Consider the following 121790-nt stretch of genomic DNA (forward strand, 5'->3'; position numbering starts at 1 on the left):
CCTTTTTCAACTGTTCTTTCTTTCCAGCAATTTTTCTCCAAAAACTAGCCAGGTAAAACAAGTTAATTGTGATAATATTGTATGAGGAAAGATGCTAGATACAGAAGATCTTGTTCTTGTTCTTTACCTTTCCAAAATATTGGACATGGAATAATTTATAGGAAGTCAGATTCTGATTTAATGCTACAGAAAAAAAAAAAACCTTGGTGTTGCAAATTTGATGAGTTCCCCTTCTACCCCCTCATCCAAGTCATTGATGAAGATATTGAAGAGTACTGGGCCTAAGACAGAGCCTTGGTGTAACCCACTGCATACTTACCTCCATGTAGTTGCAGTTCCATTAAGGTAACGGTTCCCCTCGCACATATGTGCTAGTCATTCCTGACTCTAGGGGGCGGTGCTCATCTCGGTTTAAAAGCCAAAGAGCCAGTGCTGACTGAAGATGTCTCCGTGGTCATGTGGCCAGCATGACTAAATGCCAAAGGCGCACGGAATGCTGTTACCTTCCCATCAAAGGTGGTACCTATTTTTCTATTTACATTTTTTATGTGCTTTCGAACTGCTAGGTTGGCAGAAGCTGGGACAAGTAACGAGAGCTCACCCTGTTTCACGTCCTAGGGATTTGAACCGCTGAACTACCGACCTTTTGATCAACAAGCTCAGTGTCTTAGCCACTGAGCCACTACGTCCCTTTTTCATTAAGGACTGCATGTTAAATGCGGTTGGTCAGTCAGTTACAAATCCATCTGGTGGTCATGCTGTCTAACCCACATTTTTCTATCTTATCAAATAGTAGGTTGTGGTCTACTTTATCAAATGCCTTACTGAAGTCCAAGTAAATTATACCCAGAGCATTTTTCTGGTCCACTAATTTTGTCACTTGGTCAAAGATCACAATGTGCTTTACATTGAAGACCACCTGGAAACTACAGCTAGTTCAAAATGCAACAGTGTGAGCAGTAACAGGTGCCTCTCAGGGTACCCAGGAGTCATCACTGGTATGTCAATTGTACTGGGTGCCAGTCAGCTTCTGAATGTAATTCCAGGTGCTGGTTATTACCTATAAAGCCCTGTATGATAGCCTCCCTGGATATCTGATGGATTGTCTCCACATGTTTCTGCCCACACTGTATGCTCCAGGTCTCCTCTATTAAACACTGCAATATTGTGGGAAATTTTGTTTGAAAAGATTAAAAATTAGAATACCAAAAAGCAATGATTATGTTACTTTTCAGTTGTGTATAAATATAAATTCCGGTTATGTATAAAGATGAGCATGTGTAGAGAGAATTTTCAAAAAAAACGTTAGCCAGACATACGGTAGTTCTGTGTACTGTAGTTCTGTGAACTATTTTTAGACCATTCATAGGATAAAAAACAATAGGATCAATGAATGGTTTGGATTGCTCTCAAAACACAGATGTACTGGATATGATAGCAAGAAATAGAAGCTTAAAATTATTTGTGATAAACTGAAATGTTAATTTTCTAAGTGAAACTGCAGAATATATGATAAAATAATGATTAGCAAAGGCTTATTTAATCAGAAATTAGGCTTTACTAGAGCAGAAGTTTGGCACATTTAACACCTAATCCTGATTCAACAGCATCTGCAGACAAATTGATCTGGGCTGTGTAATGCTGGCACCAGCAATAGTTTGCACGTATGACCAAACCTCTATACTGATGCAGATGTCATGTCTCTTTTTGCTTATTACATTGGAAAACAGCTACCAATTCTCAGTAAAAATATATAAAGTGATAAAATGCAAAATAAAAAATAGGCAGTTTAACTTGCAAGTATTTTTGCTATTGGACAACACAATAAACAATAGAATTGTACTATCTATAATAGCTTTTATTTGTGACCTCTCTCTGGAGAAAATAGATGAATATCTAAAGAAACAAATTTTTATTGAGGATTACAGAGCAGAAACAGATTATGAATGGATCTATAACAATAAGGGAAGTTTGTGAAGCTATAAAAAAGGTTTAACCAGGAAAAGGTGCCTGGAACTAGATGGAACTATTCCTATTATAGATTCTTATACATAGATTCTTATTATAAATGTTTTGAGGATGAACTTTTACAATCTTTGCAAAATACAATGAAGTCTATTTTACAGGAAGGAAAGATGCCAGAGAGTTGGAAAGAGGCTAAAATAACACCAATACTAATGAGGGACAAGATTTGACTTTAACAAAAAACTATGGGCCTGTATCATTGCTTATTGATTAATCAAATTTATATGGCTGCCCATCTCATGGGAAGTGGCTCTGGGTGGCATACAACAATCCAATACAACAATAAATATAAAAAGCAAAAATTTGTCTAAAACCATTATACAATAATTATTTTTTAAAAAGTATAAAAACTGTAACAACAGAACTAAAACAAGAAAAGAAAATAACATAGTACACAAAGAGACATTAATAATAATAAAGCCACTTCACGAGTTTTCCTGTCTCCAGGAGTTCCCAGACCTGCTGGCATTACCAGGTTTTGAGGAATCTTTGAAAGTTCAGGAATGATGAAGCTGACCTCATCTCTGAGGGGGAAGGAGAAGATTCTATAGGGCAGGCACTGCAGCAGAAAATGCCTGCCACCTACGGTCTACCACATGTAGTTTTCTAGAGCAGGGGTCTCCAACCTTGGCAACTTTAAGACTTAAGGAGTTGAAGCAGGGGTGAAATCCAGCAGGTTCTGACAGGTTCTGGAGAACCAGTAGCGGAAAGTTTGAGTAGTTTGGAGAACCGGCAAATATCACCTCTGGCTGGCCCCAGAGTGGTGTGGGAATGGAGATTTTGCAGCATCCTTCCCCTGAAGTGGTGTGGGAATGGAGATTTTGCAGTATCCTTCCCCTGCCATGCCCACCAAGCCACACCACGCCTACCAAGCCACGCCCACAGAACCGGTAGTAAAAAAAAAATGGATTTCACCACTGAGTTGAAGTCCACAAGTCTTAAAGTTGCCAAGGTTGGAGACCCCTGCTCTAGACAACGGAATCTGTATCATACCTATTCTCTTGGATTTGGTGGGATAGGGCAGATGAAATTGGGAAGAGGCAGCCCCTCAAATAACTGAATGCCTTGCAAGACTTTATAGGTCAACAGCAGCACCTTGAATTATACCTGGGAATAAACTGGCTAACTAATGTAGCTTATGCAGCAGAGATGTGATGTGTGCTCTACCAGTTATGTAAAAGACACACAACTGCTTGCACCATGGCTTTCTGCAGTAGGAAGTTTCTGGATATTCTTGGGCATGGGTGATTGTGGTTAGAGCCCCTTGATCCAGAAACAGGTGTAACTGACATATAATATGAAGTTGTGCAAAGCCCTCCAGCTACAACTGCCACCTGCTCTTCAAGCAGGAATTGTGAATCCAGAAAAAACCTCCCCCACCCCCTCAATTGCTCACAGGATCTTCTTTGGGGCAGTGCAACTTCACCCATTACCAAAAACGATGTAGATCTAGAACTAGAACAAGACCCAAAGTTACTCAGTTTTGCCATGGTTCAGTTGAAGCCTGTTTCCCATCCAGACCTTCATTGTCTCCGGATGCTGGGATAGGATGTCCATAGCACTGTTTAATTCACCAGGAGCAGATGTACAATATGGGTATCATTAGCATAGTGATGATTATTGAATAATGGCTACAAGTTGTTTACCATGATTCTAGCTGATAGACTAGAAATAATGTCGTAAGAATTTATGCATGAGGATCCATGTGGGTAGGATAGTTAAAGGACAATATTAGAAATGTGTTGGGCATTTCTGAATATTAGCAACATAAACAAAAACAAGCTGTATTGATTTTTGTAGAAGAGAATGCCATTGACAATTTGAACTTGCTAGTTCAAAGTTTTGGAGATATGAACTTTATAAAATGGGTAAGATCAATTTATATTTCATAGAAACCACCAATAATTGTTAATGAAGATCTAACAAACCCTTGTGAGATACAAAAAGGACAAGGCAGGAATGTCCACTGTTTCTTTCTTGTTTCTTTTGGTTCTTGAAATACTGACTAGATACTTAAGATGAGAGGATTGTGTGAGTAAAGATTAAAACAGAAACTTATAATTTAAGGGCTTCTGCAAATGACTTGATGTTGGTTGTGGAAGATCCTTTTAGAGGGAATTGAAACATAAATTGGAAAACTAAAATAATTTAGTGCATTAGCAGGTTTTGAGATTAACAAACATGAGGATGAGGATGTTAAAAAAACATGAAAACAGAAGACAAACTGAACTGAGGAATAAAATGGGTTTTATGACTGAGAAGAAAATAAAATATCCGACTCTCACTATATCAAATATGACTCATTTACTTTTTTCTTGCACTTTTAGTTTTCTCTTTGATTTTTCTTTTTCATTTTCTTCCTTACTTTATATTAGTTTTTTTAAAACCATGTGTATGGTTCTTTTTTAAAACCATCCATGTGTATAGTAAAAGAAATAGATTGTATTTATTTGCTTGGTTTTTTTATTTAATGTATTTATATAATGTATGTACCTGCCATTTTGCAATCACAACTCTGGCTGGTGAACACAGGATTAAAATAATCAAACACCTAATAAACAATGACACAATGATAGTGAATGGCAACTGAGGACAATCAAACTGAAACCTCATGATCTCAGTAATGTCAGAGAAAACCACAATGATGCAGTCATTCAACCTACAGATCCAATGCCCAAGGGAACAACCAGGTTTGTAAGGATTTATGAAATGCCAACAAGGTCAAAGCCAAATAAATTGTCTGTGTGGGTTGGTGGTGTTGATGATGATATGATGATGATGATGATCTGAAGGGCAGGCACTAGAACACAGAAGACCTCTTCTGAGGTTCTGCCAGATGGCTCTACTTAATGGATTGGACCCAGATCATACCAATCCTCCTGGATCTAGTGTGCCAGGCACACTGATAATTAATTCTGATATGCAAGTCAAAAGGATGAATTCCTTTTTGAGTTGAAATAATATATAAGATGCTGATGGCAGACCCAAATGGCAGAGGAACAATTTCAGGCAGGGCAGCCATAGGCTTCCTTCACAAGAATGCAGTTTATGAGTTGCTACTGGATAACCTGCATGTCTATCAGGGCTGAAAAGGTTCTTTACCTATGCAGCAGGACTAAAAGCTTATGAAGTAGCATTCAGTGATTAGACACAGATTCATATTATCCAACTGATAACCTCCACTAATTATTATTGTGCTAATACTAAGTATGGGCTGGTTGGTACAACCATAAAGGCATTTATATAAACTGCAAGAATAAAGATTATAAATCCTTGGCTAGAAACATCCACTCTCCCCCCACCCCACCCCAATCTGGAATGTTTAAAATAGAAACATGCATAATGCTGTAAGTAATTCCACATTCCTTTTAATTTATCTGGGTTACAGCAACATTTTCTATCATATGTACATCTTTTCACTTTGCCATATGGACAGTTAGATCCCGGGATTTAAAAGTATTTACTGAATTAATGGTAGCAGGGAGTGTAAGGGAGGACATTTAAAAATGTGACAATTTAAATTATCTAGATCTGAATTGGGGGGAGGATGTTACACCATTATCTGGATAATATATTGGCTTTCATAAAGAGACACCCTCCCATGTTTTAATAATAAATGGCTCTAGCATCTGAGAACACATTTTCTAAACAGGAAGGCTGTGCGTGTTCATTTCAGAAACATCTGTATTTTGTCATTACTAAACAGTTTAACAGTATTAATTTGTGACTGGCATTTTATCTAGATTCATCCTACCTTGCTGTCTGGTGTTGTTTTGGATTGGAAGATTAAGCAAAGGTGATGCTTTACAAAATTGCCTCAGAAAGGATAATAGAAGGGCTAATTTTTAAAATTTATATAAAATGTTATAAAAGCTTGCTAGATTCTTTCCTATTCCATTTTAAGATCACGTGTGAATTGCAAGCTCTGATTGGGGGCCCCTTTTATGCAATCTTGGTTTGTGTTGCTGATTAACATACTTATCCTAAATTATCTTCTGTGGAAAAAAGCAACAGAAAAAGACTTCTCAATACTCTGTATTTACTGATAAGAAAAGTGAAAAACTGAAGAGGTGCAATGAAATGTATATGTATGAAGTGGTTACCTGATTATTTGCTGCTGAAGGTTACATGTATTATATATTACATATTTTTAAATACCACTGCATTTTACTGATATTTAACATTTTGGAGTAACAATAAATATAAATTTAAAATATGACAGAAAACTGAGCTGGATAAAGGGAAGCTACAAGAATGTAAGGATCAGACTTGGTTCTATCTCTTGACAAAAAGGTTATTTCTCTTAATACGTTTACTTTTGTTTTATTTATAGCCTGTATATCTGCCCATGGGGTATTTACAGTGTATAACTATCTAAAATAAGATAAATAATTTAAAATATGAGAAAATATAAACACAGTTAAAAATTAATTTAAATATTAAAGGACTTGTCTGAAAACGAAGACCTCAACAAGTGGAAATATGGGGGGTAAATGCAATTCTCAGGGAAGACTTTTCCCTAGATTGGGAGTAATATTGGAAACATCCTCTTCCATCTGCTCTTCAGACAAGGCTGGCAAAACAGGTAAAAATGGGGCTATTTTTAAAGAGTGTCTCCTGCCAGTCTCAATACCCAGACAAGTTTTCTACTGAAATAAGGAATTCCTTAGATAGAACTAAAGCTGTTTGATTTCAAGTTAAAACCCACATCTTCAACCAGAGAAAATAATTGATCATAAGTGCAGGATTAGCATACAGAATATAATCCTAGTACTGCATATTAGTTGGCAGCCTAGATGTTGCATTTTGCATCAACTGAAGCTTTTGACCCTTCTCAAAGGAAGCAGGGCATGAATTACAGGTAATACAGGTAGAAAAACTGATGAAGGTAAGATATTTATAATTGTAGCCACTTCTGGTCTGCTTAGGAATGATCACAGCTGGAGCACAAAATTTAGTTAAGCAGCTGCCCTACTGGCATTTCAGCCATCCAGACAGCTGAGAGACAGCTGGAGTTAAGGAGTGCAGCCAGACTGTGCCTTGCTTTCCTAGGAGCAAAATACAGCCCCATTTCAAATAAGCTGAATTGCATATTCATAATTTGATTTCCTCATAAGTGTTCAGCAATTGTCTCTTGTCTGGACTTAATTTCAGTCTGTTCACCCTTATTCATCATGGCTGAATTGAACGCCTCTTAACCAAGATGTTCCACTTACCATTTGCCAAAGTTGTTCTTGTGATGTTGCTACTTATTTTCAACCCACTGCTAAGGCAGCTTGAAGAGGGCTAGAGGTGTTTTAGTATGGAAACAATATATTTCTCACAAAACAACCACACAAGGCATTGTATGCAAATAATCTAGGAGGGTGGCGAAGGAGGGAAGCTTGAGATGTTGGAGTTAATGATCCACTCAGTTCTTGGTGTGGTTGTTTTGTGACAATAATTCCTTCTGTCCAGTCATTTGCCTCTATGCTTTCTACAATAAGAATTCAGTTATAAGAGAGAGTGAACTGTTATATAACTGAATATATATATATTTTTGCAGACACTTTTTTGTGGTTCTCATTTTTTTTGCCTTTGTTATGATTGGGTCAACTAAAATGAGTTATACTTCTGCCAAGAAACTGTACAATCCAAAGCACCCAATAGGTGAATGCTGCACACAAGCACCCCAATGCAAGAATACCAGTTGGCATTTGGGCGATACAGCCTTCTTCTACCTTTACTTTGGCTGCAAATCTTGGCTTTTGCAGCAGTTTTATTTGCTGCATTTGAGGGTAACTCAACCTGCTAGCCTACACTCAGCAACACCCCTATCTTGAAGTACAACTTTTAAAAATGCTCTCTGGCTGCTTCTTGGCTGCAAAATCAGATAACCTCTGGATGACACCCAAAAGATACAAAATTCCAACTCTTTAGTGCCATCTAGTGTTCATATTTTGACCAAATGTCAGGTCAACAATCTTTGGGTTCCTTGGTGCTCTCTGAGCTTGGTGGTTTTCTTGCAGGCTTTTTCTTATCAAATTAAGTAACATCGTCATCACTAGCACTGCTGATCTTACCTAGTTTGGTAATGAAACATTTGCAAGAAAACCATCAAATTCAGAGAGCACCAAGAAACCCACAGTTCAACCCTGGGCTACAAATAGTTTTATCTTGATTCCTGTATTTTGCTTGATTTGTCCTGGATAGTTCACTTATTATTCTGTGTTGTTCTTGCTGTATGACTGGAAGATTTCAGCAGCAGACTTAGACTGGACACCCAAAGTTACCGTACTAAAAAACAAAAGGATAAGATAGTATTTCTATGTCTTACTACAGCCAAAGAATTCACTGCAGAACAATAGTACCCCAGCACCACCTTCTGGACATGACCCAACAGGACGGGCAGCATTACTCCTGAACAATATTCTCAAGATCTATACTTAGCCAGTTAGGAGTTCCCGAATTGATCCAACAGGTTTTGAACCTATGAATTAAACATCATTAAGTGGCCTAAAAAAACATATATGGTTACTCTCCTTCCATTCAATTCTTGCCATAGGTTATCCACCAAGGTAACTAAATAAGACTCATGTAGTGAGTCTTGGTGCTCTCTGAGGTTGTTTTCTTGCAGACATTTCATTACCAAACTAGGTAACACCATCACTGCTGCTGGTAGAAGGGAGCGGGGTTTGTTCTCATTTTATATACAAATGGCTTGTCTTGCCCTCTCAATATTGGTAGGACTGGTCTTGATGTTCCTGAATTAGTCTGTTATTTATTGTTAGCTTGCTTGTCTTAGTAGTTCCTTGATTGGGGCATTGTTTACTTCTTGATGTCTGATGTACTTGTTGTCTGATGTTAATCTTGATGTTAATTCCTGTTCACCTGTTCTTAGTAAGGAAGTGTTTTGGTCTTTTTGTTTTGCTTTGGCTTTTTGATTGTCTCTTTTGAATGGTATGTAGAAGTTGCTATTTTTATGTGCCTGAGAAGACTCGGAGAATACTTAAGTTTCATATTTTTAGTATACTATTGGCCCATGAATATTTTATTCATGTAAATAGCTGATAGGCATGATTACCATGATCTAAAGATGAAACAATTCCAATAATCAATCAATCAATCAGTGAAGAGGCACGGTGGCTCAGTGGCTTAATGATGCTGGAGATGGTCTCTGCTCCAGGGGTTTAAGTCATCCACTAATAATAATAATAATAATGAATCAATCAAATGACCGCCCTAAAGAGTTGATTAAAATGGATGCAGTTAATTGGTATCCTCTAGCAGCTGTTCCTGCAGTTACTATTTCTTTCTTGATCTCCTTAAAGTTAAATTGTATATTTGGGACCAGCTGACTTATTTAACAATGGTTTTAACAGATTAGAACATAACTGCTCCTTCAAGGAAATGTGAATTCCCTTTATCAGGGCGGGGATTTAACTAGAAAGGGCAAAAACTGAGTAAAGGGGAGGTGGCTTCATCTGAGGATTCCCAAGCTAAAAATAATTCAAAGCATCAAATGACAAATGGTCGTTTCAATTATCTCAATTTGTCTTTTCCCCAGTTTTAGAATATAAAATAAGACGGATCCAATTTATTCATAAGGAGTGACACAATGCTCAGAGTGAGCCTCTGACTGCTCTATCCCACGTTTCCTGTCACACAGCAGGTGCCATATGAAGAGGAGGTTCCTCACAGTGTGAAAAAAAACATACTCAATACCGACACAATGGAGACAGAAAGCCAAGCCTTCTTTGTTAACTCCTCCATTAGGGAATAATGCTTTAATGGGCTTTCATCCATGCTTGATCTGATTCACCCTGAGAGTTCCGCCAGTTGTACTCAAGGTTTATTTTATTTTATTAATAATACAGTCTTTCTTGTGAAACACAGATGCTTGTCTATTCAAATCAGTAGAGTATACAGCCGTGATGGCGAACCTATGGCACGCGTGCCACAGGTGGCACGTGGAGCCATCTCTGAGGGCACATGAGCCGATGCCCAGGTCAGCTCCACCGCGCATGCCTGCTGGCCCCCCACTGGCCAGCTGGTTTTCGGGTCTCTGCTGGAAGACACACACACATGCACAGGGGGGTGGGGTGGGTCACGCATGCATGTGCGGGGATGGGGGTGCGGTACCTCCCGTGCACCTAATTTTTGGTTCCAGGAGGCTTCAGGGAGGCCTGCTAGCACCAAAAGAGGGCATGGGGGGGTGCGGCACCCCCCCGCGCGCCCTGTTTTTGGTTCCAGGCGACTTCAGGGAGGCCTGCTAGCACCAAAATGGGTATTGCGTGCACATACACGGGGAGCGGGGGAGGGTCCCACACGCATGCACGGGGCCTGCAGGTGGGCATTGCATTATGGGTGCACGCATGCGTGCGTGCATGCTTTCGGCACCCAAGGGAAAAAAGGTTCACCAACACTGGTATACAGCATAGCAATACTCATATTCTTGCTGAATGCTGCTTCTGTGGGCAACAAACTCCAAACATATGAGCTGATGTCCATGGATTAAAAAATCTGTAATAACTACTTATTACTGAAAACATTTTAAATACTTATGAATAAACAACTGGTTTCCTAAAAATTCACAATAAATACATACAGGAACATAGCAAAAATGCCTTGAGATTTGTTTCATAAAATATATAAAGAACTGCATTTCAAAATATATTTTCAATGTACTCCATGTACAATGTAACACAAGTTTTTGATAGGTGCTAACAATAAATTTTACATTCCATTTTGTGAGCTGTATTCTTTTAGTTTCCAGAATTCATCTGGTAACCAAGTGAAACAGAGGATGATTTCAACGGTCAAACAGTACCTTGTGATTATTTTTAACAATTCTTTTTCTCTCTCTTCTAAACAGACTTAACAGTTGCTTGTTTCCATTTCACTTTACCATTCAATATTAGTCAGTTTTCAATTATTAATCACTATAAAATATTAAAACAGACATTAAAAATGAAACCAAACCTACAGAAACTTCTGTAATCTAATATAATATATTTATGTCAGTACAAGCTACTTCTATTTTAATTAGTTCAATTTTAAAGTTTGTAAGGGCCTATGAATGATCTGATCTGTGCATGACACTTTTTTAAAAAAGTAAGCAAAAAAGAATTGCACAAGGGCTTAATTGATAGTAAGGTTGTTCAGCTTTTCAAATTTGAAGACCAAAAGATGCATGTGGAGATGTTCATGTACAGTAGCTGAATTATGAGATTCCTTAAAACAAATGCATCTTTTACCAGACTGCACTGAAGCTACAGAGAACAGCCACTTTTCTATGGGAGAAACTCCCACCCCCCCAGCTATTTTACAGAAATCACCAAGGAATATCAGCCTTTTAAGGCTTCGAAACTAAAATAATCTGGAAGAATATTATGTACCATTACCAAGAAAACTGCATAATTGTGTCTACTTATCAATAAGAGTCAAAGTGGCTAACAGAATTAACCACATTGCTTGAATTCACACAAAACCAGACGGTAGCTGGGATTATTTAACATATTGAGCCATAAACTAGCTAACAACATTTTAGTCTAGTGTTTTGCATGAAACCCATAAAATAATAGTGCTTCTAAAATATGTCACACATGTAATGAACAGACGAGGGCACTATCCAGTTATTTTTGACTGCTACTAGTTTTCACCTTTATTGCTAAGGGAAGATGATGATAGTATTCATGGGATACTTTCAGAGAGATTTGAACATTTCAATTGTCTCTCAATGTAACCCACTTATTTTTCTTCGTAGACAAAATCATTTAATACCCATTTTGTGATAATGAATGCATTTCTGAGCCAAATTTAAGAAGCTAGGCCCTGTAATAATAATATGTTGGCAATTTCAATGATTTAAGAAAACAAAACTTGGCTATCAAAGAAAACAAATCTTGACAAACATTGTAAGAAATTTAGCACAAATATAGCAATGGAATTTGGCCTAGAGAAATGTGCTACAATAGCAACCCTGAGTGTCATACTAAAAAATCTTAAACGGCAATTAGAAAATCTTTGCATTGACAAAATTTCCATCTGAGCAACAGTGGAGTGGACTCAAAGAGAATGAATAGCCTTGGATAGGAAGATCAGAAAAACAGTGACGATGAATCATACTCTTTATACATGCAGCAATGTTGACAGACAATACTTACCAAGGAAAATAAGTGGGTGTGGAAGGTTGTAAATACACAAGAGAGTCTAAAAAGAAAAAAGGGCATTGGAAGACTATCTCAAGGACTGTGAAAAAAATGCACTGAAGTTAGTACACCATGAAGGCTTACTGATTACTGGAGAGACCCAACAGGCCTCCAAGAAAGACAAAATGAGACTTGGCAAGGCAAAAGATAACATGGCCAGTACATTAAAAAAAAAAAAAAAAGCAGGCCAAGCAGATAACAAGAAGATCTGGCAATGGAACAGGAAAGTTGAAGAAAGAAACAGGCAAATTCTGGCTGCACAAGACCACATCTTAAGAAAAATGCATACAAAGCCAGAGTTGAGAAGACAAGCGTCTGCCACACAATGCACGAGATTAACAATTAACAATTACTATCTATCCAATTGTTAATTAAATAGTAAACATTGCAATACATAGAGACAACAAAAAAAAAATAGAGAAAGATTTGGAGAAATCAACAAAATATAAAGATCTGCAAATAGAACTATGGCAAAACGAGACAAAAATAATACCAATTGTAATAGCCACCTTGAGTGCAATTCCAAAACTTTTGGAACACCATTTGAACATCATTGGCATTGACAACATCATCATCAGTCAATTGCAAAAGGCAGCTTCACTTGGAACAGTTCATATCCTGCAACAATATTTTAAATATTATTAAACAACACCTTCTGACAATCCCAGGTGCTTAGGAAAGACTTCGTAAGAGAACAAAAATGCCAGATCCAATCTAGCAGTGTGTGACCAATTGTAGTTGAATGACTTTGAACGGCCCACAACAAAAATATTACACTAAAATCAATTAAACACTGTACAAGTATAAGGATAAAAGATGGCAAATATGATGAACCAACAACCAGTACAGCTCTTGGAACAGAAGTGTCACATGGGCATAGCAAGTCATGTCCACTGCTGTTCACATTGTTGCATTCAGGACCACATGAAGCTTCCAGGTCTTCAAGGGCACACCCATGTAAACTGTGTACAGTAATCAAGCCACAAGGCAAAAAGGCGCAATGATTGTCTGAAACATCCTCTGAATTGGGAAAGAGTGCAATTGGTGCATCAGATGGAGTTATGTAAAGGCCTTCATGGCCACAGGTCAGCAGCCCGACAACTGCTCTTTTAGCAGTAATTGTAAGTCCAGGAAGACCTGAAGACTGTCTAGCTACCTTGAAGAGTATAAAGCTACCCCATCCAAGGTCAAAGAAGGAATATCCTCAGATCTGACTGGATTCAGTCTTGGTAGGATTGAGTGGGAAATGGTTCCTCCATATCCAAAATTTGAAGATTTGGTCACAGAGATTACTCTGTAATTAAGAAAATAAAAGACAAAGACTTAATAAATGGATTTAATGTTAAACCTTGCAAGAAACAAAGAGAATTAAAATATGAAGTTATTTAAAAGCAAAAACTAAAAAAAAATAATGTTTCTGTGCTAGAATTCAAAGAATCTAGCCAGGCATTTGAACTGGTGTTTTCACATTTGTGGTGAAAATATTTGTGGTCCCTTGACACAAAAAACAAAGGACAGGAAAAACTACTTTATAACATTCATAGACTGTCATTCGAAGTATATTTGCACTTATCTCTTAATCAGTAAGAGTGAAGTATTTGAGAAATTCAAATCGTTCTGTGTCATGTAGAAAATAAATTGAACAAAAAATAATAATTATAGTCTGATAACAGGGAAGAATATTGCAACCAGGAGTTTGAAAAATACTCGAACAATAAAGACATAAAACATAAAAAAATATGTTTCAGCCCTGAGCAAAATGGGGTTGCAAAAAAATAAATCAATCAAAGCTTGCTAATTATGATGAAATACCTCTTGCTTGATGCAAGACTGTGAGACAATCTTTGAGGAAAAAGAAGGAAAAACTAAACTGTTGATCTCAAGTAGGAAGAATGCCTAGTTAATAAATAGGAATAAAAGGCTATAAGATTAAAAACTGGAAAAGTAAACATATGCAGTGCTGCTCCTTTTTATGAGAAGAAAGGATAACGCAAAATAAGCTGCAATATTTACATACTAGTACAAACCGGCCTAGTTTTACAACAACAATAATGACATTGCAGATTACCGAAAATGGGTTTGAGAAATGATTAAACAACAATGTCTGACAATCCCAGATCTCTGTGAAGGGAGGAATAACATCAGATTCAGAAGTCTGCTAACACAGAGAATCAGAATTAAGAATATCTCAAAGATGTGTCTGATATATATATATAAGACTGGTTTACACTAGTGTACTATAGGAAGTGCCTGATTCTAATTCATGGAAATAAGTACAAGGACTAGTAACAACTGAGGCACAGAAGTGGATAGAAATTGCATAGGAAGAAATTGAATCCTTACATAAAAATAAAACATGGAATTTAGTGAAATTACCCAAGCAATGGGGGGGGGGAGCCTGGAAGTGTTTTTCAAAACAAAGCACAATGTTCAAAGACGCATTGTATGGAATTTCATAAAGCTAAGTTAGTAGCAAAGGTCTACATTAAAAATATGGTGAGGATTATGACATTTTTGGACCAGTATTAAATATGCAAGTATCAAGATTCAATGAAATAGGACTGCTAGCCAGAAGGGGCAGACTGGACAGCAGTAAAAAGTTTAAGCATACTTAAAAGCAGCTATGGACTTTAATTTAAAACAACCTATAACTACCAATAAGCAAAATGTATTGGATGTAGATATTCTGATTGGGCTGGAGATAAATCTGACAGGATATCTATCATTAGATATATATTCTTTAATGGGAACATACCCTTTGCCTATTACAACAAGAAACAAAGCACTTTAATCCTGTCATTTACAAAGGTGGAATACAGGTGATCTTTAATTACTGACCACAATTGGGACAAGCAACTGTTGCTAAGCAACATGGTTGTTAATGTTAGTGTACAGTATGTAAATATGACATGATTACATTGGATTCAGGACATTAATTCCGTTGCACTCGAAAAGTGAATCACTGTAGGTTGCTAAGTACAATAACACGTGACAGCTTCCTGCCAGCTTCCTCACTGACATCTAACCACTGGTGGTGCAGTGGTTAGAATGCAGTATTGCAGGCTAATTCTGCCCATAATCTGGAGTTTCATCCTGATGGGCTCAAGGTTGACTCAGTCTTCCATCCTTCTGAAGTCAGTAAAAAAAGGATCCAGATTGTTGGGGGCAATATGCTGACTTTGTAAATTGTACAGAGAGGGCTATAAAGCACTGTGGAGTGATGTATAAGTCTAAGTGCTACTGTTACTGCTATTGATTTTGCTTGTTGGAAGCTGTCTGTGAAGATTGCAAATAGCTATCTAATGACCATGGGATGCTAAAACCATCATTAAATGTTATCTAATTCTGGGTTTTATTTAATTGACCAAACTAAGTAATAATTTTAATTAGCAATTTTATGATGTTTGTGTGTCTATATTTTTCTTGACTGTACACCGCCTTGAGTCCTACGGGAGAAAGGTGGTATAGAAATATAATAAATAAATAAATAAATAAATAAATAAATAAATAAATAAATAAATAAATGTGCCCCATTTTGAAGTGCCTAAATCGTGATCACATTACCATAGGGATGCTATGATGGCTGCAAGCTGAGTACTGGTTATAAATCTACTACTTCAGTGCTGTTCTAACTTCAAACAGTTACTGAATGAAGCAGTCAGTCAGTAAAGACTATCTGTACTGTTCTGTGGAACAAGTACATGTGGAACAACCAACTTGAACCAGAGTATGTGAGATGAATCACCAGGTGATTAGAATTGTAAACATAAAGCAGTTCAGACCCAATTTGAAATACACAGATATTAACTTACACTAGGGGAAGGACATACAAGAAAAGGGGAAAACAGAAGTATTGTCTAACTCAGAAGTCCCCAACCCGCGATCCATGGACTGGTACCACAGCATGTCAGAAACAAGTGCAAACAAGTGAAGCCCCATCCATGGGATGCAGGCAGCACATGAAACCACGCCCCCTCTGGTCTGTGGAAAAACCTCTCTCCACGGAACCAGTCCCTGGTGCCCAGAAGACTGGGGGATGCTGGTCTGATAGTATGCTGGCATATGCCTTGTAAAGTCCCTTGTCCAGGGATTGCTTCCTCAGGCTGAAAAAAAACAGGGACTAGGGTTGTGAATAACAGTGGTATTACCCATTCTGATACACAGTTTGGGGTACTGCACCAGTGGTGGGTTTCTACCAGTTCGCCCCGGTTCAGAAACGTGCACACTCACAGTTCTGAACTGGTAGCGGAAGGTAAGTGAAAACCACAACTGTACTGCACTGATGAGAAGGTGAAATTGGATACTCTATCTGGATTCATCAGATTGTTTCCTTCATGAGGCAGAACAGAAGAATCACCTGGTATCCTACTTTCTATTTTATTCTGCCTTTATATACATAAGAGGGCAACTAAATATCACTCCCTTTGGGACTGTCTATGCTTATTACCCTCAGCATTGTGTCTAAATATTCTAGGAAGTTTTACCTTCTTTGGATATATAGATGGATTTAGATAATGTAAATTCTTGTATCTTCAGGGTTCTCTCTCCCACCCTCCCAACCTTTTGATCACGTTTTTGCCAGTTGTGTTTTTCTTTAATTAGTTTATATTTTAGCTAGTTAAACTGGAAAATTGTCCACGGTAATTTTCTAATATTCTGGGCAAGAGGAAGGGGTTTTTTTTTCCCCGAGGTAGCTGCTGCCCCAACCCACGATTCCCACACCGCGTGGCTCTTTAGGTCCTCTATAAACCTCAACCGCGCGCGCGCGCTTGGCACCACAATTTAATGCTCTTCGACTTCCTCAATGGATATGTCAGCCTCGAGTCACCTTAACTGGCATTTCCAAGTTATCTGGGAGGGATGGGGATCGTCCTCCTACGGGGTTAGGAAGCTTCACGCTGCCCTGAACCTCAGCGGCACCAACGTTCGGTCAGCTTCTTAGAAGTTTCTTCCTCGTTGTCAAAAGTTGGAGATTTCTGCGAGGAACTCCTCCAAACGCGGGCGGACACCGGGGGAGGAGAGAAGGGGAGGAAAAGGCGTAATGCGGAGCAGAGGCGGCGCGCAAGGGCCCCCTTGGCACAGCTGCCTGGCGCCTCCCTGGGGCTCGGGCCGTTCCCCCTGAGACTCTTCACCGGTCAGGCGGCTGCGGCGGCATTCGGCGGGCTAACCGCCCTCGGCTCCCTCCCTCTCCGGTCTTTGGTGGTGGAGCCAAGCGCCCATGGCAATCGCCGCCTTGAGTCACCTGCGGAGCGCCGTAGGAAGGCAGCAGCAGCTCTGGAGGCACAGCTGCCTAAGGACCCCCTGGGCACCCCTCTCTTTTGCCCACCGTAGCAGAAGCGATCGCGGGGGGCGAAGTGAACCGCGCGCTTCCTCCCTGAAGGGAAACTACTGGCAGCTGTGCGAGCGGGCAGCCCGGGAGCCCGGCCCTTTCTGGGGGGCTCTGGCACGGGAGACGCTGCAATGGGACACCCCGCACCACACCGACTGCGAGTGGGATTTCGCGCAGGGCCGGATCCGCTGGTTCTTAGGCGGTCGGTTAAACGTGGCGGGTAAGAGGCGCCTTTTCCTTGACGGGGGAAGGGACGGCGACGGCACCGAAACTGCCTCGGGGTCCCTCGGCTCTTTTCTTCTCCGGGCGGGTCGATGATTAATGTTTAGCCTCCAGGTTTCGAAAGAGAAAGCCACGGTGGAAGCTCTGCTCTCCGGCATTTGGAAGTCACGCCCAAATTGTCTGCAGGCAAGTCGCACCCGAGTTATCTGGAATCCCGCACCCTCTAACCGGAATATTGGCGTAGCGATAGTCCGGCGGAAAATTGGGGGTGGGGGGAACGCAGTGACAGCACCGAGGTTTCATCCGACTCTCCTTCCCAAAACCGATCGGGGGTACGAACGCATTCTAAGAAGGCCTGACTCGGAGTCGCAACGTTTTGCGGCCGAGGCTGTACTTTATGTGCAATAGTTTTCGCTCAAAATACTCCGCCCTTGCACACAGAGAGAGAGAGAGGGAGGGAGGGAGGAAGAGACAGAGAGAGGAAGACTGCGACTTTACAAACCGATCTCGGTTACAATAGGTTGGATTCGGCTAATTTAAATACTAGGTTCCCATTGCTTGATGGGTGCTAGAGCCAATAGGATTCGCTGGGTGAGAGAAGATCCAAGACAAAACTTTAAAATGCTTTGGTTACTGTAGATACTTAAATTCGCAAGTACAGTAGGAGATTCCTAGGGGAGGGATGGGATATAAATCAGTCGGTAAAAGGTTATGAATTAAGTGATGCCAACATTTAAAAACCTTGTATGAAAATGAAATTCTAGCATAGAGAGAGAGCATGCTTAACATGCTCTAAAGCAGTGTTTCTCAACCTTGGTAGCTTGAAGAGGGGTGGACTTCAACTCCCAGAATCCCCCAGCCAGCAGCGCTGGCTGGGGGATTCTGGGAGTTGAAATCCACCCATCTTCAAGCTTCCAAGGTTGAGAAACACTGCTCTAAAGATTGGGATCATCTGTTCTACATCCGATAACCCACCGTTATAGAATGAACGTATAGCATTTATTGTGTCACTTAACCGGTTTAATTATAGGGACTTACCGCTAAAATTATATATTCCCCAAAACAACTTCTATTAAGGAAATTAAAGTGCCATTCTTGAAATAGAAATTGAAACATAGAAGTACATGGAAACTAAAATACTTAGTATTAAGATCTGAAAAAGCAGCTTGTCTAGTATGATAAAGGACTTTACTTAAAAGTAAAAGTCTTTAGTACTTAAGCACTAACATACTATTTTAATATGCTACTAAGATTTTAAACGTGAAAATTTGAAACATCAAAATATTTTAAGAAATTTCATCAGTTTTAATTTATGAAGAATTTATATGCTGCTCATTTCACTGTGAAGGCGACTCTGGGTAGCTTACAAATATAAAAACAAAGGACAAAATATTAAAACATTAAATATTAAAATGAATGGATATTAAATAAGTAAAAAAACCTAAAATACTGCTGAGTTGAGGTGGAATTTTTCTCTTAATCCATTAACCACCTCCAGCATGGAACACCCCCATTGGGGCCCCAAGCCGATCAATAGAGCCAAGCTTTGAGGGTCTTATGGAAGGCTAAGAAGGTGAGAGTGAGATGTTCCAGAGGGTGGAAGTCACAGCAGAAAAGGCTAGAATTCCTTGACCAGTGAGGTCTTCAGCATGCTCCTTCTGCTGAAATGGGGGGTGGGGTGAGCCAATCCCATTGAGGTGAGAAAATTTCTCATCCTGGTCTCATGCGATAAAAGGGCTTTAAAGATCATAATCAACAACTTGAATTATATCTGGAAGCAGACTGGCAAGCAGTGTAGTTCACACAACAGTGGTGTTACATGGGCCATCCTAGGAGCCATTAGAGCTGTCGGCATGGTGGCATTCTGCTCCAGCTGTAGTTTCCAAATACTCTTCAAGGATAGCCCTATATAGAGCGCATTTGCCTATGTGTTCTTTATTTTATTTATTTACTTATCTATTGATTTATGTATCTGCACAACTCAACCAAGTCACTCTGGGTTGCTTACAATTCTAAAACTATAAAACATTTTAAAAAATAAAAACATCTGGAAAATGAGCCGTGGTGGCGCAATGGTTAGAGTGCAGTACTGCAGGCTACTTCTGCTGATCACCGTCTGCCAGCAATTTGGCAGATCGAATCTCACCAGGCTCAAGGTTGACTCAGCCTTCCATCCTTCCAAGGTTGGTAAAATGAGAACCCAGATTGTTGGGGGCGATATGCTGACTCTGTAAACTGCTTAGAGAGGGCTGTAAAGTACTATGAAGCTGTATATAAGTCTAAGTGCTATTACTATTGCTAAAATAAATTCAAACAGCAGCAAGATAATTAATCAACTAACAATATAGCCAAGAAATAGGGCCCTTAACACATTCTGAGCTCCAAGCCTGGGTACGTAGTCAAGTTTTAAAGCGTTGCAAAAAGCCAACAGGGTTGATGCCATTTTAATCTCCCAAGGATAATATTCCACAAGGCAGGGACTACAGCACAGAAGACCTGTCTTCTAGTTTGCATTAGTCAACACACTTTTGCTGACGGGAGCTGCAGCGTGCCCAATCAGCTGGATCAAACTGAATGGGCACAGACTCTTGGAAAACGATGGTCTTCAGATCCCAAGCCTTGTAGAACTTTAAAGGTGACAACCAATACTTTGAACTGGGCTTGGAAACACATAAGAGCCTGGTGGCTCAGCAGACTAAAAGCATTGTGATTAACACCAGCTGTCTGCAATTACTGTAAATTCGAATCTCACCAGGCTCAAGGTTGACTCAGCCTTCCATCCTTTCTAAGGTAGGTAAAATGAGGACCCAGTTTGCGGGGGCAATAAACTGACTTTGTATAAATATACAAAAGTATGAAGGCTATTGCTTAACGCATTGTAAGCCGCCCTGAGTCTCCGGAGAAGGGCGGCATATAAATCAAATAAAAAAAAAAAAAAGCAACCAGTGCAGCTCACATTATTAATCGTGGTGTTACATGTGCCATGTAGCCGGTACTATTTACTACCCATGCAGCCACATTTTGCACCAGTTGAATTTTCTGAATGCTCTTTAAGGGCAGCTCTATGTAAAGAGAGTTGCAGTAATCTAAGTTACAAGGGCATGGGTGATAATGAGCAGGGCCTCCCGGCCAGGAATGGTACAGCTGGTGCACTGCCCAAAAGTGTGCAAAGGGTCTCCTAACTGAGAGTTCCCCAACCTTTTCGACTTTGTGGACTGGTGGAGGGGGAGGAGAGGGGATGGTTCTGTGTGTGTGGTGGGTAAGCATGCGCGTGCAGCTCCATTTGTGAGAATGGTGGGCACGCGCACCCACCGCTCACACAAATGGAGTGCGCACACATGCACTCACTCACCACTTCTGCGACTCGGTTCCAAAAGGCTCAAGGCCCAGTAGTAGTCACAGCTCACATCTGCTCTTCAACAAGGAGCTGTAAGTCTAGGAGATCCCCCAGATTGCAGACCAAGTATGTCTGGGGTAGCGTCACCCCATCTAGAGCTAGAAATAGAAGAACCTTGTTTCTGGAGGGTCCAAATATCCCCCAAATTCTATATTTTTTGCCATCTATTCTAACAGATATTTGTTTAGATGGTGAAATGTGGTTACAGTTATAATGGTGTCCTGTGATAAAAAAAAAAAATAGAAAGTTTCCCTTGCCTGTATTTAAGTATAATGTATATACAAAGTAATCTACAATTCAATGTTTGTTAAATATATCTATGTGTACATTTAGAAAGTCATTTTGTATATCTCTGGTTTGAACAGTATTGAGAAATTAGGAAGTGAAAGAAAGCAGGTCCTTGTGAGGAGCAGAATGAGCTTACATGAAGAATTGCTATTTTGGCAGAAGGAAATTATGACATCACAATGATTATTGCTTAACTTAGTAGAACAAATAATAAATGAATTTTAGTACCGTATTTATGGATTTATTTTTTATTTAATGTAGGTGTATGATATCTCTTGTGGCGAAGTCTCCTCAACATACTTTATAAATTGAAATAGAGTGATATGGTACAAAATATTGTTGACTAAAACAGTAGTATTAATAATTAAATGCGATAGCAAAATGTCTGATTCATAATAAAAGTTGGCAACCTTTAATTTAAAAGTGCACTGAAATCAGGGCCGGATTTTCCTATAGGCTAACTAGGCTTCAGCCTAGGGCCTCAAGATCAAGAGGGGCCTACATTCAAATTGTTAGCAAAATTAAAATTACACTTTCACTATAGGTGAAAGGGCCTCATAAGTGGCATAACCTAGGGCCTCTTTTCATCTAAATCCGGCCCTGACTGAAATATTCAGTTTTTGAGGCCTGTTTAAAAAGTATGGAGGTATACACCATATTCATGCACACACACTCCCACACACATATTTGTTGAAGGGTATTCTACAAGGATACGGTAAAAAAAACATAATTTTGGTCTGCTATTCTAACAGATTGTATTGGTGAACCCTAAACAGATTCATATAATGCACGCAGTTTTTCAGATAACCAGATCTCAACAAGGATTTTGATTTGGCTCTGGAAGCCTTTGCCACGAATGTAGCTGTTATAAAATTGCCCAGCCCTGTAAGCAATACAGTAATTTCATACTATACCATCTGAAGCTTTTGAATTGATTTTCAGGATACCTCCAATATAGTTTAGTCTGGATATATCTGCCACATTAATTATTGTAGTGGGATCTATTTTTTTCCAGAGAATCTCAAGTAAGTAAAGCTATCTGAACTAAGTTTTCATAAATGCTCTCAAGATTGTAATATATGTAAATATCGTATATTTAAGTTGACCTTATAGATTGCTCCTAACATAGGAAATACAATTGTACTGTTAACTCATGGTGCTTCCAGAATAGTTTTCTTACCCACTTTGTCATTCAGAATCTAGCAATAATCAACATGGTCTTTTTATGAGTCATGGCGGCAAGGTGTGATTATACAGATTTTCTATCAGGGCAATACTGTTTCACAGTGAGCTTTTGGCCATTTAATATTTTAGACCAGGGTGTCAAACTCAAGGCCCAGGGGCCAGATCCGGCCTGCGGGGTGCTTAGATCTGGCCCATGGGGTCACCCTGGAAACAGCCCGCGGTGCCTCTGCCAGCAAAAACAGAGCTCGCGAGGGCCACAGGCAGCCCTCCCGAGCTCTGTTTTTGCTGGCAGAGGGTTGCAGGAGGCCGTCGCAGCTGAAAACGGAGCTCGGGAGCCCATTTTTGCTGGAAGGCACCCTGATATGAGTGATGTTGAGCTGGCCATGCCCACTCTGTCCTCACCCACCCCGGGCCCCCAAGGTCAAACACAACCCTGATGTGGCCCTCAATGAAATCGAGTTTGACACCCCTGTTTTAGACCATGCAAAATGTTTCCCTTATATGAAGCTATAATATTACTTTCCTTTTTTCCAGTACTATGTTGGACTCATACCAATGACACAGCTACACTCTGGTAATTGTCAAATAATAGCAATAATAGTACAACCCACACAAAAAATAATAATGGACAAAATCAGCATTAGTCAATTGCAAAAGTCAGCTTTATTTGGAACATCTTACATCCTGCAACGATACTCTTTAACACCATCAAACAAAAAAATTTGCCTATCCCAGGTCTTTGGGAAGAATATAGGTGGATTAAAAATGCCAAATCCAGCCTAAACATTTGCCTGACTGTGTGACCAACCATAATAATAATAATAAAAAATTATTCTATGCCTTTTTCTAGGCCTGGTACAAATTAAAAGAAAATCAAAATAGTTACAAAACTGTTGCCAAAAATTAATGCAGTGAATTATTTTTAGTTAAATAATAATTAATTGTTAATATAACAATTAACCAGTAAAACCCAACCATTATAATTAAAATAAATGAAATGCAACCATACATATTTAAAGGAACACCCAAGATACTACAGAAAATATACACACCTATAATGAATAAGAAAATAAATATTATGTTAAATACCTGGATATTATGAAGCTTTGCATATTTTAATTAAATTAAAGCAAGACTGAAACAGGCTAAAGAAATGAAAATTTGATAGCATGCAATCACAATATACCATAATATACTAAAAATTTGGTCATCAATAAAAATGAGTCTTGAAATAGCATTTTGTAAAGTAAATGAAATCAAAGAATTGAATGCAGAATATTATATTCTGTAATAATTATGTATATTATCGATTGGTTTGAATCAGCCTATTTAGACTTGATAAAAACAAAGCTTAGGAACAAAGTCCTTTTAAAATACTCTACCAGAATTGCTTTGAATGAGTGCCCTAGAAATGTGCTTAATAAAGAACATCCTTAGACACCCCATTGTTAGTTAAATGGTGGCTTTATGTTGTTCAGCAAATATATAAACATATAGAAGATTGACAACAAATAATGCTGTATTTCAGATCACCTTATTTAGAGTACAGTGACAAAGAATTGCCCAGATGATAAAATGAATGTATTCTATTGTTAACATAGTTTGTAAGGCAATATTTGAAGACTAATGATAACCAGACCAAATTCAAAACAAATACAAAATGTGAAAAAAGAATACTTGTTGAATCTCTCTCCAATATTCACATAGAGTTTTATTCAAAGGTATAGAGGTGGCAAATCTAGATAAACACAGTGGTTGTGATAACACAATTGGTTTCTATGGTGTTCAACTTGAAGTAGCCTATTTATGCCCCTGTTTTCACAATTTCTATAACCCAAAGGCATGCGATAGCATTGATGATTAACACTAATACAAACAGTAATAATATATTAAACTGCTTCTTAGCAGATACTTTGTGTGCGTATTTTGGTGCTATATAGTATACACTTCTTAAATTTGGGGAGTAAGATCCTCACTTAGCTTTCATCACATCTTAGCACCAGTTTATTTATAGATATAATTAATCAATTAATCAAGGTTTCATTATCAATAGTAAAGATAAAATTCATAATGGAATATTATATCAATAATAAGATTATTTAATTATTTAATCACATTTGTATAGACAGCCATCTCACATAGTGACTTTGAGTGGCATACATAGTAATATAACATATGAAAACCATTAAAGCAACCAACTTAAATTTAAATAAAAACAAATAAAAACAGTAGGAAAATGGACAGAGGGTGCCTTCCATTAACTGTCACATAACAATCTCCAGCATATATGACATCTGCAAGCTAGTTGATAAAATAATGTTTTGAAGGCCTTTCTGAAGAGCAACAGGGCAGGGGCCAACTTCAACTTGGAGGGGGGGGGGAGTGAGGTTTCACAGGGTAGGGGGCCCCTTCTTTCCCTTAGCCTTGCCCTACAGAAGCCTCCCTTATCCTATCCCCTGCTTGCTGCTGTGAAAGTAAAACTGAAACTGAAACTCCTCTCCTCTGCTTGTGTTTTGCATTTGGAACAGATTTCTTTTCAGGTGGGGTGGGGGAGTAGAACTTCTTAGCATCAGAACGTGTTAATAACAATATAGGAAATACTAATGCTCTGATGGTCATTTGAAAAATCCTTTCTTAGTGAGCACCTAGAAGCCAAGAGGAACATACGTGGCAAATTTCAAGTTTGTAGGCTTTACAGTTCTGGAGATTTTGTGATGATGCGTGAGTGGTATTTCGCTTTTATATATATATACATTTAATAATAAATATTTAGAAACTGTAGTTTTTTAAAAAATATTTGTACTCTGCTGTAAAAACAAAAGCTTTTTCTACATAGAAACTCTATTAGAAACATCAGATCCTGTCTCATGTCCTAAAAATTTAGGTACTGCACAGTAAACTGATTTATACCTATCATGCTTAGGTTTATTTTAAAAAAATCTACTAGGGCTATTTCTTGTACACTGCAAAACTTGTATTTACTCAGAACGTACATTTTACAGAGCTCAATAAAACCTACTCCCTAATAATTATTTGATTTGATTTTTCTAATGTAGATTAGTAACAGTGTTATAAAACAAATAACAGATCAAGAGCTGGCGTATGCAGTTCATCAAGAAAGCAGAATTAATGTTTCAATTATCTATGACATGGCTGGGTTCAGATTTTGTTATTGCAATTGGCATAAGCTAAAATAGTTGAGAAAAACCATACTTTATATTTCCAGAAATACTATATAATTATCTTCATCTGCTGCATTTTACAAGTTAATATTCAACAAGACATGTGCCTTTAATTGCTACAAATGGATAGCTTATTCATAATTAAGACACTGCATTAAAACCATTTCAGTTTGATCATTGACTAGAGTTTAGTCTTTTGTTCCAAGAATAAGTTAGCTGTACTCCAAAAGCTATATATCCATACAGTGGAATTTATTAATGGTAGTTATTACTAATTTTCCAGAAGTGGTCTTATGTTTTAGATTCTTGCTAACTGCAAAATTCCTGTAAATAAATTCATTAAATATTGAAGTATAGTTTATGGAGTACAGCTGTATAGATTTTGGAAATGATCCAAAAGACCTTACAATACTTCTCTGCTACTATACAATAAAGTAACTATCTCCATTTTCAAGCTAAGCTTCTGTTCTTGCACAAAAACACATGGCTGCTTTTATGAGTCCTTTTAAAGATGCAGCTTTAATGAGTAGGGACTGTTTGTGACATTTCTAAACATATTACAGATCATTTTTTTAAAAGTGTGCACAGTCCTAGTTTTTAAGTATGTATGTGAGGTGTGTATTGTAGCGTCTGAATGTAACTATCCATCTTGATTCTTTACTTCCCTTTTTATAGTACTCCTTGTACTTTCTAACTCCTTGCCAGATTTTGTTAAAATGGAATCACATATTAGATATAGGGATAGAGAAATGTTCTTTTACAATCAATAACTTCACACATTTTAAAAAAATAAAAATTATATTTTTTAGATAACTGCAGGTTGCATTTAATACATGAATTTAGTATCTGACTTCTATTTTATTTATGATTTTATTAAATATATAACTCACTTTTACATTAAGTAGTGTTTAAGATTGCTAACAACAAAATAAATAGAATAAAATTTAAAAAAATTAAAACTGAAATATAAATACCCTAAATAAAAAAGCAAATCAGTACCTTTGCCCATTGGTGTAACCCTAATTTATTTATGGGATATATTTATTTAATTCATCTATTATGGCCACCCATAATACAAGCAAATCTGGAGAACAGAGATAAGAACATCAATATAATGGCTAAATACAGAAAAGATTATGAAAGTAGCAGTCAAGAATAATCATCAAAAATAATTATTTGGAGGCTAGTTTAACCTTCTAACCAGGGGTCCCCAACCCCCGGGCCATGGACTGATAGCAGTCCCTGGCCCATTAGGAACTGGGCTGCACAAGCAAGTGAAGCTTCATCTGCGCATGATAGTTAGTTTGTGAAACCACACACTCCTGGGCCATGAAAATTATTGTTTTTTTTCCCACAGAACCGGTCCCTGGTGCCCAAAAGGTTTGGGGCTGTTGTTCTAACCTGAATGGGAGAACAGATGTGTTTACAATTGGTAAACACATCTGTGTGTTTACATAGTGACACACAGTAGTGACATCAGGTCACACATAGTGACCTGATTTAAAATAAATCATAATATGGTTCCCTTTTGCCACAGTATACTGAAGGACAGTAGCCATTTTAATTTGCAGATTATGATTTAGGGCAATATGTAAAGTAAACCCTACTCATGTATAATAACATGTATATGTGAGATATGTATGTGTATGCGTGTATGTGTGTGTGGTGTATATGGTAGCTAATTATAGCATAGTATGATTCAGAGGGTAGGACAAGAAACAGTGGATGGAAACTAATCAAATGAATGGAAAGATGCAACCTGACATTAAGGAGAAACTCCTTAATGATGAGGACAATTAACCAATGGTACATATTTTGGGAGCTTATCTCTGGAGGTTTTTAAGAAGAGACTGGACCGGGTGTTGGACTAGAAAACCACCCAAGGTCCCTTCCAGCTCTATTCTGATTGATCGATTGATCGATTGATTGTGTGAACCCAGCCTATGTGGGATCAAGTACCTACTCAGGGAAGTTGATCTATGATAGTTAACTGCAATTTTATCTTACCACCTTCCTGTTAATTGCCTTATGTTGGGTAGGAATTGAAGTGCAGCTTTTTCTACCAAATCTTTAATATGTAAGTCAGAATTGGCTGTTTATCCTGGTTGAAGTAATTGATTCATCATTGAATCATTCATTGAATCATGAACCTGTCATTGATTCATCAACAGGCCTTAATTCAAAAGGAGTGTTGAAAAGTATCTTGGGTTGTTTGATTTCGAAGCAACAAACATGCACTCCTCTATAATAATTCACTTGGTTCTACTACCCACTACAGGATGAAGTTGCTTTTCTCCACCTCTCTATCTCTTCTTCAAAACACTTAGCTTTCATTAGCAGATAAGCCTGGGGCTCTAAGAGCTGATAAAGATGCATAATATGACCACACAACCTTTTTAAAAGGGGGAGGGATACTGACTTCCTCTTTTGTTCTTTGTTTATGGCTTTTATCTCATTGTTTCCTGAAGAGATGATTTTTCCTATCATTCTGCCAAAATTCTTACCCAACGGTAAATCCTTAATAAATATGTTGCCAAAACAATGTTCCTTTTATGCTTTCAGCTCTAGAACTCTCTTGCTATAGGCTATTACAATCTGACATAAAGTTCCTCCTGAAAAATGCTGACTCAGATTTGAGTCTTTTTAGGTCCAAAGAGTTGTCAAAGTTGTAGTAAATCTATGTTTCTTTACTTTGAAACAGTTTTAGAATCAGTCTAAAATTCACCTTATTTTAACATTTGATCTTGATTGTAGTGAGTGCTAAAAATTTAGTTTTACAAAGATATATGTAAATAAAAGGTGGTAGGAAGTATTTTGATCTAAAACCTTCACTATGAGCTTTCATCCAAATTCTAGTGACGCATTCTTTTTTCAATTGTATCATTGTGATGTCTAAGAAGAATTATCCCTACTCTTCATTAATGAATAGTACATTTGTTTGGCTAATGTAATTAAATGGGTTCAATACATACATACAAATCTTGGAATATCTTCAAATTTTTCAGAATATATTGATATTCTATAAAACAATTTAAGAAATTGTGTACTAGAATAATCAGTGGTAGGCAAGTGTAACAGGCTGAAACAGTGCACTCCTGATCTATTTTGTCAAGATGTTTGATTCTTTTTTCTTATGAGGACTCTTGACCAAGCATCTTATATAGTAATAAACTTAACCCAGGGATATGTAAATTATTCCTCTGTTTGCTTCTGTTTTTCTCCCATGTATTCCATTTCTATTTCATAGATAGTGGTAGAGTCATATCTAATATTTAAATGGAATACCATAATGAAATTGTATAGCTGTGGGCTAGATTGAGGAAGTAGGAAACTATCCTTGAAGAAGGCAGTAACAATCCCTTCAGCATTATTGCCAAGAAAGACTACATGGAGAAGTCCAGGTACTTAATAGCTTAACTTAGTCAATGTTCTGTCAAACTTGTTATGTGTAAAGCAACGTGAGTATAATTAGTGTTATAGAAAGAAATATTTGATCAACAAAAACATATAGTAACTGTATCAGGTAAAACTATCCTATTTATTAGCTGAGTATAAATTGCATGGTGTGAATTAAACTGAAATACAATGCAAGACTGTTTATTTTATGCTGATTATGTCTGAAATATTGAAATGAGTAATGAGAGAGAGTGAATGGAAAAGCTATTTACATAAGCTTATGTGGACTCATGGGATATAGCAAATGTTGGCAACAAAGCATTCTAGAAAGATTAGGGTAAGATAGTGATAAACACTTTATCTAACATCATTGATCTTGCGATATTTTAAAGTATGTATAGGGTTACAATCTGCTATCCTGCACTATTCTTTCTAACTACATGTGCTCTGTACTTTATTGTTGTGCTTGCTTCAGTTCGATGTTAACATTTAAACTTACACTCCGCGAACTACTTCTGCCTTGACTTTCTTTATTATTGGGCTGCTAATTGATTCACCTGTGCTTGACCATCATGATACTGGGACTGTTCCACTGTTGCTTGGCATGATCATCAGTGTCACACCTTATAATATTGGTTCTTTCTCTGCCTGACTTTGGCTATTTTGACTTTAGGTCTGTGGTAATAATCCTTCAGTATTGTCTCCTCTCTTGTCTTTGCTTTTCTTGACCATTTGGTGCATCTGGTTCTTTTTGGCTCCACCTGTTCATTGGGTGCTTTGGTTTGATCGTTTCTCTGCACCTGTTATAATGTGGCTGACAGTACTGGCTGCTACTATGGCCATATTTCCTGACTTTCTATTGGTGCTACTATCCATGTTTGGCAGGCTGTAATTTGCTTTCCCTTTCCCATTACACTCTGTTCAATTCTATTACTTCTATTTTTAGCTAAGATAGCTTCTGGTATCACTACCTTTAGCCTTAGGCTATGGTTGTACAACCACTGGCATCACCTTTCAGCCTTTCCAGACAGGTGCTAAGCCTCCAGGGTCTTTTAGAGTCAGACACTGGTTACTTGTAACTCTACAGGCAGGAAGACTAACCATTTCCCCTTCTCTCCCTTCTTTCTTCTGGTTTGAATTTCTCTTATAGAGACATGGCCTGTCATACTAAACTTTCTACTTTCCAGAGAACTTTTCCAGTTGAGGCTAACTAGCCACCTGAGCTGTGACCAACTTTGTCTGGACCTTGTGTAATTAAGTTCCTCTGGAATTGCTTCTCCAACTCAAAAGCCTTTAACTCCTTAACTGAAGTAGTTCTTCAGTGGCCCTGCACAGAGTACAAAAACACATTTATACACTGCCAGCTGCAGGTTTGTCCCTCACACAGCATCTTTGGCTTCTTTTTTTCTTCTTCTAACCTTAGTCCTTTGGCATTCTTCTTTCCAATTTTTGTTCCTCTGTTTTTTGGCATTTTGAAATCCTGCATCACTACTTAATTGTGAAAGCAACTAAACCATCAAGGAAGTCCCCCTTTAGAGGGAATGGCTCTCTTTTTTTTTGATTTTTGAGGAAAATGCTTTGAAACCGGAGTGCTTTTTTTCTTTTACAATCATCCTCTCACAAACACCAGTACTTCAATGCAGCAACTGAAGTATAAGTGTAATGCTGCTAGACCTACTCATCTAGTTAGCTACATTTTGGACCAGTCAGGTTTTCCAAGCTATCTTTAAAAGCAACCTAACATAGGTGGGTAGTTGTGTAACTACATGATGATGAACGTGTAGTTTGTTGTCAAAAGGGCTTGTTAGTCCAAATGCATTCAGATGCAAAACATCTCCAATTCATGCAATATAGATTAAAATACACATCCTCCTCTATTTTGTAGTGGTGATCAAAACATACAATTATACCCTATGCCTCTTAATAGTTCTAGGGTAGTAGCCACTGTTGCCATTAACTGTCTTGAGTTGCTTGTACAGTAGTAGCTGTTCTTTGCTACTTTGCCTTCTGAGGATTTTTTTTTTTTTTTTTGTAAATAGCTCAAGGTGGTAAGCACTTTCAATCAGTAACAAGCTACATGCTTTGGTTTTTTTTCACAATTTGTTTTTTTGCAGTTAACTGTTTGGATCGGCATGTGCAACATACACCAGACAAGGTAGCTTTGATTTGGGAAAAAGACGAGCCCGGTACTGAAGAAAAAATAACTTACAGGTATGACATGTTCCTCCTACTTGGTTTCAAAATTATCTCTGCAGAATTTGGAAAAGTCATACAGTAGTGTTTGTTTTTGTATGAAATCTGTGATAACACTATTCTTAAAAAAGACATCACAGAAAATATTTATTTCATCAGAATAGTTTTGGATGATTAAAAATAAAAGAACCCACTGGATGTACCAAAGGCCTTTTTGGATTTATAGTAGCAAATTAAAAGTTCTGAAAAGTCCACAAGTAGGATGTCCTTGTGATAACATCCCTCAGCAACTAGAATTGAGAGCCAGACATAAATTGGTTTGAAAATGACCTCAATCCATTAATATGGGTAGGCCTCAGGTTATGATAGCAATTGGCACCAGAATTACCATCTATAAGCAATGGGGTTGTAAAGTGCAATATAATGTGACTTCACGGCATTAGTCCCAGTTTTTGTTGTAATATTATAGTGAATAGATTTGGTAGTCAGTTTCAGTTTGCTTATCTTGCAGTATTTTATTAACCCACAGTTGTTATGACAGATCACTGTGAGTATTGCAAAATCTTTTTTACAAGGTAGTGATTCTGATTGCAATTAAATTGTTTTTACTGTTTGGTGTTCAAGGTGAGAATTATATTTATATTGCACAATTATTTGAGCCTTAACAATAAGCAGTTTAGTCTGGTATGTATAAGAACATCATTCCACCACCTTCAATTTATATAGCCCCCCATCTCACCTAAGCAACTTTGGATGGCAAAATGTGAAGATAATAATTCAAAGTGAGAAAGAAAAATAAGAATATGCAGCAAAAATAAATCAACAAGATGGTTTGTATTTCTTTTTCATCTATTGCTAATTTTTTGTCTCTTTCACAAGCATCTGATGAAATGGTAAGTTTGTGTTTGACTTCCACTACTTCAGGTTGTTAACAGGCACTGTGTATGTTTGTACAGTATGTATACATACATACTGTACACATATATACATATATACTGGGTATGTTTGTACTGCATACTGATGCATCATTAATTTAACTATAGTTTACTAATATATCATAATTGTGTGACTTTATACATAAGTCTAAACCATAAGATTACTATTTTGGCTGTATTCACATAAGATATTGACCCACAGTTAATGTCAAGTTTTTCTTGAATTTAATCCTTAGGTATTCACATAATTTTCTTTACAATAGTGCATAAGTGGTTTGCCATTGCTTTCTTCTGAGATTTTTATTTTATTTTCCAAACCTGGGGTATACGTGGTGTTTTATTCAAGTAATAATCTGATGCACACTGCCGCCTAGTTAGCTGAACTATAATAAGTTAACCAAATTATAGTTTACTTAGTTTCAAGAAGCCAAATGTTATGAATTTACTGGAAGCTAAAGCATGGAACCTACAAAACTTCATTTATTGCTGTTTATTTGTATGTTCTGATCTGTGTTTCTTTTTAAATGACATTCTTAGTTGAGAATCACATTCTTCTGGTTAGCACATTCCACTAAGCTATTATTTGCTTAGTTAGGCTTATAAAATAAACTACAGTGAAATGGGTTCATTCAACATGCTAAGTCATGAGTTGCTACATATATAAACCAGAATGACTAAATTCACAAGATATAGTAAACCAGTACTAAACAAACCACATTATAGTTTAGCATGTTGAGTGAATTCATCTATTGTATACAGAGCTCTCTCCTCATTTTGATGTTTCATTTGATTGCTACCAGATTATTCTTTTTTTAAAAAAATATTTTATTAATTTTCAACAATTAAACAATTGTTATTTAGCTTTTGTGCACAAAAATGTATAGAAAAAGTATAGAGTATAGGTGAATTGTAGTGTTAAGATATGTAAATGGCTACCAGATTATTCTTAATTCATTGAGCAAAACTAAAAACTATATAGCCAGCTGAGCCTTTTCAATCTGGTTTACTTTGGATGTGTTGGAGTACAATTCAAATTCCCAACTCTTATGTTGGCTGGTAATTCTGAGAGTTATGAATCAAATTCTGCTGGAGACACATGGTTGGGAAAAAGTGATTTACGTTGTTTAGCTGGTATACACAGTTCACCAACAGCATGAAGATTGTCTTTTGTTTTATTATAGCACTGTACCTTACTTGGTTACACTTGCAGTAACAAATAGATGTGGATGTATAATTGTTTTGGCTTTGTGTATAGAAGTATCTTCCATATAAGGATAATATAATTTGTGAAGGCACCCTTCATGAATGATCTTGTCCATTCATCCATGCAGGAATTAAAATGGTTGCTGCTGGAAGGCACAATTTGGATGCTGAAGGTTAATTCAGTATAATTTTTATTAACCTAAAAGCAGTGACCACTACAATTGAAGTGTATTTTTTGAAGTAGCCTCCAGAAAAGGATAGAAACCGGTATGATCAATGTGAAAAGATTCACAAATAATCAAATACTATTGATCAAACTAGTATCTGTTCTTTTATTTCTGTAATTAAACAGCTGCTGAAAAGTTATTTGCTTAAAAATAAGAATCAGCTTTCTTTATCTTAAATAAAGTTCTCAGTTTACTGCCTGAGTTTGCATAACAGGATAGAATAAAATATTGTTGTCTGGTTTAGGGTTCAGTGTGAGAACCTGTGCAATTCATCTAGTTAACCATTGGTTAGCATTTAGTCCCATATACATTATCTGCAATTTTAATAAAAAAGGATTAGCATTCTAACAACATTCCTCTGTTATATTAAGCATAAGTATGTTGCATTTGAATATAATACATTATTTGAAAAAAATATTTGATTTGCGGAGTAAAATGTACTCTGACATTCATATGATAAAATTGGCAAGTGAATAAATACTGTGTGAAAGCATTTATGCTGTTAACACTCTTCTGTTTAGGAACTATTAGCACAAGAGGGCTGTTAACATTTTTAGAGTATCAGTATTCCTTTCTCCTCTTGGAAGGATAAATGGAAAAAGTTATGCAATGTAGACATGAGGAGAGAGAAAATAATATTTTTTTTATATTAGTAGGCCTCTGGCTGCCCATGAATTGGCTCCTCTATTCAGATGTCTAGATAATGGCAAATGAGTGAGTTGCATTCCATTTTTAGTCTACTTGCATGTGCCTTGAACTGAAAGCCACAGGTATTTTTACAATGAAGTAATGCAAAATGTTAGCTTTGGATGTAATTTTAACTTGTTTGCACATAATGGACACTACTACAACACACTTTTCTTAACTGTGCACAATTGGATTAGGAAGGGGCAGTTTGCCTTCTTCATAATTATAGTAGCCCAGGTGTCAAACTCGATTATGTCGTGTGACGTATCACGATGTGTTTTGCCTTTGTGGAGCGGGGGCCGGCGTAGCCTGTGCATGACACATCCGGCCCACAGGCCACCAGTTTGACAGGCCTGTTAGATGATTTGTCAGAAGATGATTCCTGTGTTCTACAATAGGAATATAGGAAACTGCTTTATATAGTTTGTCAGTCTGGTTATCTGTACTGACTGGTAATTCTTTTTAAGAGTTCCAGACCCAACTTTTCTTAGGATTAAATATTGGATTACATTTTTACCTTAGAGCAGATAAAATGTGACCTCAATATGGAGGATATTGCTATCTGTTCTTTACCATGTTTAAGATCACTTTATGGCTCAGGTGTAAATCATGAACAAAATAATGTAGACCAGTGGTTCCCAACCTCTTTTTGGCCATGCCCCACCTAAGCATCTCTAAAATCCTGATGCCCTCCTTCCCATATAATTCTTAAGATATATAATTTTTACTATTCAAAAAGTGAACTCCTACTCACGGGGAGGAAGTCTAAAAGGCCATTAACTTGGTTTAAAGAAGGTTCCAAATTGCCCCCATTAAAAATCAAATTGCCCCCCTGTGGGGCATAGGCCCCACGTTGGGAAACACTGATGTAGACCTATTGAGATGGTATAGCCAAGGCTTCTGGGGGAACCTGAGAGTTGATATCTAAGATGAGATTTCCCTTGTGAGGCCTTTTCCCAGTATCTGATCCAGAGTAGCTCCCTAGTTTTCAGAGGAAGTAGAAAAAAATGGAGTGAAAAGACAGTTAACCAATCATGGTATAAAAGTGAACATGGGCTTTTGCCTGTCCAGAGGCAATATGAGCGAGTAGTGAAGCATATGTATTTCTCCAGTTTCCTTTTGTTTTCACAAGTGCTTATCATTATTTCTGAAGCCTACATTAAATATTGTCTTATCTAGAAAGCTGCTGATCATCCAGTAGTGAGAGAGAGAGAAAAAGAGAGGGAGAGGGAGAAAGAGAAGGAGAAGGAGAGAGAGACTCTTGCTCAATAATGATGAGAAATTTACCCAAGGCCAAGTAGACAAATAGCAGACAGGAAAAGAAGCATAAATAAGAGTCATTGAAGATAAGACTTGCTTGAATAGTTTCACTTTCCACAGGAACACAGAAAAGTAGTTAAGATTCAATCTGAAGTTCGGAGCCAAGAAAGGATCATCAGTCAATTTATAGGTCAGTTTTAGGTTCCTTATATGAGCAGGGGGCAATGACATGCAAGGCACAGGAATCAGACAGTTGTTTCTAACAAGGAAATATGGTACCAATTGAAAAGTGTATATGAACTATGGAGTCCTTGGTGCTCTCTGAGATTGGTTGTTTGCTTGCAGACATTTCATTACTGATGATGTTACCTAGTTGGGTAATGAAGCCTATGCATGCAAAGTTCAGAAGGTATGAAGGACTCCAAAAGAGATAGGGATCAGAGCTGCCTCTTAAATAAGACTGCAGCCAACTGTTTTTAGTTAAGACAGGCATGTCTTGCTTGGCAAGGAGCCTCATGGAGCACTTTGACTCTGCTGTCTGATCGCCATGTCTGAGGACTAGGAGGCCTTATTTCATCTTTTGATTCCTCCAGCTGTTCTGATGCTGCCTGTGTTTGATACCTAGTTTGGTATCAGCAGAGCCTGATTAAACACAGCCTCTCCTGAGGCTGGCATTCCAGTTTAGTGGCGGAACTTCTTCAGATTCTGGGTCATCTGAGCTCTGGGCCATGACACTGCATTTGTGAGGGATGGCAGGAATCAGAACATAGACATTTTCTGGTTGCTCTGATACAGCAGTATAAGAGGACTTTGATCTTTTGCTTGGGACTTCAGAAGGCACTAGGTACTTTTTTAAAAGAGAATGCTTGATAATCCAGAGGTATCTGAATGATTATTTTGAAATGAGTTTTTATGATGAGTTTTATGTTTGTTGGCAACTTATCCAATAAACAACTTAGCCCAAGTAGCAAGAAACCTGAGAAGAAGCTTTTCAAATCATTCAAAGATATTCCATTTTACCAGACTCACTCACTGTAAATGAAGATGAGAAATAGCTCTTAAAATTTCCAAGATTCAATATTTACCCCAGACTTACATTAAAGGTACTCTCCTGACATCTGTGTAGTTCTTGCTTTTTTGATTTTGTCCAGCAGCTTGAGACTTGATAAGACTGTCAATTTTGGTTATTCTGATGATGAATTTTTATGTTGATCCTTTTAGATTGTACACAGTCCAGAGTCCTTTAGGAGGACACAACAATATAGAAATGGTGTACAATAAATAAACAATAAAGAAATAAACGTTAAACTTTATGCTTATTAAGGATAGCTTCGTTCCCCCCTTGGTACTGGAAACAGCAATATAAACATATTATCATGAACAGCAATTGGGTTTGTAATGAGAATATTTTTCAATAAAGATGAAGAATTTATATGCAAACTACAAATTTTGTGTACAAATTAGTTTATCTTGCTTTCATATTATTTAGTTCACTCTTGCAAGATCAGTAGAACCATTAAGCAATATAAAGCATATTATCTAATGGAAGCAAGATAGTTCAGTCTATTTCACATCTTAGTCTGGGAGAGATGACTGAGACCTACATTCTATCTATGGAAATCTTAATGGAAACAGGAATTGCTGCTATTTCCTGATTAATATAAATCTGCTCAAAGAAATAGTATTTAGAAGGAAAAATATATAATGTCTCCTGAACTTGCCAGGCCTTCCCTGGAATTCTTTCTAGGCTGTTTTTCTTTCCCCTGCAGCTGAGTCTCTTCTGATCTCAAAGCACAGTGGGATGACCAGGCATGGCCACAGAACAATTGCAGATGAAAATCCATGGACGTTACAAGAGTTAAACACCTTCTCTCTATCTCTTTCCCTGGAAATGTCTTCTGATATCCACATTAGTATTGTGAGACAAGCACAGGTCAGAATTCTGAAATATAATTCTGACCTCACAGAAATTATTTATGAAAATGACCTTTTACTATGTAGAAGCCTGAGGACTTTAAACATACTTCTGAATAATGTTGATATAATGAGAGTTGCAATAAAAATGAAGTGATAGTTCATTAATAGTTCAGCTCTGGACTGATGGGGTTTCCAGGTAATAACGTAGTTTTATCATAAAGGTACTATATAGTACTTAGCCAATAATGTTCTTTTCTTTCATTCCTTTTGTAATCCATTTCAATTGTAAAAGTAACTGTTAAATACAACAAAGAGAACAAGAAAAGGAAGAGACAGTATTTTTCTTAAAATGATATTCTTGATTTGGCATTAGGCTATTATTACCGGCAAAAATGAATTTAAATAGACAAATAACAGATCTTGAGACTTAGGAAGGAAACATGTTTCCTCCAAAGTATTCTTTAAAGTAGATTTAATGCTAGGAATGCTGAAGAATACAGATATTTCTCAGGATATCAGTAATTTAAGAAATTCAACTATTTTTTTTAATTCAGCAAATTTAGTTATTCAAATGATTATTATATCTCAAAGTTGTTTTTGTAATATCTCTGCATTTTAAATTGTTTCTAAGATTGTTGCTATTGTAACAGTGCCTGTTTAATTTATGATTATCTTGTAAAGAGCAGAAATTAAGTCTACAAAAGCTCAACTTCAGGGATTAGATTTAAAATTAAGTTTGCTTGATAAATATCAGTGTTTTTTTGTAGATTGAAATATCAGATTTAAAAGTTAAATGATAAGGCATTTGTTTCTACATTGCAGGGAACTTTTGGACATGACTTGTCGCCTTGCTAATACATTAAAAAGAAATGGTATAAAAAAGGGAGACCGAGTTGCTATCTATATGTCTGTATCTCCAATGGCAGTGGCTGCCATGTTAGCTTGTGCCAGAATTGGTGCTGTTCATACAGTTGTTTTTGCTGGATTCAGTGCAGAATCTTTAGCAGGGAGAATAAATGATGGTGAGTATTTTTTTTAAAAAACCCACCTTTTCAGATAATAATTCATGAATTGTTTTGTTATTGCAGGGGAAATGTAATTTTTTCATTAGAAAATCAATATATCAACAATATAGCATTTGTTGGAGAATTTGTTGTAAGCAAGGAGTCTTCATAACCTTTAACATGCCATTCTACTTTCATAACTACATTTAGCAGAAAAACAATCCTGAGAATTTCATTGGTATAAAGGATTGATTGTCTTACAATATATTATGTGCTATTTATTTTTATTTATTAGATTAAAATGCAAAACAGAGGAGTAGATTAAAAATGGCTCTCTCTATAAATTATTTTTCTTCCTAGCTAAATGTAAAGCAGTGATCACCTGTAACCAGGGAATCAGAGGAGGACGGATCCTAGAACTGAAAAAAACCGTGGATGAAGCTGTAAAGAACTGTCCAAGTGTCAAGTGTGTCTTTGTAGCCCAGAGAACTGACAACAAAATCCATACATGCAGTCATGATATTCTCCTTGAAGAAGTATGTTCATGGTGTTCATAATACTCCTTCTAATCAGATATTTCTACATTGCATGATATATTGCATGCTATATTGAAGCCTAGCTTAGGAAAAATCAAAGGCTAAACTAAAATGTAGCACAAGATTATCCAGAAAAACATACAGAGAGAACAAATTCCTCCCCACCCCTTTATTTTTGAAATAGAAGTCAGAAACTGTTTCATGCAGCAATACTCAATTTTCTTCTGGATGACATTTATTCTTGTTGTAGGAAGCCACCAATGTATGTTGCCCAGCCAGTTTTAACCCTATTAGTGATTTACATAGCATGGGAGGCGCTGTGTGTGTTTGTGTGTATCCTATCTTTACAATAGGAGATTTCATACTTAGTCTTCTCACTTGCCAGTCAGGCTTTCAAGTAATTACTGTTTTTTTTTCTTTCTGTTCAATTATCTTTGAACCTTGGAGACTGCCTGAAAAAGTCCCTGCAGTTTCTTAGCAAGCTTTTTCAGAAATGGTTTGCCATTGCCTTCTTTCTAGTGCTGAGAAAAAGTGACTGGCCCAAGATCACCCAGCTGGCTTTGTGCCTAAGGCAGGACTAGAATTTAGTCTCCTGGTTTCTAGCCTGATACCTTAATCTCTGCACTAAAATTATTCTTTAGTCTACTCCAATAAAGTATTGTTTCAGTAAAACTTCTGCAGATTGATTCCTGAATTGCCTACTTCAAAGGGTTGACATCAATCTTGCAAGCCTGCCTGTCTTTTCCATTCCTTCTCTCTTTTAGCCTAGTAAATTCGAGTGGAGCTGGTCTGAGCTTTCTAATGATTTAGGTGTGCTTTGGTTTTTGTAAACATTTCTACATATTTTTTCCAAGGTAATGTCTATGGCTTTCTACAGATAGAGAATTAAGATTCCCTCCTTGTCTACCACTCTACCTGGCTTTATTGAAGAGATTGCTAATCTGAAGTCACTTCCTTCTTTTTTTTATTCCCAAACAGCATCACACAAAAAAGGTCAAACTCTTTTGACTTTCTCCTGGTAGAATGTAGCTAGTTAGGTACAGGGCTTTGCTTACCTCTGTTAGGTGTTTTCATTAAATAAATTTCATTTTTGTTATAGTCATAATATTTACTTTAGGAAAGTAAATATAGATTAAATTCCTATTCTTAGGAATGCTCCTGTGCGGATAGGAATCTTCTACCAACAACAGTTGCAAGCTTATTTCCCAAAAATTCTCCATGAAGAAATAATAACCAGAAATTTAAAATACTATAAAAAGCAGAGAATGCAGTTGAAAGCATTCTGCAGCAAAACAGTATTAGTTGCCTGAAAGTTGTTTAAGTAGAGAGTCAGCAAAATTAAACATACTGTATTTTTCGGAGTATTTTCCTCCCTAAAAGAGGCTGAAAATTTGGGTGCGTCTTATACTCTGAATGTAGCTTTTCTGAAGCTTTTTTTCAGCCCTAATGAGGCGCTAACAAGGTGCTAGCAGGTGATCTTCCCAGCTTTGCCTGCTCCGACTCTCCCGCTATGCTTTAACGAAGTGATAGCAAATTTCCATGCTTTGCTCGAACTCTCAGCTGTTCTTTAGAAGCTTTTTTTCAGCCCTAACTAGGCGCTAGCCGAGTGAAGCGACACCCCCCCGCTTTGCCTGCTTTTCTCATTGCTGCTTCCTCTCACCTGTGCCTTAGAAGCAGTTTTTTTATCCCCAAGCAGGCGATAAAAAACCAGCAAACTAATGTGCTGAAGCTGACCAGACTAAGGGTGCTAGCCAGATGAATACCTGGTAGGCAGATCTTTTTCCTCCCTATTTTCCTCCTCAAAAACTAAGCTGCGTCTTATACTCCGGTGCATCTTATACTCTGAAAAATATGGTATGTCATTTTCTGTGTACTTTCATCAGAAATGGAAGAGGGCATGGACGATATCCATAAAAGCCATTAATGGCCATGATTCCAGGAGAAACATTGAATTCAGTATTCCTAAAAAATCTAATTTATACCATTCAAGGCATGGAATCTGAATTTTAAACTGAGTTTTCAAATAATAATAATAATAGCCTTTGGTGCTTTAAATGCCAAAATTGCATTACACACTTGTTATTTCTTGTGAAATGTGAAAAAAATTGAAGAAGGAAAACATACTTCTGCTATGTATTTGAGAATATTTAATATACTATTGCTCCGCTTTTCATTTAATTGTCAATTTAAAAAAAAATTTTTAGGAGATGGCTAAGGAAGCATTGGTTTGCCCCTCTGAAATTATGGACAGTGAGGATATGCTTTTTATGCTTTACACTTCGGGAAGCACAGGAAAACCTAAAGGAATTGTTCATACCCAGGCTGGCTATCTGCTTTATGCTGCCATAACACATAAGGTACTGGTAGAATCCTTAGAGTTTTATTGTTTTACTTTAGTATTTTCAATAGTGTGAAAATCTTGTTGATGAAGAATTTTGGTAGTGTTGGAAATTTTGAATATGTTGTGAGATGAAAAAAATGATTTCTCAACTAGTATGAAATTTGTTATGACTATGCAACAATCTAGATTTGAGGAGAAAAGGGTGATGCAGAATATAAAAAGGTGTTCACAAAGTATCTATGGGCAATTTCTTTAAAAAGCTGCATATCTGGAAAAGATACATTTTCTTTAATCACATGTTCTAAGTCACTTTTCTCCCTTTGAATTTGGATTGCTGCAGAGCCCTAAAAATTATACATATACAGTGGTGGGATTCAGCCGGTTCGGGCTAGTTCAGGTGAACTGGTTGTTAAATTGCTGGCTGGCTCTGCCCCTTTCCTCCCTGCACCTTCCAGGAGTTCCCAAGAGCCCAATTTTGGCTCCAGGTAAGTGCAGGGAGGCCTACTAGGCCCAAAACCTCTCATTGCATACTTTGTATAGACTTGAAATAGCTCTTCTATGCCATCCATCATCTTTTCTTTGGTAATTTCTAATGCTTCTGCTAAAATTTCTATCATTTTTTCTGCCAGGTTTTCTCCTTTTTCTTCTTCTATATTCTGAAATCTGAGATAAAATTCTGATCTGTCCATCTCCCATCCCACTAATCCACTCTTATCTCGTTCAACCTCATCCAGTCTAGTGTCAATGACTCTGATTTTTTAAATCTCTTTGCTCTTCCTTTTCCTCAATTTTTTGGAGTCTATCTTTATATTTCATCATCATTTGCTGTATGTTCTCCACTTTCTCATCTGTTTTCTCTGTTCTTTGTTCAATATTTTCTACTCTTGTTTGTATATTTTGGATTCCTTGCCAAATCATCTGTAGTGTCGCCTCCTTATCTTTCTCTCGTTCCTTCTCCTTTTCCTGTTGTAGCATTGTCTGTATTGATCGCTGTCCTCCAGATGGTGATGAAGAGGGCATCGATGTGGAAGAGCCAATAGCCGTTGCTTTTCTACTCATTATGTGAAGTAGTTGCAAAAGGTTTAAACAAATAAAAAAATTCTTCAGGTTCTTCTATACCTTAATCTGTTTATGGATGGAGCAAGTATTACCCCATATATCAATAAGATAAGAAAAAAGCAAAAAAGAAAGAAAAAAACAACAAAAAACAAAGAAACAATCTTCAGGCTCTTGTATGCCTTAATCCAATTCAGGTCAATAAAAAATATTGGCCACCTTAGCAATCTCCACTCCAAAAAAGAGAGGAAAAAAGCAAAAAGAAAGCCAAAAGAGAAAAAAGAGAAGCACTAGAAAGTTCTATATATATAAAAAATTAAAAATTAAAAAAGAAAAATTAAAGATCCTCCATCAACTCACATTCTAATTAAGAATACTTACACAGGGGAAAGGTGAAGAAACTACCACATGGGGAAAAAAAAGAAAAAAATGTCCAAATAAAAATCACTTCTGTATAAAATCCAAGAATTCTTTTATTAGGTCCCAAATAGTATTTACAGTTCTCTTTCAGAGTCACTGCAAATTTCTTCTTATTCAATCTCAGGCTCCTGCCTCTGATAGTTCCCAGAAGAACACCTGAATAAACAATCCTACAAACAGTTTTAATGACCTTTTGATGTTCTCCCCATTATCTTATCTATGAATAGGCTCAGAGTCCTTGAGTTGTAACACAATTGTTACTTCTTAAACCAAAGAAAAAGAACCAAAATTTCCAATCCACTAGATGGAAGTGTTACTCATTCTCTTCCCTTTCCCCTGCTATATTCAATGTGCACTAAAATAAAAATAGCCAAAAAGGAGAGAGAAAAAAAAAAATCGAATCAGAGAGATTTTATACTAAAAAGGCACTAAAATTTAAAAATTAAATGAGCAAATCGGAAATCTGCAGTCCAAATCAATCCAGTCCAGGTTAAAAGGCAAAAAGCATATAGACATCCACAAATACAAATAAGTTGAAAGTAAAAAAAAAACCTACTCAAGGTTAGACTCAAATTTAATTCCGCCGCTTAATTTTCTTCTGTCTTCAATTTGATCTTTCTTTCAATCTCAGGGTGTTCTCTCATATAGATTATAATTGAAAGTCTCTCACCAAGTCGACACACTTCCTTCCAATCTTCTTCCGTTCCGGAGCTGTCCCAACTTCAGCAGCTACAATGGCTGCTGCCCCACCACTGGAAAAAGGGCTTCTTCTGGATCAACCAGGGACTTTGCGGTGTCCCTGGGATCGACAGAATGTGCCCTCCACTATCACCCTCTCAACGGGATGGTGAGGTCCAAAAAGAACTGTTCAGCGGCGGGGATATCGACGGTGATCCTGGAGCCCCAGGATCTTCCGTTGCGACATCGCAACATCAGCTCCACCTCCCCCAGGGGGGTGCAGGAGGCTGAGTCCTGCCTGTCACACCCCCTGGCCATGCCCACCATGGCCACGCCAACCCAGCCGGTCATTAGGGCAGAGAACCAGTTATTAAATTATTTGAATCCCACCACTGTAAATGCAGATTTGATCAAAAACAGACTTCTCAAGCAGACTTTTACATTTAATTTTGGAATGCTGCATTTTAAAAAATAGGGTTATTGGGCCAAATTTCAAGGCAAATGTACCTGTTAACAAGGTTGGTTAATTATACCCTCAGTGTATCTCATAATAGATTTTTACATATACTTTACTATTAAAAGAAAGAAAGAATGATACTTAAATTGTAGGAAGAATGTTATTTGAAATTGCTTTCGTTTTATGAAATGAGAAGTAGTAAAATCTCTGTTTATTCTGTAATTAGAGGTGAAGTAAATTTTCTCATATGAGGTTTAAATGCTGAAACCATGATTGGAAACCATAAAATGTTATTTGCCTGAATTTGTGATTGAGTTATTTCTTCACACAAGATGATAATTTATTAATTACCGACAAGTATTTCTTGACCATAATAATTTTTCATTAGTATACACTGATTCTAACCAGCTATATTGTCTTTATAGCATGTTTTTGGCCTCAAACAAGATGACATTTTTGGTTGTGTAGCAGATATTGGTTGGATCACAGGACACAGCTATGTTGTCTATGGACCACTTTGCAACGGAAGCACCACAGTTTTGTTTGAAAGTACTCCTGTTTATCCAGATCCAGGTAGAAAATTTAAATATAATATATAAAAACAGTAGTAAACATAAGGAAGGGCAATTAGTCATGATGCAATCATTTCTTTCTTGTGAAGCTTTAAAGGTTGTTGTTGTTGTTTTTAAATTTGATTTATATGCCGCCCTTCTCCGGAGACTCAGGGCGGCTTACAATGTGCTAAGCAATACATAACCCTAAGGTTATGCTTGTCTATATAGGGCCAGTTTGGTCCAGTGGTTAATGCATCAGACTAAAATCCAGGAGACTATGAACTCTAGTCCCACTTTAGTCATGAAAGCCAGTTGTGTGATTTTGGGACAGTCACTCTTTCTCAGCTAACTCATCTCACAGGGTTGTTATGGAGAAAATAAGAGGAAGGTGTATGTTCAATTCCTTGAGTTATTTATAAAAATAATAAAGGTGGGATTTAAAAGTGCAAAAAAAATCCATGCAACCTTAGATTACTGGCATCAGTAAATAGGGAGCAGAACTGCATATGTATTGGTTACTTTTTTGACTAGGTTTAGATTATTTTATCTGACTGTTGGTTTGGTAGCAGCTGTTCCTCATTTCAAAGCCATTCCTTCTGTCCTGTACATTAGAGTTCCTTAAACCTCTTAGGCAGGTCAAGGGAAAGAGACTGCTGGTTGGCTGTGGAATTACTAAAAATTGCATCTCTCCCTAATTTGCTAATAAAAGACTTTGCTGTGTCAAATAATACAATGATTGTTCTAAGTATTCAGCAGTGCTAAAAGAAAAGACATCCAACAGATGCCTGAAGTTAAGGCTGCTGCAGTGTCCCTGTGGTTATCTGCCAGGGGTGAAGCAGGGGTGCTTTAATTGCTGCACCTACTGTACCTGCCCCCCCCCCCCATCGATGCCCTTTTGGCTCCCTGTCCTCTGCAGTCCCAGCTGCTAACTTTTGCCATCTTCTTGTTGTTGCTGTTGCTGACAAGGCATGCTTGGCCTGGCCTGGCTGCTGGCTGGGCTGTGCTTTTGCTGCAGGAGGAAAAAAAAAATCACTTTGTGCTGCACACACAAAAAAAGAAAAACAGCCCCAGATCTGCAGTGCACCAAAAAATCCTTTGTGGTTTGTTTGTTTTTTCCCCTTTTTCTCAGCACAAAGGGTTTTTTTGATGTCATGTTCTGGGCTGCTTTTGGCTGTCATTATTTAGTAATGTGAAGGGGATTTTGCTACTGCTCTGTGACTACTTTTTGTTTTTGTTTTTCTTTTGATTTTGCCTTCTCCAGCCTGATGTTTTCAGCTGCATTAGATGGCAGTGCCAATTTTGGCTTTCTAAAGTCTTCCTTTCATTATGCAGCAGTAAGCTACTTATTTTTCATGACTAAAGATGGAAAGTGTGGATAATCAAAAGACAGGGCTAGGATTCAGCAAATTGTTATGGATGATGCAGCAAGTAGAAAACAGCACAAACTATTTTCAATTGAAGCTGTATTGGAAAGATAACATGGAAGGCCCAAAGAGTAAATTTTAGTCTTGGATTAGAGTTGGATTGTACACAACAAACTAAACACCTTATTGCTACATTTTTTAAAAATATAAATGAAGTGCCAAAAGTCCTTATATGGGTCTGATTAAAGAGCTGTGTCATCCATGTAAAAATAAGTAGATGAATAATTCAGGCCTAAAGTCTGGATTATACAGAATATTTAAGATATATAGATTTGCTTCAGCAACTCAAAAATACACATGTTGAACCACTAAGATAAATGAACTATAAAAATACTTATAGTCAAAGTTCAATTTGAATTTTAATTAGATTTTTTGGGGGAATTAACAATTAAATTAAAATTCACTCTGATTTGGAGATCTGAGCTCAGTTTGAAGGAATTTTTTTTTATTCTATAGCTTTTTAAAGCTATTTTGATGAATAAAAATTAAGCTGTGGGCCATTTCTTGCCATTTGTTTTCTTCCAAGATGTCTTTTCAACTTCCCTTACTAATATTCCCTCAGGATCTGCCACCCAAGTATTTTAAGTTTAAGCTTCCTTAACTTCTGAGCCCAGAAAAAAAATCAGCCAGATGCTGCCACCTCCTGATACTTCAAAATAATGTGAAACACACACACAAACACAGTATTTTTTCAACTGTATTTAATTGTGACAGTTTTATTTGTCTTTACTATTTGACTCTGAAGATTTAAAATAAGGGGGCAGTTGTGCATTTCAAAATGTGTATGTGTTCCAGATATTCATTCTCATTTAATATGAAATATTCTGAGCTTATAAGACTTCTTAAAATATATGGTTATTTTAAGGTCGCTATTGGGAAACTGTGGAGAGATTAAAAATTAACCAATTTTACTGTGCTCCAACTGCATTACGTTTGTTGCTGAAGTATGGTGATGAATATGTGAAGAAATATGACAGATCTTCTCTTACTACTCTTGGATCAGGTGAGAATGGACAAGCTAAATTTTATGTCTATTTAAAATCAAAGAGTTTGCTAGTTTTTTGTAGAAGGAGAACTTTTTGCAGGAAACTTATTTTTCTTTTTAGTGATTCTTGCAAAGACCATGGAGGTCACTCTCTGTTATTTTTTTATGTTATTCTTTTTTTTATGAAAAGAATTAATAGAGTTGAATAGTGTCAGCTAGTCATCCTTCTCCCAGGTTGACAGAATTGGTCATGTCCAGTTTTTTTAAGCAGTCTTCAAGTTAAGTTGCTTTATTACCAGTTATAAAATATCCTTAATACTGTAAATATCATAATTATTTATTTTGCTGTTTTGAATTGCAGTGGGGGAACCAATAAATCATGAAGCTTGGCACTGGTACTACAGTGTGGTAGGAGACAAAAGGTGTACCCTTGTGGATACTTGGTGGCAAACAGGTAAATCAACTTGCGAATGAAAAAACACTTTAAACTTAATTGTAAAAAAATGGATTTTTGTAACAGAGTTGTCGAAGTCTGAAATGTCTTACCCGATTCAACTGTTTCAGTTACTAACTTTCACAGTTTTAATTTCAACTTAACTTCTGTGGACCTTATGCCATATTTAAGAGGTCCCTAATGGGGTGTGTGTATAAGTGCACTAATGTGCCTATTGTCCCTGCCCCATGTTAGTTTTTTCATTTTGCTTGTTTGAATTTGTAATTTTTGTTTGATAAATAAATAAATAAAAGTAACAGTATAGCCTGGTTTCAGACATTAAGGTTGCTAAAGATTTTACACATTGATAATTGTAGCATTTTTTCCAAAATAAAATAATTATATGTGTATCTTCTTAACAAATTCTGAATTCATTCAGTTACATTCATGCTATATATTGAGTTACACTCATGCTACAGTATGTATATATGCTGAGTATTTGTTTCATTTTGGTTTGAGATCTTCAGTAAAGAAATTGTATGAAATATGTTTTTTAAAACACAAAAACTTTAGAAATAGGGATTTCTCAGCCTTGGATTCTAGATAAGTTTATGATACTGCAAAAAGAAATGCAATGAATAACTCAAAATAGTTAAAATATGATGCTAAATTTAGTTGTAACATAAAAATAGGCCAAAAAACATTGCCCTATCTGATCTTGTTTCCTGTAACTGTACTATCTATAGTAAGGTTTAGTTTCTGAAAAATCTTCTGTTCATTTTTTTCTGATGACTTCTGTATTTTGAGCATCCTTTCTGAGTATATTTGTATATAATTTGCTTTTGCTCCTTAAAATCTCGTCTCAAGAGCTACTACTGTATTTCTTTAAGCCTTATTATTCAGAAGTAGTTTCCTTTTCTTTCTTTCAAACTTCCCCCTTTTTTTGCTTTATGTCATTCTTGACTTCCCCTCCATTCTTTATTGAGCCACAGTCTGTCTCTTTTCTGCTTTTGGCTAGTGTGTTTGTATGGTATAAGTTATTCTATGCAGCAAAAGGTGTAGCAAAGAACCAAAATCATTGGACAGTCTTGTGATTATTACTTTTAATTGGTTTCAGCTTTGCTTATTTTCATTTCTTTCCTTCTTCCCCCCCCTCCTTCTTGAGCCAACAGAATCTTTTTAAAAATTACACCATCTTCATACAAGCAAACATTTACTTACAGTTCAAATAATAGGAGAAAAGCAGTCTGTGTGATCACATACCATGAGAGAAAATGAAGGAATAGTAACAGGGTCAACAAACAAAGCAAGGTTAATAGAATTTTCCAGAACCTCACATTCCCCAAGGGACCATCTAACCTGCACATATTAATATGGTATTAGCTGTTACAATTAACCCTTCCCTGTACATGTACGGTTGTTTAGTCCAACATGAATAACAATTTGAACTCAGTGCAGCTTTAAAAAATTCAAAATATGAAAATACAGTTAAGAACAAAACCCGAAACCATAGTATTCTTTAAATATCGAATGGAAGATTGAAATAAATGTTCAGTTTTTTTAAGCTATCAATCTTGAGATCATACGTATATATCTCCATGAGGAGGAAATTCCAAAAATATGAGTTCACCTTGAAAAAAAGTGACAAGGTGACAATATGATAGAACAAGTAGAATTCTCAGAGTTGATTCTTTGGAAGCTCACATGCGTGTAAGTGCTCTTCAAACTAATATTACACAAACTAAGGTAAATATGCTCAATCGTCAATTTATGAGCTTCATGCTTTAATGTGGCTTTGGAGCCTCTATCATTGCTATTGAATTTAATGTCATGGCAGGGTGCCACTTAGTTGTAGCAAAGAAACTCTAGGGTAGGGCTGTCAAACTCCTGGCCCACGGGCTGGATGTGTCATGCGCTGGCACACCCACGCCCCGTTTAGCGATGGGAAAAAAGTCCCAATAAATCACATGACGCCACCGTGACAACATGAATTTGACACCCCTGCTCTAGGAAGAAAACTATGGATGTGTGACAAAAATCGTCTTGCAGAATTTGGCAGGTGAAAGAACATTACTCTCTTATAAGAGGTGGGAGGATTATTTTTACTTGGAAAGTATATGGTAGTTGTCAAAGAGAAGAAAGACTGGTCTGGAGAAACTCTTGGCCAATGCCAGAAGTGAGCAGGACCACCAGTGTTGTCTATTATATATTCCCCCCTTTCTCTCTCTAACTTTGTCCTTTTCCTTTATATCTTTGTGACATCTCTTCCCCCAAGACACTGATTATAAAAAAGATGACAGATAATAGTTACCAGAGATCTGAACTGATCATTAAATAAGAGTTTTTTAATTAGGTGAAAGGCTGCATGAAACCCTCTGGCAAGTTATAGATTTTTGAAAGCTGTTCTTAAGAGTGATTTTCCAAGAGAAATATTAACTTTCATACATACATACACTCATTGATAAAATCAAATATTTGACTCAAAAACACCATTACATTATCCATAATTGCATAGGGAAGGGGAAAAGAAGGAAATATTGTCGTTGTCCCCCTTTTTCCTGAAGCAACCATGTTCTAACCTCTTCCGCAAAGTCGAATTACAGGTAATTTTCACTTACTGACAGAAATTGGTCCAGGAACCCTGTCACAAGGGATGTGGTTATAAAGTGTGTTGTCACATAACCGCACTGACTTAAAATAGCAGTTGCGGCAATCCAAGTTATGATTGTTAGGTGAAACTCATGTGGTCAAAGCTTCTTATAGTCATGTAATCACAATTTGTAATCTCCTGCCAGCTTCCTCATTGACTTTGCTTGTTGAAAGCTGGCAGTGAAGGTTGCAAGTTGTAATCACATGACTGTGAGTTGCTGCAAAGCTGTAATTTTAATGTGGTTGCTGAGCACTTGAATTCTGATCACATGACCACAGGGACGCTACTTCATCAGTTGCTACTATGAGTGGTAGTCATAGATCCCCCTTGTTCGCTGTCATTGTAACTTCAAATGGTTGCTGAACAAGTGGATGTTCAACTAGGACTACTTGTAATATTACAAGGCTGCTTTTCCAGAAATAATCATGTTATTTTCTGGAAACACTTCAATTCAAGATCCCTGTATAACATCATAATGTTGGTCTTTCTAGCTGAATCAGTTAATGTTGTGTTTTCTCAAAAGCTGACCACTTGATACAAAAACAAATGCAACCACTTGTGAGATTTATTATTTTCTGGGGATATGAATAACAATAACAATAATTCTTCAGAGAATTTGCAAGTATAATGCTTTATTACCTAGTGTTAGGCCAGTTGTAGATCTTACGTTCGGTTTAAAAATAGCATAATTATTACAGCTTATCTTTCTTAAACATAGCTCTTGGAAGTAGTGATATGCCACAAATAATCAACTCAAACATGCATAAAGATTAGCAAATCAGGCTTTGCAAATATATTTGAAAGCATTTGAGTGGATAAGAGGAAAGGAGATTATAGGAGAGGTGGAGGAAATTCACTATGCAGATTCTTGTGTATAAATATATTTTAAAAGTGTGATCAGTCTTAGTGCTATAGCATCATTCTCAAATCCAGTATCCCTATAAAGCTTGATCACATTCTAGAAATCAAGACTGGTGACCTGTATGAAAAGCTTCATGGTAGATCTCTGAATTGTCTGTTAGGTCCACAGGCAAAGAAATTTGGATTTGTGTGCCTTTGAAGTTGCTTTATTATACAAAATTAAAGTCTTAATGCTTTACACTTTTAGTCTTAATCTTAATTTTGTGTTTGCATTTATTTTCTACTTATTCTTTTAGAATCTATATTAATCTAGGATGTAACTATAAATTCGAACTACTTATATCTCATAAGTATATAATCTCATAAACCGCTTTTCAGCAAACAGTTTGAAGTGTTATCAAAACAACGCAAGGAAATATATTCCATGATTTCCTTGCATTTCTATCATTTGCTGCTGAAATTACTTGCTAAGTGCATCTAATTGTGTTGAACATAATCAGCTTAGGGGTTTGTGGAGGTAAAATAAGGAGTTCCGGGTATTTTTTTTTTTTTTTAATGGAAAATGAAGCTGCCCTCAGTCCAGAAATGTTGCTTTACGTTCATTTAATTCCAGAAAACAGACATTGCATTCATTTTTAGTGGTGTTTCTTCCTCATTTATCATTCCAGAAACTGGTGGCATTTGCATTGCTCCTCGGCCTTCAGAAGAAGGAGCTGAGATCATTCCAGCTATAGCAATGCGGCCTTTCTATGGAATTACCCCAGTGCTAATGGATGAGAATGTAAGCTAAAATACTGAAAAATTCTGGATTTTGAAAATACATTTAATTGAAAATAGTGGGAGAGGAGAATGATCTGAATTGTTCCTTAAGTACTGTTGGAAATGAATTCAATCAACAAGCATGGGTCGATGAAAACAAAGAGACTTTATTAAAAGAAAATAATAAAAACAATTTTGCAAAATAGGGTGGTATCCCAGCAGACCTCAACAAGGAGTTTGAGGTCTGGAAGCCACACCTAAAGTTTCAAAAGCATTACATTTTATAGTTCCCTATCCCAACGCCTCCCCCCCCAATGCCCCTCCTACATCGGGTCCAGTGACCGGCCATGGCTAATCCGAAGTGCCTTTTAGAGAGAACATCATCTCTTTCTCTAATTACATGTTCATCAACACCTCCCTATACCCATACAATATTTTGCAAGCATAGCTCTTTCTTATCTTTATTGCCTTGGCATTCAAGAGTGGGCCTCTTTCTAACTGGCTTCAAACAAAAGAAGATCTATTCTAACACAACATTGTTACATATTGGTATGCTTTCAGCATGTTCTCCAACTATCTTAAAGCAGAATAATGTCTAACAAATTTAACAGAGTAGCAGAGCTGGAAGGGACCCTGCAGGTCATCCAGTCCAACCCCCTGCCTGATCAAAATTGAATCTTCACTTATATGCATTTCTAACCTCTATACCTACATACTATTTTATTTTTGATTTTTTTAAAAAAATTGATTTATATGCCGCCCTTCTCCAGAGACTCAGGGCGGCTTACAATGCGTTAAGCAATAGCCTTCATACTTTTGTATATACCTGCTTAATAGGGCTTTCGGCCCCCCCAAGCGGTGTTCTTTTTATACAAAGTCAGCTTATTGCCCCCACAATCCGGGTCCTCATTTTACCTACCTTAAAAAGGATGGAAGGCTGAGTCAACCTTGAGCCTGGTAAGATTTGAACTTGCAGTAATTGCAGGCAGCTGATGTTAATAACAGTGCTTTAGTCTGCTGCGCCACCAGCATATCTCATATCCTACAGTAATACAGTATCCTACAGTATTAAACATTTTAAAAGATATTTTAAAACATTTAATAACATTCAAAAATGTAATTATTACACTCCTGATAGTTGTAGAGGCTAAAGCCCAGAACAGCTTTGAAATAATTATAGAGAGAATTAGACCACCTAATCATACCTTCTTTTGGTAAGAAGGGTCTTACAAGAATCAATAGGTAACTTTTAGAGAGTAGCTTGAAGGACCTGCATTATTCTAAATAAAGTCTGAGGCAGGAAAGGGTCAGAAAAGGAAAGAGCTGGAATTTTTGCCATATGGATAAAAACATCAATAAATAGATACACATTTCAAAAGAACTAATATGAAATATGTATCCTGCTGTCTACCAAAACTAAATCAGTTTTCTAAAATCAAACCATGATAGAAAAATCACTGACGTGTGCAATCTGAATGTATATTTGTCTCAGAATGTTCCCTAAACTTTAAAAATGTAAATGTTAATCTGTGAGTAACGTAACTGTTAGGGATAGCAGATAATATAGCATTATTAGTTCCTACTTAATTGTTATACTGGCTCTGTATTGATTTATATAGATAACATTTTACTTCTTAATGCTAGCAAAATTAATTACAAATATGAGCCAGCCTTATATCAGAACAGCTGGGATACTAGTGGAATTCACTATCTCATGGCATGATATAAAATATATTTGGAAGAGGTGAGTGGTAAAGAAGGAGACCCCTCAGAAAGGAAGTTTCGTGCTTGTCAATGCCCATTCTTTCCCTTCTATCCACCACAAAAATATTTTTTATTCATACAAGGACTCCTTGTTTAGCAATCACAATCGAGACTGGCAACTTGGTTGTTAAGTGAAGAGGTAATTTCTAATTGAAACTCTGTGCTTACTTCAGCTTTTTTATTTCTTATTTTATTTCAGCTTTCCTTTGCTTTACAGATCTGCAAAGATCATAAATGCAAGGATTGGTCATGTTACTTTTTTATCACTGGTGTGACTGCAAATAATTGCTAAAACAATGCAGTCAGTCAACAAGGACTACCTGTGCTTGCAGGCCTACTGAGTTCATTGTCTTTATCAAGTGTTTGATCAAACTGTTAATGGAAAGAATAAATATGAAATTAAATTCAATTTCTGGGGAAATTCTCTTTTATTGATGGATTGAGAGAAGTGTTTTTTTACTTGGTTTCCTAGGGAAAAGTTTTAGAAGGCAATGATACCTCTGGTGCTCTCTGCATTGCGCAACCCTGGCCTGGTATAGCACGGACTATCTATGAAGACCATCAGCGTTTTGTAGAAGCTTATTTCAAAGCTTACCCAGGTGAGAATGATGAGAATGTTGGTTGAAGTAAAGCATTGAAGTTGATGCTGTACATGAAGCACAGTTTTTAGTACAGTGACAATATGCTATATTGTTACGTTATATTTTCTTTGCATCATTTAAAAATAGTGCAGCAACAGTCTGTACACCAGAGAAGTATTCATGCACATTTCTACATGCATAACATGTTGATTGACATGAACATTCTGAAACATCTTTGCTAATTTTCTTACTTTATAATTCATATGAACCTGGATGCTAAATTATAAAAATGAACTGAATTCCAAAGTAGTTGCAGTAGATTAATAATACAGGTGTTCCTTGGTTAACATCCTCCTGTTTACTGACCATTTGAATTTGCAATGGTACTGTACAAGCAGTTCTTATGACTGATCCTTGAAGTTCTGGTTGTTATACTACTGCCACTGTAACATGATTGCAATCTGGGCACTTGGCAACTGGCCTGGATTTCCAACTGTTACAACATCCTGCAGTGACATGATTGCAATCTGTGACCTTCCCTCCTGATTCTCCCAAGCAAAATCAGTGAGAAAGCTGGCAGGAAATTAGAAATCAGAGTCACACGAAGTCTTCGTTTAACAGTAGCTGGGGACTGCTGAAACTCCTATTGCTAAGCAGCACAGTCACATGATATTATGTTTTCCGACTACACTTCTTAGCGATGGAAATTCCAATGCCAGTTACTGTGTTAAGTGAAGACGAATAGAATAGAATAGAATAGAATAGAATAGAATAGAATAGAATAGAATAGAATAGAATAGAATAATAGAATAGAATAGAGTAGAATAGAATTCTTTATTCTATTCTATAGGTACTTACCTATAAAGCCCTACATGGCATGGGCCCGGGGTACCTGCAGGACCACCTTCTGCCTGCCTCCCACCGCCCTGTGCGCTCACATAGGACTGCCCTCCGGGTGCCATCGGCCAGACAATGTCAGCTGGTGGCGCCCAGATGAGGGCATTCTCTGTGGGCGCACCGACCCTCTGGAATGGGTTACCCACGGGGCTCCGGACAGCCCCTGACTTCTGCTCTTTCCGCCGTGACCTGAAGACATAACTTTTCCAACAAATTTGCTGATCTGATGGGTGATTTTTAATTGGGAGATTTTAATTGATTATTTTAGTAGCTATTTTTATTGTTTTCATCATTTTAATTTCTGTGAGCCGCCCCGAGTCCTTTGGGAGAAGGGTGGCATATAAGTATAAGAAAAATAAATAAAAAATAAAAAATAAAAAATAAATAAATAAATAAATAAATAAATAAAATATGGGCCAAGCATGATTGGACAGACAAGGAATTTGTCTTGGTGCATATGCTCTCAGTGTACATAAAAGAAAAGATACATTCATCAAGAATCATGAGTCTCCATGGAAGTTGACACATATCCTGGGTTCTCAACATTGTTCCCAATGGACTGATCCATCAATGCCAGCAGATTTCCTGCCTCAGTTATATTTTACATTTAAAAAATACTTCAATTTAAGAAAAACAGAAAGCCAGCATGCTGCAGAATAAAGTCTGGCATCCAACACTGTCTTTTATTTTCAAGAATCTGAAGTGATAACACTGAGCAAAGACCCTATTCCAGCAGAATCAATTTCTGCAAAGCACCTGAATTCCACTCGCAGAATTCCCTGATTCATTACACACATTTTCAGACCTTAGTGCCTTCCGCCGTGCCCTTAAAACCCACTTTTTCCAGCAAACCGGGCTGGCTTAAGAAGAAATTTTAAATGTTTTAATTGGTTTGTATTTTTAATTTTGGGCCAAATTTATATATATTTTAATTGTTTTTTAATATTTGTATTTTATGTTTTTTAATTCTGGCTGTACACCGCCCTGAGTCCTCAGGGAGAAGGGTGGTATATAAATTTAAAATAAATAAATAAAAAAAATAAATATAATGCATATCTTGTTAAATGTTTGTTTCATGCTCTGACAAATTAATAGATGTGTGTTATAAATGCAGTGTGCTATGTTCTCCTGTTATAATGGCATATTGATGAGTGACGATATGCAATATATATACATTACTTTCCCACAGAAATAATGAACTATGTCAGTTTAGTGTATTTTTCGCTTCACAAAAAATGAACATCTACATTTATTGATGTTAAATCTGTTATTGCCACAGGGTATTATTTCACAGGAGATGCTGCTTATAGAACTGAGGAGGGTTATTATCAGCTAACAGGGCGAATGGATGATGTCCTAAACATCAGTGGACACAGGCTTGGAACTGCAGAAATTGAAGATGCCATGGTAATTATTGAGTCAAAGAAAAGTGTAGGCTCCAATAATTTATTCTTGTAAACTAATTGAAACATAGATATTTAGAACAATGAGAAGATTTGAATGGCTGGCTCCCATGGTTAATTTAGATTTGATTGTCGCACTAACAGATCTTTTGCATATTTAAACCATTATGGATTAGTCACCACAGATGGGTTCTTTATCTGATACTAACTCAAATACAGTATATACAGTGGAAATGGTTTTTTGTTTTTTTTAAAATTTGATTTATATGCCACCCTTCTCCGGAGACTCAGGGTGGCTTACAATGCGTTAAGCAATAGCCTTCATACTTTTGTATATTTATACAAAGTCAGCTTATTGCCCCCACAAACTGGGTCCTCATTTAACCTATCTTAGAAAGGATTGAAGGCTGAGTCAACCTTGAGCCTGGTAAGATTCGAACCTGCAGAAATTGCAGGCAGCTGTGTTAATAACAGGGTGCATTAAACCACTGTACTACCAAGGCTCGTTGATGGTTCATCAACTTAGTCAAGTTTCTTTAGGTTATACAAGATGAAACCCTACTTTTCAAAACAAATTGTATGGTAGGTCTGTATCTACCAAAACTGTGACAGACTGCAAGGCAGGACAGGAGTTTCTACAGGAGTTTCTGATATGTGAATTTCACTTATAGTGACATCATAGGTCCATGGTCACAGATTTATCACCTTATTTGTGAGCTTGTATTACATACATATATATGAATCTGGTTTAGTTCATATATATTTTTCAAAAGCTTTGATGTTATGTCAGAAACAATGCCTAGTTTTCTTTAATAATTTTTTTTAAATTTAAATTGATTTCAAAAGATAGGATAAAATACAAATACAAATAAAAAACAAGAACAAAGAATAACAAAAACTACAAACAAGACAGGAAAAATAGTAACAACACTGGGTAAAAAAAAAAAAGTATATATAACAGTTATACAAGTAACACTAAACATACAACATCCATCCTAACTGAATGTTGATTACAACTGAAACAAGTCTAATAGACTCCCCCTCTTATTCGAGGGGTATACAATGGTTGTAAAATTTCCCATTTATACTTACTAAATTACTATTTTAAATCAGTGTCTTAAGAAATATCCCAAATATAAAACCCTGTTGTCTATCAATCAAATTCACCCCAGTCTCTGTTCAGTATAAAAAAGCTATTAACTAATAGCTTTGGAGATTAGTGTAAAAGTTACACTAATCTCCAAAGCCCTCTGTTAACAGTCCCATATTGTATTTAACACACAGAAACTCTACAAATGGTCTCCAATCTTTTATAAATGTGTCCAAACCATTGTCTCTAATTAGCACAGTTAATTTCACTATCTCTGCCAGTTTGGTCAATTTCAGGATCCATTCTTCAAGTCTCAGTATTTGGCATATACTTATTTGATAATCTTTGCAGCAGTCACTACTTACAAAAATAAAGCCCCAAATTGTTTTTCTATCAGTTTATCCATAATACCTAGAAGAAAGTTTTCAGGTTTCATTAATATTTGCATGTTAAGTATTTTTTGCATAACCATTACTATATTTATCAGTTTACTATTTCTTTCCAAATCATCTTTTTCAAAAGGATGAACATCCTGCAATTCCAGAAACAGCTGTGATTAGCTATCCCCATGATATCAAAGGGGAAGGTAAGTGACTAAAATGTTTTAAAATAAGTAAGAAAACATTTATCTGTATATTTAATAATTGCTTTGTTGATGTCAGAACTTTTACTGATACAATTGAAGAGGAGAAAATGAACAGGGACGTTTGGCAGAAACTGATACTTGAATAATTACTTTTTTCAAAGCATTTACACAACAGTATTATAATGTATTACATACAGTACATGGAAACTATTGCGAAGGAATGTAATTTAAGTTTAAAAATTTGAAACCGCTACAGTGATCAAAATAATTGTAGTACTATAGTAGCATTACTTTTATTTTTATTTTTTTATTTATTTTTTTCCCATGTTAATCTAGTTTATAATATAAAATACGAAAATAGAAAAGCAAATATGTAACCAGTATCAATATATAGTAAATGTGAGTTTAGAAAACTAAGGAAGAGCCAGGTTGGTGTAGTGATTAAAATGTTGACCTAGAAGCCAGGAGACTGTGAGTTCTAGTCGCTCCTTAGGCATAACAGCCAATGGCTTTATAAATTACTTTATTTCAAATTAATAAAGGTGGAGTAAAAAAAATTAAATAATATATTCCTTTTTTCCAGTTGCATTAGCTTTCATAGTGTTAAAAGATGACATGTCAGATAAAGATATAATTATCAAAGAAGTGAAGAAAATAGTTGCCACCAAGATAGCAAAATACGCTGTTCCTGAACATATTATGGTAAGTATTTAAATCTTGTATATGTTTTTAATAAGGACATATACCTGAAAAGAATTTCTGCATTGTTTGTGGGATATGGCCAAGGAATTTCAGCTAGTGGAGTCCAGGAGAAGACCCTTTTCTGTTGTGGAAGTGAGATCTGCCTCCTTCCTTCTAGTCTTCCAGAAGGGCCTTGACTGCCAGTTGGCTTGGGGCCCCAATAGGGGTCTGCTATGCTGGAGGTGGGTTGGTTGAGTGAAAGACAAAAGCCCACCCCCATATCATCCATGGTATTTAATAGTTTATTTAATAGTGAATTTTATTATTTTTAATGTGATTATATTTATGCTTTCATGCCATTGTAAGCCACCAAAGTCACTTTGGATGGTGAGATGGATGGCAAATAAATGTAATAAAAATATTTAATATTAAACAATGATCGTTTTATATAAACATTGCCAGTTCAGATGGAAAGTCTTTTTTTAAAAAAATTTTCAGTCTTGTCCTTCTCTTTTTTTTTCCCTGCCAGTTTTTTATTTTCTATAAAAATGTCAAATCAATGCATGAACAGTGTGGCACATGGGAGCCATAAATCCCAATACAAATGCAATTGATCAAATTAAACATAATTATTACATTCAATCAACGTATGTATTGCTAATAACAATACACATCCATGTTAGATTGCAGTCTATCATTATTCAGTTATTCCACATTTTCTCATTATTTTCGTTTTGTAAAATAAAAATGTATACATTAATATTCCCCTTATTTCTATCACTTATTCTAACTTCTAATCATGTCACCTGCCTAAAGAGAAAAAAGAAAAAAAAAGAAGAAAGAGAGAGAGAGAGAGAGGGAGAGAGAGAGAGAGGTAGAAGCAACTCAGAACAACAACAAAAAAAGAGGAATAATCCATCCATCATCTCTTGCCTGCTTCATACTTTAATTGCTATTCTTTAAAAGGAAGAGAGGAAAAATGAAAAGCGAAACAGTCCAACAATAAACAAGAAAAACATCTATCCATCATCTCTTGCCCACTTCAATACTTTAGTTGCTATGCTTTTTTTTACTTGCCTCCCAAATTCTTCTCTTGAATCTTCATCTATGTCTATTTCTTGGATGTCCAATCTAAGTGTCCCCCCCCCACTACCCTCTTCCACTGGCTAGTTTCTAAAATTTCTACCCAGGCCCCTGCCTCCATTTCAAACATGTCTTCCAACTTTCTTAATATGTTTCCCCCCTGGTTTAATTCATCAACCACTATTATTTTCATTGTTATCTCCTCTTTGTCTTCTTCCTTCTTCCTTTCTTCTTTTGACTCCTCCCTTTCCTGGGCATCTTGGTCTGTGCTCATCATCCCTTTTATAGTATTTTCCATTTTTCCCATAATCTTCTTAAACCCTTTACCCATAATGTCTTTTGTATTTTGAAAGAGTAAATCCATCTCCTGTACAATTCCACTCATTTCTTCCTTTTTAAGTATCTTATTTTTTTAAAAAAAAGAAATTGATTTTTATCCAGAAGTCCAAGAACTATTAATTCAGTCTTTAATTTGCCCTTCAGGGAGTACATTAGTCCCAGTTCTTTATATCTCATAGGTTAACAATCAGTTCCATTTAAGTAGTCCCAGAGTTATCAAAGCCCCTTTATATCGTCTTTACAAATTCAATCCTCTAATATAATATTCAAATGTCTCTTTAATTGAATCACTTCCTCATTTTCATATTGGGATCTCCAGTGCTCATAGGGTAGCTAAAAACAATCCAATTTTCATTGTCTTTCATATAAATAGAAGGCTTGTAATTTTCCTTTTTGTCAGCAGGTGGCACTCTCCACTTAGATTTCAGTTTACTAGTCCATCTTCATTTCATTTTTGGTTAGGTATTTCTTCAGAGTGCCCCTAAAATGCTTAGACACCCTTTAACACATAATTCTGAACAAATGATTCTGAATTACTTCTTGGGGTTAGGTTTAAAGCAAAAGAAATTCCAATACGGTTCACCTTCTTCTCTCTAGCACCAGTCTTAGCTGTTGTTCTTTGGTTGTCCCAGCTTTGTAGCAGCCATCTTTAGGCTTGTCATGGCTAAGAGGGAGAAAAAACCCTGGGCCAGATAGGAGAGCTGCGACTCTCCGACCTCACAGGGTGCTCCTCTTTGCTTCACCACCCCTACAATGCAGCTTTGGCTCCCTCTGGAGCCCACAAACAGGAAGAATTCAGCACAGAGAACATGGAGACCCATTCCTCTGTTGCTGTACCGCAGCAACGTCAACTGGAAGTTCCCTTTTTTTAATTTTAGAAAGCCATGGTTTCTTGTAATGAAAATCTATTATCAGTTTTGAGTAGGGGTAATAGGTAGCCTTCCATCCCTTCTAGGTATATTTAAATATGGGACATGGAAATACTGATGAAGTGCCTTCATGTATATTACTAAAATAATAGCAACTATACACAAGAGAGAGGGAGATGATTTGAGGAATAGCATAGAATTCTGTAGTTGTAGTTTATTTTATAGCTTGGGGAGGCCTGTGCTGAGAGAGTAACTGCAAAATCTCTATTCCAATACATATTTTAATTAATATGTGATCTTTATTCCAAAATGCAAGTAAAGCATTTAAATGTTCTTCCTTTGAACATTTTTGAAATAGAAAACTATGTTTTCCCAGTGTATCTGAACAATGACAGTGTCTTAAGTTATAAAACATTTACCTTTAAAAATTTAAAATTTACCTTTAAAAAGTGTACCACATATAAGGATGATATGCCAATGAAAAAACGTTGTTTTTTCAGGAGAAATTATGGCTCGTATTGCACAGATGCCTTACTATCAAGGATCTAGGTCCGTGATGGCGAACCTATGGCACGCGTGCCACAGGTGGCACATGGAGCCATATTAGTGGGCATGCCAGTTCAGCTCTGGGGCGCATGCGCGCGCCGGCCAGCTGATTTTCGGGCCTTCTGGGCCCACTAGAAGTAGGGAAACAGGCTGTTTCCTGCCTCTGGAGGGCCTGGGGGTGTGTGGGGAAGGCCCGTTTTTCTTTCTTACCTGGCTCCAGATCCTCTCTGTGTATCTGGGAACAGCGAAAACAGCCTTTCCCACTTCCTTGGAGGCCCTACGGAGGCTCAAAGGGCCCATTTCCCCACTCCCGGTGGGACAGGAAGTGACATTTTTTCCTGTCCCCAGCCTCCAGAGACTCCTAGAGAGGCTCCTACAGACTCCTAGAGAGGCTCCTAGAGACTCCTAGAGAGGTTCTGGAGGCTGGGGACAGCAAAAAATGTCACTTCCTGTCCCACCGGGAGATGGGAAATGGGCCTTTTCAGCCTCCGTAGGGCCTCCAAGGGAGTGGGAAAGGCTGTTTTCGCTGTTCCCAGATACACAGAGAGGATCTGGAACCAGGTAAGAAAGAAAAACGGGCCTACCAGGCCATCATGTGCCAGGAGCGGAGGGGGAGGGGGTTGCGCACACATGCGCGTGGGCACGTGCACGCGCGACCCTCCCCCGCCCCCCCTCTCCTGGCACGCGATGGCAAAAAGGTTAGCCATCACTGATCTAGGTTGAGGGTGGGGACTGCGAAGACGGTAGCGTTAATCAGGAAGGATAAAAATCAATGTTTTTTTTAAAAAAATTAAAAAATTAGATTTTTAAAATTTAAATCGGATTTTTTTATTTTTATTAAATTTATTTTAATAAATAGTTCTTTTTAATAGATAGATTTTTTTGGAGTAAAAATCTATCTAAAGGTAGTTTTCTATTTAAGATACATTAATAATTTAGTTTATTCAGCATGAAATGGAGCTGAGTTATGTAGCATGAGGCTATATATTCTGCAATATTGGGACTGTCGATGAGTCAACAGCGGGTCAGAGGAGGAGCCATTGTGGGATAGAGATGACAGTTGCTTTTTAAAAATTATGATTTGGATCGAGTTGATTTAAATCAAGCCTTTTTACTAGTGATTTAAATCATGATTTAAATCGACTTGATTTAAATCAAATCCACCCTGGCATTAATCATGAGGTTGCAATTGCCATCATTATCTTCTTGATATCCCTTTCCCCCCATGGATGTCCACCTCAGTTGTTTTGCAATCCTGTAACAATAATGACTTTTCCTTAGCTTGGAAAAGAGTTTGACTTCTAGAATTCTTGTGGTTTTTTTTCTTTGCTTTGCTTAAATTACATGAAGCTTCCCATCTCTCATTCGTGTAGTGAAGGATGCATTGTAGATTCTGGCACATTGCCAACATTTCATCTTAGGCCATTGTACTTCACTAACTTGGCACATTATCATGGTCTTCTCAGGTAAAGACAGTGGCTTCTGGCAGCCCCCAGGGGTAGAGCCTTCTCGGTCGGTGCGCCCACCCTCTGGAATCAACTCCCCTTGGAGCTCCGATTAGCTCCTGACCTTCGCACCTTCCGCCGGGAATTAAAAACTTGGCTTTTCAAATCCCTTGACCTGGACTGATGATGGGGTTTTAATTAGTTTTAAGGGTTAATTTTAAATTTTTTTTAGATTTTGGTCTTTATTTTATATTGTGGCTTGTGTTTTATTGTTGTGAGCCGCCCTGTGTCCATTGTGAGATAGGGCGGCATATAAGCCAAATAAAATAAATGAATAAATAAATAAATAAAGAGAAAGACTGGGAAAAGGTAACTAGTAGTAACTAGTATTTCATTTTGTAATAGCTATGCTAAAACAATGGCCTATATCCAGGGGTGAAATACCGATCCGGTAGCAATTGTGGCAGGTGGATTGGAGAACCGGTAGCAATGGCGGCGTGAGGCTCCACCCACCTGCCCGGGTGTCGTTACTTCCTGCTTTTAAAAGGTAAAAAAGGCTCTGACAATTACAGCTGTGCCGCACGATCGTCAGAGCCTTTTTTAACCTTTTAAAAGCATTTTTTTACAACCTAGTTGCCAAAATAGGTTGTTAAAAATGCTTTTAAGTTAAAAAAAAAAGGCTCTGATGATCACAGCTGTGGCACGCAATCGTCAGAGCCTCTTTTTTTACTTTTAAAGGCATTTTTTTACAATCTATTTGGGCGAATAGGTTGTAAAAAATGCTTTAAAAAGTAAAAAAAAAAAGTTGGCCACACCCACCGTCACATATTTCCCCCCCCACAAGCCATGCCCACAGAACCAATAGTAACAAATGTTACATTTCACCACTGCCTATATCCCTACTTGGACCCAGGAGACTATGACTGAGACCAGAAGCTTCATCTACTTAAGTGCTTAAGAATGCTGATCTCCGAGAATAAAAATGAAAAAACAGAGGCATAACTGGTGTTTAAAATGCCAAACTTGATCTGAAGGCCAGCAGTGTCCAATTAGGCTAGACACTTCTGGTATTTAGGGAGCAATCTGCCCATGGTAATGCTGATTCAATAGAATCCCTGCTACAAGAACACCCTCTTATTTGCTTTGCCTCTTGATTTGAGAGTTTGTATACTTTTAAAAGATTTTTTTTCTCAATAAACTTAATTTTGTGTTAGGACTTCATGATTGGCTTTATGGATTTGTGACAGTAACAATCTAACTTGTTTAGGTAGGAGGCCCTATTTGTGGCTTTGGTAACTTCTTTATTTACTTTTAATAGGGATGGTCTGTAAATTCACTCATCCACCCTGCCTTCACCTAATGTTAATAAGTATTCCTTTCTTTCAAGGCTAATGTGAAGATCTTAGGATGGCTAAACAGAGGAATGAGCAGTTGGGGTAGGGGCTGTTTACCTTGGTAACTTTGAAAGGTTCCACATTCCACAATATTCTGCGTAGACACATTTGTTCATATAAGTGAATGCATACCATTGAAGAAAAACTCAAGGAAGTAGCCATTTAGATATTTAGCTATCTTTATTTAAAGTAATACTATTTATAATGATTTTTTATTTCTCAAACAGGTAGTGAAACGTCTTCCCAAAACTCGATCAGGAAAAATCATGAGAAGATTGCTACGGAGAATAGTGACTGATAATATTAGTGATATGGGAGATATCACAACACTAGATGATCCCAGTGTCATAGAGGAAATACTTGAAACGTGTAAGAAATACAAACTTAAGCATCCTACTCTATGATGAATGGACTATTGTGAAGATGAGTTCTGTTAAGAAGCTGAAGGAACAAAAGGAACTATTAGATTTATTCTTGATACATTAAAAAGCTATACTTATTCATATAAAATCCAAAAAAAATTTCCTGAAAAGAATTTGCATTGTAACAGTTTACACCTCTTGCTACATCAAGTTTATATTTTCTTTTCTTTGAAAACATGGAAAAATAATTTTCAAACTGCTGGTTAAGACATATTCTGCCTTTGTAAACAGAGTATAGAAACTTAAGGAGTAAGTTTGCATTTAGCCTTAATATTTTTGCCACCAATATATAAAACATTCTTTTAAAATCAGCCTTACTGTACTTTTTTCCTAATTTTACCTTATCAGATGAACTGAAACGCTCCATACTTTTAAGTTATGTGAATTTCTTTTAAAAATCACACACAATGACCTTTTTTTTATACTATACGAATTTCAATTTACATAATTGAAAGCCAAATTAAATTCAAAACTGTTTATCAATACTTATGTATAACATGTGGGATCTTATGGCAAATGATTGATCCTCAATAAGAATTAACGTTTTACATTGTAAGCAACAGAAATTGACATGTTTATCTTACCCAATATTAGTAATTTTGGCTTCATCTTTAGCATTTAGAAGTGCAATAATTTTGCACCTATTAGGGTCACCTAAATTGTGTCTCTGTCTTTTCAATACAATGTCCTAACTATTCCCTTTCAAAATCATACAAATCACAGCAAGATTACCCTATTTCTCTACATTCCATTTCACTTCAAACTCAATAAATAAAAAAACCCACAAAATACATATTGTATAAAAATAAGTACTGTCTTTTCTAGAGATACTTTCTCTCTTTCAAAGCCATGCTAATATACCTTCCTCCTGGATAGAACATTCCCCCCTCAAGGTTCCTCCCCCCCTTTACTCCAAACGCAACCAGCCTTTCGAAACGAGCATTTCTGATGTTCTTTTCACGTGGGAACTAAGTGGATGTTCTGCTGATCCCGCCCCTTCTCCAAGTGGCCAATGAAGTGGGGCGTGGTCTTAGCTGATTCGTTGAACTTAAGCGGTTAAGGATGGAGGCATCTGTATGAAGGGGGCAAGAGAGTATTAGGCAATCAAAGAGGAAAAAGCGGGGAGGTTTATGTAGAGGCAGCAGTGAGTCATCGCCAAAAGAGCGATGGGGCATGGCTCTATGGAGGCTGTTGGTGGGTTATGAGGGGCGATGGATATGGGAGATATCGGGGCCCCCTCTGAAGCAGGCCCAGACACGCGCTGCCCCCCTTGAACACCCTCGGTTGATAGCGCGGAGTTGCCACTTGGGGACTAGATGGTGGTTGGGCGTTTCTGAAGGGAGAGGCGGGTGTCTGGCGCCACAGTTATTGGGCAAGCTCAGCCGAGGGGGTGGGGCGTCATGGCGGCCTTCGGGCGCAAGTCGGGGTGGGGGCGTGGCTTCTGTGTGGCAACCGTTGAAGCAGGCTGGAGCAAGGGGCGGGGTTTCGCGGTGTGGGCCGGGAAGCGGGGCTTCTCCTCGGCTTTCTCCAGCGATCGTCGGCGGCTGGCTTGGACCCCCGCGGTTGATCTCTGTATCTCGGCGGGCCATTCACCGCAACATGAATGAAGCTGACGGCCTGCGGCAGCGGCGGCCCGCCCGGCCGCAAGTGCTTACCGACGAGAACGCGGCGCAGGCAAGCAAGGACAGCAGGTGCGGGTGAGGTCTTTGCTTTTCTCCTGGCCTCTCGGCGTTCCCTCTTCCCCGGGGAGGATAGGAGGCACCGCGGCTTTCGGAAAGGGCGAAGATTCGGAGGGCGTCCTCGTCTCTTCCCCCTGCCCTGCTCACCTACAATAATACGGGGAGGTGGGCGCCGGCTTCCTGAACCGGTGGGAGGGCCAGGCTGGAGCGGCCCGAGCGCTTCTTCCGCCCCTCGCGTGGAGAGCTCGGTGCCGCCGGAGGGAGCTGGGGGGGTGGGGAAATGAGTGCTAGATACTCAGGGGTTTAGGCCTCTTGGTGTTTAGGAATAATAAATATTCCACAGCCTTTGCTGCTAAGAATGCCCTGGGGGTGGGGAGAAACCCCACGCTGAAGTCAAGGACAGAAATGCCATTAAAAATAATGAGTGGGTCTCTGAAGATCCAGGGTAAATGACGGTGATAGCGCCTCGAAATGGCTTTTGACATGACTGGGCTCGATTGGAATCGGTGGGAATTAACAAGTCGGAGGTCCAGAAGGGAAGGTCTGGTGGTTTGTTTTTGTTTTTTTTATGAGGAGTGGAATGGGTCACGGAATGAAAATAATCTCTTTCTCTTGGACTTTGCAAAATACAAGTAAACGCCCACTGTTTGTTATTATTCTCGGCAGTTGTTTTAAAACGGTCTCTTCAATTTTTTTTTAAAAAAATGCAGGTAGGGTAATATGTGACATGTCATTTTTTTATAGCAACAATTTTATATATTCACATTACACATACAACTGATGAAAAGCATTATCCTTCTGATAGGTGGCAGAATGTTTTTCTTAGATTAAGCAATTTTAACCTATAACCAATGTGTTCATAATTTGTTATTTTTCCCCATGCGCTTCACTTTCCTCTAGAAAGTGTAAAGGCTCTGAGCTGTGCAAAGAAAAAATTCTATAATGGAGGCAGTAAAACCACAGCAATTAAAAAACACTTGCGAAAGCCATAGTTTTTCCTTCTAAGATGTATAGTAATTGGCTGTGGATAAATAGGTACTTAAAAACACTCATTTACTAAGAAATTGTATCTTTATGTATTTGTTTATTTATATCCAACCTTCCCCACAACTACAATTTGGTGAGGTGAGCTGAAGGAGAGTGACGGGCCCAAGGTCACCCAGCTGGCTTTCATGGCTAAAACAGGTCTCTTGCTTTCTAGCCTGTTGCCTTAATCACTAGACCAAGCTGGCTCTCTTTCCTACTTAAAACAATATAATATATGGAAGAAGTTATACTGATATTTCAGGAGCTGCTTTGTTGTAGTAAAGGTGATGGATTAGAAAGTGGGGAGTTGTAAATCCTAATCCTGTTTTACACACACAAGCTGGTTGGGTAACCTATCATTCATTCACTTGCAGCCCAACACATGTTTCAAGAGTTACTATGAGAAAGTAGTAGGAGTGAATATTCTCTTTTTCTAAAAGTAAACATGTTCTTGCAAAATTGTTGATCTTGTGTTTTGCATTGTCATTGCCTTTTGGTGATCTGCAAGAAATAGCTTACTAATTAGTACTTTTTTATGTTGTAAACTTGAGACAGGAGAAGTGAATTAGGGAAGCATTCTCCAGGTTGTTGCTGTATACAGCATAAATAAGGTAATCCTCAATTTACAACCATTCATTTAATGACCGTTCAAAGTTACAATGGCACTGAAAAAAGGTGACTTATGACCAGTTCTCCCAGAGTCATGATCAAACTTTGGATGCTTGGCAGTTGGCATGTATTTACATATCAGGGTCCTGGGATTACTACTTGCAACATCCCTAGGGAGCTTCTGACAAGTAAAGACAATGGGGGAAGCTAGATTTGCTTAATGACCATATAATTCACTTAAAAACTGTAGTGATTTGCTTAACAATTATGGCAAAACTAATAAAATGGGACAAGTCTCATTTAATAACTGCCTTGCTTAGCAACAGAAATTTTGGGCCCAATTGTGGTTGTAAATGGAGGACTACCTGTATGAGTTTTCCATAATCCTCAAAAAGCATAATCATCATGAGTGTTATATCAAAAACTCACTCCCTCTTTCTCTGTTATTCTTGGATACTAATGGAGGCACCACATTAAAACGTTATATGTCAATCTTGCATTATTTATGTGGAAATAAGACGGTGATTATTTCCAACTCGGTGCATAGAATTTCAGCCATATTTTTTGTGAATGAAATTTTATATTTGGCTTGTTTTGATGAAGACAATCTCCATCCTGTTTGTGGATTCCATATTGTGGAAGTAATAATTTAAATGTCAAATCTAATGGATTCAATATATTATATCTATTTTAATCAAGCCACAAAACAGGACTTCCGGTGGCTCCGCGAAACGCCGACGGAGCCCCGTGACTCTGTTTGCCACTAGAACAGCGAAAATCAGCTGTCTAGCGGCTTAAAAACTCTCCCCCAGAGAAAAGGAGGAGAGAAGAGCAGAAGGGTCTGGGTAGAGCACCCCTAGACCCCCAGCCTTTTTTTTTTAAACCTGGTGTTTGCAGAGTGAGAGCTCTCTGAAAGCCCTTCAGAGCTCCGGAGCCGGGACAAGTCTGCTTAAAAATAAGCAGACTGAAGCATTGCGACCACACCAGCAAAGCAATTAGAAAGATTATAAAGAATTTGGACTCTGGATTTTGGATGCTGGCAGAGTTAATCCAGGAGACTAAAAATGCAAGTATTGTATATTAACTCCGTTTAAAAAGGCAAAGATGGTGCCTTAGGGCGTGAAAACGAAACTTATAAGTGAAGTGAAAGTCCTTGTTAACATCAGTAATATTGTTAAAACTATCGGGTTATTCAAGAAAAAGATTTAAAGTGGAAGTGGAATGGAAAAGACTGTGGTATTCATTTTAACTAACTTACATCCTTAAATTGCATGGAAAATAATTGGATTTAATGACCTGATAGCCGAATTAATACAAACATAAAGACAACTGAAAAATGGCTGAAATTAAAGATGGATTATATGAGCCAGCAAATTTACAAGTGGTGACTGCGAAGGACTTAAAAGACTTTTTAAAATCTTTTACTGTTGAGATAAGACAGATAATTAAAAGAACTATTCAAGATTTTAAATTGGGGAATAATAATGATTTGCTGGCTGGAAAAGAGGAAGAAATTAATCAGGATAATGTGCCTTTGGAGGATGAAAGAGACATTGTTGGGGCTAAAATGGAGATTATTGTACCGAGAATGGAGGTTTTGGAAGAGGCTTCTATTCAATTAATTGAGAAACAGCAAGAAGACTCTTTACTGCAGGTTGATAAATATTTTGACAAGTTTTGGCTCTACAGACAGACTCAATATATAAGGAACGAACTGATGGTCTACAAATTCAGGAAGAGTTGAAATGGGGGCTTCAAGTTAAAGGAAACAACCCCAAGAAGAGAGCGAATTCCAAAGACACACCAACTACAATTTCAAACCCAATTTTTTTTGAAAATAAAAGCAGGGGGAGGAGCAATGCTGAAGAAGAAAGTATTATTGAAGAAGGACTTGAAAAAATATAGAAAGAAAGAAAGAAAGACTGGTCATATTTTGGAGATTGTCTCATGATGTTAAAAGATTTAATTAAAGTTGGATAACTTTTGAATCTTATGGTAGTTTTAAAGTATTGAAGTTTAAAGGTAAAAAATATAGAAAGAAAGAAAGACTGGTCATATTTTGGAGATTGTCTCATGATGTTAAAAGATTTAATTAAAGTTGGATAACTTCTGAATTTTATGGTAGTTTTAAAGTATTGAAGTTTAAAGGTGGATAACTTAAAATTTAATGGATAACTTTTTGAAAGTTTTGAAACTTATATTTTGGAGAATGTTCTGCTAATGTATTAAGAGATTTTAAAATGTTTAAAATAAGATTATGGGTTTTTTTTTACAAATGTGAAATGTGATAGAATTTATAAAAGGAAGGTTGAAGTATAATTTTTAAAGGGGGAGTTAACAAGTGTGAGAGAGTTTTGAATTCTGTAATAGTTAGCATATTTTAGTTTATGTTTGTTAAATGCTATATCCTGTTTTTGCTCTGGGAAGTCGGGGGGCGAAACTGGGGAGGGGGTTGGGTGGGGATAAAATGATGTATGATAATTGATTGTGTAATGTTTGGTTGTTTGGATATAAAAAATAAAAAAACTTTTATTTTTTTAAAAATAAAATAAATAAAAATAAAAGCCACAAAACAGAAAAACTAAAAGCAGTTTTGTTCAAAGCTCAAGTAGTTTGCTTTTCCGAGCTTTTATTCAAATCCCAGTAGTTTGCTCAAAGCTATCTTTCATAGTCTACCCATAACCAAGAATCATATATAGATATGCTTCTTAAGAGAAGGGCTGAAATCCTCACAATTTTTCTGTAATATTTAGCTAATACTAAAGCTGTTGTATCATAGAGCTTGTATTCATCTTTTATATTAACAGAATATTACAAATTTAGTGCCTGTTCCATGTATATGCCTATCTAAAAACCCTGAACTTTCTATAACTGGGGGTGTTTGTGAAATAAGACACCCTATTGATTTGGAAAAATGGTAACTGAGGGTTTGTAAATCATTTTTTATATTGGTTGGGCAGGGATGCCTCTGAGGATTGCAAGAAATTTTCACACATTTATAATACCTGAAAATGGCAGTTATCAACAGTCTTGATAAAGTGGTCTCCATCAGCTGCAAAAAGAGAATTTGAGAGGCTGGTATGGATCTGAGACCTCAGGTTGTCCACCTTGTAGTCTACACAAATTTCAACAATACTGTTCAATTGTACTTCAAATCATAGCAATTTTACTATCTTTTAAGCAGAGTAGACCTGCATTTTTGTCTATGAGCTACTAAAACAAAATTATACCAAATTAGCATCCAGAGTATCTCCATGCCTTAGAACTGAAGTTACATATATTGGATAAATTTGTTTTCCTTGAGCAAAGACTGCATGCTACTGTTAAGGAGGGAAGCTTTATGACCATACAGTATCTAGAGCACGTGTGTCAAACTCATGGTGTCATGTTGCCGTCACATGATGTTTCATGACATTTTTCCCCCTTCGTGGAGCTATGGTGGGCATGGCCTGTGCATGATGCATCCTGCGGGCCATCAGTTTGACACCCCTGATCTAAAGGCACAGAAGATATCAAGTAGGATTTGGATATTTTGTTTACTTCTTTTTTCCTTTTACTAATCATTCCTGGTATTTAAAAAATCTTTCGTGAAATTATTGAAGGAATGTTTAGAACAGTAAGATTTAAACCAATTTCATCCATAGAATGTCTGTTTTTCCCACTTATTCTTAAGCTCTTTTTCAGTGCGTCTAATGATGTTTGAAGTCTAACCACAAATTATATAATTAATAAAGCAACCTTTCCCAATCTGTCCAAATTGATTACATTTCATCTCCTGGATTCCCACCTAGGATATTTTGAGATAATACTTGTGCTGATCTGGAAAAGTAAACATGCACAGCTGCAAATTCAACTGCATGTTTGCATAGTAGAAATTTACTTCCCTACAAAGTAATCTTGCCCTGAGATTGGTAAAAAGATTTACTGAAATATATTTGATAGTGCTAAGAAAGATGGTTTAAAAAAATGGGGAGATTTAACTAGTAATGGCTACTTGTCTTGATGGCTGTTCCCTGGTTTTGGAATTGCAGATAGCATAATTTAAATACTTTATTGGTGAGCAACACTATCTTTTTATTAATCCATCTTTTTGAGCATCCAGAATGGATCTTATTAGCTACTGGATGACACAAACTATAACATTGGAATAGCTACTGGCCTGATATAGTAGACTCTTATATTGTTAGCTGCTCTTGTATAATCATGTTCTAATTTATGGTTTTGTTTATTTTTACAGTACTTACAGCAACAGGGTATTTCGTGTAACTTTCATGACTTTAGCTGTGTTATTAATTGTTCCATTATTTGGAGCGCTCATTTTTCTGGAGTGTCCAATAGATCCTCAGCCTATTAGGTGAGTACATAAGCCTGTTTAATATTAGAATTTTGCATGTGACTTAAACTTTCACTGAGGACGTTGTTAAGAGGGCTTTTTAGCTTTATGAATGGAACAGTGCTGTAGTCAACTGTTTAGAAAAACTGTTGTGCCATTACTTACAGTTGTACAGAAGTGAAAAACAACTGTTTTATATTTTCCAAATTAACAGGTGAACTTATGTGCCTCTTATACTACTTTTATTTGCTCCTTCTGGATCTCTAAACAATTCATTTAATAAATACAATATATTTAATTTAAAAGGTTGCCATTTTTCTTAATCATGTTCTTTCAAGTCATTGTCTTAATGTGTGCTATGTGCACATCAATTTTAATGGTTATAATATTTTACTACTTCTGTATTAAAATTAGTATGTGGTAACTGTACGTGCAGAAAGAATGGAAGGCTCATTTGTAAAAAATGAACAGTTAATTACAGATTAAATATGTGAAGAAAGAATGAATTGGTCCAGAGAAATAGGAAGACGAAGAAAGTTTAATTTTATCCAAATAAACTTTCTTAGTCTTCCTATTTCTCTATACCTAGAAAAAAAGAGCTAAAAAAAAAGAGAAGTGAAAAATCTAAAAAACAAAAGGCAATGTATGAAGCACTATACAGATAATCCTCAATTTACAACCACAATTGAGTCCAAAAATTATGTTGCTAAGTGAGACATTGTTAAGAGAGCCCCATTTTATGTCTTTTCTTGCCATATTAGTTAAGAGAGTAACTGCAGTTGTTATGTTGACTTTGCTTGTCAGAAGGTCGCAAAAGGTGATCACATGACTCCAGGACACTGCAACCATCATAAATATGAGTCAGTTGCCAAGCATTTAAATTTTGATAACTTGACCATGGGAATGCTGCAATGATCATGTGAAAAACGGTCATGTCACTTTTTTCATTGCTGTTATAACTTCAAATAGTCACTAATGACCTATTATAAATCAAGGATTACCTGTACAGATACACTAGAAACAGAGATAGTTTGCAAAGATAAAAACATATATAATACCTGTGTAATAAATGGAAATTTAAATTAGATTTACAATGGTACCTCAGCACTCAACTGTTTTGAAACTTATCAAATTTGGCCCCACACAGTAGGGGCCATAGGTGAGACCCATAATCACCACAGTTGGAATTGACCGCAAAGAAAGGAGGTGAACCAACACAATACCATGCCACCACCCTCAGTCCTTTGAATCAATCCAGAAGAATACCATGGTCAGTGGTACCGAAACCCACCAAGAGGTCAAGTAACGCAATAATGGATTTGAATATAGATTTTAAAAAGCTAGGTGGTAAGAATGATTTGGAAAAGATTAAACTAGATGTGTTGCTATTTCTAATAACTCTTAATGGACTTTTGCTGACCAGAACTGAATGATGAGGCTTTAAGGATATGTTTATAGATAAGGGATCGGATATGGAAAGAAGAAATCATTTGTTATATTTTAACAGAAATGGATAATTACTAAAATCGTTTATACTTGTGATGAAGGCAGAAGTAATTTCTTAACATATTGAACATATTTTTTTTTACTATATTTCCTTTTTTATTTTTCTTTCAACTCTTTTCTAATTTTTTTACTCCTTAATTTTTTAGTTTGCATTACTTTTTATCTTTTTAATTGTAATGTTTAATGTTGTTAAAATTGTTATCCACTTAATTGGCTTGATCCTTAGGCTGAAGGAAACTGTTGCCACATATGAAATTAATAATTGCATAAGTTGCTTTGGATAAATTAAACTATGCTGTTTTGAAAAATATCTGATATATCTAAGTTATTTGGTATCTTGTTATTTTTGTATTAATCTCCTCCGTATGCTTATGAAAATCTTCCTTCTTGACAGCTTTAAAGAACCTCCTCTTCTTACTGGTGCTTTAGAGCCAAATGTTAAGCTTCGACAAGCAGAAAGATTATTTGAAAACCAGCTTGTTGGACCAGAATCTATTGCAAATATTGGTGGTAAGCACAGATATTTGATGGAGATTTTTAATATCTGCTTAATAAGTTTATATTTTTCCCCAGAAATAACTTCTGGATTCTAAACTATAAAAATTCTGAATTCTAAGTAACATGTAAGATAATTTGTATCCAATAAAGTTTTATGCTGATATAATATTACTGTATCATACAAGTTAGCAAAAATCATACACATTTGTGAATAAATGTGATATTACAGAAAACAAAACCAGGTCTTTTCATTGTTCATATGCAAAGTGTTTACCAGTCTTCATAGATTCCAAATACTGAGGTACAATGAAGAAGAATGTGTGCATTTTTATTTAAAATCATGTTACTTTGTTAAATTTGAATTTCAGTCCAAAATCTGAATAGTGGGATAAGCATAAAATATGTGAAATAATATTGGACCTCTAGAATTGCATTTATATCAATCAAATATGGAAAATACAATTAAATAATATTTCTGTAATTACATTTTTATACTAACTATATCCGAAAAGGACACAACTGAGTGAGTGAGTGTGTGTGTAACAAGTTTCTCTTGTATCAACAAACTATTGATCAAAAGAGACTAATTTCATTTTAAAGTACCTTATGTGTAAATTATACTTTCAAATATGCAATATTTTGCAGGAATATGTGTACAGATTTAATCCAGTGATTATTCAGTTTATTTTAAATTTTCTATCATGAATATCTCTTTTCTTATTTATGTATTGTAAGTTATAACCTTACAAGGGAGTAATATAAATACATCTTGTAAAGAATTCCTGAGTGTATTGCTTGTAAATCGTAACGTTTTAATTGAACAAATAGAAAAAATGTTATATTTATTCTAACAGGGACTAAATTTCAACTTTACTTAAGACTAGATTCTCAGTTTCTGCTTATATCATTGCCTGTACAGGCTATCCACTGTTTCTGGAGTGCAGGATCAGCCAATGCTATCCTCCATCCATTCCCAAACCATTGCAAATGCACTCCTTGCTCATGTTTTGAAATTTGATTCAAAAATAATATTTTCTATCCTAAGCTATCTTCAGTGCTTGTCAGCAATTAGTCTACCTTGTCTCATTCTAGTCTAGGGAAGTCTTGAGATCCAGTTGACCACAATATCAGATATATTCTTTCCTTTCCAGTGGATGTTCTCATCTGGCCAGCAGCATTTTTTTTCTTTCCATTTGATTTATCAGTGACTCTAAAAGCTCATGAAATCCAGTAAAGTGTTTTGGTCACCTTGTTTTCTGTACCTGTTTTGATAGCACACTTGCATCACATTCTTTCATCTTCTAGTTGGTGGGGTGTGTGCCCTTTTGGTTTTTTCGCAGGCTGGGTACTGTACTTTGTTTTTCATCCTGTGCATCTTATACTAGAATGTTATCATATTTGAAGCTATTTTCCTTTGTTTCTGTGAAGCTGAGCCATTAGTTCCTCATTGCCACAAAGTTTCTGTAGAGCCACAGTAGAACACAGAAACCAGAAAAAAAACTTTATTCTCTTTGCTTTGATCATTGGAGCATCAATGTAATGACTATGCAGTAAAGGTAGGAGAAAGAATTTGCATTGGTGTCAGAGGGGAGAATATGGGAAGGAAGTGTGAAGACATCAGTGCCTGTAAACTTGGGAAAGCCATGAAAAAGGAGAAGGACTAGTGAAGAGGAACTGTTTTTTTAAAAAAGCAGGCAGTTATAGACATGTCCTCTCGGTGAGGCTTGACCTCTCTGCGTGAATGAGAGGGGCAAGAAGCAGAACAAAGGTCCCCGGTGGCCGTAGTCCAAATTGAGCAGTAACCTGGTCAATTGCTAAACAATTGCAATCAAGATGCAGATCTTTTAAATCAGCCTTGGGAACAACCAATTAATTTAGATTGCTGTGCAGAATTGTTCTAATTTATATATTATATAAATAATTACTCAAGCTCGCATTATTCCATATTCTCTTTTTTTTTTAAGAAGCAGCTGTTAAATGTATATTTTGGGGAGTTAAAATAATTGTTAATCCTTTGTGGATCCTATCAGCAATACAGGTTTCTGATTTTTGCTAATTAAAAACCCAATAACTCAATAAGCTTAATGTCCCTAAAACTGAATTTTGATTACATTATGCCAGAAAAAGATACTGAAAGGGGGTGAGTAAATTACTTAGTAATCTTTTGGCTTTTAGATTTAAATTAATCAAGCATCATATTATGATATATATAGAAAGATACATACAGATTCTAGATTTATTATCAACATTTAAAAATAACATTTTAAATTGTATTCTGAATTCTCAAGAGCAGATTGTTTTTGTTTTTTGTGAGGGTACAAAATGTATGATTCTCATAAGATACCAATAAGCTCATTTCATCTATTTTCCTGGAAAAGTCTAGGAAAGCCAGCAGAGAACTTTTGCTTCAGAAATCTGTTTATTTCTGAGAAACGTATATATAAAGGAAGGACTTGATTTCCACAATCCTTCCAACACTGGTAAAGAAGTCTATCCATTGTTGTTTTTCATTTTGTAATCTGTCTAGATCTTTACATGTTCTCTTTTTAAAGTAATTTACCTTCTATTTCTCTGTTCTTGAATAAAGGGCTGATTGTCCTAATCCCATGCCTTCCCTTTACCACAGAGTAGGGAGATTGCAATAGAGACATGAAGTCATTTTCCCCACTAGTTTTATCTTTTCATAAAGGCAGACCAGGTGATGAAAATACCACCTGTCTTCTGCACTGTAGTGGTGAGAGGAATGCTAGGCAAGGCATTCCTTGAAAGATAAGCAGTGGCAGTGGGATCTACCAAGTTACTATTCCAAGATAGCAGATGGTGCCAGGGGTTCTCAGAAGAGGAAGTTTGAAACTTTCATCATGCCACCCGCTAGGCTCATCCATGTCACCATTGATGATTTGGTTATCTGAAAAAAGATTAAAAGAAGTTAGATAAGGCTGAATAAGAGAAAATAAAATTAAGAAAAAGTAATTGTAGTTGTTTTTTATAACAACACTTTTAATGTTATGGGAATCTAGCAGTTTCTGAATAGTCTTCTCTACAATTTCAGTAGAGCTAAGAAAGCTATTTTTAGAAATCTAAGATAGATAATAACCATCATAGTGACAAAGGTATAATCATCTGATGAAATTAAAGATGCTCACAATTTGGTCCATACAGGCAATTCGGGACTTTCTATTCCATATATGAAACTTGCTGTTCCATGTATTAGAATATACAATATGTGAACTCATTCTTTCATTATCACCTAATTGAGGCAGTCTTTAGTAACAACTCAAAAGTTGCAGCTGGTATAAAATGATGTGGATTTTATATAATGTGGATTTTTACTGTTAATTGTTATTGTAAACAGCCATGACTGTAATATTTAAATAGAAGAACTATATCAATAAATCCCATCGGTGTAGACTTCCATTGATTTGAAGTAATTGCGGTAGGTTTCATTCATAATGCTTAAGATCATAAAAGCCCTTAATAGTGCAGCACCAACTTATATTTTCCATTCATTGTAAACATTTAGAGAGGTTCTGTTGAAGATCCATCCTTCTGGGAAGGTATACGGGATATGGAGCAGGTGATAGGCCTTCTTAGTAGCAGCCTCCCAGCGAGTTTTTGACCCTTGATTTTTAGGCGACCATCATATATTATTTGTTACTTACATTACTGTTTTAATTGTAATATAGTTTGAATTGTTGCTATGCCTCAGGTCTATAAACATGATGGTCTATAAATAATAAAGCTTATTGCTAATGGAGACAAATGCATTTCAGTGATAATCTTATATTCTGTTTTTGTAAAAAATATGCCAATATGGAAGGCAAACTTTAGTTTTGCTCTTTGAGGGTTTTGTGACATTACCATATAGAAAGCATTTTTGGTGTTTTGAAATCTTATATAAGCCTTGTGTGTTAAATAACATGCATAGCTCATGTCACTGCTTGTCTTTCATAGATGTGTTGTTTACTGGTACTGCTGATGGAAAAATTGTGAAGATTGAAAATGGGAAAATTTCCACTTTAGCACGTCTTGGCCACGGTCCTTGTGGTAAACAAACACTACTTATTTGTTATTCCTTTTCTACTGTGATTTGACTTGTCTAATAAATCATTTCAGACTTGTTGCATACCTTCCACTGAATATTTTTAAATATATGAAAATTTATTTCATCCTATGTAGTTTGTGTATTTTGGAGTGGTACTTTTGGTTGTGTGGTTGTCCAACTCAGCATGGGCAGCACCGCACAGCATCCCCCAACCAGCCAGCCTGGCTGGGCCCTGGCTTTAACCCATGACAGTGGTTGTGAAAAACCTATGGACATTTGGTTAACAATCTCTTTTTAAAGTGAAAAATAACACGATAGGAATGGTTCACTGCAATAAAATCTTGATAATATTTCTGGTTAACATTCATTAAGTACTGTGATACAATATTCATCATTATGTGCTTAGCTTTATTTAGCAAGTGAAAAACTATTTAAAAAGGACCAGGTTATAAATGCACATCAGAATTTAGGACAAAATGAAATCAGATGTATTGACTATAAAAGCCTATCTAGCCTTATGCTTAGAGGAAATTTATTTATATTTATTTACAAGAGCCAGTTGGTGTAGTGGTTAAAGCATCAAGATAAAAACCAGGAGACTGTGAGGTCTAGTTGTGCTTTGGCACCAAGTCAAGTTAGAGTAATCTTGGGCCAATCGCACTCTCTTAGCCCTAGAAAGGAAGCAAGGGCAAACCGCTTCTGAAAATCCTTGCCAAGTAAACTGCAGGGACTTGCCCAGGCAGTCTCTGAGAATTGGATACAATTGAGCAGAAGAAAAAAAGAATATTAATTTATTCGGAGATGGGCAGTGAATCATTCTCCGGGTGTTACTGAACTCAGTTCCCTTCAGACTTAACCAACTTGATCAAGAAAAAGAGGTAATAAGAGTTGCGTTCCATTAATTGGAAGGTCATGTATTGTCCATTCCTTCCAAGTCTTGCAAGAGGCACTGTTTTAACTACATCAAAATAATATGGGTTTTGTTAATATTTTATTATATGAAGAAAAAGTATATAAAGCTAAACAGATATTTTTGAATATACAAAATTTATATCTTTTATTAGTCAGATTCAAGATGATTGATATTCTGTTTCAGAAGTACAATAGAAACTTCTGTTTAGAAGCTGCATACTTTATGTCTATTTGTATTTTCTAAAAAGGTACAAGAGAAGATGAGCCTACATGTGGGAGACCACTAGGAATCCGTGTTGGACCAAACAATACTCTCTTTGTTGTAGATGCCTATTATGGGCTGTTTGAAATAAACCCTATCTCAGGCAAGTCTACCTCTCCTTCTCCCCACATACCCATTGTGCCAAACCCTAGCTGGTTTTAACTACGGTTTGAATGGTAAGCTGTAAACCATGATATGCGAATGAATTTTGAATTCTGCTTAAGAATCTGCTAAATTTTTTCGAATCTTTATTATTAAATAAATTCAGCAAAGGCATAAGTAGAAATGATACACTCATGATTACAATCCATACACATATAAGTACAAAAGAGCAAAGAGTTTTTTTTAAAAAAATGTTTTTCTGTGACCAGGTGCAGTCAGGCCACTTGTGTCTTCAAAGATTCCTATTGAAGGGAAGAATATATCCTTTGTGAACGATCTTACAATGACTCGGGATGGAAAGAAAATCTATTTTACAGACTCTAGTAGTAAATGGCAGAGAAAAGATTATTCCTTATTAATCATGGAGGCTTCAGATGATGGACGGTAAATGTGCTTGCCTGAATTGTAAATTATATAACAAAATTGTGATCAAGCATCACATGGAGAATAATTTCCTGGGATAGTGGGGATGGCATTTCTAGAAACAAGTATTGTTATTTGATGGTTATTGTTAAAATATTTATTTAAAATAATGAAGTAACATTTAAACTTTGTTGACATTCTTAATTCAGATATCTTTCCTTATCCTTTCTTCCTTGGCATAGGAAATCTGTATTCTTTTCTATTCTATACATAGTTACAGTACTTATCTTCAAGGACAGTGGCCCCCAACTTTTTGGGCATCAGGGACCAGTTCCATGGAGATTTTTCTGTGGACCAGAGGGGGTGGTGATTTCGTGTGCTGCCTGCATCCCACGGATGGGGCTTTGCTTGTTTGCATGGCCCGGTTTCTGGCATGCTGCAAACTGGTGCCAGTTCATGGACCTGGGGTTGGGGACACTTGCCCAAAGATAATATGGGTATGTGGAGGAGGTTAGTGGTAGTTTGGCGCTACTGGCCCTGTTACAAACCTAAATACTACTTTGTTTCTTGATACAATTCAAGCATTGGAGATAAATGTAATTTTCAAGATACCTCCGAGACCACTGTATTCCATATTAACCTATGTGGGCCTTAAAATCTAATGATTGGTGAGGCATATTTGATTCAGGCAAGTTAAAAGGCCTTCTTAATGGTATAACTAAGCTCTGAAACTTCCTAGCCTGAGAGGCCAGTTGTTCCATCCATGCTGGTTTTTTTAATAGATTCAGCTATAGGCTGTTCTTATACATATGGGTAATTAATATATATTTTGACATACCGTTGTCAAAGATCATATTGAGATTGAGAGGGGATTAGTAATACAATTAGTAATACTCTGTAATTGTTTTGTCTTTAGTTTACTTGAATATGACACAGTCACAAAGGAAGTCAAAGTCTTAATGGAAGGACTCCGATTTCCAAATGGAGTCCAGCTGTCTCCTGCTGAAGACTTTGTGTTGGTGGCTGAAACAACTATGGCAAGAATACGAAGGTAGATGAGATATTTGTAAGGGTGCGGTATAGATCCAGCTATTTTGTTAAGAATTGACTAAATGCTAGTTTAGTTTATATGAGTAGACTTTTCCTATTTATGTATTATCCTTGCTAAGCAAGAGGATTTTTTACTCACTCTGTTCTGTAATTTCTAAAGAACGATACTGGCTAACTGAGATGCTATGTAGGTTTTGTGATCTTTGTTTATTTTTTAGTAAGCTGTAAACTTTATCCTGTCCTTTGTATTTGTTCTGTATTGCTACTGTTTTAATGTATTCTGTATTCTTCATACATGTTTTATAGTTCCAACTGTGTTCTGATCTTTCGGGTAGTAGATTAGAAATATAGCATAAAATATTAATACTTAATGTTTCGTATAGCAAATTTGTAAAATGTTATGCGTTTTTAGGTATTATGTATCTGGTCTAATGAAAGGAGGTGAGGACCTGTTTGTCGAAAACATGCCTGGTTTTCCAGACAATATCCGTTTAAGCAGCTCTGGAGGTTATTGGGTAGCTATGTCAGCTATTAGAGCAAATCCTGGATTTTCTATGGTGGATTTCTTATCTGAAAAACCATGGATTAAAAGAATCATATTTAAGGTAAGAAACAACAGTAACAAATCTTATGTATCCACATACTAGACTGAGCTCAGCATCCTCTAAATGAAATTCTTTTGAATAGGTTCCCTTTGGAAATAATTTATTTCTTTTCCCTGTCCTGTTCCAGGTCTAGCCATTGCAACTTTTTAAAAAGTATTTTGTTTAATAACACAGAACAAGAGAAAAAGGATAAAATAATAAAAAAGTAGACATGAAATAAAAGGAATGCAACAATCATTGTAATAGTTGTTAAAGTTGCAATCAATGCAAACACACTGAAAAGTATGGATTCATTCGCACACAAAAAAGGGCTTGTATGAGTTTGTATTTTTAACTCCTTTGGCTCCTTGTTTGGCCATCTTAAAATATGGCAGTTTGGCAAATAAATATTTTCAGTCTGTAGTTCAGTAGATGGTTCTGTTGCTTTTACTGACATTCTGCATATATAACATCAACTTCTGGCTGTTAGAAAACATCATGTTGCCCTGCTTCCCTCTTCCTTACACACACACAGTTGCATGATCAGGAGATGGATACTTAGCAAGGTATTTGCATTTGCTAAGTAATTGTTAAGTAAACACCTCACACACACATATGTGATTGCTATTTGCAATCCTCTCTGCAGGCTTCCCCAGAAAGTCAGTAGAGAAGCTGCAGAGAAGGTTGCAAGCTGCTGCTGCTTGCCAAGAGGATTCCCTCTCATCTCTGGGGGCTGGCTGAAAGGGCTGCCTGCTAAGGGGAGCTGAACTACTTCACTGTTCTGGAGATGATCCAGACTTCTGCACTCTGTGGAAGGCATTTTCTTCTGCACTGAGAAATGACATCCTCAGAAACGGAACTCGGATCCTGATGATTTGAGCTCTGTTTATGCATCTGCAGAAGGAGTTCTCTTCTGCATGCAGAGGAGAGACGACTTCTTCCCATTACCCTGTGGAAGGCATTCCCTTCTACATTCAGAAATATGACATCCTTTGGCAGGTAGCTTTTTCAGCCAGCCCCTGGAGACGAGAGGGAGCCAAACCCAAGCATAGAGCCAGCACAATAAGTTAAACAGTGTGAGGTGCCTCAAGTGTGTGTGGGAGGCCTGGGTGCTGGGATTGCAGTTGACCCAAAAGTCCACACAGGCAGTCATATGACATCACATTTAATAGCCACATTTCTCAGTGATTGAGATTCCAGCTCAATTTTGATCAAAAACTGAACTATATGAAGGATCGCTGCAAAAATCATGCAGGTTGGAATGGATAAAAAAGAATATCTTACTTAATGATGGGATATAGCAAACATTCTTCTTGTGCGTCATACTTAATGATGTGTGAGATGTTATAATTTGCTATTTTTCATAGTCCTACCATAATTATTTTAAAAAGTTAGACAATCCCAGGTGATAGTTATATAAGTTGTAGTTAACATTGTTAAAAAAAATAGTGTGATATCTTAGGGCATTCTCTAATTATGCATTTGGTAATGTTAAAAAAAATAGTGTGATATCTTAGGGCATTCTCTAATTATGCATTTGGTAATGGCACAAATATAATGTAAAAAAATTCCAACTAGTATTGAAGTTTGCTAATCAAATATTTCAATGCACATCCATTGATTAACAGTAACAATTATTATCACTTATATTCCAGAGTGCTTAACTTTGTCTTGCATTATGCAAATTCAGGTATTTAAAACATGTTATAATGAAACAGTTGATAGTAATTGATTCAATCAACTCAAATGTTGTAATGTTGATGATTAAAAGAAAACTGTCTATAACTTGTTTGTGTTGCAGCTGCTCAGTCCAGAAACTGTGATAAAATTTGTGCCCAAGTACGGCCTTGTGCTAGAATTAAGTAATACTGGAACCTACAAAAGAAGCTTCCATGATCCAAATGGAGTGGTGGCAACATATATAAGCGAAGCACATGAATATAATGGACATCTCTATTTGGGGTCTTTCCGATCCCCTTTTATTTGTAAGTTGGACCTTAAGGATGTCTAATTCTGAGTTGAAAGCATTACTGCTGTCGCCTTGAATTACTCTAGAAAGACAAAGAAGGATGAGACGCATTTTGGACAAAAAAGACGAATGGAAGCACAGTCAGTCATGAGCGCTGTAACACTGTTTAACTAGCAGAATGCAGAATTAGTCCTTAACTTAGGCATGCCATATCTTAAAACCTGTGAATTACCTTGTTTAAATTCTCCTTCAAAATGGTGGGCTGTGTAGACGTTTTTGGTGCACTGTACCTTCTCTATAGCACCTTTATTACCTTTCCAGAAGGTAAATAAAATACAAAATTACCTCATGAAACAATATTTGTTGCATTTAATATTTTAGAAATGCTATTCAAATCCATTATATGTATGTGATCAGCTTTTCAAAATTCAAAATTTTGTCCTGTAAATACATCATTGCTCTGAAGTTGCTAATCTTAGATGATCTAATACATTGAACTTATTTCCAATTTGGATCTCTCTTTATAAGCATGTTTTAATGCATGCACTATATAGTAGCAGTGCAATTTATAGTTGTATTAATAAATCAAACATACTGCAGCTGTAATTCCATTTCTAATCAATGCTATTTTCTGTGTGGATAGTTTTAAACACATGGAATTACTTGTATGGGAATCTCTAAATCTAAGGCTAATGTAACTAATTTCGGAAAAGCTGGTTTGTCCATTTTATTGTTCCTCTATTTAATCATCGACATAAGTCCTTGAGGCAGAAGAATGTTTTAATATGGGGGGGTGGGGGTGGGGTTTTGTTAAAAAAAGTCAGAATGGCAGCCATAACCATGCAATCAAAGCTCTACTGCTTTTTAAACGTTTGTCACTATGTATATTAAAAATTGATGGGGCTTTGGTCAGATGAATGTGGTGACATTTTTTTTTACCTGTCTATTGCATAAATCCATTTAATATCCTTAACTTTTAAATGAGGAATCGACCCTCGTGCTGCTGAATATAACTCTCAATCTAGCAGACGTGGTGAATATTATTTAAAATTACAGTCCAGTAACGTGTAGAATACTGTCATTTCTCCATCTTGCATTAAATTCTCATACTATTTCACTGGTATATGATGGTACTAATTTCCAAAGAAGCCTCTCTGCCTCTATCAGCTGATCAAAACTTCATTAATTTAATATTAAACATGAGGTTTAATCAAAAGTCTGTTAATTATGACTGAAACTTCTTTTTTAGATGCATAAGAAACTAATCTTGGCTACCCAAAGCATATTTTATTAAATAGATTTGGCATTATAAAGTTAAGTGCTTTCATTATGTATGAACAGTTTTTTTTTCCAAAAATGTTGACATAAAGAGTTTAAAAATCAGTATAAAAAAGTCATGCATATATTGTGTTGTTTCATTTGACCAGTTCCATCTCACGCATCCCTCCCATCCTCCAAACAGCCCAGGTGGAACTCAAAATCCAAAGATAGCAAAAATAAACTGCATGTTCAATTAAACTGCATAGGCAGAATGCATATTTTTCTGATACTGCTTTTCAAAGAGGGAGTATCATCTGCAGACAATATCTGCATCAGGACATATCATTGGCTTTACTTACATGAACAGCCTCCACACACACATCAAAACAAAAACTTAAAACAAAAAAACAAAATAAAAACAGGTTCTTCTAGGTTGCAGATGGTTCACAAGTCCTGCATTTGAGTTTAACACTCAAGGGAGAGGAAGGAAGGATTGTTTCAAAACATCCATTTCATTCCCTTGGTAGAAAGCTAGTAGAGACCTATATAGTTTTTGTGGAGTGAGAGTTCCAGAATTCTCCAGAGGACAGTGTTTTGCCTAGCAACCAAGAGGGGAAAGAGTAGGAATTATAACAAATGCAACGTCCAATAACTCAACAAATATGGAATTTGGAAGCAAGAGATACAAATTTTGAGCTCACTATGGAAAATGCCAGTGCCTGACAAAATAATAATCTCTGTCTTCATCGGATACTAATCAAGTCGTTCTTGCTTAACTACAGTATTTCAAAATCAGCCACTTGCTACTACCCATTGGTCTACTTTTAAGTCCCATCTTTTGTAAAACACTGTTTATAGTAATGATGAGCAAGCAAAAAGGAGCCCTGGTAGCCAAGGAGCCCTGGTAGCACAGCAGACTAAAGCACTGTTACTAACATCAGCTGCCTGTAATTACTGCACGTTCAAATCTCACCAGGCTCAAGGTTGACTCAGCCTTCCATTCTTTCTAAGGTAGGTAAAATGAGGACCCAAATTGTGGGGGCAATAATCTGACTTTGTATAAATATACAAAAGTATGAAGGCTATTGCTTAACGCATTGTAAGACGCCCTGAGTCTTCGGAGAGGGGCAGCATATAAATCACAAAAAAAAAAAGTTCCTGAAATCTACTATGGTACAAAAGTGGGGAAAGAGGTGCCTTGCCAGTTGACTATAATACCTAATTGTCCCAATTAATATAATTGAGTTTTAGTTCATCAACCTTGTGAGAGCTTTAATTGTTTATATCCCAGAAATGATGGAATTAGGATCAGTTGACATGATTCTGCTAAGCCATAATATAGTTTATTTGGTTTTGACTTAGTGTGTTGTATGAATGCAGCCAACTGTTGCTCATTCAGTAAACAAAACTTAAACCAATTAATGCTTTAACATATAAATTCACTCTTTGGGAACAGGCTACTTCTGAGAACATAGCCCAACAGAATGTTTTCCAATTTCAGAACTAAACTTGCAACGTTTTCATGCAAAAAAGAAAAAAAAATCAATTTCTAGTTCTTTTCCTTATCAAGGTTATTTTTTTTGTTTTAATGCAGCATAATTCAGGGGGAAATCATTTTCTGGCAAATGCACCCTGCAGGCTTGAGAATCATGTTGACTAACATGCAAATTACCCAGAATATACTCATTAAACTGCCTATTTAGAGTTTACATATCTACTTTGGCCTAGGTAGGAATCTGTTATATTATTTTTTTCAAACTTTGCTATTAGGAAACAAATACGCAGAATGAGAAGTGTATTTTTTTAGTAAGTTAAGTAAATATTAAAGATGCCAGGAATAAATGTACGTATTTTCTCTCATATTGCTGCATAATCTACTTTTGACACTGATTCAATCAGATAGAAAGATAGTGAAATAAATTTGTTATTATTCAGAATATCCAAGATCCAAGAGATGTACTCTAAATAAGAAATATTTGGAAGAAATAGTGTACATTTTTGCTTTTACACTATGTGGTGGATTTTAGAAATCCACCAGAACTCTTCTTTAGGTTTTGCTTATGTGTTACAATTTTTTAAATGTAGAATTTGGTTTCAAAAGCTTAGCTGGGAAATTATTAAGGAAATCCTAAAACTGCTATTTCAATTAGTGGGCATGTTAGCAGAATTTGAACAAAATTTAAAGATTCACCCATTCGTGGATGGAGAAACCAAATGTATAAAAATATCTTAACTTTATTAGTTTATATCAAAACCCAAATAGTATTTCTGAGTATATGTATCTTTTGAAATTCACAAGTGGTTTATCTTACCTGGCTATAACAGCAGTAACTCAGCGTGTGGCACTAAGGAGTTATCTGTTTCATGTTCTTGGAAAGTCCAGCTGGACTTAGTGACTCACGGTAGATCTCCACCCCAAAACCAAACATTACCGTTCGAAAAGGTGGAGTTTTTGCACACAGCAATCTTAAAACTATCAGGCACCAAAGTATAAATAAGCTTCACAAAAGAATATGCACTTTCTAAAATGTAATCTATTTTAAGAAGTATTAACAGTGCTCCCCAATGGAGAATTTAAAAACAAAACTTCAATTACTTGGGTTTAACTAATGTTTAAATTGATAAGACAAGAATCCCATTTCAGTACAGTTTTGAAAAACTGAAAAGCATGGGATGCACTAATGAAAGGAAATTAGTTCGGCTTTTAGTATCAACTTTTGAGAGCCCATGAAAGTTGTTTCAGGTATTATTTATTTTATGTGCTGCCTATTTCCTAATAAGATGACTCTGGATCTCTGTGTGCATGTGTTTGTTGACTAGAGACCAAACATACAACAATGTTCCCACCTATTTTCCTCACAACCACCTGATCTGAAGGAGAATGATGGGCCCCAAAACCCCCAGCTGGTTTTCATATCTAAGAGACGCCTAAAACAGAATCTCTTGATTTCTAGACCATCACCTTAACAGTTACATCAAACTGGGTCTAGTATTTTTCTTTAGATGTGTAGCAAAAACAAAAATGTGAGATCAATCTGTTTTCAATATTCTGTGCTAATTCTTTCTGAGAACAGAACATTTTATTGCTGGGCAGTGGGTGTGATGACTTACATATATGCACAAAATATCCATAAATGCCCTGTGTTATCAAAACTAATGCATTTAACTCTTCAGTGCTTTGTGAATAAAAGAAAAAGCAATGGATGCATCTATCTTGGAGCTGCTGAATAGCAAGAAGCATCTTAAGTGATTTGGCACACTGCCTTTTCTCTTGTGATGTTTAACACAGCTACTTTCACAGTACACAAACCCAAAAACAAAACAAATGATTGTATTCATCAGGCATTTATTGTAGCAGTACATAGTGACTCCTCTGAAAAAATGTTACTGTAAAGTCTGCATCCTGTAGATATATTTCTCTATTTCAGCAATCCTCAACCTGATGACTTCTAAATACTAGTAGAAGATAATACAAATTACTATATTGAAAGGTCATTGGTTTGAAAAAAGACAGTATTGTACTACCAAAACAATCATGCAAGTTACCCAGTCGTTTACAAAAATATACTTCATGTGCAGATATCTGAACTGCCCATTAACTCAACTGGACATACTTCTGACTAGAGAAAAAAGGGGAGGAGGTACAAGTAGTCCTTGACTTATGATAGTTCCTTTAGTGGCAGTTCAAAGTTACAACATCACTGAAAAAAGTGATAACAATTTTTCACATGACCATTGTGGCCTCCCCATGGTCACATAATCATGTGATCACCTTTTGCAACCTTCTATCAAGCAAAGTCAATGGGGAAGCCAGATTCACTTAACAACTGTGTCACTAACTTACCAACTGCATTCACTTAACTGCGTCAAGAAAGGCCATAAAATGGGACAAAACTCACATAACTAATGTCTTGCTTAGCAATTTTTGCCTCCAGATGCTGTAAGTTGATTACCTGTATTATGTATGCTGCCTTAAAAGCTTCATAAAAAATCTGACAAAACATAACTAAGATTGTGCTGTAAATGATGAATACAGGAGAGAAAAATGGTTGTGCAAGAATGAACCAGCCTACAAAAAGTTTCTATCCGCTGGTCTGTGAGTCATTGCTGACTAGTCCCTGTAGTTTCCTTTGCAAAATTTCAGAAGTGGTTTACCATTGTCTGCTTTCTAGGGATGAATGTATATGTCTGGCTCAAGGTAACCCAGCTGGATTTACCTCTAACCACTTCACCAGAATGACAGTTCTATATGATTTCAGTTTACTGAAAGGAAAAAACCCTCAACGAACTAATTTTGAGCAGCAGCACATTTTCACCCTGGTTCTTAGCTGGGTTGGCTTTCTACATGTCAGTAAAAGTACTTCTTTTCTATCATTTTGGAAGAGGACAAAATGTGAAAATAGCTGGTTTGGTCACAAAATAATTAGAATTAATGTCAGCAGAAACAAAATGAGTTATTTTGTATATAAATCTCCAGCTAAAACCAGAACTTGTACTAACAGGTGAGCATAGTAGATTTCTTGGGATGGAAATTGATTTGCATTAAAATGTTGACATTGGGTATTTGTGTCTCAAATTAGGATAAAATACTATTTTACAAAGGACTTGTGTAAAAATTAATAGGTTTCTCCTATGGAAATCGGTGTTTGGTGGAGGATTGGAATGGAGTGATCCCAGAACTGGATAGAATTTCTGAGAAAAACATTAAAATAACTCGGTTAATTACCAAAAGATGAAGGGATAGAAGGAGAACTCATCAAATTTACAGATGACACCAAGCTGTAGGGGAATAGCCAACACTTTAGAAGATTTAAACACTGAGCCCTAGCGAATAAAATGCAACTCAATGGGGAAAAAAGGAAGGTTTTACACTTAGGCAAGAAAAATAAAATCCAAATGCACAGGTATTAGAGCAGGTGCTACATGGTTCAACAGCAGTTGACTCTGAGAGGGATCTTGGAGTCCTAGTGAACAACCACTTACCGTATTTTTCAGTGTATAAGACGCACCGGAGTATAAGACGCACCTTAATTTGGGGGGAGGAAAACAAGGAAAAAAGTATTCTACCTCTGCCTACCAGCATTTAAGGTGGCGCCGCCCTCCTCCTCCTCCTGCAAGCGAGAGGTGCAGGGACTACTCACTTTCCCCCAAAGAGACCCCTCGCATGCTCTGGGGGAAGGAACAGAGCACAGCCTGAGAAACAACCCTCTTCGGGACGGTCTGGGGTGGGGGAATCGAGAGAACATCTTGCAGGCCAGACTGATCCGGCCGCCAAGCACGAAAGTCTCGGGGAGGCAGGGCAGAGTTTATTTATTTTATTTATTTATTTTATTATTGCGATTTATATGCCACCATTCTCCCGAGGGACTCAGGGCGGCTTACAAAAACAATATCCAATACAAATCACAATAAAATTAAAAACAACCCAATTAAAACAATTTAAAATTATAACAATGTACACCCATAACGGATCAGTTAAGTTGACAAAAGAGCCACATCTTCAACTCACGACGGAAGGAAAGGAGGTCGGGGGCTGTCCTGAGCTCAGTGGGCAAATCATTCCAGAGGGTTGGGGCTCCCACAGAGAACGCTCTCCTCCTGGGGGCCGTCAGCCGACATTGTTTGGCTGAAGGCACCCTGAGGAGACCCACTCTGTGAGAGTGCATGGGCCTAAGCCATGAAGGGCTTTATAGGTAAGCATCAGCACCTTGAAACGAATCCGGAACGCCACCGGCAGCCAGTGCAGCTCACGCAGGAGAGGTGTTACACGGGAGTATCGAGAAGCCCCCATAATTACCCGCACGGCTGCATTCTGGACTAGCTGGAGCCTCTGGATGCATCCCAAGGGCAGCCCCATGTAGAGGGTGTTACAGTAGTCCAACCTAGAGGTAATGAGGGCGTGAGTGACCGTGGCGAGGGCATCCCGGTCTAGAAAAGGGCGCAACTGGCACACAAGACACACCTGTGCAAAGGCCCCCCTGGTTACGGTCGTCAGATGGTCATCCAAGGACAGCCGAGAATCCAGGAGGACGCCCAGATTGCGAACCCTATCGGAGGGAGTAAGAGTCTCCCCCCCCATCATTAAAGTTGGAACTTCCAGATCCCAAGATGCCGGCATCCACAGCCACTCAGTCTTGGAAGGGTTGCGTCTGAGTCTGTTCCTCCCCATCCAAACCCGCACCGCTTCCAGGCAATGGGACATCACGGAAAGAGCATTACTAGGGTGGTCGGGTGGAGATCTAAAGCTGGGTATCATCAGCATATTGATGATACCTCACCCCAAAACCATGAATGATCTCACCCAGCGGTTTCATATAGATGTTAAAGAGCAGGGGAGAGAGAACCGATCCCTGAGGCACCCCACAAGTGAGGGGCCTCTGGGAGGATCCCTGACCACCCGCCCAAACAGACTGCAAGCGACCAGAGAGGTAGGAGGAGAACCACCGCAAAACAGTGCCTCCTATCCCTATTTCTCTGAGCCGCTGCAGCAGGATACCATGGTCAATGGTATCGAAAGCCGCTGAGAGGTCAAGAAGGACCAGGATGGAGGAGCAGCCCCCATCCCTGGCCCGCCAGAGATCATTTACTAGAGCGACCAATGCCGTTTCCGTGCTGTGACCACGCCTGAAACCAGATTGGTAAGGATCAAGGTAGTCTTGCCCCCCCCCGCGGCCTTTTGCAGAAAGTTTAGCAGGCGCTTTATGGAGAAGTTCCTGGGCCCTGCTGCCCCCCCATCCCAGGCACCGAGGGGAGGCATCTCTGGTCTTTGGGGGAGGGGACATGCGGCTCTTGCGTCAATCAATCCCCCCGCCCAGCTCCGCGCCTGCATGGCCGCCCCCAGGAAGCCAGGACCCCCACCCGGTGGGTCCTTCGCAGCGACAGAGGCACCGAGCGGATCCGGCCCGACCTCGGGCAGCTCTCCCCGCCGGCTGGCCGGCCCTCCTGCCGCCCACCTGGAAGGTGAGTGCTCCGCCGTGCGGGCTCTCCTGGGCTGGACGGGCAGCGCCGAACCAAGTTGCGGGGCTCTTCGGGAATGGCAGCGCTGGAGCGATGTATGCCCGGACTGGAGGCCGCCCTCTGCCCTGCCCTACCTGGGGCTCTTGGTCCGGGCCGCTTTCCGCATGCTGGGCGCTCTGCTCTGGCTGCGGCAGGCAGGCAACACTCCTTCAAGGTGAGGCGCGGGCAGGGCGGCTCTGCTCGGGGCCTCGCGGGGCGCTGCTGCCAGGAAAGGAGTGTCCCGGCAGGGTCCAGGAGCTGTCCTCCCACGGATCCTCGACCCGGCTGGCTCCTCGGCTTGCTCGAGCTGCTGAGGCCGCGGCTCCAAGGCCGAAGGTGAGCTCTGCATTGCCCGAAGGCGCCCAGGGAGCCTGGCCTGTGTCGAAGCAAAGCTCGGCTGAGCACTGGAGGGGTTGGGGCCGGGGGCCGGTCTGCACTGGGGCTCAACCTGAAGGCCTTTGCCAGCCCACAACAGGCAGGCGCCTGTTCCCTTCGGTTCCCTGCCACCTGAAAGTGCTTTAAAGCCTGAAAATGGCCGAAGGGTGGGGGCTGGCGGGTGGGCGGGGCTACATTCAGCGTATAAGACGCACCCAGATTTTCACCCCCTTTTTGGGGGTAAAAAGGTGTGTCTTTTTACGGTAAATTATGAGCCAGTAGTGTGCTATAACAGCCAAAAAAGCCAATGCAGTCCTAGGCTGCATCAACAGAGGGGTAGTATCAAGGTCACATGAAGTGTTAGTACCACTTTGTATTGCTTTGGTAAGACCCCATTTGGAATATTGTGTCAGTTTTAGTCACCACAATATAATAAAAGATGAAATTTTAGAAAGAGTGCAGAGAAGAGCAACAAAAAAGATTAGGAGGCTAGAGGCTAAAACATGAACAGTTGCAGGAACTAGGTATGTCTAGGACTAGGGGGTGACATGATACCAGTCTTCCATTATTTGAGGGACTGTCACAGAAAAGAGGGAAGGTCAACTATTCTCCAAAGCACCAGAAAAAGACAAGAATAGATGAAAACTTGTCATAGAGAGATCCAACCTAGAACTAAGAAAAAAATGCCTGACAGAACAATTAACGAGTGGAACAACTCGCCTCCAGCTGTTGGTTCAATTCGAGAGCAGGCTGAGCATCCCTGACAGTGGATACTCCATCACTGGAGATTTTTAAGAGATTGGACAGCCATTTGTTCAGAATGTCATAGGATTTCCTGCTTGAGCAGGGAGTTGGACTAGAAAACCTTCAAGGTCCCTTCCAACTCTCTTATTCTGTGTTCTATTCTTTGGGTTGTTGGACAGTTTAGGGTTGATTGATATATCAACACAGAAAATACTAATTGAAGAGAGTATACCTATTTTTCAAAATGACTTGATCCTTTTGATTGATATTCGTTGATACTTTTGATACTTTTCAATTGATACATTGGTACTTTTCAAGAATAGATATGATTTGGATTTTAAAGAACTAAGGTTTCTAAAGTAGAGATGACCAAATGCTTTTTCAGATCATAATCTGATGGAGTTTGATTTATAAAAGAAAATCTATTTCTTTTAAATGAAGACTAAAAGAAAGTTGTAACGGAAAGAAGCAATAGTGGAGGATTCTAAAAAGAAATTAAAATAATGTTTTGAGTATAATTTAGTAAAGGCACCAATTTAAAAATAGTTTGGATGCAAGTAAAGCTTTTATTAGAGGTTATTTATTCAAGCAAGTAAAGCTTTTATTAGAGGTTATTTATTCAAGTTCAATAGTGAACTTGAAAAGAAGAGTCAAAAGTTGTTTTGCTTATTTTGCACTTATTTTGGATGAGATAAAGAAAAAACAAAATTTCTGGAAAAGATAAAAGAAAACGGAGAAAATCTATGTAGTTGCTATGAGTTGACACTGACTTGTGGAGCATAACAATCAAAGGTCTATATTATTTTAAACATTAAACATTATTTTAAATACAAGTTTCTAAAACAAACATAGGCTTGAATCATGTCAGAGATGGCACTCCATTCACACAGAACAAAATAATTTATCTTGTTTTATTGAACAATACCTGTACATATTATAAAAAAGAAATATACTTTAGAATTATTATATGAATCTTTTCTAACTATATATAAATACAGGTAAAAATTCTATATTATGTGCATTTCTTTATACCTGATTGCTCATTCTTTAGAATGCAGAACTTTATTCTGGAAATCAGTGAGAATTCTTTTGGTTAATTGATTTTTAATTTTTAATCTGCAATTAGTCTATAGACAATGTATAATTCAGTACCACTGTTTCAACCTGAGCTGTGAATTGTATTCCCATAATTTTTTTTCTTTTGCTGCCTTTATCTTCTTGAGGGAATTCCTGTTGCTGTGGTTGTTAGCTTATTCAGAAGGGAGATGGGAATTGATTTTTGGCAACACCTGGTCTTGTTATTGTTTTCCTGGCCATGTCCTTCTTTTTTTACCTCAAATGCTGCTTAAATGTAAACTTAAATGCTGCTATCTAATAAGCCTAATATTTTACATAAAATATATCAGTAATCTATTATAAACAGATCAGTCCTTTTATTTGGCTTGCTATTTAGAAAACAAACATACCTATCTTACAGGCTATCACCAGTTTGAGCCATAGAAGAGGTGACTCAGTTCTTGGTAAACATACATCACGATCTACAGAGTTTGTTTCATATACTGCTTAAAAGAACCATTTCAACAGGCAAGTTCTATGATATTGGTGGTATCAGAAATTCCAAGGATTCATCTATTGTATTGTAGAAAAATAGTTCTACCATGTATAAATTTCTTAAAGGCCATAAGACTGTGGTGGTGAACCTATGGCACGCATGCCACAGGTGGCACGCAGAGCCATATCTGTGGGCACGCGAGCATTGCCTTAGCTCAGCTCCAGTATGCATGCAAGCACCGGCCAGCTGATTTTTGGGCCTTCCGGTCACACCAGAAGTTGGGAAACGGGCCGTTTCCGGCCTCCGGGGGGATAGGGAAGGCCATTTTTGCCCTCCTCAGGCTCCAAGAAAGCCTCTGGAGCCTGGGGAGGGTGAAAAATGGGCCTATCTGGCCCACCATGCCATTGTGTGCCAAAAGCGGGGGGAGCGGAGGGCGTCATGCGTGCATGCACGTGGGGGCGGGGCACATTGAATTATGGGTGTGGGCACAAGCGTGCATGACACCCTGCTCTCCCCCCGCTTTTGGCACGTGACGGCAAAATGGTTAGCCATCACTGCCATAAGATATCCCACAGTTGGGAGAATAACTAGGATGAACAGAAGTATAAATGGGAGTAAATCACACTCAGCAATTTTTAATAGGCGTTCAAACTTCTCATTTGAAGGACATTGTTGACAATGTAGCAGGAAGTGAACCCTTCTAACTAGAGGAAGCATCATAAACTGTCTTATACCTTAGCTCGACATTTTCTATATAATCCTTTCCCAATCTGATGTCTTCCAAAACAGTAGAGTTATAATTCAAACATCCCAGACAACATTTAACATATTTAGAAAGTATCAGGTTGAAAAGACTATTCTACACTGCAGCATTGTTGATCTCCGTGGTTTCATGGAAACCTAAAAAACTGGCAGAAAAAGACCTAGTGGTCCATTGAGTCTGCCCTTTGAGTGGGTGGGTGTTTATTTATTGTTATTTTCAAAATTTTTGTTGGATGGTGGACATGTGTTTATCCCAACCATATTTAAACTCAGTTACTGATGATTGACCTGCTAACTCCACTGGAAGTTGATTCTAAACTTCTACTATTTTGTAAAGTAATATTTTCTAAGATTACTCTTGAACTTCCCTCTGGTAAGTTTAAGCTTATGTCCCCATGTTCTTTGTTTTTTTCCCCAAATGGCTTTTCATAGCCCTATGCCAGAAATGGAACTTTGGGCATATAAAATGTAGATTATTAGATATAGCGCTCTTCTGCACAATCACAAAGGGAAAAAGTTAAAGAGCCTTGGTGGTGCAGCGGACTAAAACTGCTGTTAAAGTGTCACTTAGCTGTCAGCTGTCTGCAATTACTGCAAGTTCAATTCTCACCAGGCTCAAGGTTGACTCAGCCTTCCATCCTTTCGAGGTAGGTAAAATGAGGACCCAGTTTGTGGGGGCAACAAGCTGACTTTGTATAAAATAGAAGACCGCTTAGGGGGGGGCAAAAAGCCCTACTAAGCAGGTATATACAAAAGTATGAAGGCTATTGCTTAAAGCATTGTAAGACGCCCTGAGTCTCTGGAGAAGGGCGGCATATAAATCGAACTAATAAATAAATAAATAAATAAATAAATAAATAAATAAATAAATAAATAAATAAATGTAATTTATTCACTCCAATCATTTATGAATGACATGGAGAAATTTTTGAATACAACCCACAATGAATAGCTCCATTTATTTTCATTTTAATTAATTCTGTTTTTCCATTGGGGGGGGCAGGGTGGCATACATTTATGTATTTTTCTTACAATATCAGTAGAGATACTGTCTGACTGAACCATAATCTGAATCTAGATATATTTGGCTGAAACATAACAGCACTCACGTTTATGTATATATGCACTCATATTTTCAAGATTCATGAATATTTTGCTTTAAGACCTAAAAAAGTTGGGAAGCTACTAATTATTACAAACTACATAGTAGATTGGTCACAGAATAACATGTTTATTTATTATTTTGATTTGTTCAGCAACCCACTCATACACTACTCTATGAAAAAATAAACCCCATTGTTCATTCTTTTAGTCTAGGTTTCTTGTTAGTAGTAGAAAACAGTGGTGGGTTTCAAATTTTTTTACTACCAGTGAGGTGGGCGTGGCTTGGGCATGGCATGGCTTGGTGGGCATGGCAGGGGAAGGATACTGTAAAATCTCCATTCTCACCCCACTCCAGGGGAAGGATACTGTAAAATCTCCATTTCCTCCTGATCAGCTGGGACTTGGGAGGCAGAGAATAGATGGGACCGGGGCCGGTCAGAGGTAGTATTTACCGGTTCTCCGAACTACTCAAAATTTCCGCTACTGGTTCTCCACAACTGGTCAAACCTGCTGAAACCCACCTCTGGGTAGAAAAGCTAAAGACATGACACACACACACAAACTGCTTTACAATAACCTGTGAGTCAGTACACTTTGAGGAGCCTATTGAAAATTGGACTTTGACTCTAATGAACTTCTGGTTTCAGGAAATAGTTTATTGTCTTCTGATACAGAAAGGGATAGTGTATTTCAGCTTTTCTTTGCTTCCTTTGCAAATACTTTCCCTTTGAAACAGAAATCAAGTCAAGTCTTAACATGCTTCATGTATTTGGCATTTTAGGGTAGTGTGGTAATGAAGGCTACGAAGAGCATTTCATCCAAACAGTTATAACCAACAATTGTTTGATGAGGATAATTCAATTTTAAAATTCCTTTATTTAAACATTTTGTGTTGTAAGTTTAAACTTTACATTTATACAGACTGGCCTGACATGTTTAAGAGCAGAAAGAACCCTTTTTTTGTACACCTGCTGTGGTCACAGTACTCTAGACCATAGCCCACAATTTAAACCTTTCTCTTCCATTTACTTCTAATAAGAAAATTATTGCATCATAAATTAAAAAGTATTTCCAGAACACTTGAAGCAATAAATTAAACAGATTATTTTTTAAAAATATAAATTTTAATCCAAATCTATAAAGGCTACTAAGGAAAGGAGTCACAGAATGGAATAGGGCCTACATTTGTAATTGGTTCTACATTTATTCTACATTACAGGTTATATATTTTTTTCATAGCTTATTTAATGCCAATATTAATACAAGTCATGAAAACTGAAAGATAAGTTAAAGAATGAGGCAAGCCAATTGGACCTGTATCTACTGCCTGTTCAGACATACCACTACTTTCACAAAAATGACATAGGCAGTTTTCCCCAGCCTAATGCCTCAACATAATGTTGGGATTGCTGTTCCCTTTGACATTGGCTTTTAGTCCTTGTGAATTGTCTTATGTATCTGTCTATGTAACTGTAGCCTATGGACAGAAAAGTCTCAACAAACAAAAAATAAAGTCTACAGAGGAGCAATATGGGCAACAAAATATTTGTAATAATCTTGCCTACACATTATTATAAGACTCTGAAGTTTTATAGACAAATATTCACCTCTCTTTATTTATTCCTTATCTTTTAGAGCACAACATATAAAAAGAAAGGAATGAAAACACACAGCCTATTGAGGATGAGAATTTAAGATATGTCAAAAAACATAGAATAACAGAATTGGAAGGGACTTTAGAGGTCTTCTAGTTCAACCCCTTCCTCAAATAACAGACCTTATACCATTCCAGAAAATGATTGTCCAATCTCTTGAAGATCTGGCAATAAAAATTATTCATACTTAAAAACATCAATGTTAAGAGAATATTAAAAAAATTTTCTTTACAGTTCATCTGAGATTGATAAGGTCTGCTCACTCATTTGCTATGAATTGAATGCTTTAAAAATTATTCTTTAAAATATGTAATACAAAGGTACCAGATATATTCCAAGTGAACTCCAGAACACACTAGTTCACAACCTTCCACAAAATGGGTTTTTCATTGCTGCTCCAACTCTTTATCATTGATTTGTTTATTAATACCTTACTCAATAGAATGTGCCCCCTCTGATATGTAGATTTTCAGCTTGTGCTTGAAAGATAAACATCTCTGAAGTTTGATCCTCAAACACAGTCCAAAGATTGAGCATGGTCAGCAAGCAAAAAAGAAAAAGGGAAAAGGCTTTCTCTAGACAATGAACCTGCACACAGAATGGGGCATTTGGAAGTAACAGAACTGAGCCCAATATACAGAAGCAGGGAATATGGTCCATATAGTCTTTGGATAAGATGCCCTCACAATTATTTTATTTATTTTCCACATTTCCAAACTGTCCATCTCTTTCAGGAAGGGAATCTGGGCAGTGTTCAATAAAATGTTAAAATATAAAAACAATATATAAAACTTAAAAATTTAGAAAAAAGCAAGGATGATTAAACACTGATAAAATTGGAAGGTGAAAGGAGGGCTTTCAGGGCTCTGGCCAGCCCCACAACTGTGTGATCCTCTGTGCCCCCCACACAAGGCTGCAGAATCATGTTCTGACTCCTTTCAGGAAGGCCAGGAGAATGAAGGTCACTCTCATCTCCAGAGGAAGAATATTCCACGGAACAGGGTAACGGCAGAGAAGGTTCTCTTCCTGCACCCCACTACTCAAGAGAATTTTAAATAGCAATAGCACTTAGACTTATATACTACTTCATAGTGCTTTACAGCCCTCTCTAAGTGGTTTATAGTTAGCATATTGCCACCAACAATCTGGATCCACCTTTTACTGACCTCGGAAGGATGGAAGGCTGAGTCAACCTTGAGTGGGTCAGGATTGAATTCCTGAGTCAGCAGAATTAGCCTGCAATACTTCATTCTAACCACTGGGCCACCATGGCTCTTAAATATTGATATAAATATTAATCTCTTAAATATTAATCTTAAATATTAAATAAATGGGGTCTGCAACATACCTTCCCTGTTTGACCCGATTGGATAGGTCAATATAATAGCATGAAGATGGTTCTATAGGTAGACTGGGCCCATGCCATGTAGGGCTTTGTAAGTCACAACCAACACCTTGAATTGGATCTGGAAACAAACTAGCACTCAATACAGTTCATGGAGCAAAAGCGTTACATGCACTCTTTTTTTACGCATCCAAAATTGCTCACACGATCATCTGAAGCTTTTGGATGTTTTTCAAGGGTAGTCTCATGTAGAACACATTACAATAGTCCAAACAGGAGATGACTGGGACATGAATGACTGAAGAGAGAATCTCCCTGTGCAGGAAATTAGGATAGAGTAGGATAATGGATGGATCCTATTACCTTTGGGGGGAAAGCTTGTAGAAAGTATTGAGGGAAAAACACACAAGAAAAATCATTATCAAGAAGGTTCTGTATTTAAGAGAGATATTAACAATGTACTCATGTTCCTGTGTGTTTATGATCAGCTGATAGTATAGTGCCATTCTGGTACAGTTAGCTTATCCTTGTATCCAGTTAAGCCTTAGATATATGCAGGGGTGGGATTCAGCCAGTTTGGACTGGTTTGGGCAAACTGTTCGTTACGGCCAGTTGCTGGGCCCACCCACCCATCCCGGCGCTATCCTGCCTTATACAATTGCCGTGTTTTTGATGTAGCGCGCATGTGCGCAAGGCACACATGCACATTTTCAATTCTGGGTGAACCGATTGTTAAATTATGTGAAGCCCATCTCTGGATATATGTAATGCAACACTAGAGTGATATAATTCCATGCCACAAATTTATCTTGGATTATGTTCTTGAACCACAGCTTGAAAAGTTTTAGATACCAGATGGATTTCTCCCCCTATTTTTGTCTCCTCATTTAAGCCAGTTCTATCATATGTTGCTTTCTCTTTACAGTAAGCTTGACAGTAATATGGCACTTTTTTTTCTGGCTGTTGCACTGGCACCTCTTTGCAAGAACAGTTCAGCTATTGTGTTGTACCATACCTTTCAAGTTCCATTAACGTAGTCTTGTTGAATACTATATTTCCCTTACCAGCTAGATCCTCAGTATAGGACTGCACCCTAAACACTTTAATAAAGACGCAGGTCTTTTTAAATTAGTTTCCTTAAGTAGAATCTTAGAAAGATTTAAAAATGAAAATTTCCCAGGATACTTGATGAATACATATCAGGTGAAAAGGTATCAGGTGAGAAAGATTCCTCTGTTCTGCATTACTAATATTACCGAAGACAAACAGGGAAGGAAATGATGACGTGCCACGCCTGAGCATTAGATAAAGACACCAGATTGCACTGACATAGCTTTGCCCAAAGCTAACATAGGGGAGGCAATAGGCTGCATGGTAAGCCTTTGATCCTAAGAACAGAAGTTCTTGATATCTGCCAACTTGAAATTTCAATGTCTCCAAGCCCCAGCATGCAATATAGCCAGTTGGTTCTCACCTTTAACACAAGGGTGGATTTGGCTAAAATATCTTTTAAATCATTTGTCATTTGTAAAAAAGAACAGCACAGCATTCAGGTAAGTATAGACCAGTGTGATGTCATTTAAAATAGAGAGTATTTGTGTATGGTTAATAGCTGAGCTACTTGTGGTGCCACCCATCTCCCATTAGTTCTGCTTGTCCCATCCAATCAGACAGAGTTGGCAGGTCCTGTCTATCAAGCATTGCTATGTGATGTGACCCAGGAAATGTGCATTCTTTGTTGCAGCACCTCTCCTGATTAGCCCTGTTATGTATTGGGCAGCCATACAAATCAAATGATTGAATAAGTAGAATTCCCTGAAGTTAGAACAGACATCTAATTTATAATTTAAAATGTTCAACTGTGTTTTAAAATTTCATACAATTATTTTTACTTCAGATTATGTGAAACAATTTCTATATCATTTGCGCACTGATACTAATCTTCTGAAATTCTATTTAATCATTAAAAAATAAACAGTGTGTGATGAGTAAGCGAGAGATTTGCAAGCTGTTTGACATAATATGTGATGAAAACTGCTATTTCCATAAACACCAAATAGAAAAGATATTATTAGTTTCCTCCATCTAGCAGAAAAGGATTTCAATGATGTTGAATTACCTGTCTAGTATCCACCCCTTGCCCTTTGCTTTCTTTTCTATTACGCATTATCATCCTGATGATCTTTGCCTGTTCCTCCTCCTCTCTTGTTCCTGTTCAAATGTCCTAAGGCACTATAATGCCTTAGGAACTCTGCTGAACTAAAAAAATACTGGAACCTTGGATCTCTCAGATCTGCTTGGACTGTCCTAGTTGTTTTGTACGAACACATAGGTATTTTATTGGGAATGAAGGCAAACATATGTGTCTCAAGGATAATGTTGCAGGATCTGATCTGAGTTGGTCACTGAAACCAAAAGTTTATTGTTTATTGTTTCAAACTTTTGGGCTCATGCTGAAGCATATGAAGAGAACATATTCTGGAGAAAGAGAAATTCCCTGATGATGGGCTCCACAGCATGAGCCTGAAAGCTTGGAAGAATAAATTTGGTCCCAGTGACCAACTGAAGATTAGATCCTGCAACATATTTTATTCTAAATGAGAAAGCTTGTTATCTTTAAAAAACAAAATTTGCAGATATGAAACCTATAAATAAACTTACTTAATGCAGTTTCACTACCACTTAAACATACTTACGTTGTCATAATTAACATAATTTAAGAGTTGTATAAAAGTATTTTTAAAAATGCATTCTTAAAGTGTATACTAATTTTGAAAGGCTTTTCTTGGCAGCAATCAAAATTTCTGGCATACTGTCAAAACCTTTAAAAAGACATTCAAATTTAAACATTTATAATTGTTCGGTATCTAGGAAACACTATATATATGATAAAAATAGAAAGAAAGAAAAAGAAAGAAAGGAAGGATGGAAGGAAGGAAGATGAAAAGCAGAAATTACTTGCCAATTTATATTTGCTTCCAATTCCAATTCTTCCACACATTTTGTCAAACGAGAATGTACAATGTTAAAGTAAGGTAAATTTTCTGCTACCACATATTACATACTTGTGGGTGGGGAAGAAATTGGCATAATCATTAGTGATTGCACAGCTATGGGAGTATTAGACTGATTAGTCTGAATAAGCAAGTGTATTCTTAGATGTGTTCATGGAACTGGGTCACTGTGCTTTTTGAGAATGTGTATAATTTTTGTATGGATGCATAATTGGAAAAATTATTCCACGGAAAACGATTAGTTTAGTATTCCTCATCCCAGGATTGTTTTGGTGATACTAAAGCCATTTATTTGTAAAAATTACACAAAAGGCATTTTATTTTTATCATGGAGGTGATTAGAACTGAATTTAAGAAGGAAAAACTCTAATGGTTGTACAAATGAAAGGATGGGATTCTAAGAATATGCCCTCATCTAGAAGAATACCTAGTCAGTGAAAATTTGCATGATTCATGTTAGAATGAGAACAGTAACAGAGATCAACCTAGTACCAATTATTTAAAATATATATACTATGTTTAACTCTTGTAACCTCACTTTGTTGTTTCATGTAACTTTTTCCCTCCGTCAACTTTTAAAAAATGATCTTTTTAGTTTGTAAATTGGATGATGACTAGAGGTACTCCTCAATTTACACCCACAATTGAACCCAATTTTTCTGTTGCTAAGTGAGACATTTGTTAAGTGAGTTTTGCCCCATTTTACGACCTTGCTTGCCACAATTGTTAAGTGAATCACTGCAGTTGTTAAGTTAGTAACACGATTGTTAAGTGAATCTGGCTTCTCCACTGAAGCCAGTCGAGAACTTGCTTGTCAGAAGGTTACAAAATGTGATCTCATGATCCCTGGACACAGCAGCCGTCATAAATATGAGTTAGTTGCCAAGCATCTGAATTTTGATCCTGTGACCATGGGGATGCTGCAATAGTCTTAAGTGTGAAAAACAATCATAAATAACTTTTTTTCAATGCCCTTGTAACTTCAAACAGACACCAAATGAACTGTTCTTAAGTCGACCACTACCTGTGCTATATTTTCATTTTTTTCTGATGTAAGTTATCTAATAAATTTTTTTTGTTAGGAAAGTGAAATAGAAAGACAGTAAATAAACAAATTATTTGAATGCTAAATAAACAATTATTGGGATGCTATGGGAATTTGGAAGTTGGAAAAATTCTAATAGGTATTTATTCTGGCTTTCCGGATCCCAAACCTGTGTAATGCAGAGCAGGCACATAAAGATAGTCCTGATTTCTCTGAATGTTTGAATTATATGTTTATTAAGAAAACACATCTGTCACATCCTTAAATATTAATGGAGCCCAAGCAATTAGACAAGGTGAGCACATTTTTCAGTTTGTCCTCCTAAATCTAGTACAAGATATAAAAACCAGCATATAGATACAAACAAAAGCCCTAATTTATTCAGGTGAAAGTATAGAAAGAAAAATATCTTTAATTGTGAATGCAAAGGAAAGGGTCTAAAGAATTTTAAGGAAAAAAACCCTCTTATATTTACAGGATACTTAATACCTGCAGTTTTCAAGTATCTTTATCTTACTATTAATTTGACTATGTGTCATTTTTATATTTTTGAATTCTAGGTATATTTAATTTAATAGGGTCTCCACTTTAGATTTTTAAAAAATGCTGTAACACCAAGAGCCAGCCTTGCTATTAGGGGAGGGGGGCAGCTCAAGTTCTTCAAGGATGCTCATCACAAATCCTTGATAGGACACTGATGGTTTTGTGTTGCTTTTATTATTAATTTGTACGATGAACTATCTGAGCAAGATTTTGTTATATTCAGCATTGTGAAAATCTAAAATGTATGCAACGGAGCCTTTGCCACATCTAAAACGACAGTATTCTTCACTAAATGGATTCGTCTGTTTTAAACCATTTTTTTGTTTTTTGTTTTCCTATGATCTTCACTGTAAATTTAGATTGTAAACAAATTGGTAGATCGGTCCTCTCAAGATTGGTAAAAAAAAATTATTATTATTTTTTTGGAAAGCCAAGAAAAACCACAATGGAGCAAATCTCTCCGATGGTTGTTAAGGCGTTTTAAAATATTCAAACCGCCTCGCCTATTGTTACCTCACATACTGCCCTAGAAACATTACAACATTGCACCACCTCCTTCCCGCAACGTATTTCACCCGGAAAAGTCTATATATGGCTCGTCGGGCGCGCAGGTGAGTCCTCGTCTCTCTGTTGCACAAACCCCGCCCGTCGGCCGCTCCTAGTTTCGTGCAGGTGGCTTTGTGAGCTATAAGAGCTCGGAGCCAACGAGATTCGCGGGTTCACCTTCGGAGGAGCGGAAGTAGTGGGGATACGAGCGGCGCAGGTGCTGAGGCGAAGTGCGTTGCGTGTGTGGGAAACCAGGTGTAACCTGAGGAGGCGGGCGCGGCCGGCCGAAAGGAGCTCAGTTTTCCTGCGGAACTTGCTGAGCAGCTTGAGAGAAGAGGGGGAAGAAGAAAGGGTGAAGTGAAGACACGGAGACCGGAGCGTCGCCCGCACCTATTTGCCTTGCCGTCTACCTGCTTTCTGACATCGCGGACGATGGGATTTCTTTCTAGGGCTGCTTTCCTTCTGGGAGCGCTTTTGGCGCTCGCCGCTACGGTGTGGAGCCAAGGTTTGTCTTCCCTCGGCGGGTTTTCCCGACTTTTATTTTCCAGCTCCTGGTGTTCGTGCGTGCGAGGGCAGCGGCTTGTGGAAGAGGAATCCCGCACAAAATGGCACCTCTTCGAGATTCCCGGCCTTCACGTGGAGGAAGGGGGCAGCTCGCTTTTATGTCGGTGGATAGGAACAGAGGTGGCCGGGCTTTCTTGGCCGCGACTTCTGGGGCGGGCTGGAGCCAGTTAGAAGCAGCCTGTCCCTGGAGACTCCCGGAGAGTTGGAGGCGGACGCGTGGAGCCAACGCCCTGTAGAGCCATGGCGCTCAGGCAGCTCCAGCCGTCCCTGGAGGGCAGGCCGATTTGGAGTTCCCAGACTTTCCTTCGGCACGAAACTTTCCGTGTCGCTTTTCTCAGAGGGATGGAAACTTTCTGTCCTAAATCATTTAAAATTCGTTTTAGAATCATCTTAAGAAATTAACATCATAAACTTCAAAAATTTCCTTTATGGTTTTACTCGCAAAAATAAACGGGCAGAACTCTTAACATGCTTAATTTTAATTTTTTTAAAAAAAATACCTGCGTTTAGTTTAATGTGAATAGACAAAATGTCCCATGTACCAATAACATTAGATGTAGATCAGTGGCAACTCCATTTTAACTCCCAGCTAAAATGGAAGGTTCTGTATCGTTTTCTGGTTTGTAAAGCCTTGAATATAGTAGCTTTGCATTATCTGAGCTCTTCTAAAGTTTTCTTAGGGTGTTTCTCTACTTTTGTGTTGAAATTCCAGCCGTTCATCTTAAATTGGTACAAAGCTATACTGGTTTGCTGTACAGTTGGTACAAAGCTATACTGGTTTGCTGTAAAGTTTGCTGTCCTCATTTTTGATCGTTTGGGTCTCTGTTTTAAGCTGCTGGAGTCATCTGACTTCTCTCCAAGGTAATAGACAACAAGTCTAGAAGCTTTTATACAACTTGAGTCTGCCCTTGGAGTCAAAATAAGGGGTGAAGCACTGTTTTAATACCCGTGCAGCTGACAATGCTGTTTCATTCATGGTTTGGGGAGAATATGAAAGCAGAGTCCAAGGCAGAATAAGGCAGGGCATGCTTGTGCCATGCTTGAATGAGAGTGGAAAAATATCTTTAAGTATATAAATGATTGAAAAGTAAATGGTTCCTGCCTAACCTTGTCAGAACTTGGAAACAAAGTGGGATTGTCCAGTTAATGCTTAGATAACCAGAGAATATTAGGGTTACAGGCTCAATCATGAAGTCGCAAAATCTCCCAGAAGAAAGCACTTTTGCATAGTTGAGAAAGTATGGTTGTGATTACATAGTTATAGTCAAGTACAACATGGATTGTCTTTTTTTTATGATTGAAAAGTAACCTGTAGAAACCACAATTGCTTTGTCCCCCCACCCCGCCACACACAAAGGATTTTTTCCCCCTAATTTTCATTTGATCATACACAAGTTCTTACCAAATTGTAACAACTTGTTTTGGTTTCATATATGTCCAAAATGAATGTACTTTTCTAGAGTACATTTTCTAGAGCTGATTGTCAGGAAATTAAACTCTGGTTTTAAAAGGAAGTAAGACTGCTAATCCCTGTTAAACACTAAAATGCACTTTGCTGTTGCTTCCCAGGTAATTTTTTTCACTGAAGTGGGTGGAGATACTTGGAAGTTTATAGCTGGTTTTTTTTTGGTACTACCGTGTTTTCCCAAACATAAGACCCTGTCTTATATTTTTTTGAATCCTGAAATAAGTGCTTGGCCTTATTGCCATGCGCTCAAAAGCCCAATTTGGGCTTATTATCAGGGAATGTCTTATTTTGGGGGAAACGGGGTACTTTAATGGGGAAAAGGTATGGTACATTTGAGAAGGAGGTTCACCTATACTGTACTACTAGTTTATTTTTGCAGAACCAGGGCTCTGATCTTAGTCTGAAGTGTGTAGAGATAACAGTTACTCTTCAGAAGAGGTCTACAGAATAAATGTTTAAAAGTAGCAGCTTTGGCAATCGCTGAGACCTATGATTTGAATTAGAATTATATTTTTAACTGAAATAATATCAAAATATTTTTGAGATTTTTTTCCTGTGTTTATTATTGAAAGATATCTATAATGATGAATATGTTACATAAAAATGTTATCTAGAATATCAGTAAGCGTATACGTGCTCTGCTTTAAAGCCAACTCAAGAATCTTTATGGAATTGCAATATAGAGAAAATTTCAGATATGGTATTAGCTATTACAGAGTTAGAATTCCAAATACAGTAATTTGAATTTTCTGTTAGCAAAGGAATCTTTTCCTGAAGAAGGATGATTTCGCAGGTATCTACTACAAAAAAATAGAAATAGTTATCTATTTGGTACAGAATACAAAGGACTATTTTGTAATAATTTGGTTTGAATATTACAGATGGATGTAGCTGTGAGATGAACAAACGGACAACAAATTGTTCTATTGCTAATGGTATATGCCAGTGTAAATCAATTGGACTTGATATCACAGTGAACTGTCGGACATGTAAGTATAAGAACTGAACAAATTCCACTACACTTTCCATTGCTTTCTGACAAAAGTATTGTATTTAAGTTAACAAGATTTAAGTTAACAAGTTACTCTTTTACTGTTTTTATTATCTTTTAGTGACTTCAAAATGCCTATTGATGAAAGCAGAAGTGACTGGCTTAAAATCAGGTAGAAGTCAAAGACCAGCAGAAGCATATGTAGACAATGATGGCATATATGATCCAGAATGTGATGCAAAGGGCAACTTCAAACCTAAACAGTGCAATGGAACAAAGACTTGCTGGTGTGTGAACAGTGCTGGAGTACGAAGAACTGACAAAAGTGATCAAAATATTACATGCCAAGAAGTAGTAAGGACAAGGTAAACCACCTGATTTAAAATTGAATTTATTTTGAGATCTATATGTTGTACCATTTTACTTTAAGGTTAAAACATCAATTACTAACATTTTAATGGTTTATACTGACAAGTTTATCATTAACAAATTAAGACCAAAAATTAGAAATGTACAAGTTGAGTGTCCTATTTCTTGTGAATAATGTTCAGAGTAATCGAGCAAAATGTTTTATATTTTATTTTTAGCTGGATTATTATTGAAGCAAAGTATCTTGACAATAATGCAGGCTCAGGCAAAGATTCTATTGAAAGGTATGTCTTGGTAATTATCACTGTCTACTTAAGTGCAGCAATTTAATAGATGAAATGTTTTTCACAATGTAATTGAAAAAATGTTTTGCACAATGTGCTGTGCATGATTCCTAAATACAAGATTGTGATGTCTTACACCAAAACAAGAGAATCATAAAAATATAATTAGTTGTCTGTCTTTCATTATTCAAACCTTTTGTGTCTAATAAATCATAGAATAAGCCGGATTCAGATACTATATACTTTTTCCTGGCTCATTTACCTAACCTTGCAAAGTAATAGACAAAACATGAGCAAATGGATTTCTTTTGCTAATTTTGTTAATGTTCTGGTTTACTAAACCATAGCTCACGTATTGAAGTATAAAATAACCAGCAAGTTGCTCAAAACTATTATCCAGTTAGTTTTCATAGGGGGAAAGTGATGGAGGGATTGATGGGGGTTTCAGTACTAAATTGTGTCATAAAGATCTTTATGTTTCTAAGAGTTTCTAATTTATTTCCTTAATTCCCAGTACTATTGGAAAAAACTTTAAGGACCGTTACCTTTTGGATGAAAAGCATGTAAAAGTTAAAGTACGTATAATAGTTATTGGATATTTTCATGGGAAAGATTATTTTGGGTTATCTTTCATGGGGGCATATAAATTTTACTTTTGAAGGTTTAGAATCTACCCTGATTAAAGGTGCAATGTCTGTTTTAAATATGTAATTGTACTATATCAAGACCTCATCTAAAATATTTTGTTAATTTAATTCAAATTTTGAACTATTTATCAAGTAGGTTTAAAAAGCCTGGTTAACTACTGAAAAATAAAACAGAAAAATTATGTTTAAACTTGATATGTGATTTTTTTATGTGAAGATAGTATTTTTTTTTCTTTCAGTATGTGGAACCTTTAATTAGTGTCCATCTCAAACAAAATGCTTCAGAAAAAGGAAATACTGATGTGGATATAGCTGATGTAGCATACTATTTTGAGAAAGATGTAAGTATGTGGAGTTTTTAAAGGAAAGTAAAGTGGAATTATTGGCATGAATTTGTGTTGTATTTCAATAGTTTGTATTTTTTAAAAAAAAAAACACTGAATAATTCATGTTCCTGGTCTTTCAGGTCAAAGGAGACACAATTTTTAATGCAGAATATGGAATGAATGTTGCAAGTAAACCTCTTCGATTTGAGAACACAGTAATATATTATGTTGATGAAAAAGCACCAGAGTTTTCGATGAAACGTTTGACTCCTGGAGTTATTGCTGTAATTGTGGTTGTAGTCCTGGCAATAGTGGCTGGTATTCTTGTACTGGTACGTTTTTCTTATTTAGAAGATCTTAATTCTGATGTTCAAATAAAAAGTATCCTAGAGTAGATAAACATAGAACCTACTATTTTAGACAACTCTTCAACTTTCCGTTTCTCTCCTGGGCCATTATAATTCAGCCAGTCCATGATAAACCATAAATGCTGTATTGTTAAAATTGAAGATTATAAACAAAAGAAATAGAATAGCTACTTAAGATTCTCTAAAGCTGAATATCAAAACCCTCAGATGTGTCATTGACTTATTCACCTCTATAGATATTGATGGAAGAAACTATTGATGGGTATGTTGCCTATTAGATATCATTATATCTAAAATTAATACAGGTAGTCCTCAACTTATAACCACAATTGAACCCGAAATTTCTCTTGCTAAGCGAAACAGTTAAGCAAAGTTTCCTCCATTTTATATTTTTTGCCACAGTTAAGTGAATCATTGCAGTTAGTTAGTAACGTGGTTGTTAAATGAAACTGGCTTGTCCATTGACTTGGCTTGCCAGGTCATGAAAGTGATCACATGACCCTGGAACACTGCAATTGCCATAAATATGAACCAGTTGCCAAGCATCTGAATTTTGATGACGTGACCATGGGGATGCTGCAACGGTCATAGGTGTGAAAAATGGTTATAAGCCACTTTTTCAGGGCTGTTGTAACTTTGAACAGTCACTAAATGAATGGTTGTAAATCGAGGACTACCTGTATGGCATTCTTATGGGGTAGTAATGTTTGAAGGTAATAGCCAGTCTGGACAAATAAAGATGTAAGATAAATTTATGATAAGTTTTAAAAAGTTTTCACTACAATTCTGTCTCTTATGGTGATATAACATTCCTGCCATAGAAGCTAAAATTATAGGAGCTGTCAAGGGGACTTGAACATTTCTACTTAAAGTGCCAGCCAGCAAAAAATATGCTTGTTTCATATGCCATGATTCTTTATAACATTGGGGTGGATGAGGTATTATGCAATGTGTAATTTTATTTTAACCGTGTTATATTTTAGTTTTGTATCTTCCTAATTATTTTAACAGATTTTATATTACAATTGATCGCTGTGGTTCAGATCTCTCTCGTTCAGAACTCACAAAAGGTTCAGGGAATCTGATGTCCTCAGTATTTTGTAAAATTATTCCTGACTGCTGAACTAACAGTTTATCCATGAAACATTTAAACTACCTCAGTGGGAGTTCAGAACATCTAGAAATCACCAGATGATCCATCTCTTAGCCTACACTGACTAGTAGTGCAGTAACCCTCCAAAGATTCAGATCTGTTCCCACTCTTCAAAGTTAGCAGAGGCTTTAAGTGAAAAACTGTTGCACATAATATTAACCCGTAATAGCATAAATAGGAGAGCTGAAGACTGCACGTTTCACGAGTAACACGGAATGGTTTTATCGGTGACTGCAATAGGTCATATGGATAATAGGCATCAATAGTTTCTGGATTATTGTGTCTGTGTTCTGTTAAATTGGATTCTTGAATGTGTTGGAATAGAAAAATACCTGAGCTGTTTTGTTTTCTCCATGCAGATATTTACGCGAAGAAAGAGGGGCAAGTATGAAAAAGCTGAGGTAACTATTTAAATAGAAATCTGTCTTTTTAATTTTTAAAACTATGATACAAATGTTATATATGTTTAATTACAAATAGTTCTTAAGACCCCTGGAATCTCAGTTGTTCACACAGCAACTGACATTCCAGCACTTCCTGTCATGGTTAAGTGATCTTACTGGTTGTTAGCTGGACAGAGAGAATGCCAGATAAAGAGCACAGGGTGCCTTGAGGTGGGGGAGGCCCTAATGGGCCTAGGACAGGCTGCATGCAAGTTGGAGAAGAGTCTTGCTTGGATTTTTGGCCCCTGAGCGAGGAGACTTGCCTTTTTGTTCAAGCACTGCAAATCCCTTCATGCTGAAAGCCAGGCAAGACTTTCAGCCACTGAGTGGAGAAACAGTCTCTTCGCTTGTTGGATGAAAATCACTTGGATTTTAACATGGATGGGGATTTTCAGCCTGCCGATGAAGAGACTTGCTTCTCTACCTGAAGACTGAACATACTGCTTAGATTTTGGCATGGATCTTTTTTAGCCAGTCTTCAGAGAGGGAGTCTTCTTGGCATATGGCAGTAACTTTTAACTTTCCCTGCAGGCTTCCCAATTGACTTCTGGGGGAGCTGACAGGAAAGATTCCATATGACAATCATCTGATCTCAGGGTGCTTTTCAACTTGTTGTAAGTGCAAACAAGTTGCCAAGTACCCCAGATCTCAATCATGTGACTACGGGGGCACTGCAACAGCTATAACCTCAGTCATGATCATAAATTGCTTTGTTTTGCAGTGTTGTAATTTTAAAGTTTATTTATTTATTTATTGAATTTGTATACCGCCCTACTCCTGAAGGACTCAGGGCGGTGAACAGCCAGATAAAACACATATAATACAAATGTTAAAAAGCATTAAAATACAATTAAATAATTTGGCCCAAAAAACGAAATTTAAAACACCCCAAATTCTTAAGACAAATTTAAAAATTTTAAAAAGTTTAAAAGAGAGGTTAGGCCAGGCCGGCCTGCTGAAAAAGAAATGTTTTGCTGAATAAATGGTTATACGTGGTGGACTACTGTAAAGATATAAACTAGCTTTAATAGTTAAGAATATTTCAGTAAGAATTCTGTAGTGGAACAGTTACTGTAGCAGTCTTAAAATCTGTTTTTTATTCAGACTGGGTTTGCAAACATGAGTTAAATTGCATATACTTAATAATGTAAAATTGAAGATAGTATGTATTCATATTTACTTGCACAATTATGGCATAGAAAAAGTTGTCCACATCAGAGACAGATTAGTATTCTTTGTACTGGCAGAAATTATTAAAAAAGCAGCTCATTAAGAAATAACTTTTTCTGTCTTTAGGTAAAGGAAATGAATGAAATGCACAGAGAACTAAACTCGTAACATATGTAACATGAAATGAAAGGAAGACTGGTAAATGAATGAAATTTGACATAAGAGAATATCATGGACTGCTACTTTGTAAAAAAAAATGTCTGAATCTTTAAGCAATCTTTCTACTAAACTGGCATATTACTGCATTTTGAAGCTATAAAGATTCTATTAAAAGTCATAATTAGTCTAAACAGATCAGTGGCATTCCTTTGTCACTATTTCTGATGTAACTTAGTAATGTCCTTTTGGATGTCTTGAAGTATCTGATAATTTTTATGTCTAGGCTGCCAAGTTACTCTTTTGAATACAAGAGTGTATGTTTGTATATATTCACATTTAATCATTTTTTTACACACAGTGAATTTTAATAAAGTTATAAATGTATATAGCAGTTCTTTCTTGGTATTAAGATTTGCTTGCACGGGATTCTTCCAAATACAAAGAGTCCTCGATTTACAACTGTTTGTCTGACAGATTTGAATGAAGAGACTTATGATTGTGGTTACAGCCATTGCAGCAACCTCACAATCACATGATCAAAATTTGGCACTTTGCAATCTGTCTGCACTTACGATGGCAGTGGCGTTGCAGCTCCCCATCTATCCCTCCTCCTTGCCTTTTGGACTTGCTGCACTCCACAGCCCTTGTTGACCTTTCCTGTCTTCTTGCTCCTTTACCAACCAAGAGTGCCATCCTGACTTTTTGGGAAGCAGCTGCACCTGGCCTTCCTGCCCAAATGCCCAGGAAGCTCCAGTGGCATTAGCGCAAAGCAGCTACCTCATGAAGTGCTAAACACGTAGAAAGCATCCACAACGGAGTGAAAAACAGCCACCCTGCAGGAAGTGCAACATACCCGGGAAGCTCTAACGATGCAGCAGAAAGAGAAACGGTAGTCTCCTGCTTTATTTGCGAGCCTACATGGAAAGTGGTTTTGCCTCTTATCTTTTTGTAGCTCAAAAGATAAGTATCTAGGCAAGTATAAAGGTTAACAGCAGCATGTTATATAGGGTTGGCAAAAGCTGCAACTACAGTATTCTTTGTTAATTATTAAACTAAGAATATTATTCTTTCTATGATACAGAAAGCCATGTCAGGGCTTGTGCTGCAGAGTTCAAAGTACCCAGATTACTTTTAATATACAGCTCTTCTAAGTGCACGGTATTTATTTTTATTGACATGGGCTGGATGAGAGAGAGCAAGTTGAAATCAAATAGGTAAAATGAAAGTGCTACTGGTATATAAAAAACTGCTATTGGAGTTGAGATTCAGATTGTTTTACATAGTAGTGGTAAAGCTCTAGGGTACTGATCGTTACCACTGGATAGTAAGGAATAGTAGAGGGGGGTATAGTCAGCATATTGAAAGTTTCTTAATTCAAAGTGTTGGAATGATTTTCCTCCATCAATTTTGGTAGATGGTAAAAAGCATGAGACCCAAAATGGAAACGTTTGGGACATTATAGATCAACAGCCTATATAGAACAAAAGTTCCTCAACATCACCTTTTGGGGGTATAGCCTGACAGGAAACATTGGAGCCATTATAAAACATTCTTCCTAAGGACCAATTTTGGGAGTGGTTCAAAGGATCCGCTCAAATGGTTGATGGTATTTATTGAAAGCTGCCAAGAAATGCAGGAAAACTACCAGAGCCACACTCGTCTCTCATCAGTTTTTGACAAAAGCCATTTGCTAAAAGTACCAAGGCAGAGGCCAAGAGTCTCTGACTGAAATGGGGAAAAAAAAAAAAAAGATAATTCAGGCGAATTTGGAGCTGCAAAGTTACTTCCCTATAAGTAATTGAATATTTGGGACTGGCCTACAATTATACAGAATCTCAATCAACTAATATCAATATTAGTTTTATTTCTCCTTTAGGTAGTTCACTGTAATGGCTAGGCTCGCAACTGGGAGACTGAGTTCTGATCCAGCCTTAGGCACAAAGTCAGCCTTGGGCGAGTCACTCTTTCTCAACCATAGGAAAGAAGCAATGGTAAACCTGAAGAATTTTGCCAAAAAAATTGGAAAGACTATTCCATGCAGTTGTCTGGAGTCAAAAGCTGACTCAAAGGCACATACTGCGCGCGCGCGCACACACACACACACACACACACACACACACGCGAACACATCCTGATCACCTCTCTTAACTCGGGAGCCAGTTCCATCTTTAGCAGATTTAGTGAGCCAGTAGCAGATGCATCTCTCATACATCTTGTCAATATTTAAAAGAATCATAAGTAATAGGACAAACTTGCCAAATTTACATCATGTATTCTACCAATATGGAGTTCAAATCAAGATGGCTATAATAATCTGATCCAATAAATTTTAATAAATTGTTGACAATTTATTAAATCAATTTATATAGTTGCCCATCTTGCAAATAGCCGTTTTTTTGCAGCTTTGAACAACTAACACCCATTAAAAACACTAACAGAGAGACAAATCACACAGTGGTCACCAAGAATAAATCTGGAAGAAACAATGAAAACCTGTCAATGGTCTTCTAAATTCCTAGATCATAAACTATGAAACATTCCAGTCTTCAACAGTTTGCAAAAGGTCAGAAGGGTAGGATTAATTTAGTCCTGAAGGATGTGATTCTCCAGAGGCCAAGTGCTGTGGCAGAAAAAGCATACATTGTAGAAGTTTAGCGCACACCCATCTCTTAGAAGAATGAAATATTTGAGAAATATTAAAAAGGCACAATATTATATTTCCCTGGATGAGAAATTGAGAAATGTGCTCTTGGAGACAGAAAGCACTCCCTATCTTCCTTAATAGCCCACAGCAGATGTCAGCATTTAAGAGATAAAGAGATAGCTTAGCTCTATTCATAGGCAAAAATTCCCTGCAGCAAGATCTGAACAAAGGTAGGATTAGCCCTCAGCCACAATAGGAATTGCCCAAGAAGCCCCTTCATTGCATCAGCCAAAGTTCAACCAAACTTAAGCTCAAATTCCTAGGATTTGTACATGGCCCTATAGGAGTCTGACAACAGCCAATAGAATACATGTTCTTGCACAGGAACAGGAAGTTCAAGTGCAAAGCCCAAGAGAAGGTATAAATACCCCCACTCTCAATTCCATTTAGTCAGCTGCCCAGAATCCATGTGGTTCTGCTTCATCATTAAACCCTTTTTCCAATCAGCCTCCAGCCTCTATTTTGTCTCCAGTGCCTTTCTCCAGGCTTGGAACTGAATCAGATGGGTATTTCTTCCAACACCATTAGATGACATTCTTTAATTGGGGAATCTGGAGTTTCTTACAGGACTTAGTGGCATGGGTAAAAACAACCGGGGAGGTTGTTCTACAAATAATCCAACTTCATGCTATGGAGAACTTTCTAGATGACAACCAACAACTTGCGGTCCTCTAGGAAGTATATTGGGAGCTAATGCAGATCACAGAGCCTACCTATACCATATGTGTACCTGGGTGTACCTATAGTGATCTGTGCCACTGCATTTTGGACGATCTGCAGTGTTTAGATGGCCTTCAAGAGCAGCTGGATGAAGCAAATGTTGCAGTAATCCACTTGATAAGGATAGAGTCATAGTAATGATAAGAGCTCCTACAATGAGCCACCTCATTGTAAGAGTTTGTCCAGCCCTCACTCCACATCTTTGTCAAGCACCTGCAGAATACTGTATCAAAAAAATCCCATCTTCAGCCAGTCCTTATCTTCTTCATCCTCTCAAGGTTATGTTTTTCTTTTCCTTTTCCTTTTCCTTTCTCACTTGCACCTCTCAACATTTCCTTCTGCCTGTAGATGTCACTGTTGCTCTGCTTCTCTCCCTTCTTATTTTATATTGAATTATCCAGTCCAAGTTTTTCAAAAAAAGGTTCTCTAAGTCCAAATTTTATAGTCCCCAAAAATGTCCAAGTTAGTTAATATTCTATTTGAGGTCCCCAGTCCAGCTTCCTAGTTTCAAAGTTCTTTCATTCTTTTAAAAAGTTCTCGTCTTTCTTTCCAGTTTTAAAAATGGCTCTCAGGCTTGCTTGACGCTGTTTTGGGAGGTGAAGGGAAAACAATTCCACCGTCTTCTTTTTGGGTTCCACTTTCACCCAGGCTAATTTCCAGGAGGCTCGTTTCTCAATAGAAGTTAGGAGTTAGAAATCTCTCGCCCAGATCGTTGACACTGCTCCTCAGTCTTTCACACTTTCTTCATCAGTCAGCTGTCACAGCTTCAGTCAGGCACGCAATGGCCCTCTTTTTCTTCCTGCCGGATTGAGAGCCTTTTCTGGATCATTGAGGGAGATTGCAGACTTCCTGAGATCGACAGAGTTTGGTCTCTTACTTCATCACCTCTTTGAGGTGATTTAGGTCCATCCGAACCTCCTTGCAGCTTGAATTTCAGTGTGATCCCACAGAGCCCCGTGGAGATGTGTCGTGTTGCTGCGATATCAGCCCCACCTGCATCAATAAGCTGTTCGTGTTAGATAGCTGAGACAGAGAATAAAACACTGAGACTTTTTAAAATATTGCAACTCTTGGAACTTAAGTCACTGTTTTTTTTAATTGTAATCCCAGAGGAGCATAAATATAATCCACAAAAAAGAAGTGAGACTGTTAATTATAATCCAAGAGGAAAGCAAAAATATAATTAACAGTGTCACTTCTTTTTTTGTGGACTATTTTGTGGCTCCTCTGGGATTACAACAACAAAAAAACACAGACTTTTTTTGGAGATTGAAGATAAGAAGAAGGAAGAAGAAAAAGGGATAATGTAACATTGAATACTCTGACTCCTGAATAGCTTTGTAAAAGGAGAAATTGGAAGGAGATAGTGAACTTGGTGGTCAATACTGGGGCTGATGGGGTATTGTAGTTATTATTTTCAATAATTGGTTTAAAAATATTAAAGTATCACAAAATAAAGAAAACTACATCTGCGCCATCCTCAGCATCATCATCATCATCATCTAGTCCAGCAGGTCAAAAGTCATTGGACGTTATGTTGCAGCAAGAGAAAATGAGTATGATGCAGTCAGAGATGAAAGTTATGATTCAAGCCATGCATGAAGACATTAAGGAAAGAATAGGAAAAGTAGAGGACAAAATAGAGAATCTTCAACAAATAATGACTAAAAATGAATGCATTCAGAAAGTATAAGAGAAAGCTGAACAGAGAAAACAGTGGAAGACTTAATCTGGCAGACAAAAGTCATGAGAAAACAATATCACTTGAGATGGATAAGGCTGATTATTACTTGCAGTTTCATAATATTGAGGAAGAAAAGTGAGAAAACCTGGCGCACCTTAATTTTTGGGGAGGAAAACAAGGAAAAAAGTATTCTGAACCAAATGGTGTAGTAATATATTATTTAATAAAATACCAGTATAGTAGAATAATTTTTACAACCATGTATACTTTTTACAACCATGTAACTTTTACAACCATGTAAAGTCAACAGTGGTATTAAGAACCATCATCACTGTCATTAACAAATGATGAGAGACTTTAAGGTTAAAGCACTCCTCTAATTTTCTGGAAACCCCAAGAACTCATCATCGTTGCTGGTGTCAGAGTTTAGGAAACTCAGTTGCTCACAATCACTTTCTTCGCTACCTTCATAAATGATATCCTCTTCAGTTCCATCTAAGGCATTGCTAATGCCACATTTTTTGAAGGACCGTGTAACAATTTCGTCTTTCACTGAGTTCCATGATGTTTTCACCCATTCACAAACTTGAGTGATAGTGGGCCTCCTCATTAGTCCAGTGGGTGTCAGATCATAATTACCAGCAGCCATCCATTTATTCCACTCTTCTCGCATGTACACTTTGAATGGCTTGTTGATGTAAACATCAAGAGGTTGCAACTGACTGGTAAGACCCCCAGGAATTACAGCTAGATGAGTCTTCACTTCTTTGAATCTTCTCTTTGTGGTTTCACTAATATGTGCTCTAAACTGGTCAAGCACTAATAAAGCTGTTTTTTTCCAGAAGCCCTCCAGGATGTTTGGACCACACTCTTTCAATCCATACTTTCATTCCATGTTCGTCCATCCTTCCTTTCTCATGGACATGCATAACACCTCTTGGAATCACTTCCTTTGGGAAGGCTTTTCTTTTGAATATTAATATTGGTGGCAATTTGGTGGCGTCTGCACAGGACAACACAAGCTTATAATGTGTTTTCTCATGTCCTGAGGTTTTCACGGTTATGCTTTTGGCACCTTTCACATTAATAGTCCTATTTGATGGCACCTCAAAGATTAGTGGGACTTCATCCATATTCCCAATCTGGCCAATTTCAAAATTATTTTTCTTCCTGGAGTCAATCACAAAAGTATGAAAAGACAAAATCTTACATTCATACTCTTTTGGCATTCTTTGTGCAATTCTAGTTTTGGTGCGCATAGCAAGGCCATAATTAATGAAGAGAATAGATATCCAAATTACTAAGAAAGTAAAATATTTAGGGATTCATCTGACAGCAAGATGTGTAACTATTAAGGAAGATAATTACTATAAACTGATGCAACAAATTAAAGCAGATTTGGAGAAATGGAAAAATCTGCAATTATCATTGATAGGAATAATAGCTACAATAAAAATGAATATATTACTGAGACTACTATACCTATTTCAAGCAATTCCGATAAAATTGAAAAAAAATACTTTGAGGAACTCAAAGTAATATTAAGATATATCTGGTAAGGGAAAAAAAGCAAGAATAAGCTTAAAAATGCTGCAGGATTCGAGATACAATTGGGAATTGTAATATCAGGCTGCGGTACTTACATGGGTGAAAGAATGGATTGTATTGAGACATACAAGACTATTGACTTTGGAGGGGCATGATTTGCAATTGGGCTGGCATGCCTTCTTGTGGTATGGGAAAAATAAAATATATGGTTACTTTCAAAGACATTATATTAGGAATGCATTATTGTTAGTGTGGGAGAAAAGTAGAGAACAACATTACTTGAGTATACCAATTTGGCTTTCAACAATGGAAGCAATGATTCACCCAAATGTTATTAACATGGAAAATATTGTTAGGTACAAAGTTGTTTTGAATGAAAAGGGGAAACAAGAATTGAGCAATCAAGGGATTGATATGACATGGTACTCACAAGTACAGATACACATTCTAGATATGAGAAAGAGGTTAAACTATGGTTTTTATAATGAACTAACAGAACTAGACAAGATATTGACAGGGATAGAAGAAAAATTGATAAAGAAAACATACAGCTACTTATTAGGCGTGAAATTGGAAGAAGAACAAGTGAAGGAGACAATGATAGTATGGGCAAAAAACTTTGGTTATACAATAGTTAGATAAATGGCAGAAATTGTGGGATAGGAACTATAAATTAACAATGACAACTGCATACAAAGAAAATTTGTATAAGATGTTTTATAGATGGCAATTTCCGCCAGTGAGGTTGGCAAAGATATTTAAAGGTAAGTCAGCTAAATGCTGGAAGTGCCATCAGATACCTGGGTCATATAATCGTATCTGGTGGACATGCTCAAAAGCAAAAAAATATTGGACAAAAATACATACATGGCTGGAAAAAATGATAAAACAGCATATTGATTTAAAGCCAGAAATATTCTTGTTGGGGATTTTACCCGAAAAATATAGTAAGGGGAATGCATATTTAATTATCCATATTTTAACTGCAGCTAGAATTGTATTTGCACAAAATTGGAAAAGTGAAGAGATCCCCACAGATGAGAATGTAAGAGCCTGTAGTACAGTGGACTAAGCACTGTTATTAACATCTGCTGCTTGCAATTACTGCAAGTTCAAATCTCACCAGGCTCAAGGTTGACTCAGCCTTCCATCCTTTCAAAGGTAGGTGAAATGAGGACCCAAGATTGTGGGGTCAATAAGCTGACTTTGTATAAATATACAAAAGTATGAAGGCTATTGCTTAACGCATTGTAAGCTGACCTGAGTCTCTGGAGAAGGGCGGCATATAAATTAAAGCAAAAAAAAAAAAAATGTGATCAGAAAAATATTAGAATGTGCAGAAATGAATAGCCTAACACTAGCAATTAAGAACAAACTGAATACTATATGACATGGAACTTATTTTATCACTGGTTAGATAACACTGGTTAGAAACAGGGAAACAAATATTAGTGAAATAAAGAAGATATCTTAAGAGAGAGAAACAAATATTATGATTATTATGTTTAATATTACAAAGGTGTTTGTACCCAGATGACACAGTTTAATTGAAGATGGAATTATTATATTAAAAAATAAAGAAAAAATATTTAAAAAAATCCCATCTTCTAACAGTGAAGTCAGAGAAGTAAGCTCCCTTGGCTTAGCATAATGTATTAATAACTACTGAGTGATTTCACATATGTACTAAAACATTACGGTACTGTATTGCTTAACAATAATTTATGAAATATGCAATTGCTTGTTATATATCCAGTAAGCCCCCAGTCATGGTTTATGAACAGTACTGTTGTAAACAGTGCACGTTCGCATATGGAACTACCCAAGACAACAACGTGAAAGCAGCAAAGGAGGTTATTAATGTATTTGCAAATACAAGTGCAACAAAGGTGAACACAGAACAAAGCATGAAGGTCAGGTTATATCCCCATACACAGACTCACCGCCCCCTCCCCTTGTTAGCACAGCATCCTATCAAAGCATTTAGTTTAAACCCCTCACCCAAAACCCTTTTCCCCTAGCTAAGTTTTCAGTTTTTAACTGTTTAACCCACTTTGTCTTGCATAAACTCTATTGTTCTTCTTGTCCCCTGCTTGCAGTTACAGCTGGCATCTTGCTTGCTAGGCTTGTGGTTTCACACACCTGACCTTTAGCTTGTTACCTGTTACATGTTTTTGGAGACGTGTTTTTGAATTTTTCCAGTTACATGCATTTATGCTAAGCATTTTAGAAACAATACATACTCCATCTTGTTTTTGCATTTAATATTTGTATATAATATTTGTATGTATTAAAATTTGTTTATATCAGTACCTTGGTTCACTCATTTTATTAATCCAAAACAATAAATTACATTATT

General features: G+C 37.1%; 3 protein-coding genes and 1 long non-coding RNA gene across 8 annotated transcripts; 3 read left to right on the forward strand and 1 right to left on the reverse strand.

Moving 5' to 3' along the window:
- Positions 1–10510: 10510 nt before the first annotated feature.
- On the reverse strand, positions 10511–18223 carry LOC117671540 (uncharacterized). The gene is made up of 2 exons (XR_004592937.3): positions 17044–18223; positions 10511–13509 (listed from the first exon to the last, which is right to left on the reverse strand). It is a non-coding gene; the product is annotated as an uncharacterized LOC117671540 (long non-coding RNA).
- ACSS1 (acyl-CoA synthetase short chain family member 1) lies at positions 17184–65202 on the forward strand. 4 transcript variants are annotated; one of them, XM_087888235.1, is made up of 15 exons: positions 17625–17764; positions 31329–31425; positions 37489–37652; positions 38459–38658; positions 39001–39176; positions 41381–41533; positions 44554–44701; positions 46972–47109; positions 47453–47545; positions 51704–51816; positions 54031–54157; positions 56316–56443; positions 58052–58115; positions 58699–58817; positions 64700–65202. In XM_087888235.1, exons 4-15 carry the CDS (start codon positions 38472–38474, stop codon positions 64874–64876), a joined length of 1623 nt encoding a protein of 540 aa, XP_087744361.1. In that variant the 5' UTR covers positions 17625–17764; positions 31329–31425; positions 37489–37652; positions 38459–38471; the 3' UTR covers positions 64877–65202. The 4 variants fall into 4 exon arrangements, with proteins under 4 accessions (XP_034283340.2, XP_087744361.1, XP_034283342.1 ...); XM_034427449.3 differs by lacking the exon at positions 37489–37652 and having other exon boundaries at positions 17184–17764; XM_034427451.3 differs by lacking the exons at positions 17625–17764; positions 31329–31425 and adding an exon at positions 32139–32237.
- Positions 65203–66312: 1110 nt separating this feature from the next.
- APMAP (adipocyte plasma membrane associated protein) lies at positions 66313–84246 on the forward strand. Of its 2 annotated transcripts, none has more exons than XM_034427446.3 (9): positions 66313–66591; positions 72446–72562; positions 74442–74557; positions 78500–78592; positions 79751–79867; positions 80136–80310; positions 81206–81340; positions 81752–81944; positions 83725–84246. In XM_034427446.3, the coding sequence occupies exons 1-9, from the start codon at positions 66494–66496 to the stop codon at positions 83932–83934; spliced, it is 1254 nt and encodes a 417-aa protein (XP_034283337.2). In that variant the 5' UTR covers positions 66313–66493; the 3' UTR covers positions 83935–84246. The 2 variants fall into 2 exon arrangements, with proteins under 2 accessions (XP_034283337.2, XP_034283338.2); XM_034427447.3 differs by having other exon boundaries at positions 66313–66585.
- Positions 84247–104704: 20458 nt separating this feature from the next.
- EPCAM (epithelial cell adhesion molecule) lies at positions 104705–113159 on the forward strand. Its single transcript, XM_034427448.3, has 9 exons — positions 104705–105338; positions 107747–107854; positions 107978–108221; positions 108444–108509; positions 109024–109084; positions 109396–109497; positions 109623–109814; positions 111363–111404; positions 112743–113159. Exons 1-9 carry the CDS (start codon positions 105266–105268, stop codon positions 112782–112784), a joined length of 930 nt encoding a protein of 309 aa, XP_034283339.1. The 5' UTR covers positions 104705–105265; the 3' UTR covers positions 112785–113159.
- The last annotated feature ends 8631 nt before the right edge of the window (positions 113160–121790 follow it).

Source organism: Pantherophis guttatus, chromosome 1 (genome assembly GCF_059756535.1).
Source record: "Pantherophis guttatus breed Tessera chromosome 1, ASM5975653v1, whole genome shotgun sequence".
Taxonomy (NCBI): Eukaryota; Metazoa; Chordata; class Lepidosauria; order Squamata; family Colubridae; genus Pantherophis; species Pantherophis guttatus.

Bases quoted from the DNA above. Each gene is read 5' to 3' on its own strand.
- APMAP (XM_034427446.3), top strand. From the start codon at position 66,494: ATGAATGAAGCTGACGGCCTGCGGCAGCGGCGGCCCGCCCGGCCGCAA. The intron at 66,592-72,445 runs GTGAGGTCTTTG...TTATTTTTACAG, and splicing joins AGCAAGGACAGCAGGTGCGG to TACTTACAGCAACAGGGTAT. The intron at 78,593-79,750 runs GTAAACAAACAC...TTTTCTAAAAAG, and splicing joins TCTTGGCCACGGTCCTTGTG to GTACAAGAGAAGATGAGCCT.
- ACSS1 (XM_034427449.3), top strand. From the start codon at position 17,434: ATGGCAATCGCCGCCTTGAGTCACCTGCGGAGCGCCGTAGGAAGGCAG. The intron at 41,534-44,553 runs GTACTGGTAGAA...TTGTCTTTATAG, and splicing joins ATGCTGCCATAACACATAAG to CATGTTTTTGGCCTCAAACA. The intron at 51,817-54,030 runs GTAAGCTAAAAT...TTGGTTTCCTAG, and splicing joins CAGTGCTAATGGATGAGAAT to GGAAAAGTTTTAGAAGGCAA.
- EPCAM (XM_034427448.3), top strand. From the start codon at position 105,266: ATGGGATTTCTTTCTAGGGCTGCTTTCCTTCTGGGAGCGCTTTTGGCG. The intron at 105,339-107,746 runs GTTTGTCTTCCC...TGAATATTACAG, and splicing joins CGCTACGGTGTGGAGCCAAG to ATGGATGTAGCTGTGAGATG. The intron at 109,815-111,362 runs GTACGTTTTTCT...TTCTCCATGCAG, and splicing joins TGGCTGGTATTCTTGTACTG to ATATTTACGCGAAGAAAGAG.